Source organism: Aspergillus eucalypticola, assembly GCF_003184535.1.
Source record: "Aspergillus eucalypticola CBS 122712 chromosome Unknown BO83scaffold_17, whole genome shotgun sequence".
Lineage (NCBI taxonomy): Eukaryota > Fungi > Ascomycota > Eurotiomycetes > Eurotiales > Aspergillaceae > Aspergillus > Aspergillus eucalypticola.
The window spans coordinates 104,955-233,588 of NW_020290291.1; the positions used below are offsets into that span (position 1 = coordinate 104,955).

The window sequence follows — 128,634 nt, forward strand, 5'->3', positions numbered from 1 at the left end:
TCCGAGCTTATTGCCCTAGACTTAGATGAATTGGTCCGACATGTTGTAGATCGTGCCAAGATATGTTTCAGTACCTTTGAAAAACGTCTTCTTCGCAGACACTGCGTCCGAACGATACTTAAAAGCCAAGTATCGGCTGCTCCGTTAGACATGTCTAGGAGCTAGCGGGATAAAGCAGAGGAAGATGACGCGCAGAGCTTCTTCTGATGAATGATACTGCGCTCAGCAACGCTCTGCCTAGATCTCAGTGCATTGTCAGTATGAGAATGGTAGTGAGAGTCAGGTGTACGCTGGAACGTAGGGACTGACTTACCTATCAGTGACAGTACTCCGGTTTTGGAGCTGAAGCTCAAATCATAAACAGAGTAAGCTAGCGGTCTTGATGCGATGGCGAGACCCGGTCCGAACGACCATCTATGCTAGTGTTGCTGCTACCTAGTGGCGATATAATGAAGGTCGTGTCCAAAATCGTTCGGTAAAGATGTATAGAAGGTAGAGTAAGGAGAGATGCATAATCGATACCATCCTGACACTTGCGAACGGTTGCGACCGCTTGAAGCTTGCAGGGCCGATCCACGGAAGCCTGAGCCTTCATTATCTTCAGAAATGCTATCACCGCAAATGAATTCGCGGTTGGGAAGCTTTTGCATCTTCCAGGGATATAATGCACAGCGAGTAGTGCTTATCAACATACTCCACGGAATGATGTGTGGATGATGCTGCAAACACCAGCGCTGTAGGGATGAATATAGACCATCCACAGTGTAGCCCTTATAGGATATAGGGAATCAGCTGGCACTATCATCCAGAGCACGAAGATAAGAGTATAACGTGCTCCTCTTGAGGTGAAAGCTTGACAGGTTCTTATTGACGGGGTATAGAAGGCGAATTAAGAAAGATAAGAGATGAGAATATGCTAAGCCATGGGCGTGAGTCGCATTGAGCAAGCCACAGACCCAGTAAAAGAAATAAAGAAAGTAGTAGCTTTGCTTAGAAAGGTGTATATAGATCAGACGATAGTATAGTATGGCTCATGAGATGAGAGCCATGTTAGGGTAGTCATAGTCGAGATACCCTTTGTCTATACAATCTCTTTCCTGTGTGATGAGAAGGATAAGAAAGAAAAGAAAAACTCAGAAGATGAGAGAAGAGTCAGGACCCGTATTTATAGCTGCTCATCCCAGGAAGAGATGGAATACAATCGCCGCGGTGATGGTCGTTTACAGTGACGGGGATACGTAGTGACGGGGATACGTAGTGACGGGGACATCCAGTGACGGGGACATCCAGTAACGGCGTGAACGGGATGTAGTGATTTGGAATATGGGGTGGCGTTTTACGTTAATAGACAGGATGAAGGGATGGACAACCATAAGAATCTAGTGGGCTTTTGATCGTGAAATATGATAATCGTGAATTCGCACCTTCACGATATCTAGGAAGGTAATATGCCTACAGTGACGCTTATATCAGACGAATGATTACATTCATTGTCAATAGCGTAACAGGCAGTATTTGTGTGCAAGTCCGAGATTGGAAGACTTTTATTCCATGTGAATGGCTAAACTCCTTAAAACATTGCTGCCAATACTATATACAGTACAAAAAGGTGATACACAGATGACAAACGAATAATAGTTCTTTCAAAAGAGTGGACGGGACAAGCCCAAGATCATCTGTGTCATGCCACATGCACATGCACGGGCATTTGTCAAGTATCTGACAAAAGAAAGTAAACGAGTGGTAGGTTGCAGAGCCATCCAGTATGGCTTCTCAGCAGACCCAGATCGAATCATCATCGCAACATAGACATTAACAGGCATCCCACATCCCAAATCATAAACATGTCAGTCATATCATAACAATCATAGCAAATGCCACTGCAGCCCAACCTATTCCCCACGCGATGCACGCAAAACCAAGACAAAATCAAAAACCACAACAGTTCAAAAGCAGTAAAACAGAAACCCGAATCCAAGTCATATGCAAAATGTAAGCAAGCGCTCGATATGTTCCGTCCCGTTGTTCCGTTGGACTGCCTGCGACGCGCAGGCAATGTCCCATGGTGAAAATCAAAAGATGCCATCCGTGAAAGAAAGTTATAAAAATCGACGAGAAGGTGTGGAGGTAGATGTAAACGACTGCAACATATTTCAGATGCTCGAGAAATCCACACTCAACTCGGAGAATGAGAAAACGCTGGTACGCCGATAAAGCCGAAGGAGTGCGAAACGTAGAACAACATCGCTAAATTGTCAGACGAGGCCATCATGAAGCTAGTCCGTAAGATATATCCAGTCGAAGTGAATGGTAAGCTGTCTATGTATGTATATGGCTAAATCTGGCTAAAAACTGGCCAACAGTCGTATGTCGTTAAAGCATGTAGAGAGAAGGTGTACGCCTGTCTAACTGTAGACGACGTAAAAGAGGCGGAGGTGGAAGCACAGAACTCGACCAGTTTGCTTGTTTGGATGCAGAAGAAACGCAGGCAATGTAACTTTGTCTGGGCACGGTGGAGATAGAGGGAGAGAGAGGAGAGAGCTGAGATGGGCGATGTACGGTCGGCGTGACCCAACCATCGCGGGGCTAAACTACTGGCTGAAGCCGGAGTCTTCCTCCTTTACGGGGGCGACACCATATTCCTGAACCATGCGTCTGAAGTCTCGGATAACCTTTTCAGGAACCCGGTCCCACATGAGGGAACGAGAGTAGACTTCAGAGGTAGCCTTGTTCGGAAGCTTGTGGGCAACGTTACCACGCATCGCAGCGAGCGCCTGCTGCAGATTAGAAGGCTGCTGCTGCTGCTGCTTGTAGTCGACACCCGCATCATCAAAAGTCGTCAAGGAGTTGTACTGGTCCGCGTTGAGAGCGAAAACCTGCTCCTGTTCCTGCTGTTTGGAGGGCATGGCCAGGGTGTTGTGGAGTTCATCTAGGTTCGACGGTGCCGCTGTGCCGGTCATCTGAGCCATCTCGGCTCCAGTGATGGTGGTAGGCATGGGCATGGCCGACGAGGAAGCCACAGCGCCTTGGCCCTGAGCAAGCTCGGGCGGAGAGGAAGACAGAACAGCCCGGAGGACATTCGCGGACTCAGCGCGATACTCCTCCGAGAGCTGAGGCATGGAGCGAGCCGACAGCGTAGAGCTGTTGGAGGCAATGAATGCTCCGAAGAGAAGGCACATGTAAAAGGCGTTCCAGCTGAAGGGGTAGTCACTGGTCGCAGACTTTTCCTTATCGTTCGTGGAGACCACCAACGAGGAAGAGTGTGCCGTCGAGGTGGGAACAGACTCTGCGTCAAGAGAGAGGCTGTTCACCATAGTAAAGTCTTCCCAAGGACTGCTGTCCATGGTCAAGTTCTCAAAGTCCGAGAACTCGGTGGTCATCGCAGGAGCGGCGGTTCGTGCGTGTCTCTCAAGCTTCTCCACAGTCTCCTTGAGGATGTTGTTCTTCTTTCGAAGTTCAGCAGTCTCCAAGGTGTGCACCCGGATCAGTTCATCCTTCTCCATGTGCATGGTGTTGATGTACTGGGTGATTTCCTGCTGGGCGGCCATCCATTCGCTCTTCTCGCGAAGGAGTTCGGCCTCCCGTAGGCGCATGTTCTGCAGTTCCTCCTCGAGGTCGCTAATGACCTGGGTGAACTGCTTCTTCTCCTCTTCCAATTTCTCGGTGTGGAGCTTCTTGCGCTGACGGGAATCCAAACTAGAGGACAAGATTAGATATGGGCTGATGTCATCATGTAAGGGGGGGAGGGGGCAGTGGGTACTTACGCAGCTTGACGGTTCCTCAGCAGCCGCTTCTGTTGTTTCAGTTCTTTGATCTCCTCCTCATTGGTCGACTGGCTGATCAGCTGGTCGATATTGCTCAACGTCCGTTCTGCAGGAATCTCAAAGCGAGCGTTCTTCTTCCGGATCCCATCCCGGCGCACACTCAAGGGGGAACTGTTGCGGTAGGTCGGGCTCTTGGTTGGCCGCGACATGGCATCAGGCAGATCCGTTGCAGCGGGCATCCAGCCCTGACTGGACTGCGGCGACATAGCCACAGTGGCAGGGTGGGCGAAGGCCATGCCGGGACGGTAGGACATAGAGGGGATGTTGATGGTGCTGACAGGACCGACGGCACCGCCAGCAAAGGGGGCTGACGAAGCGTGATCCAACTCGGAGGGAAAGTGATCGTACATGGCGGTAGGAGTGCAGGAGCCCGATTCCTTTGCAAGCTGCCAGGAAGCCTGGTGGCCGTATGGAGCGGATGGATGAGCGCCGTCTACCCGCATGAAAGGATTGGGGGCGGTTTCAAAGAAAGCGTGGCCGACCTGGGAGTTGTGACGGGACTGTGTGCTAGAGACGGATTGGGAGAAATCGGACCAGACGGAATCTCGATGCGCAAATGCATCGGGTGCATGGTCATATGAGGTTCTCCGGTGGTCGGCAACAGTGGAAGGAAGTTCGGGGGAAGTAGAGTCGAGGATCTTATCATCAAGTACACTCATATCGTCTTCTTCTGAATATGACGGTTTGGCATCCAATGTAGAGGGGGATTGTTGGTAGAAGTCAAAGGATTGTTGAGAATACCTTGCCATAACTGTGAATGTGTATATGACGAGGATAAAGATGAAAAAAGGTGGCTTTGATCAAGGAAAAAAGCCCGTGGTTGCTTGTAGAGCAGTCAAGAGGCGGTGTGTAAAATAAAGGTTCGGGAAAAAAACAGGTCAAGAGGTGCGGGGTTTTAGGGTGGTTGGTGAAAGTATCTAGAAAGTCTCAAACTTGTGAAGACTGGGAGGAATGAAGAGATAACCCGTGAGAAGGAAGACGAGAGAGTATAATCTCGAAAGAGTCTCAAGGGAGGAGGATTGGGGGAATGAAAGAAGGATAAGATGGGAAGAGAAGTAGATCGATCGGGTGGTGGTCAAGGTGTAGAGTAGTAGAGAACTAGCGAAGTGGAGGCAGAAGAGGAGCAGGGGAGGAAAGAAGCGGAATAAGTATAATATGAAGGAGGAGGGGAGGAAAGGTAAAATCGAGGTCTCTTGTGATCAGACAGAAACCTCTCGCGAAGAGAGTTTGAAGTTCAGTATATTGATTGATTGTGATGGAGGACAAGAGCAAGTGACAAGCGGGAGGGGGAGTCCATATATCCTTCGGGGCTAATCAGGAAACATGCGATGAGGGAGTCCTTGACCAAGTTCAGAATAGTAAGACTGCTTTTCGACCCAGCACGAAAATCTTAGGATGAGTGAATATTTTTTTTTTCATTTTTCTTCCCAGAAATTAAAAATAAAAATAAAGAAAAATAATATTCAGATTAAAATTCCAAGAAATAAAAATGCGAATAAAAATAAAGACACTAACTATAATCATAACCATACTTTCTCTCTGGGACCTGACCCATAACCTACAGACGGACCAACAGCGGCAATCATGGGGGGAACCAGAAAAATAGGCACTAGAAAAAAATTATGGGAGAGAGAAAAAATAATAAAAATAAAATAAAAAAACAAAATAAGGAAAAATCAGGAAGAGAAGCAGAGTGAGTGAGCCCAAGAGAAAACACCCCAATAAAAAACCAAGACCAAAAAATCCCACCTAATTCCCGTGCCCATGATTTTCCCACGGCCTTCTTTCTTCCCTTCTCCATCGGCCCTAAACAAAGTAGTAGGTAGAACCACAGACCACAGACCCATCGCTCGCACTTCCTCGCTCACTAATCGGCCGCACACCCCAAAACCACCCAACGAGCATCCGGCGGTCAGCGGAAAAGTCAAAAGACGAGGCGACATTTCTGACTGCTCCCGAGATTAACGAGGAGCGATCATTGGATGCTTCGTTGGGCAGACGTGCAGCTGGCAGGGGAACCTTTGGGACGAGAAGGGTGGATGAATAATCATCGTTCCTGGCTGGTTACTCGCCGAGTGCTTTTGACTAGAGACGAATCATGATCGTGACGCTTCTCGTGTAGTACCCATGCTGATTGATCTTATCCCCTGGGTTGGTAAAGGTTGAGGTTATTCACATCATCAAATGTAGGTACTTACTAGCGGACTAAGGAGGCTAACTAGCGAGAATATTGCTGCCCTGGAAGAATCCCGATGATCGCCTTGCCGGTAGTCTACTATCTACTGTAGTACTTTATTGTAGGCCTAACCTTCTTCATTCTATTTCCCAATGATATCAAAGAAAGCACTACCATTATCCATGGGGATTTGTCACTTCCTACCTAAAACATCTAGCAATAATAGTAGAAACTAGAAAGTAGGAGATACTTGTCGACGTTAGTAAGTGAGTATGCTTTTCACCAGATGCGACTCATACATAGTGCAGGATGTGATAGATGATAGGCCGAAGGAATTCGGTGGGATCTTCCCCCCAACTGTCGCATAATTAGAATAGAATAATAATCAATCCTAACCGCCAAATTTAACCAACAATATCGACAAAGAGCCCTCGCCCGTCAATAACGGCGGCTATATGCCGTTGCCTGTCTCAACTAACCTTAACTTTTGACTTTTGGAATACCAACATCAGTCAATCATCCGGACCGATGGATAGCCGCTCGGGATGAGTTCTCAACTGGGACTCTACTTTTTTCGTAGATACTACCCTTCCCAGTGAGTGCCGGTCTCCGGATAGAGAATGGGTTAGAGACCGGAGTCGTACTAATTAAGTCCGTAGTAGGAGGAGTAGGGACCATAAGTTTCCATGCTAGTATAGTTAGTTAGTTAGATGTCTGTAAGTAGTGTAGTGGGTGCAGAGAGTGGTCGGTATCAGAACCATGGTTAGTATTACGGGTGGGGCCACAAATCGGATATCGAGAGCCTATCGATTCGATCATTCCTGACAGTACGACCCCTCTATCCGATACAGTCGAAACTTCCGTCAATCCATGTGCCTGTCCTTCTCTCTCTGTGTGTCTGTCTGTCTCTCTCTGCCAGTCGCTTATCCCGTAGCAGCCCGAACTCAGGCATGCGATTCCCTTCTCTATCCCTCCCGACAGTAATCGATTGAATTACATCCGGGAACGCAAAACGATTGATTGGTACCTGGGGTCCAGCACACTGGGTCCATGGTTTCAAGCACACACCACACCACAACACATCCCCTCCCTCCCTATTCATCCTCAGGTTCGATGATGATCCTATAATGTACGTACATATGTAGGTGGGTAGGTACCTGAACAACAGGCCCGTTCATCCTACCAGGACCTGAGGAGGAGGGGGGCTCTCTTGGCTCCTCGGTGTTTTGGATTTGGGATAGATGATGCCCAAAAGAGGAGATTGTCTGTGCGCTCAGTCAGTGTGCATCCATCCCATGATCGACCCCTGGGATACGGCGAGTCGTGAGTTACAGGACGATACCAAGAATACCAGACGATGAGGCCATACCCCCCTCCCTCCCCCTCATACTTTTTTTCTTCCGGTGGGAGGAAGAGAGTGCAGGCGGGCTTGGGATCAGATGGACGGACTCGATGTCATACAATACATACGGAACACCACCACCCATCCCACACCCCCGGGCATGAAGCGTATCGCCCTCCAGCCTTCAGTTGCGGGCATGACCAATCATTCGCGCGCGCGACAGTGCGACATCCCTCACTGACTGAGAGGAAACTATTTCCATTGTGATCATCAGCATTGCACGCCAGAGCGCTGGGAACCAAGAAGCTCCTGAGGCTGGATCAGGCTGTTGATGCTGATGAAGAAGTACGGAGTGTTTCTTGCTAAGACCGGCTTAGAGGAGAGAATGATCCGATGGGCTAGCATCGCGTCCTTCATTGAAGCCTCGTTCTTATCGTAATTCTTATTGTTGGTGTGATATGCCCGTGACAGCAGCCTCACCCAAGCCTAGATGTTTGCTTTCACTTGCTACCATTATCATCCCCCACCACAATGCTATACACATGCTTCTATTTTGCTTTTTCCTCTCCATAGCACCTCGATAGAGAACCTAGGAAACCACCACGAATTCATCTCTGGTACCGTTAGGGCCGGCCCGTGGAAGGGAGATCCATCCAACCCATCCAAAGAAGTTGATCCACAACCAATAACCACAAAGTAAACCAAACCCGGCCAGTCATTCCACGGGTGGACGACAAAACAAAAACCAAAGCAAAACAAAAGGGCCCTTTTGCCATTTCGGTTAGACTGGGTCATTGCCTGCCCGCGCGGCCCCTTCAATCGGCGCGCGCGCGCATCGCATGCACACCCGTTCTGTTGCGACACACACACTCACTCACACACACCCGTGCCCGCCCGTGCTTTTCGAACCAATTCCATGACAGATTACCTGGAATGCACGTACCGCACGGAAGCTGCAACTCAGATGCAGAAACAAAAAGGCACGGACACACACACACTCTCTCTTTGGATTTCATCTTGGACTGGACGTCCTCCAGTCAGATACAGATCTTAATCAGGTTTACGGTTTGATTGATTTAATTATATTTCTTTTTGGGGATGATTTGCCGAGCGGGTGTTTTTCTTTGCTTTTTTGGTTTCCCGATTCTGGCGTTGATGCCAGGCTCTTAGTAGTTTAGTTTAGTTTACTGTAAGTAAGCAAGTCACTGGCTTTACCTACCTACCTACCTCTGTGCTTCACTAGTCAGGCAGGTAGGTAGTAGTCAAGTTAAATTACCTCTTTTGGTATAAGCACCACCATCAAGTTATGGAGCTTAATCCACTTTTGACGGTTCACCTGCATTTTTTCTTTCTCTTCGTGTGGCGGTTGATACTAGTATCTACTGTTAGGCTAGCCATATCCACTCACCCTGTTTGTTTCGTCCTTAGGTAACCATCTTACCTAAACAACCTCCAACGGCGGAGTCACGAGATAGAAGTCATTCATTCATCCAGTCTATCGACCGAAAAAAAAAAAAAAAAAATTAATGTTTGGTAATTTCCCAATTAGGAAGGACACACGGAGTAAATTATCATCAATCGCATCCTCCATCCCGTCCCTCCCTCCTTCCACCTGTGACCATCAACAGTTAAACAGAATTCGTCATCCTTCTACTAAGTACCTACTCCGTACTTTACCTCAGTTTACTTCTTCCCTATTACTCAACCAACTAAATACCAGAATCACAAAATTGATAATTACCAGTAATTAACCCCAGGTAAGGCATCACTGCTTCTTCCCCCTTTTCTTGCACTTTCCTGCGGGGAAAACCAATCCAATCCAATCGATGTCATCGCATCTCGCTCGGATCCTTGGCCGTGCGCACCGCACGATCTGGGTTCTCATGCAGAGAGACAGGGCGAGTTTGGGTTGAAGCATATGGCCATGGCCAAGGCAAGAAACGGTTTGCGCCTATCTTTGCTTGGCTTGGCAGGAAGCAGAAGCAGAAGCTAGAGCTGGAGCTGGAGCTCGAGCTCGAGCTAGAGTTTCGAGCTTGGAGGTAATGTGATGTGAGGCTGTAGTTGGTTGTAGAATTGTGAATTTCTTCTGCTTCTGCAGATAAGGGGTGAGGTAGATGTGGTATGTGCCTTAACTAGACATGTTGCGTTGCCTTGGTTTGCCTTGTCTGGGTGTTGCCATATGGCTTGTGGTGTTTCAAAATATGTAGGTAGGTTACTGGTTAGTCCTGGAAATGACTGAGTGAGTGAGTAGTATGTAGCAAGCATCGCTTTTCCATCCTCCATGATTGGCTTAACGCAGTGATGCTACAATACATATCCTCAGACACTATAGCATCACAACTACTCACCTACCATAGTAAGATCACTACTCTCATACTACTTACCAGCTGAAGAAACGAATGACGTCCGAAAAACCTTCGCCTTCAATTCGGCCGATAGCATGATATCACAGCATCACCTTACCCCTCCTCCTCCTCCTCCTCCCCTAACCAACGTGTCCTAGTCCCCATGATTCGAGGCATCAATATCCCGAAAATCCTCAATATGTCAATCAAATCTCAAGCAGCTAAGCATAGTACATAGTTACACAAAAATGCCTGCGCCGATCCACATCCACCGCCCCAAAGCAACAACATAACATAACATAACATAGTAGTCTAGTTAGTCCCCGAAATCCTACAGTATGCACAAGGACCGAAGTAGCAACTGGAAAGTCCACTTGCTTACCGCCAACTATCTACTATCGATAAGATGAAACAGACCAGAAGAATCCAAGACCCACTCACTCACTGCACTATACTACTTATTTACTAGAATAGTATGTTAGTAGTTAGTCGAGTCGGCAAGCAAAAGCAAGCAAAGCAAGCTTGGACGTTGTCACCGACCACTTACTGTGTATGTACGCGGAGGTTTGTTGGTATGTGCGCTGCGTAGTATCAGTGCAACAGAAAGTAGAAGAGAGGTAGGTATGAGTCACACTGTCTACGGCCCCCCCTCCTCTTCCGCTTTGTTTTCTCGAAGCTTTACCGGTCTAGATGATTTCCTAATTGGGATGGAAATCCATCATCCCCTTGATGACTTGGTGTTTCAGGTTGTTGTTGATGATGAGCTAGGATGGAGCTGTTATTGGGGTTTGTATGTGTGTTGATGTCATGAGTTGGTTCTGTTGCTTACTCTGTAGGATTAGCCTTACTGGTCTGTGTTTATGTTTTATGTCATTGGTATACTGTGTAAAGATAAATGAGCTATTGTATGGAGTAAGATTGGATGCCACGTTTCACAGGGAGATAGGCAATTTTACCTTGTGGTACGTATAATCAAGGACAAGAGCGGGATGGGTTGAGAAGGAATTGAGAATGTATCGATCATCTCATCGACGCAGCGACTACTACCGATGTGCATTGGTATCGGGTACGCATGGAAATCCCAAAAGTAAAGAGTCAGTCGTAAGCATGTCATACTTATCCAGGGCCGGCAAAGCAGCGGTGCCCGCTATTCGCGACAATCGCGTGGAACGTGAAATGCAAAAGAAGACAGAGAATACAAAAAAGCAATTAGCTTGCCCTACATATGCCTGCTGCTGCTGCTACTGCTGATGCAATGCATGAACTTTGCCGGTGTTCAGATCATCTCATGCACCAAGTGAAGAGGGGACGAAGGAACAGATTGCATCCGATATCGAGTCAGAAGCAAATCAGCAGTGAACAACAAAGACAATGGAAGCAAACCCAATCGGATACGAGCCAAAAAGACAACTTGAAACATTACCCTAGAAGCAGTAGAATTCTTTCTTGGTGTTCTTTTTTTTTTTCTCTATTTCTCATTGGGTTAAGGCGAATCCTCATGGTGATTTGGAATTGCAGCAAAGGAGGCGAACATGTACGGTGTGCAGGAGTGGGTTGGGAAGGGAAAGAGTTGGGTGTGGGTATGGAACCTGACCGTTATTCAACCCGGGGTCCTGGATAGGATCAGGCCGGGGGAAAGGGGGTGGTGGGTGGTAAGCGGCAGACACGTGAATGCAGTCGACAAGTCTAAATCTGATTTCTCATTTCGAAATTTGCCATCAGAACAAGGAGAAGGAGCATCTCGGGCCTGCCGTGACTGGCGACCTGTCCCCATTCCGGGTAATCGCTCGTCTTGCGATGACGATGCCGAGTGGCCATTCTGGCGGTGTACACCAGCCCCGGGTCCAATTGAAAGAGGCGAGAGAAGCGACCGGTGGAGTGGTGCTGATTGAACGGAAATTAAGACTTCGCCTCTTGAAGAATCAGCGCATGCGGGCTGCTATCTAGGGAATTGGCCGTCAGCAATGGGTTGAGGTGATTCTTTTGGCTCTTACAAGGGATCGGATTGGACGTGCTGGTGGCTCTACCACAATCATAACCACACTGCTCAGAAGCCAATGGCTTACGGACGATCGACGACGATAGGCTTATTCAGAGAGAATGCATAATTTGTGAGAGCATTGTCATACTCGAATTGAATGAATTAAGGAAGCTCCCGGGTCAGTGGGCCGGTCAGTCTCGTTCTCGAAGATTGGCTTTCTCGGACTCGGTTGCATGATACCATTGTTGCCCAACGAGGCTGCTGATCGTATAAATTTAGTAGTGTGCGTTACGAAGCAGGAAGCAGAGGGCGATGAAATGAGGTAATTTCTGGGACTGATTGACTTGCAGTTGAGGACTGAGGTAGGATAGGATAGTAAGAATAGCATCTACTCTTTAGAATTGGAATTAGTTCATTGCTAGGCACCAGAGTTGTAGTCAGTTAGTACCTAGACATAGAACAAGCAACTTCCAGCAGCAACACCGCCCTAAGTCACGTTTCCCGGCCTGATCTACGGCTTTCCGCCAATCAGCGGTATGCTGGGCAGTCAAAGGAACAAAAGAGCCCTGGTTGACTACTCATAACTACTAGTAGTATATCAAACTGCGGTATCATCTCCAGTTCGGTCCTCGACTGCAGTGAACAAAAGAAATTAACATAGTGGAACCCCGTCGACCATTCTCGAAGACTTCTGCCTATCGGATCCCACTTGTATCTTCCCCAGAAAGCTAAACGAGGGGCACCTCATCGGGTAGATACCAAAGTAGCTATCTGAACCAAACTAAAGATGCAAAATATCGGTGTTGAAGGAATGTCGGTCATTGGGCCATTCCCCTCGTAACTGGTCCATCCGGGCCAATTGGCGGTGATGCTTGTCATCAGGCACAGACTGACTGACTGCACCGGTCCGTGATCTGATCGCCCTTTTTTTTTTTCTTTTCTCTTGCCTTGTACCTTCATCCTGGTCATCTATCTAGTACCTAGTTGGTTAGTTAGTGAGTAGGCAGTATGGATATTCCCCATGCATACATACAGACTACGGCTTGTGGCATGTGGCAGTAGGTCGCTAAGGCCCCCTCCTCCCCTCCTCAATCCCCGGAACAAACATCGTGCCACTGAGACCCCCCCAAGGAGCTTTTATTAATTATCGCCTAAGCAAGGTCCCCCTGCCGGTAGTAGTCGGACGGAGCAAAGATTGTGCGTACAGATATGTACATGTATGTACTCTGTACGTGAGTAGGAGGATTGATGATAGGTGCCAGGACATCCGGTCCCCGGGCCAGGACAGTAATAGCAAGCCACGAGGCAATGGGAAAGTCGGGACTAACAAACATGAAACAAGACCCTAGGACAGGTGTTTCAACTCGACTTGCTTAGACTCGACTACTAAACAGCCTGGCTGGCAGCTTCTCGTTGGTGTCCGCAATCCGCATCCGCATCAGCACGGTTCAAGGCATGGCATGGCATGGCATGGAATGGCGGGTGTCGCGTCTCATCGTCGTCCTTCCGGCCGGCCCTGATCGCTCCAACCGGCACAAAGAACGCCCGTGCCATCCCGGAACACGCGGTAAGTAAAAGTTGGGTTAGGTAGAAAGAAAAAGAGGGACTCGGAAAGGGAACAAAAAAGCAGCGTGGCTCGCCTTGGTCCATGCGAACCATATGGGTAAAGCAGCCATTGACATGGCTAGGATTTTGCAGTGCACCAGCCAGAGACCAGGTACCTCCCCTTAGCTGGTTATCTTCACCGTTAGTCGCTACACTAAAGAGCTAGCTTGCATTGCATTGCATCGGACGCGGATCCACGCTGTGGGGGTCGTCGGCTTTGATTGTCTTCGACCTGACTTCCTGTCAAGTTGGGGGAGTATGACTCACACACGTCGGTCTGCCTCTGTCTCCCTCTCTCTGGGGTCGCCATGTGAGGACACAGGGGGGATGGGTACTGCCTGACGCCCCGGACTCACCCTGGGCAGCACGTGTGGCTAGTCTGAAGCAATGTCTGCAGCAGGGAAGTAAGTGAGATGTCGCATACAATAATCAGAAACTGAAACAGAAAATTGATATTCATCTTCATTGGTAAGCTACCTATGGCTTCACATCTCAACACACAACGTCATCATGTAGAACTACATTTCCAACTGTCATCCCTTACCAACCCTTAGGACTTATCCAAGATCGTCAAACGGACTCGTATACACACCGTCTGCAAGTAAACAACATGCTGAACGCATAGGGGTATCTTCATCTGCGACTGGAACACGACATTCCGTAAGGTATCAAAATTTCAAGGCAGGCATTAATTGGCCACTATGTAATGAATTATTTCCCTCTTATTCTCTGTTTCTTTCTTTCTGCTTTATTTGCTTTTCTTTCCTCTTGCCATTGCCCGTTTCTTGTTCTTTTTGGGGTATCCGTAAAATCCAAGCCAACTTCAATTACAGACTGTAGTAAGGTTAGTGGGTATGAATGTTTAGAGACGGATGTAGTCCTGTTGTTGCGACACCTCGCCAGTATCTGACTCGGGCGCGATGAGTTGGGGCTCATCCTCATCGAGATCATCCGAATCGACGTCATCCGTGTCAATCTCATCGTACTCTTCTTCCTCGCTGGATGCGTCAGACTCTTCCGCAAGGCCCGTAGCATCTGTCTTAGAAGCGGCATTTTTCCTGATCTGTCCTGCCCGATCAACATGGGGGAGGCGGCAGCGCTTCTTGTTGCAAACGCCCTCATTCGCATAGTCTGGGCATTCGTGAACGTGTCGTTGGTCGCATTCGGCACCTTTTTCGCAATATCCTAAAACCGCAAAGTCCCGGCACACAGGAGCGCCCGGGGTCACACGAACATGGGCATAGCGACATTCGGGGTTGGAGCAGCGCCCTCGCAGGAAATGCACGCAGGCAGGGGATCTGTGGGGCGAGGGCTCATGAGAGAGATCACAACTTATACCTGCATTGCATTGACCAGTCTGGAGGAAGTCCTTGCACATTGCAACCTTGTTCGGGTCGTGAATATAGGGACATGTTGGTCCTTTGTAACAGCTGCCTAAACGTTTGGAGATCCTGATCAGCGTGATCCCGCAAAAGATGAAACAATAATGAGATGGGGGCAAGGGCCACTCAGGGCCTCGTGTAGGGAAAGCATTGGTACCCGTCGTAGTGAATCGCTGGCAAAGTGCGTTCTTCTTCTTGACCGTCATTGGTTTTCTATATTTGAAGTAAGCTTCCAAACTCGCCACATGGACAACACAACCGCCACCTTTTTGATGTAACAGCACCCAAGCGGTGGAGATTTCCGTTCTTGCTCCGGACAAAAGCGACGCCTGCCACTGTCACTCGTTTTGGCGTAGCGTTGGCAGTATTCGGATTATCTATGACCGGTAAGCTAGTTCGCTTGACCAGAGCATCTACAGCGCACGCACCAGACACTCGGATCAGCTTGCCACCACCGCGCGACACCCGAAACGGTATGTCGTTGACGTAAACCTGATACTCCGCTGACGGTTCTGCAGTAGTTGACACCTGAGGAGCCGCGAAGCCCGTAGGATGGACTCTGCCAACGCCCTGTGCGTAATTCATAACTCTCGCCTGCTCGACCTGTGCTCTCTTTTGCGCCTTGGCCTGGCGACTCTCCTCCATCGCCTTCGTCCTCGCTTGTGTCTCTTTGTCGTATATCGAAGTGTTGATGAGCTGCATATGACGATCGCGTTTCACAACCCACTCATTTGGTGTTGCAGATCGCGCCTCACCGTCTGTATCAGTCCCCGTGCCAGCTGGAGTAGCCGATCCAGGTGTACCTGATGTTGCGTTGTTGAGGATGAGGGTACGGTGGCGATGGGGAGCTACATGACGGCCTCGTGAGTAGTGTCGTCCACGATAAGGCGCCCACCCGCGACCTCGGTAAGGAACATGTCGCGAAACGTGTTGGCCTGGAGCTATTTCACTACTGTAGGGAGACTCAGGCTGAGACTGTTGAGTTTTGTGCCTATTAATCTGGCCTGGTGGAGGTTAGAGGCCGGCACGGTTATGGATAGCTAGAATGCGCTTACCAGCAAGCTGGCTGATTTTGGCCATCAGATCCTGATCTTCTGTCATTTTAACCTGAGTAGGCGGCCAAAGCCACGTTAGCAAGTCACTCAAAGTAGAATCTTTCGTCTATACTGGGTAGCTGAATGACAGACGCCGCTGAGTTGTAAGAGATGAGCTTGTGTTGATGATGCGGATGATGAAATGACGGAACGCGGTGTGTGGCGGCCGATGGTCACGTGTTCCTGCGCTTTGTACGGATGCCATTGCTGTCTATAGTCTGACAATGACTACGGAGTAACGGAGTATGTTATGAGATTTTCTACTTCGAACAAACAAAGAAATTTTCCTTGACTTGAGCGATTCAGCTCGATGATATTGTTCTGTAAAAATGTGTGTTAGATGTTGGGCCTGTCATCTAGGCGCTCATAATATACTATCTAAACAGCCTGTATTAAATCACCCAAACCCCAAAGTAACGCCATGGCCCTTATGCTACATAGGATCCTCCGTATCCTTAGACAACGTTCTCGAACTGTCCTTCGTCATTATCTGTCATCATGCCAGAAGGAGTGGCCTCCTCTTCAGAGCCATCCTCGAAGTTGTAGTCTCCCGGTGCGAGTTCATCCTTAGCATCGTTGTACATCGCATTGGCGTAGTTGCTTTCCCTCGCTTCGGGCTTCAGCTCCCAGGTCATAGCAAAGTCACCGGCTTTGACCAAATGCGCAACCATTTCCAAAGTTTGTTTGAGGTAAGCCTCGGGCTGTCGCAGTCTCGCCTTGAGGTTCTTAAATGGCCAGTACTTGTATTCCCTGAAGCACTGGTAGATAAGATCCAACAGTTCGTTCTGAGGCATACGCGTGGTTTTGTTTTCCTGGGCCTTGGGCTTGGCTGGCCTCGTTGCTTGCTGGAATGGAAAGTATTTTGTAAGTCAAGTAGAACTAATAAGCACGGCAAAGGAAAGCTTACCACAAAAGCACCCTTCTCTCCAGGCAATGCATTTCGCGGCTGGAGCATCTTGCCCGGAATCTTATCGATAAATACAGTCTCACGCTTCGGTTTGAGTGCCTCCAGAGCCTTCTTCTCCGATAGCCGCCGGAATTCCTCGTTCTCAACCGGAAGGCAGTTGAACTCTTCACTCACGCTCCCGACCAAAGCCGTTTGTTCTGCAACAATGTCAGCAAGACCACCTTTGTCGCAGTAACAGGGTACATACTCGGTACAGTTTTTCTGACGTAGGGCTCCCATTTCTTCTTGCGCTCCTTCTTCTTCATTTCTCGCTTCATCGACTCATAGAGCGCCGAACGCGCCTCGCCAAAAACCACCATTCGATTCTCATGACCTGGGAGGTCCCTCTCCGTGAAAAGGTACGTATTTTGCGTCAAGTGCGAAACGTTCTCTGAAGTTATCGTTTGCCGTTGCAGTAGGTAGTCTTTAGGAATATCGCGATTGTCTTCTCGTGCGTTTATGCGCAAACTGACCTACAAAGATCACAAAAGTCAGTCCGTGTAACACAAAAACACAAACCGAGGTCCCTCGACAAAGTTCTTCGCCGATGGAGACATACCCGTTTGAGATCATTCTGTGTACCCTCGATCCTCATTGTCCCGATCTGAATTTCCTCGTCGTCATCGCCGGCGCTGTTTGACAGATGCGCCCAATGTTCCCATAGTGACCGGGGCAGCCGTGAAAGCCAGACGCTTTGGTTTGCAGCCGAGAAGTCTAGATCGCCCGCATCCTCATACAAGTCTTCATCGTCGATATCAGCGAGCACTGTATCCTTGCTGTCGGGATCCTGTTTGATGTATGGGTCGGGTTTGATGTATGGTGTCTGGGAATCAGGCTCCTGTTTGACTTGGGGGACCATGGCGCCACACAGCCTAATACTGGAGCGGAAAACAAGAAAGTGTTGACTAATAGCCCAACTTTCCGAAGATAGTGAAGCGATCGTAACCGAGGCGTAAGAGAGCGACAAATCAAGGGATTAGATGAGTCCAAAAGAAAGCGTCAGTGACGTACGCGATGTTGAAGCTTCGAATGGGGAAGATGCGTCGCCGCAAGCAAGAAACCCGCCGCCCGAGCGGGTCGTCAAAGGCGGTGGGCAACTTGCACTTTAAATAGGAAAACATTAATACAATTCCATTCATACTTCTGCCTCGGCGTCCTAGCTTTCAACTTTAACATTAACCTAAAGATTCTTTTGGATAATTTGCTTTTGCTCAAACTACTAGACACGGCTGTTCCAATTCAGCCCACACAATATTTGGAAAATCCGTATCCTGAGGCGGTAACCCCCGTCACTAGGAATGTATTTCTTGGGGAGGTACAGGACGGAGTCTTAGTATACCATGAAGTGTCAGAGTACTCAAGCATTAGACAGGAATAACCCATTGTATCATTTTGCCCAAGGTCAGTAGTCAAAGAACGTTGCAAATCTCTAAATTAGATGTGCTGCATTGAGTGCTGTGCTTGTAGTCCCTTATCGATAAGCTCCCCAGCTTCACTTCTCCTCCATCGGCATCCACGCCATATTCCTGACGTACACCACCTCATCAACCCCTCTGCCCATCAAGGGAACACCACTTCCACCCGCAATTACCCGCCTACTCGAATACCATATTCCACATCAACCTCACAATCACATACCAGTCTCATAACTACACCCATGGCCTCCCAAAAAATCACCTCCGCCCTCGCGGAGATCGAATCCTCCGCGAACCCCCAAAACAAGCTGCAGCTCTACAACAACCTCTTCAGCGACATCGTAGCAACATCCACAGAACCCCAGATCTCCAGAGACCTAATCTACTTCCTGGACTCCGTCCTCAGCGAAGACATCAGCATCGTCGCCGCCCGCCCCATCCTCGACTCCTTCATCGCCGTCCTCCGCAAACTCACCCAAGAAACCCAAATCAGCGTCGGTCAACACGCCATCACCCTCCTCCAATCCCGCTCTACCTCCGTCGAAGAACAAGATGCACAGATCCGCGAGCTCCTCGCAGACGCCTACGAAGCCGAAGGCCAGTACACCGACGCTGCGAAAGCCCTGCAGGGCATCCACATCGACAGTTCGCAGCGGCTAGTCTCCGACGCCGCCAAGGTGCGACTATGGATTCGGATCGTGAGATACTACCTCGAGGAGGATGATACCACCAGTGCGGAAGCGTTCTTGAACCGCATAAAGAACCTGCCGAGTAAGATTGAGGATCACGAGTTGAAGCTGCATTTTAAGCTATCCCAGGCTCGTATCTTGGATGCTCGTCGGCGCTTCCTCGATGCTAGTCAGGAATACTTTAATGTTAGTCTTGCGGCGGGAGTGGATGAACAGGATCGGTTGCAGGCTTTGGCGGCTGCTATTCGGTGCGCCGTGCTCGCTCCGGCTGGACCGCAGCGGTCTCGGATCCTGGCTACGCTGTATAAGGATGATCGGTCGACGTCGGTGGATGAGTTTGCTATTCTGGAGAAAATGTTCCTGGATCGGTTGCTGAATCCGGAGGAGGTGGCTGCGTTTGCGCAGCGGTTGGCGCCGCATCAGTTGGCTGTGACGGCAGATGGGTCTACCGTGCTGGATAAGGCTGTTGTTGAACACAATTTGGTTGCGGCTAGCAAGCTCTACGAAAATATTACGACTGATGCGTTGGGTGCGATCCTGGGGCTCCAGGGGAGTGGGGACTTCACGGCGGGGGAGAAGGCGGAGGATTATGCGGCGAGGATGGTCGAGCAGGGTCGTTTGAAGGGGAGTATTGATCAGATTGATGGAATAATATACTTTGACGGAGGGAATGCCACTACAGGACAGCATATCCGGCAGTGGGATGCTGGGGTGCAGGGTTTGGCTGAAGATGTGGAGAGAGTGGCTACGAGCATCACCAATGCGTTTCCGGTGAGTCCTATTGTTTGAGTGCTATTGCGGACTAAAGTGAGCTAACATAAAAGTAGGATTTTGCAGCTGGACAGCCGACAGTGCATTGAGGGTATGAAATGATACACCATGAATCAGAAATTAGCTAGCGACATGTTTGTTCCACAGGCGTAATGATAATAAAATGCGCAGAATACATAGTACATGATACATGTGGGTGATGGTCGTTAGAAGCGTATGTTATATCGTGCGTTGCATGTAGGTGAAGATCAGGAGCTGTGACCTGTGTCGGAAGCGATGTATCGAGATGCCCGAATGATAATCAAGGCTGGCCATATCTCAAGCCAAAGGGGCATCCAAGTCTGTGTATCCATGGAGTTCCGAGTTGCCTCTTTATGTATGCAAAGAGACAATTCTCATCTGCTGTGGCAGGTAGTAGCATATGCACGCGCAGGGACACAGGGACGTGCCATATAGCTGTGCGCGACACCGCTATGCGTATGGGTCTGTACCATTTCAGGCACGATGCATAAAATCGAAGCTCAGGGGGACGTCAAACACCCCGACACGATCGCTCATAACGGCTCTGCTCGCCACAAGAGCGTCAAGCTCGACTGGCATACAAGCCGAGGCGAAAGAAGGTCTGTAGAACCAAGTCTGACAGTCCATCGACCTCATCTCAAATACCGCGGCAGATCATCTTGCCTAACATCAATTTCCGTGCGAACAGTAATATCCAGCCAGCTAGTATCATTACTCTTAACACTCGAGGGCAGACCGCCCTCACTCGAATTCGACCTTCTCGGGACACCATTCTCCAACTTAATAGACTCCGCAGTGGAAGTCTTGCGACCCGTAGCCACAAAGTTCGAGGTACTGACATCGGTATTCCCATAATAGGGGACCTCATTCCGGTACCTGTAGTTATTGCTCGAGAGCTTTCCTCTCGGAAACAGGCCTCGGATGGTGGGCAAACAAGAGCAAATAAGCCCAATAGAGGGCTCAATATGCGTCCATAGCGTAGCTTGATAGACGGTATAGGTCATATCCGACTCATTGATCCAGAAGAGGACGACAACACGGAAGATACTCGCGAAGCAAACGAAGCCACCGAGGGCGAAGACGCCGTTGATGGCGAGTTTGTCTTGCCAGGAGCGGTGGAGACCCCAGATTAAGGGGATGGGGAGGGCTAGGAGGACGAAGTCCATGACCACGTTGAAGATTTGGTTGACAACGATTAGGGTGTAGCCGTCTAGGCATTGGCCGTCGACGCTTTGGTCCCAGTAGGCTTTTAGGGGGCGGCATTGGAGAGCGCAGGCTAGGAAGACGCCTAGACCCCAGAGACTTATGAGGACGTTGATGCTGAAGGAGGTCCATTGGAAGGTGCGGGTGGTGAAGATGCGGCGGTAGAAGCAGACGATTGAGACTTTGATGAGGGGACAGAGGGAGAAGTAGGTGAATTGGTTGGCGAGGAAGATCTGAGGTGGGTTAGTTGGTGAAGGCAGGATGTGAATATGGTAGGAGCGGTTAGTACCTTGTAGAAGTTCATCATTGTTTCGTTGCTCAGTTTGCTTTGGTGGGAGCCATTGCCGCCGATGGTGACCCCTTTGGTTTTTTATTAGCAAGGTTAATATACTATGTATTGGTGAATATTCGTTAGGATAACTCACAAAGTGACAGTTCAATGAGCATGCCAATTAACAGGAGCATGCATGCGAAGCAAAGGTAGTCGTCCACCCCGAAATGTACTTTGCGTTTGAATCGGGCGACTATGCGTAAGATGACTGCTAATAATGCGAGACTAACAAGCACCGTAACAATGCTTATCATTTCCACTCCTCTCGATGTAGGAGCCATGTTGAACAGGGTGTTTCTGGGAACAATGGCTTTAGGATATGAAGAATGGGCATGAACGAGTGTTTGATTGAGCGAGGGTAAGCAATATGATGCCTGCGAACACTAGGCTTCGTAGTCCATTTGGGCGGTATATATGGAAATGAGTGTTGATAATGAATGTTCAAGTAAAATGAGGAAGGTTCTGATATAACGAAGGCAACCCGAGTATATACCAAAGTATGGACTACTTTGTGGACCGGGAAAAAAGGGACAGAGCTACAAAATAAGGTGGAAGCCTATTGAGTATGTATGGAGTGGACCAAGGGCATCATGCCTCGAACGCTTGATCGCAGGAAAAAGTGGTAGATCTAGATATGGGCCCTCTTTCCGTATGAGGATACTCACCGCGCCCATAGAACAGGGGGCCGAAGGACCCTCATTTTGCGAGCTTAAAAGCAAGCCTCTCATTTGCGGGTGCCTCTTTTCCCACACAATCCACAAACTGGAATTTTTGGTTCTTTGAAACGCACCCGAAAAACCATTCACCAGTGCACGCTGATAGCCTCCATGGTGTGCTAAGCAAGTGGAGCCGGTCGTATGACTTGAGTCGGGGCGGTCCCAATGTGTGTCCACTCTGATGTTGACAGACAGACCACCCTCGTGGCAAGTAACAAGCCATCATTGGATTTGTAGACAGTAATACTGGTAGGCCGGATAGTATAGGTAATTCATTTGGCGACATATTCACCACGATTCCCGACTTGAGCTTCAATCCCACTTCATCAGGGTTATGCGAAGTAATTTCCAGCGTAATATCAGTTAATATAGATGCAATTTACCTTCAGCTAGTCTATTTCGCACTTGGCTCCAATGTATCGGGAACTCGGGATCCACGGCCTAGGAACCCTGGCTCCAAGTGTATTAATTGTGGCGAGCGTACGCAATGGGCGGTGATAGCGCCAGAGTGTTTCACTCTCCATCAAGTTGATAGTAGATCAGTGAAGATCCCCCCAGGCTTGGGGTAATTCGGAAGTTTAATTTCTGCTGTTGAATTGATTGATCTGCAATATCTTCTTCATCCCATAATCTGCAGTATCAAACAAGTTACTCAGAGCGATCGCGAATTCAATTGCACTCACTGTTGAGTGCGCATTCCGTGTTTCCGCGCAAGCGGATCAGGCGATGGCTGACGAAGGGTGAGGTGGGTATAGAAGAGCCTATCGGGAACCCTAAGGAACTCAGATGGGTATGTTCAGCCCCGTGCTCCTTGAAACTGGAGAACTGTGGTTTCAGCTCCTCCAATCATAATCGACTCTGCCTATTTGCAGTCATTCAGAAATTTTCACTCATCGCAGTAGTAATCGGCCAGACTGTCCCAGCTACTCCACTGCCCTGGATGAGGTGGTAATAATGACTCGCGATGAGGCATGTAGCACACACACTGGTCTTCGTCCAAAAAGGCTATTATAGTCCAGTCATCCAGGTATCGTTGAAGTTTCCTCTCTTCCAGCTTTCTTCCCGCTTCTCTTTCCGTTCCATGTCTGTTTGATCCAAATGCTTTTACTAGCCGAACCGCGGGTGGCTTTTTTTGATCGACAGCCGCCGGTTCCCAAAAGGGCCGAGCGTTACCTAAAGTCAACGATCAACCTCGGCGCTTCCGAGGAAAGGTACGTGGAAGGCAACAAGCAGTCTTGGATTTCCTCACGTCAGCGAGCACATGGCTTGCAATGCATAAAGTTGCGGCTATTGGAATAGTTTCCTCAATGGTCTCTTAAAAGTGGATTGGAGGGCCACCTTAACTGGCCCGGTATCAACAAGGTTCCATCCCTGTTCGTGTGCAGCACGCATGCATAACATTGATCGACTATATATGTAGTGAGATGAGTCTTAGCATTCTTAGCTGTCTAGTATTCATCACATCGGGGGTTTGGAGTAGGGAGTAATAGTAATGGTAGATAGTGACAAGTCGTAACTTGGATCTGCCGTGGCATGAAACCCGAGAGTACTCCGTAGAACCCCTATCTGAGAATTGGTCTCTTTCCGAGTTTATGCCCTTCACCCTCGCTGGAAAAGGTGGCACTCTCAACGTAGCGAGTTTCATATGTGTATAGGATAGTGATTTTAACTTTAGGGAGAATACATTGATCCTGGGAACAATCCTGAGGCAGTTGTCACACGTGGCTAGAGTGAGGGCTTCCCCCCCGCCGAGCTGGAAAGGTGGGGTCGTGTTTGTAGAATTGGCTTTGTTTGTGTAATCAATTGACTCCTCGGCTGACTCTCCCACCAAATGCAGGGTCTTCGATTGTGCTTCAGTCCTTCGAACGACATCTTACCTATTAATTCCGATTATTAACCCCCTGGCGGGATACCCCTATTGCTTGAATGTTTCGTTCGTGAACACATACTATCGTTTGTTTCTAGAAACCCGCGCCCATACATTGACAGAACCTACAATGGCTGTACCTCCCCGCCCCCCGGTGATCCCCTTGATCATCAACGGTCAAGAGGAATGCACGGGCTCTACCTTCGACGTCATTAGCCCCTATACCAACCAGACCTGCTGGACAACTGCATCAGCCTCGGCTCAAGATGCCATCCGCGCAGTTGAGGCCGCAGAGGCCGCTTTTCCTTCTTGGTCGCAAACAAAACCCACAGTTCGGCGTGATCTCCTGCTGAAGGCAGCCGACATTTTGGAGAGCCGCCTCGAGCAGAATGCCGAATATATGCGAACTGAGATGGGCGCAGATGTGGGTGCGTCACAACATTTTATCGTTCCACTCGGGATCCGCATGTTGAGGGATATCGCGGGGCGCATCACTTCCATTTGTGGTAGCGTCCCCGTTGTCGAAGAGGAGGGCCAAAGTGCCATGATCTACAAGGAGCCCATGGGGGTGATCCTCGGGATCGTGCCCTGGTATGTCCGCCACCATTCTTACATGTGAATTGTCTACTGACCTAGCAGGAATGCTCCATATGTGTTTGGAGTCCGTTCTGCAGCCTGTGCACTTGCGGCGGGCAACACGACTATCTTGAAATCCTCTGAGCTCTCTCCTTGCTCGTACTGGGCACTTGCGCGCGCTTTCCATGATGCAGGCCTACCTGCTGGTTGTCTGAATTTGGTATCATGCCGACCTCAGGATGCCCCCGAAGTAGTAAACGCTATGATCGAGCACCCGGCCGTGCGCAAGATCAATTTCACCGGCAGCACGGCCGTAGGCAGAAAGATTGCGGGCGCTTGTGGTCAGAATCTCAAGCCATGCTTGATGGAGTTGGGAGGCAAGAACAGCGCCATCGTCTGTGCAGATGCTGATATCAAGACTGCTGTAAAGGGAGTCCTTGCGGGCGCTTATCTGAACGTATGTAGCTCGCCCTTACACCATATGCTACCTTATTCTCACTTCCGATGACTGATTTTGCATAGTCTGGCCAAATCTGCATGGCAACTGATCGCATTCTTGTTCACTCCTCCATTGCACCCGTCTTCATCGAGGCGCTGAAGGAGGCACTCACATCCAGCGTAGACCCTGCGTCTCAGCCTCCGACTTTGGTGAACATGGCTTCGAAAGCACGAGTTAGCAATCTCGTCAAGGATGCCTTGGCAGGTGGAGCCCACTTGATCCACGGATCTGTAGACCAGGAATCAGCTCAATCAGGCAATGGCGTTCGGATGGCGCCTGTGCTCCTGGGTGGTGTCAATGAAAAGATGGCCGCTTGGCAAGAAGAGGCCTTTGCCTCCTTGGCAGCATGCATGATCGTTGAGAGCGATGAAGAGGCAATCAAGATCGCCAATGGTAGTGGCTATGGTTTGTCCGCGGCCGTCTTCACCGAAGATCTACGCAAGGGCCTGGCCATGGCCCGCAAGATCCAGTCAGGGTAAGCCATTATTCCTCTATCCGTCTGTGCTTTTAGAGAGATGCGAAAGTAGCTGATGTTCTGCAGTGCTGTCCATATCAACAGTATGACCATCCATGACGAAGCTGTCTTGCCGCACGGTGGAGTCAAGAACAGTGGATGGGGCCGGTTCAATGCATCCCAGGGCCTGGAGGAATTCCTGGTTACGAAGAGTGTAACGTGGATGGATTAATTGGAATTGCGGAACATTCCTCTACATACATACCAGCGTCAATTTAGCATAAAAAAACTCTGACTGCCTCGAGGGCATTATATGCAGAATGAAAGGCCTGAGGGTTCTCTAATATTCTCACCCGCATTCATAGATTCTCGAATAATTTTGCAATAATTATATTCTACTATAATAGCCTTTCGCCATTCTGACATGGGTTTCGATGGCCGTTGTAGAACTATTTGTGCCTACTTGCTCTCATCCATGTTTCAGTACTCCGATAGATGCAAGCCTGTCTTTTGACAGGTGATTAGGTTCTCTGGTTACTCACATACGAGGCGACCGACAAGTCTCACAAGTACTACCTGAGTGGCTTTTGATCATGTGCCACACGGCCAAAAGGTTGCTTTGTGAACCTCAAGCTCACCTTGTCTCCTTAAGTCAACCTTCAGCAGCCAAATACTGGCGAATACAGCACCAAACAGATATTAGAATAGCTTGAGGGATGCTGGCCCTCTTACCTTATGTTTTTGCTGACCTTACAGATTCACGTTCAGCTTATCCATAAATACTTCGCAGTCTTTTGTGATGTGCGTTCGGAAACCATCCCCTCCCGTTGATCGGGATTATAAAGTGAGTACTCTCTTTGATCATGTCACATACGTTTACTAAAGCCAGTTCCAATCACCTTCGTTGAGTAACTACAAGGCTGACATCCAGAGCAATCCCAGTCCAATCGAAAATATCACACGTCAGTCGCTAGTGTGACGCCTATGAAAAGCTCACTGTCAAAAAAGCATATCCGTTACCTATCACACCCTCGTGGGATGTCCCGCTGTGCTGGAAAATGCCACGAAAAAGTCCACGTACCATCACCTGGGCGAAGAAAAGCCACCAGATCGATTAATAAGTCTTTCGACAGCTTCATTTGCCAATTTCGGATTTGGACACTTGCCGGCAGCGAATACAACCTTATTGCGGCAGCTACAAAGCGTTTGGTGACATCAGGAACGTTCTATTCAGGTCCCTTTCGAACAGTTGGTGATAAGCCATGTAGCATATCACATCGTGAAAGAGCCGCGCAAAAGCTGCATTATCGTGCTACGTATACGAGTTACACAACTGGCCTGGAGTTCCATCCGACCCGGTATGTTACCTTGAGAACTGCATCTGTGTCGTCTCGCCCTGAAAGCACAGTGAGTGAGTAATCAGCCTGCAATCTCTGGATGCGAGACAGACAAGTAATCTTTTATTCATAGCTTCTCAAACTCATGGTGCTAACGTCATATCGCCTAGGGTACTTCCCTAGAAATATAACCACATGCACACTGCATGCTAGGTTGCGACAATTTCTACTCATATGCTGTGTGTAGTGACAAAGCTCGACGCCCAACCATAATCCCATTTACCCCCTGAGAATTCAATAAGGTCACACAATTAGTAGTACAAGTTCTTGATTGCTGAATATGGTGGCTGACGTTAATGGTATATTTCTCTGAAGCAAATTTAGCCAGAAAGACAGAGAGGTTTTCTCTAAATTGTCACATCATCGACTCCACTCAATGACGAAGAATATGCAAGCATCACATACAATCAGTGGAGACGATGAGAGAAATTATTTCACGTCGGGAAAGGAGATACCCCCGTCAACATTATCCGGCCTTAATGGAGATGACCCGGTTGCTCCCTGTGGGGAACGCACAACGAATGTGGACTTGCCAGACGTCTCGCGTCTTAAACCATCGGAGAGTGAACTATCAGGCTTATATACTCCAATTGCGGTAGTAGGTATGGCAATGAGGCTCCCTGGAGGCGTTCGCACAGGCGATTAGTTTTGGGATTGTTTGATGAAAGAAGACGGCCTCTGTGAGGTGCCGAAGAGCAGATATAACGTCGATTCATTTTATCATCCGACAAGAGAGCGCTCCACTCAAACAAAGTATGGTTATTTCCTGCAAGAAGACCCGGCCTATTTCGACGCCCAATTATTCTCCGTGCGAAACCATGAATCAACCCGAATGGATCCGCAACAGCGGCTCCTCCTGGAGCTGGTTTGGGAATGCCTCGAGAGCGCGGGAGAAACAGACTGGGAAGGTAAAGATATCGGCTGCTTTGTTGGTGTTTTTGGAGAAGAGACTGGTTAGGTCTTGCTCATAGAGATCCACAGACTGTCGACAGATATCATGCTCTGGGCACAGGCGATTATGTCTTGGCAAATTGTGTTCCTACAGATACGACTTCCGGGGTCCCAGGTACGTGATCAATCCAGAGCGAAGCTATTCGGCAATCACGAGTAACCTCTGGCTTTGTATTCAGCATGGCCATCAAAGCTGCTTGTTCATCCTCCCTGACTGCACTTCATGAAGCATAATGCCATTCCCTCTTCCATTGAGCACTTGCTTGTCAGGAGCGTTGGCGAATACATGGACGTTAATGTGGAAGTCAAACAGGAAACTGGTAACTTCCTAGCTGGGAATGCAACTGCCATGTTTGAAGACAATGTAGTACTTTCTATGAGGCGTGGGATGCACTTCTCACATGGCAGTGAGGGAAATACAAGTCCCATCCCACTTGTGGTTCAGGTTCAATGGAGGCCTAACATTGATTTTCAGCCGCCTCAGGTGTTGCTCCCACACTTTGAGATGTCCAAATCCCTAGTGGATATCCTACACAAAACGAACGGAATTGCAGGGATGTACATCTTACAGACAGTCGAGAAGATCAAGCATATTCAGCCACAAGCCTCGCATTTATCCAAGTGGAAAGATTGGCTTTTGACGAAAGAAGCTAATATATACAACGATGCTCAGATATTAGGTTCCTATCGTGACAGGTGGGCTCCAATGTCGACCGTGGGAGGCCATCATTGAAGATCTACGCTCGGAACTGGTACATGAAGAGGACCCCATGATCCTGGTTATCTGCATGGAACAGATTTATACAAACTGCGAAGACATTATGGCTAATAAAGTCACTGCGCTGGACCTACTCAACAACAACAATCTGATGGGGCAATGCTACGCTTGGGGTCAGAAGTATGTTGACTGGAGTCATTTCTTGACCCTACTCTGCCATTCAAAACCAGGGTTACGTATCTTAGAGATCGGTTGGGGGCACTGGAGCGGCCACCGCAGCCGCATTGCGTACATTATACAACTTGGGAGTGCCCATGTACTCCAATTACATGCTCACTGATATAGCGCCCAACTCCCTTGAGGAAGCTCGTAGCAGATTTGAATCTTACAAAAACATGCAACATGTGACTTTGGACATAAGACGTGATCCTCTGGAACAAGGCTTCGCAGAATCCGCATTCGATCTCATTATCGCATCCAATGTGAGACTTCTTTGTGGGAAAGAGCACGGGGTCACTAGCATACTATGCAGGTCCTCTGTACAACTCCAAGCTTGACACGTTCGTTGGAACATAATAGGAAGCTGCTTTCTCCAAATTGGTACTTTCTTCTTCATGAGCTGCACTCAGGTAGAGGCCTCTTGAAGAATTTCTGGTTATCAGTTCTGTGCTAAACGTCTGGAGTAGAAGCACTGTATACCGATTATATTATGGTAAGCGTTCACATGACGTACTATGCTTGGATTGATCTCTCCGCCTGCTGTTCAGATGAACGAGACATATCGTTTTGGTCCTCTGGTTAGCGCGGTGACAGGTTATTATATCCATATGTACATCTTCTGACTCATCTTGATAGGGAGCGTTACCTTCGTGGTGGATAAGTGAGGACAGACGACGCGATGGGCATTACATGATCCTAGAGGGACGGAATCAAGAGCTACATGATGCTGGCTTCACTGGGACTGACATCATACGAGACGACTTTGATGCGCCTTACCGATCTTCAGCAACCATAATAACGAGGCTTATAGCCGGCTCAACAATCAAACCATCTATTTCGTTGCTAATTACCGACCGACAGTCCCCAGGTAACTGGGCGAATACTGTTCATTCTAGGCTCACAGACCTAGGGTATATGGTGGAATGGACTACCTTGGCTGATCCACCAACTAATAAGAAGTGCATTACAGTCTTGCTTGACCAGGAGGTCCCGTTTCTTTTCGAATTGACAGATAGTGATTTCCATGCTCTAAGGGATTATTCAGCACAGATCAATCAGTGTGTCACACTATGGGTTACGAAGAGCACGCAAGTCACTAGTGAAGACCCGAACTTCGGTCTTGGGCAAGGCTTTGTGCGATCTGTGAGACAAGAGCTGATGATTGGTATATACATGCTTGAGGTTGAGTCATTTGAGCAAAATGCTGCAAGTGCACTAGGGAAGATTGTCCAAAAAAGTCTTACAGTTCAAGGATGTGGCAGGTAACTATCTGAATTACGTATCTGCCTTCCATGAGAATACCATATACACTAGTCGATGTTATTGGCCACCCGGGGATCAGAAAGCATTCCAAAGTCGAAGGAAGATATCCCCAAGAAGATACACGTCGGTAAGGCTGGCCTCCTTGACAGTCTGAAGTGGTTAGAATATCGCGAAGAGAACTTGGGTGAACTTGGGTGATGATGAGATTGAGGTTTACCGACAGTATGTTGGTTTGAATTACAGATTTTGTGCTCCTCAGCGCGTATACCGCTGGCTTATAGCTAACAGCTCCTACGATATCCTGGCCGCTTTGGGCTACGTTGGGAGCACAAGTGAGCTGGGCCTAGAGGGAAGTGGAACCGTTCGGCGAGCTGGCAAGCATGTCACCGACCTTGTGGCTGGTGATGAAGTGTCAGTGGTGAGTCCTGGAATCCTTCGCACACATTCTGTCATCAATAAGAAACACTGTAGAAAGCTGCTCAGCGGGCTGTCGATGAAATATGCAGCAGGCATGGCGCTGGCATACTTAACAGCAATTTACTCGCTGGACTACGTGGGACAGGTTCAGAAGGATCAGGTATGCCCTGTTTTGATCTTGCATGATATGACTGCTTGATAATAGTACATAGACTGTTCGCATTCACTCTGCATGTGGGGGTGTCCGTCTAGCCGCTATTCAAATATGCAAGATACGTGGTGCCAAAGTATCTAAGGCGAGAAGCATTACTCCCCGTCTTTCCTAACGAATGAGAACAATCTATGCAACTGTTGGAACTCAACTGGAAAGGGAACTATCTCGTGCATAATTTGGGCATCCACTCTTCCCATGTATTTGCTTCCAGGAGCACAAGCTTTCTTCACTCCGTATTGGAAGCAACAGGTGGACGCGGCGTGAATATTGTTCAGAATTCGCTCGCTGGACCCTTGCTGCATGCCTCGTGGGCGTGCGTTGCCCCATTTGGAAGGATGGTTGAAAGTAGGGAAGCGGGACTTTCTCCTAAACGGCATGCTCACTCTGAAGCCATTTATCCGAAACCGTGCCTTTCTTGGTGTCGACCTGCTCCAGATAATCTTGAGAATGGGGTGATATATGGCAAGTCAGTATTCCGAGCATCAGACCGTCATTGATTTGCAGGCTAGTACCTCAGACAGCGTAATTTATAAATTCACGGCATTATATACCCAGGGCGATATCCCTCCCATTTACCCGGTCACAGTGTTTGAAGCCAGCGACATAGTAGAAGCCTTCCGGTATATGCAGCAAGGCAACCATATGGAAAAAAATAGTAGTAAGAATGCCTGACAATTCTAACCAGCTGTCCAGCTCGATAATAGAAAGGTCGGTGTCATTTCACCCGAATGCATCCTACCTTCTGGTTGGTGGGCTGGGAGGATTGGGACGAGCAGTGTCCGTATGGATGGTAGAGAGAGAGGGGCACGTCACCTAGTGTTTCTTTCTCGAAACGCAGGATTTGCTGAGGACGATAAGGAGTTTATATGCGAGCTCGAGGCTGCAGGGTGCCATGTGCAATGTGTCAGGGGTAGTGTGGCAAGCCTTGCGGACCTTCAAAACGCCGTTACGATATGCAAATCGCCCTTTGAAGGGAGTCCTGCAAATGTCACTGTGCTTGAAAGTGAGTTCTGGCCATCAAGGTGATAATGGAAAGCGCACTGATTACTCTATGTATAGGATGGCGTCCTTGCCGGAATGAGCTATGAGGATTGCCAGGCATCAATGGCCCCCAAGGTCCAGGGTACATGGAACTTGCACGAGGCGGTCGCAAGGGAAGATTTGGACTTCTTCGTTCTATTTAGCTCTGTAGTTGGACGTTGTGGCAATGCCGGGCAGACCAACTACGCAGCTGCAAACACGTTCCTTGAAGGGTTTCTCACGATACCGTCGCCAGCTTGGTCTGCCATCCTCAGTCTTGGTGCTAGGAGCCGTTGGCGAAGTCGGCCTGATCAGCCGACAGCCAAAACTCCTACAGTCAATGTTGGCACGTGGCTTTTGGATGAGGATGAGGTCTGAGGGGCTTGGAGATATGTATCATGCGATCCCATGATCCGATCGCCACTGATCCCGGAACTCAGACATCATCGTCCGTCATAATTGGACTTGGATATACCAGACCACTTTCCGACACGTCGGTCGTCTTTTATGGCATGGTCAGGACGCTCGATTTGCGCCTTACGCAAATATCGATTTTTCTTCCTCTGAGCAGCGACCCGGTGAATCCAGTAGCAACATTCTCAGAGTTTTGGCCCTCCGAGCAGACCAAATATCATGCTCACAGAAGAATCTCGCAGCCTTATTATACAGGAAACCGTTCGCTTGATTTCCTCGTCACTCATCGGATCGCAGGATCTCGACGAAGGACAGAAATGGGGGATGCCAATTGATTCCCTTGCTTCACTCGAAATCAAGAGCTGGGTGCGGCGGAATATGAATATCGATGTTAGTGTGGCTGAGTTTGCTGAATCGCAAACGGTTGGAGGGCTGGAGCTCATGACTGCAGATCGCATGGTAGCGCATTACAAGGCTTGAGAATCCGAGTAGTAGTGTGCTTGATGAAGGGACAGCAGAGATGTCTAGCGAGGTAGTGGACTAGTAGAGGTGAGTTATGGAACAAATTAGTTTGTCTAGATTGTTATAGTCTAAATGGCTACTACTACGCCATCATACTCTTAGCTCAACGATGTTATATTAATAGGAATATTCGAGTATAAATGGTGCATATATTCCTCTGTGCAAAAAGCAAACCCGAAAATACAACTACTTTTCGGTGTATCTAATTGCCAATAATAACCCCGAGAGTATCTTCATGCTCAGAAGCTAACTGAATCTCTCGGAGTATCTATTCCCGAACCTTCACACACACTCTCTTTTTCTCTCGCCCGTCCGTCCGTCAAACCCGTACTGACCAGTTACATACATACATAAACACATACATAACAATACGACACTAATAGAACAAACCTCAGATTTAAAATGTATTAAGCAGTAGTAGTGAAACTTAGCCTAGTAGACAGCTAAACAAGATGCATGCAGAATGCCACTTCCTAACATAAAATAAAAGAAAGAAGGGAGTGACGGCAATCGAACCTTCCCAAAAAGGCAAGTTCAATAAACGACGGGATCTACGTCATTACGTAGTTTGAGTCGTCGGAATTTCAATCACGGGATGCTGATTGGTGGGAATGCGAGGTGGTGGTCAATTGCCGGGGTGTCAGGTGACGGGTGAGAGGATCGGTTGTTGGTTATGTGGGGGAAGTACTCTGTATGTTTGTATTATGTATGTATGTGTTGTTGTGCTGAGGCTTGTTTATAGTAGACTTATGTAGCATTATGTTCTTCAGGGGCTATACTGAGTAAGTGAGTAAATGGTGTAGTGAGTTGGAGTTTATGGGCTGATCTGAGATCATGGTCGGGGGTGTGGTGTGACGATGAATGGTAGATGGGGTTCTGGGTCTCGGTCCGAGGTAAGTACTCGAGGCAGGCTGGCACCTGGGGTAACATTGCATTCTTCAGGGTGTCTAGTACCCTGTCTTTGTTTGTATGGGTGTATGTTATGTATGGGGGTATTTTTGATACTTAGTAAATAGGGTGTATTAATAGTTAGTAGGTAGATAGATAGATAGTATGGAACTCATTGATGGTAGGTATATTTATTCCTGTCGTGAATATATATATACATATATGTATTGTGAGACCAAGACAATAATATCTTTCAAGGGAGGAGCTACATTCAATTCACTACATAGATACTAATTCGATCATGGATAGTTTGACCTATCCTCTCAAAATTGAGACGAAATCTGAATCCGGGGTGAGAGTTTTTAATCCAAGAGCATGACGTGCCGCGCTGACTTAAGCCTACGATTTCATTTGTTGAGAGGTTAACTTCTGGATTTCCAGGCATGTGAAAGTCAGGGAGAGAGTAAAGTTCCATCTTTTCTTTTTGCCATCAAAGTAGTAAGTAATAGTATGTCATGGGAAGACACCGCAGGGGTCAGCTCGCAGCTCCTGGTGACGGACACTTCTGCATGTGATGGTCCCTGGAAAACTCACTAGTATTTTCTCAAAGACAGGGGAGGAGATCAAATGTCTACTGTCTACTTATTATTCTTTATAAACTAGTTATAGAACCCGTCATTCAGTCAATCATAAAGCACAGGCCAGACAGACAGACAGACAGACAAGAGAAAGGACCCATCGAATCCACTTTAGAATATTTTGAGGGAATCTCAAAAAGTAGAAGGAACATTACCGGACCGGAAATGGGAGAGAAGATAGAAAATAAGAGGAAGGGGGGTCATAGAACGGTAATCGTACGGTACATACCAAGTTGGAATTGAATGGGGGAAGATGAGCCTCGGCCGAGTGAGCAACTCTCTTCTCCCCCGTCGGCTTCTGAATGCCTGGCTCTCTCTTTCTTCCCCCGGATCTCCTGCTGCTTAAAGATCTACTTGCTCCTACCTGCTCTTTGACCCTTTAAACTCCTCTTCTCTCATCTCTTTTCCCCCCATATTTATCTTCTGTTTTCTCTTTCCTCATCTCTTTTTTTCTTCCTCCCCCTCTCCTCCTACATCTTCCTTTCACAACGATGGCAACCGCCCCTAGAGTAATTGTTGTCGGCGGTGGACGTGAGTTGATCTTCACCGCCAGGAAATAGCTTTCCCCGCATTGCTGACCATTGCCTCGTCTCTCAGTGTCCGGGCTTAGTGCCGCCCACACCGTCTACCTTAACGGTGGAAATGTTCTCGTTCTAGACAAGCAGGGTATGTTTACAACCCCCCAAGATTCCTGCGATAATTGCAGTCGCATTATTCTTGTTTTTATTAAGGACCTGGGATCTGACCCAAACAGCCTTCTTTGGTGGCAACTCCACCAAGGCCACTTCCGGCATCAACGGCGCCTTGACGCGCACCCAGGTCGACTTGGGCATCGCCGACAGCGTCAAGCAATTCTACGATGATACACTTAAGTCCGCCAGAGATAAGGCTCGTCCCGAGCTGATCAAGGTCCTCACATACAAGTCCGCGGCTGCCGTCGAGTGGTTGCAGGATGTCTTCAACCTCGATCTCACCCTTGTTTCTCGGCTAGGGTAAGTATTGCGCTTTCCTTGTTCATCTAAACTTTTGGTCGCGCAAACCCATGCTGATTATTGCAGCGGTCACTCCCAGCCCCGTACGCATCGTGGCCACGATGCCAAGTTCCCCGGAATGGCCATCACATACGCCCTCATGCAGCGGTTAGAAGAGCTCACCGAGGCTGAGCCCGACCGTGTGCAGATCCTCAAGAAGGCCCGTGTGACCTCCATCAACAAGTCCGGAAACAATGTCACGGGTGTTACCTACGAGTACGATGGCGAGACGCATACTGCTGAGGGTGTGGTCGTTCTGGCCACTGGTGGTTACGCCGCTGACTTTGGCGATGGCTCGCTCCTGAAGCAGCACCGCCCCGACACCTTCGGTCTGTCCAGCACCAACGGCACTCACGCCACTGGTGATGGTCAGAAGATGCTGATGGAGATCGGCGCCAACGGCATTGACATGGATAAGGTTCAGGTGCACCCCACGGGTCTTGTCGACCCCAAGGACCCCACCGCCAAGTTCAAGTTCCTGGCTGCTGAAGCCCTGCGTGGTGAGGGTGGTCTCCTCCTCAACTCGGACGGCCAGCGGTTCTCCGATGAACTGGGTCACCGGGACTACGTCTCGGGACAGATGTGGAAGGAGAAGGAGAAGGGCAAGTGGCCCATCCGCCTCATCCTCAACAGCAAGGCATCCAATGTCCTGGACTTCCACACCCGCCACTACTCCGGCCGTGGTTTGATGAAGAAGATGACCGGCAAGGAGCTTGCCAAGGAGATCGGTTGCGGCGAGGCTGCCCTCAAGAAGACCTTCGACGACTACAACCTGATCGCCGAGGGCAAGAAGAAGGACCCTTGGAACAAGCGTTTCTTCCACAACCTGCCCTTCAGCATCGATGACGACTTCCACGTGGCTCTGATGGAGCCTGTCCTGCACTTCACCATGGGTGGTATTGAGATCAACGAGCACGCCCAGGTTCTCAACTCCGAGAAGGAAGCCTTCGATGGCCTCTACGCCTGCGGTGAGCTGGCTGGTGGTGTCCACGGTGCCAACCGTCTGGGTGGTTCTTCCCTGCTGGGCTGTGTCGTGTACGGTCGCGTTGCAGGTGACAGCGCTAGCCAATACCTCTTCCAGAAGCTGCTTTCCGGCGGTGCCTCCACGGCCGCCCAGCGTCTGGGCCAGATCTCCCTGCACATCGACCCATCCACCCCTGGAAAGATCTCCGTCGAATGGGGCGGCTCCGGTGCCGCTGGCGGCCAGGTCGCTGCCGGGGCTGGAACCCCCGCTGCCGCGGCCCAGGGCGCCAAGTCGGCTGCCACCCCTGCCGGTGCCGCTGAGACAGCCAAGCCCAAGGAGCCCGCCAAGTTCAGCATTCCCGAGAAGGAATACTCGATGGAGGAGATCGCCAAGCACAACAAGAAGGACGACCTGTGGATTGTCGTCAAGGGTGTCGTGCTGGACGTGACCAACTGGCTCGACGAGCACCCCGGTGGAGCTAACGCTCTCTTCAACTTCATGGGCCGCGATGCCACAGAAGGTATGTCTTCCATAACTTTATCCCATCCCGTCACCAATTTATATATACTAAATTCACCCCCTCTATTACAGAGTTCGCCATGCTCCACGATGACGAGGTCATTCCCAAGTACGCCGGTCACATTGTGATCGGCCGTGTCAAGGGCCAGACCCCTAGCCTTGAGCTGTAAAACATTTCCATGAAAAATTAGAATCGGAGATATACACGTTGGAGAAAGAGGAAGTAACCTGGAAGAGATCACATACCCATTTTTGTCTTTTATTTATTTGTCGAGCATGTTCATGTCTACACGTCCCTTGGTGATGATGAATAGTTTTTTTCCAGGAGTCACTCTGTCTAGTCACTCTGTCTTTAGTATGTAAGATACAATCTTAGTCAATTGTTCTTAGACATAACTAGCCACTAGCCACTAGTTAGTAGATATTGTAAGTCATTAGTAATGATAGTAGCACATAAACTACTTAGTTAATAGTAGCTGTAATGATACCAGTACTAGTATATCATGATCAGTGAAGATCGAATAGAACATGTGTGTATATGTATATATATCCTAGCGGCAGGGATCATTTATCCAATCCGATCATTATAATACAATATATCAATCAACATATGAATAAGCCGGGAGTCGTCCTCGGCAAATCCGGGTCATTGCTGCATGTGCCTCAAGATCATCTTCAGACGTCGCACGGCAGGCCCCTCCTCCGTGCTTCCGGACTCCCTATTGGATTCCAGTTCCTTGGCCGCAGCCTCTAGCGTAGGGCGCAGGTAGCCCCAGACTTCGTCGTGGTATCGGTCCTCGACAGTCAGCCAGTCCGCTGCGCCGGGGAGACCCGTCAGCACGGTGTCTCGCAGAGTGGCTACGTCGGAATGACTTTCTGGTGGGAGGGTGTCTAGAAAGTCGCCAATGTCTGGGACTAGACTGCGGGATGTCAATGTATTATTGCCGGACGATGTCGGGGGTGTAAGACGACGGAACGACTCGATCATTTCTTTGTCTTCAGCCGTGAGTTGCATTGGTAGCAGCTCTGTTTCGACTATCTCGGTGGGCTCGTCGGCTGTGGGAGGGAATTCGGGATCGAAGGTCTGGTCTGAGAGGAGGGATACGACTGCGTCGCCGTCGGATGGGAGGAGAGAGGGTCGGTCGGGTAGGAATCTTTGTTCGAGTGTGATTGGATTAGTTGAATCGCTGGAGAGCAGGTCCGTTGATGTATTAACTCTTGCTTTTCCTTTTCCTTTCCCCTTGGTAGTGGTTTCGCCCGCGCTTAGACCTGCAATAAAGCTGTCATTGTTTCCAACAAGGGATTCCGCGCCGTAAGTACGCTGAAATTCATCTTCCGAGAGTGGAGGAAGCTGGAACCCTCCCTGTTGCGTAGTAGAAGATGAGCGAAATGTTTCCGCAGGGGTTGGTATTGAAGAATGCCCAGTCGAGGAAGAGGCAGAAGTACCAGTAGAAGTATCTGTGTACTGCTGGGCTGCGGCTAGCGCCGAGTGCGACGATGAGTGCCCGGCCTTACCGCTGCCCGCCAGCAGTTGAGCGGAATCTGCGGACGAGCCAGGGGCAGAAAAAACATTCTTTGCGAGCCCAGAAGCTGAGTTTTGGATTCGAGTAGTTAGAGAAGGACTTTCCGGGCGTTCATTGCTACCTTGGGAGGAACTGGTCTCGTTGCGGTGAGTGTTTGCGACCTTGTCGTCACTGCCCCGCTTCTTCTGGTCGGACATGGCGGGCGGGGAGAGTCAGTGCTACTTGCCAGTGAGGTACAGGACCAGGTCGCCAAAACAACATTAAGACAAGTACAAACAATTCAAAAAAGAAGTTCCAGATTGAGTAGAAAAAGAAAAGATAAGAGAGGCTAGTTAATTTTTTACTGTCGATATTCCGGACGAGAATGATTAGTTGTTCGGCCCAAGGGAGTCGGGATCCGTAGGAAGGCGTGCATGTGAAGAGCCTCAGGCCAGAAAGGTGCGGGAGTCCTGAGATTCCAGGCAACGCGGCAGGAACCATCGAAGCTGCTGCAACGGTTTTAAGTATGAAGAATGAGTGGTAGAGACTGGGTTGAGGAGGGTTAATTCTTCAATATGAAGATATTTCTCGCATTTCTGGCTCCTGTGTATATATGATCCGACCGAGATCCACCTACTACCAACTTACCAGTGAACCCCTCAATCCTTTGTTGGCCTCAATAGTGGTCAGTAGTATATCTTGTTAGGCGAGCTTCATGCTGGATCAACAAAAAGGCAACCGCCAGGACAATCTTGTTCCCTGAAGATGAGGGAGACCAGGTCAATTATGGATTGAATTTTCGACTGCCCTTTCTTCAACCCAGAAGAAGGTCCTTCATGGAGGAGTATGGCATGCATAATACAATGGATGCAGATAAGAAGAAGCAGAAGAACAACCACAATGGGTTGCAATGGAGGGGACAGTGGTTGATGTCAGCGCCCGGCACAGTTAGGTTAGGTTAACTAGTACGGAGGAGTTAACTAAGGTTGGGTTGAATGCTGCGTGTGGGTTTACGGGCAGCCACTTTGCTCCCCACCACCGATTGAACGGGTCTTGCCAAACCACCGCCTCACCTCAACCACCACCACATCAGTTCTCTCTCTCTCTCTCTCTCTTTCCCTCTCCTCCACCACTTCTCCTCCATCTCGCTCCATCATCGTCATCCTCTTCTCCCTCCCACTTTACCCGCCCTCAACTACTCTTCCCCTCCACCCCCTCTCTCTCCCCCCTCCTTCTTTCTACCCTTTCAAACCGACCGTCGTCTTTTAATACGGCTGGTCTGTGCTTGTCTTTGGGTTTTCCATTATTATTAGACACTAACACAAACACAACCCACTTATTCAAATCCTCAAGAAGAGAAGGGTGTCTCTTCCCGACTCCAAAGTCACAAACCAAAAAGACCAAAAACAAAATTCCTCTCTCCCCACCCCCACCATTTAACCATACTCTCCTCCTCCTCTTCTTCTTATCCTGATCAGCTCCTGGCTGTCAATCATTCGTCTTCTCCAGTCTGCAAGTGACTCAGCCCGGTTCTCCGCCTCTCACGTTGCTGTCGGACGTTGCGGCCTTGCTTCCTTCCTCCCCCATCTCCGCCTCTGCCATTCCCTAGTCGGATATTCCAGACCTTCCTTGTTTCCACTTGGGGCTCACTCCGATCTCGATTCCTCGCCGCCTGTCCGTCATTCCCACCGCTACCCCTCTTCTTCTCGCTTCGATCGAAATTAGACAGTCGTGTGGAAAAAAAAAAGTTCTCTTCAGCTCGAATCTTTCGCAGCACGAAATCGCTATCTGCAGACCCCGCCTTAGCCGTCGCAAAAGAGATCCTCAATTTGCGGCCCCCTAGACCCTTCCTTTCTTGGTCGCTGATAGACAACCCCGACAAAGGGTAATTGCAAAAGAAAATGGTAGACCGGGAACCAGGTACCCCTACCTGGAAGTTCACCCAGTGAGTAGAATCCCTTGCATGTCTGTGCTGCAGTGGTGCTAGTTGTTTCCGGCGGATGCGCCGACTCTCGATCTTTGTTGTGTTTTCTTCTACATTCGGGTGAGGATCGAGTGGGTGTCGGGATATTGTGGGGGAACTGCGATGTCCGCCCGTTCTCGAGGAAATGACTTGCCCGCAGTATCCGATTCGTGCTAATTATTATCTAGATGTTTTGGTGACAAGGGAGACGTGGAAGATATTACGGAAGGTATGTCTAAACACCTCATATTGCTGAATATCGAGCTCCCGCTCTACAACCCCGCACCATATCCCTTCAGAGCCGGCTAACATAGCTCGCTCGCTCGCTCGCCAGCGGATATCATCTCAACCGTCGAGTTTGACCACACCGGAAACTACCTAGCTACGGGTGACAAGGGAGGACGAGTGGTGTTATTCGAGAGAAACGAAACGGTAGCAATGCCCTCGCCTTCTCTATGTCCTCAGGACAGACGTTTCTAACAGTCTGTCAGAAAAAAACCTGCGAATATAAATTTCACACCGAATTTCAATCGCACGAGCCGGAGTTTGACTACCTGAAATCTTTGGAGATCGAAGAGAAGATCAACAAAATCAAGTGGTGCAGACGGCAAAATGCCTCCCACTTCCTCCTCTCGACCAACGATAAGACAATAAAGCTTTGGAAAGTCTTTGACAAGTCATTGAAGGTTGTCGCAGAGAACAACCTCTCGAGTGAACTGACTCCTGCGGGTGTCGGTGGTGGAGGGGCTCCCCGTGCGCCCCGTGTATCGTTCAAGGATCCCTCGATGCTGAAGCTGCCCCGCATGACACACCATGACACGGTTGTAGCGGCTGTACCTCGGCGGACGTACGCTAACGCACACGCATACCACATTAACAGCATCTCCGTCAACAGTGATGGCGAGACGTTTATCAGCAGCGACGATCTTCGGATCAACCTCTGGAACCTTAATATTCAGGATCAGAGCTTTAACATTGTGGACATTAAACCTGCGAACATGGAGGAGCTCACGGAAGTTATCACGGCTGCAGAGTTCCACCCGCAAAGTTGCAACTGGTTCATGTATGCCAGTTCCAAGGGCACAATCAAGCTTGCCGACATGCGGCAGCGAGCATTGTGCGATGAACATTCCAAGCGTACGTGGTTTTTTTTTTTTTTTTTACTTTGGCAAGACACCCTCCTCTGACATGGCTTCCTTCGTATAGTCTTCGAGCAAGAAGAGGATGCCTCCTCCCGTTCCTTCTTTTCAGAGATCATATCATCCATTTCCGACGTCCGGTTTTCACATGACGGTCGCTACATTGTGTCCAGGGATTACTTGACCGTCAAGATCTGGGATGTCAACATGGAAAAGCAACCCGTCAAGACGATCCCCATCCACGAGCACTTGCGACCGCGGTTGTGTGACACATACGAGAATGACAGCATTTTCGACAAGTTCGAGGTTGTTTTCTCGGGCGATGCGGAGAACGTGATGACTGGAAGTTACAACAACAACTTCATGATCTACCCCACCGACCCTAGCAAGGAGACGGAGATCGTACTGCAGGCGGATAAGTCTGCTTTTAAGGCGAAGAAGGTTGGCGTCCCCACGCCGATGAACAAGGGTGCAAATGGAAAGAAGAATGGGTCCAGAGCAGGCAGCCCTGTTGGCGTCGGCGGGCGCATGAAGAAGGAGACCGATGCGGATCAAATCGACTTTAACAAGAAGATCCTGCACATGAGCTGGCATCCTTATGAGGATAGTATTGCCATTGCTGCTACAAATAACGTACGTTTGCCCCGCCTTCCGATAAGATGCGGACATCTACTGACTCTAATGCGTGTACAGCTGTTTGTCTTCTCTGCGTTGTAAGTATGTGACAAAGTGGCCATATATTTTTAATGGACAAACATGTCATTATGTGATTCAAAGATAAGACAGGTATAAGACAATTAAGGTTCCCTAGCAGCAGCAGTCGCAAATCCAAAATTAAGTTGCCAGTTCCGGTTAAGCAATCCATTTCTTGTGCTGATTCCTGTTGGAGTTGATTGTGAAGTGCTTCGTCGTTCCCCTGTTCCTCTTTTAGCCCATTTTACTTCTTCTCTCCATCCTTGGACGAGGTGTCCGTTCTATCCTGTCTGTTTCGAGGAATATTGTGATGTTCTGTGGTCTTTTGGGGAGGCGTTTAGTGGGAACTTGATATAGAGAAAGACAACGTGGAGCCTGCAGAGGATATTCTAGTCCATTTGGCTGCCCGACGCCTGTCGAACTAATATGCTGTTGTGACGAGGCCATGGTCTCTGTTACCTATTGGGGAGGCGTCGGGGCGATTTGAGTGCTTATGGCGTGATGAATCCACATCCGGTGTCACTGGAGCAAGACTCCAAATGGCCCGGACTCGATGGTGATATTACTACATTAGTGCCCCTGAGTAGATACTGAATCTATAGGAAGTTTGAGAGTTCGTTACTTAGCAGCAGCAGCAGCAGCAGCAGCAGTATTTCTTTATTTAATATTGATAGTATATCTAGTATAGTGGGTGAGTGATGCGAAGTACTGTGTAGGCGAAAATCTGGAGACAACCCCAAAAATCAAAATTTTCCACACAACTTGTTACACAGACAAAGTCTTGCATAAATATTATGCTTTATATCGGACCTATTTGCAGTCGAACATACCTGATGCGGAGTAAAACCCTACAGCTCACTGCCACACAGCAGTTACTAAGGTTCAACTCGGACCGTCTCCAATTTTGTGTTACCCAGAGTTTAGACAGGCAGACCGTCAGTCAATGACGTCGGGGCCACATCCACGGGGATGCATCACTGTCGGGCCAATCAGCTTGCAGTGACTGTCGCGACCGGAAAATCATGGACCCGAGGGGCGGCACTATTGACTGGAAAGGGGTTAGTGCCATCAAAGGCCTCTCCGCCTTCTGTCGGGAGACCATCCGTGATCGGTTGCGCGCAAACCATCATCACCTACTGGATCTGCTGCTTGCTGGCTCTTCACCTCTTTTTTTTTCGCTTTCTTATTCTTCCCTCTATCCCGGATCCTACTTATCGCTCCTGCTGATCGTCTTTTCGTGGCTTCCTGCGTCTTCTTGCCCGTCTGCTATTGGCAGAATCTCTAGCACAGTGATGTCGCTGTGAAATCCAGCTCGAGGAAGAGATACCCCAAGCCGTGTGTAGAGGAACCACCGTGCGAGACCCTCATCCGCAGGCTCACTACCTTCTTTCACCTTTGCCCTGCAGTTGCCTAGTGCTCTGAGCAGGTATCAGTACTGTCAACATTCTATTCATGTGCCACTGACCATGAACTCTTCTGGCAATGATAACTGGCACCCCGGTGGCCCGCCAGCGCACCCGGGGATGGATCAGATGAACCAAGGACCTCGTCCTCTGGGCTCCTTCAGGTATGTCACTACTGTCTCTAGCCACTTTTGCGTCTTTGTCAACAGCGATGACTGACTGGTGTCTCTTTCGCGATCTAGCCAAAACCCACCGCCTCAGCAAGGCCCGTCTTCGCAGCCCACGGGACCGGTTCTCCCCCCTCCAGCTGGTTAGGATTTTCACCTCCCTCCTGATTTGTCTCGCGATATGGCTTACAGAGCGTTTTCGGACGTTTGGCTGACCCCTGCGCTGCTGTTAGGTCCTTACCACCCTGCGAATCAACCTGGCGGACACTCTCTTCCCGGCCTGGCGGAGCTGAGCCAGGGCCATGCTGGTCCGCATCAGCCTCCCGCTTACGGCCAACACCCTGCGGCTCCTGGTCATAATGCTGGTCACTCGCTCCCGGGTATCGGACAAGCTATGCAACATCCCTCGCCCCAGTCCATCAACCGGGAACGCGAGCGAGACTCTAGAGAACGCGAGCTGATTGAGAGACAGCGCCAGGAGGAGATGGCCCACCACAGAGAGCGCGAGCAGCGCGAACGCGAACAGATTGAGAGACAGCAGCTGGAGCGACAACGTGAACAGCAGCACCACCCGGTCCAGAGCCACACAGGGTCTATCCCTATCCATCAGCCGGTGGCCTCGAAAGTGCCAAACTCCATTCACGGCCCCAATGGTCTGCTGTCAAATCTTGGGTCTAACCCGTCAAATGGCCCGCAAGGTTCGATGCCTACGCCGGGAGGGCCTGGTGGCATCTACGGCCCACAGATGCAGCATGGTGAGGGTACACCCAGGTCATACATGCAACATCCAGGTGGACCGCCCGGCCAACCCATGATGGGATTCAATGGCTCTGGCCCTCAGATTCCAAACAATGTGGCGGCACTTGCCCAGGGCCAGCAGCCAATCCTGAACGTGAGTTACAGCACGCCGCGTGGATCAGTGCTCCACATCACGAAGCCGTGGCTTACGATTCCGTCACAGGATGCACTTAGTTATCTAGATCAGGTGAAGGTTCGCTTTGTCGACCAACCTGATGTGTACAACCGATTCTTAGATATCATGAAAGACTTCAAGAGCCAAGCGTGAGCGTTATACCGCCGCGGGAATCGTGCCTGACTAACTTGACAGCAGGATCGATACACCCGGAGTCATCCAGCGCGTTTCTACTCTTTTCAATGGACACCCCGCTCTCATCCAAGGGTTCAACACGTTCTTGCCTCCTGGATATCGGATCGAGTGTGGCACAGAGGACAACCCAGACGCGATTCGAGTGACCACGCCCTCGGGGACCAATACCTTGAGTATGCCCCGTGCTAGACACTCTCTGGATTCTTCTGGCGAGCTTGGTCCATCTGGTGGCATGGGCCCTCACGGACGCGCTGAATACTATGACCAGTCTCGACCTGGGTGGCAACAGCCCCAGCCTCAGCAGCAGCAGCAGCAGCAGCAGCAGGGCAATCTTCCAGGATCATACTCTCCTGGGTCCCGCATGATGGGTCCTGGCATGTTTGGACAGCAAGGTGGTCAGGGTCAAGCTCAAGAGCATCACTTTGAATACCCTACCCAGCAAGAGCAACAAGCAGCAGCTGGAGCTGCCGCTATGGCTCATCAGCAGGATCAGCGAGGAGTTTCCCAGCTTCAAGGTGCTGCCTCTGCTGCTTCTGCGGGTCTCACGCGTCCATCTTTGTTGCAGGTGTCAGCAGCGTCTCAACAGGGTCCTAGTCTGACCCAGCCTATGAACAATTTGGCGGGCGTCGGCACCGGCATGCTGCAAGGCTCACAGGATTTGACCAAGCGTGGACCGGTGGAGTTCAACCATGCCATTAGTTATGTCAACAAGATAAAGGTGAGTACTAAACAAGCTATCCGTTATCTAGTTGCTAAGTCAGCTGACATTAAACTTCTTGATAGAACCGCTTTGCAAGTGCCCCTGAGATCTACAAGCAGTTCCTTGAAATACTACAGACCTATCAGCGTGAATCCAAGCCAATCGGGGATGTGTATGCCCAAGTTACCCAGCTCTTCAACACGGCCCCCGATTTGTTGGAAGACTTCAAGCAATTTCTTCCTGAATCTGCAGCCCATGCAAAGCAGCAGGCTGCAGCTCGTCAGGCCGAGGAAGCAGCTCCCATGAGCAATGTTCGCGGCGAGCCGAGCTATCCCAACGCCAATGCTCTTCCTTCTCAGACTCCGAACCGCGACGTCAAGATGCCCCCATTGGGCCAGTTCAATGTCAAGGACTCTGCGAAGGATGGCAAGAAACGTCGGAATGGGCCAGGCGCCCCATCTTCCATGGGTTCTTCAATGTCTGGTCCTTCGGCTGCGGATGCGGCACGCATGGGAGATATGCAGGCTAGGAACCCAGCTCTCCAAGCTGGTAATGCCAATAAGAGGGCTAAAGTTCATCATACGAAGCCTTCCCAGGCAGAAGTTCCTGCTGTTTCTCCCACCCTCGTACCTGCTTTGCCAGAACCGATTCAGCCGACTTTCTCCCTGACCCCTACTCAGGAAGAATTTGCTTTCTTTGACCGTGTCAAGAAGTACATCGGCAACAAGCAGACATTCAGCGAGTTCCTGAAGCTTTGCAATCTGTACTCCACCGACCTCATCGATCGGCATGTGCTTGTGAAAAGGGCGGCTAGTTACATTGGCTCCAACCCGGAGCTGATGGCTTGGTTCAAGCGCTTCATGCATGTCGACGAGCCAGAAGACAAGATCATTGATGTCAAAGCGAAACAAGACTCTGGACTTGTTAATTTGTCTCATTGCCGATCCCTCGGGCCCAGCTATCGTCTGTTGCCGAAGCGTGAGCGCCAGAAGCCTTGCAGTGGCCGTGATCAGCTGTGCTACAGTGTGCTTAATGATGAATGGGCTTCTCACCCCACGTGGGCGTCGGAAGATTCTGGATTCGTTGCCCACCGTAAGAACCAGTTTGAAGACGCCCTGCATCGCATTGAAGAGGACAGGCATGACTATGACCACCATATTGAGGCGTGCACGCGGACGATTCAGCTTATCGAGCCGATTGTGCAGCAATTCCTCGTTATGTCGGAAGCCGAGTGCGCCGCGTTCAAGCTTCCGCCTGGCCTTGGCGGACAGAGCGAGGCCATCTACCAGCGGGTGATCAAAAAGATCTACGACAGACAACGCGGGGAGAAGATCATCAAGGAGATGTTCGAGCGACCAACCCATGTTCTGCCCATCGTTCTTTTCCGTCTTAAGCAGAAGTGTGAGGAGTGGAAAGCGAGTCAGGTAAGACATAAGGCAAATTATTTGTTAATCTTGTGGATACTGACCTTGGCAATAGCGTGAATGGGATAAAATATGGCGCGAGCAGATGCAGAAGGCATACTGGCGTAGTTTGGATCACCAGGCGATTGCCAGCAAACAAGTTGACAAGAAGCTGTTCGTGGCGAAGCATATCCATACTGAAATCCAGAACAAGTTTGAGGAGAGCCGGAATTTGCGCAAGAGTGGGTATCAGACCGTCAAGCATCAGTTCGAGTTCACCTTTGATGATCCGGCTGTCATCATTGATGCCACGCATCTGCTACTTACTTTCATCGACCGTAACTCTGCTGGGTTTGGCGCCGACCCACAGAAGGTGATGACCTTCATCAAGGACTTTGTTCCCGTGTTCTTTGGCATGGACCGTGACACTTTTCACGTGTACATGAATGAACTCTCGAATGGCGCATCCCCGATAGATGAAGGTGACGATGAGAGTCTGGCCGCCGAGGAGTCTTCAACGCCGCGCAGTCGGAAGGGCATCAATGGCAAGAAGATCGACCTTCTCCGCGATGTTCTTGAGCGTCGTAGCGAGAAGGTACGCCGTGGTGACAAGGAAGGCAGTACGCCAGCCAGCCGCGATGGCACGCCAGATGCTGTTCTGGTCCCGTCGACTCCGATTCCCGATCCGACAGAGCCATTTGATGTGGCCGAGCTGAAGTGGATGGAGCACCCCGGGCAGGGTAACTTCAACCAACAGCGGGAGTACAACCTGAACGAGACGTATGAGAAGAAGGCCCACCACTTGTACGCCAACCTCAATATCTACTGCTTCTTCCGCACATTCGAGGTCCTGTACTCGCGGCTGCTGCGCATCAAGCTGCATGAAAAGGATGCTCATGATGATGTCCGTCGGGCGCTAGTGAGCAAACCGGCGCAGGAGCTCAACCTTATTGACAAGTACCCTACGGAGTTCTTCTACGACTGTGACCCCAAGGCGAACCTGTACCAGCAGATCGTGCGCATGTGCGAAGAGGTCATCAAAGGGGATATGGAGCCTTCTCACCTGGAAGAGACGCTTCGTCGCTATTACCTGCGGAGCGGATATCAATTGTACAACCTGGAGAAGATGTTTGCAGGGATATCCAAGTTTGCCGGGGCGATCTTCAACGGGGATTCGAAAGACCGCAGCTCGGATATTATGAACCTCTTCTTTAAGGAGCGGGACAAGGAGGAGACCACGCACAACCAGGAGATTCAGTACCGCAAGCAAGTGGAACGGTTGGTCAAGGACGGTGACATTTATCGCATTACTTACGTAAGTGTTTCTATCTTGGAGCTATTTCTAAACTGCTATCTAACACGAGTTGCCTTAGAACCCTACCACCAAGAAGACGACGCTGCAGCTGTTGACACCCGAGGATGCGACGTTGGAGAATGAGGAGCTGAGCCAAGAGGCGCGCTGGTCCTACTACGTCTCTGCGTACACGATGCGGGATCCGACCGAGGGTGTGCCGTTCTCCCAGATGCGCATGCCTTTCCTGAAGCGCAACCTGCCGGCCAAGCTGGAGCAGGAGGAGGAGTACAACCGCTACTACCGCCCGCTGGTGCACCAGGACGGATTGATTATCCGCATCTGTGCCAACAGCTATCACATTCTGTACGAGCCTGGCAGCTACGACTGGTGGTGGCGGCCGACGGCGCCGGCGGAGGAAGCGGCCGAGGAGGTAGCCAAGGAGGAGGCGGCAGTGAAGGAGCGACGCCGGGACCGGTTTACGGAGAAGTTTGTCAATAACCCGCACTGGGCGCATGGTCTCAGCAAGGATCAAGTGGACGAGTCGAACCAACGATTCCGGTCCTGGATCAAGGGCTCTGACGGAGAGGCAGCAGCAGCTGCTGCTGCTCCGGCGGAAGGCACCGAAACCGAGTCGAAGAACGACAAGGAAGATACGGAGATGGCTGATGTGGAGCAGTCTGCGGTGGAGTCGAAAGAGCATTGAACAGTGATTTCGCATAGAACAGCGCATGTCTGCAGCGTGCGGCCAAGTCAGCTTCTGCGGGGGATAGCTTGGGCCGGCGCGCCTCCACACTGCACCATGTGTATGACGAATACAGGGGACCTCCTCTCTACATAAACGGTACATAGTGTCTCTACGGTTGCACTAATTGGGAAATTTCTGCTTGTTGGAAAATCGAATCCGCCTGGTGGGATAGCGAGGAGATGCGACCGGTCTGGGGGTGGATTGGAGCGCACCTTGCGACCGGCAGGGGGAAAATTGTCTGGCGTGGGGGTCGGAAGGATTGTGATTCTGGGACGGGGTCAACTTTGGGATGTTTTCTTTTTTTTCTCTTATTCCTCCTATTTTTTTTTTTTTTTTTTTTTTTTCTTTTTTTGCTGCGATTTCAAATTCTTCTTCACTGTGTATGTGTAATTAGGACTATGGGAGTTGTTGATCAACCGATATTGAATGAATCGATTTGGATTGAAGTGGAGTGGACTGAGTCTAGACTAGTAGAGTATTGATATGAGGAGGGAGTTAGTAATGGGCGGAAGCTTGCTGGACACAGACGAGCAGAGAGACAGCAGCAACAGAGTAGCACCGATCAGATCAGCTTAGCTTCCGTGTGGCCGAACAGCAGATAACCGATACGGGCCGAGACTAGTCCGTCGGCACTTTCCTGGACGAAGCTCGGTGCTGTCTGCTTTTTCTTCAAGTGAAGCAGCACATTCCATCGCATTGGAATTGAGAGAGAGAGAGAGGAGTATATAATCGATATTGAATCATTCGCCCATGTCAATAGAATCATGATTTCCCCAGGGAGAACAAGACACGGTTGAGTTCAAGGTGACGTGGGAGAGGCAACGCTGGAAGAGGCAGAACTATGTTTGGCCGAGAGTTTGCCGGCGTGACGTCAGCATGAATGGAAAGGAAACCCTTGAAGATGCAGACCCCAAGAAGAAGAAATCAGTAGAAACCCACCTTCCACTGAGACAAGACACTGTCAGACCCATTCATCGCACTGTAGAAGAGGTTGCGACTCAGTTCCAGCACCATTGACCCTCCCTGCCCCAGAGGGACGTGGTCCAGCAGCTGGCAAGACCTTAAATACATCCAGCTGGATGCAGGCTGTCTAGACTACTCCGACCTTTCAGCATCGGAGTAATATACACCCTCCTGCATGCCCTTCCTGCAGCACTGGTCGATCGACAGCCACTCAGCATCCGGCTATCCCCCAGCAATCCCCCATAGTCCATGCGGGATCCATATAGTAGTCGCTCCTTATCCCCGAAGACGCGCTGCTCCTCGCATTCCGTCTAGACCGGGGTAGTGGAACGTGGCGGGGGTTCCGTACCGTATTTCTACCTCACCGTCACCCTCGTCTGCTTTCGTCTTGCTTTCTTTCCCCAGTTCTTTTTTCTCTCTCTCTCTCTTAATCTTCCTTTCATCCCCCTTTCTCTTCTCTCCACTCCTCATCTCTTCACCTCTCCCTCTCCCTCTCTATCTCTCTCCGGGACAAACTAGTCCTTCCCTCCTCATCTCCCTTCCTCCCCTCACAATGTCTGCTTCTGCCCTCTTAAGAAGCCGTGTTCGCCGGCCTTCCTATCTCAACCGGTTGGCCAAGGCTGAAGATCTCATCGACCTCTTCCCCAATGGATCGTATATCGGCTGGTCCGGATTCACGGGAGTTGGTTATCCCAAGTAGGTTGCTTCCCAATGTCCCCGCGTGGCAGCCACAGAGGCTAATCCAGATTGTTCCCGGTTCACAGGAAAGTTCCCACGGCGCTGGCCGACCACGTTGAGAAGAACAAGTTGGAGGGAAAACTAAAGTACACCCTGTTCGTCGGCGCCTCTTCCGGCGCGGAAACAGAAAACCGCTGGGCTAAATTGAACATGATCGACCGTCGGAGCCCTCACCAGGTCGGCAAGGAGATTGCCAAGGGTATCAACAATGGTCAGATCAACTTCTTCGACAAGCATCTGAGCATGTTTCCGTCGGATTTGGTTTATGTAAGTTTTCATCGGATGCTTCTTTCTGGGATGCTTTTAGTGGATAGCGACTAAATGGTGTTGGTAGGGTTGGTACACAATGAACAAGCCCAAGAACCGCTTGGATGTCGCGGTTATTGAGGCATCCGCTATCACGGAGGACGGTGGCATCATCCCCGGTGCTTCCGTCGGTGCTTCTCCGGAGCTGATCCAGATGGCCGATAAGATTATCATTGAAGTCAACACGGCTAGCCCGTCGTTTGAGGGTCTGCATGATATTGTCATGTCGGACAAGCCGCCCATGCGCAAGCCCTACCTGATCATGCAGCCTGAGGACCGTATCGGTACTCCTCACATCCCGGTCGACCCGGAGAAGGTCGTGGCCATTGTGGAGTCTGACTACCCCGATCAGACTCAGCCTAACGCCCCCGAGGATGAGGGCTCCCAGGCCATTGCCACCAACCTGATTGAGTTCCTGAAGCACGAGGTCAAGCACGGCCGTCTGCCTGAGAACCTGCTGCCCATCCAGTCCGGCATTGGAAACATTGCCAACGCGGTCATTGGCGGTCTGAGCAAGGGTGGTGCCGACTTCACCAACCTCAAGGTGTGGACGGAGGTGCTCCAGGATTCGTTCCTGGACCTGTTTGACAGTGGCAACCTAGACTTTGCCACGGCCACCTCCATCCGCTTCTCCCCTGAGGGCTTCAAGCGCTTCTACGACAACTGGGAGCGCTACGCCGGTAAGCTGCTCCTGCGCCCGCAGCAGGTGTCCAACTCGCCCGAAATTATCCGTCGCTTGGGCTGTATTGGTATGAACACTCCGGTGGAGGTTGATATCTATGCCCACGCCAACAGCACCTGTGTCATGGGCTCTCGCATGCTTAACGGACTGGGTGGATCGGCCGACTTCCTGCGCAGCTCCAAGTACAGTATCATGCACACTCCTAGTACCCGGCCCAGCAAGGTCGACCCCACCGGTGTCAGCTGCATTGTTCCCATGTGTACCCACGTTGACCAGACCGAGCACGATCTAGACGTGGTTGTGACTGAGCAGGTAGGATGATGATCTCCCCAGCTGCTTGTAATTCTTTTGCTAACAAACATAGGGTCTGGCCGACGTGCGTGGTCTTGCTCCTCGTGAGCGTGCCCGGGTGATCATCGACAAGTGCTCTCACCCCGACTACAAGCCTATCCTGCAGGACTACATGGACCGGGCTGAGTTTGAGTGTCTGAAGAAGGGTATGGGCCATGAGCCTCACCTGCTGTTCCAGGCGTTCAAGATGCACCAGAACTTGCAGGAGAAGGGCACGATGAAGATTGACAGCTGGGAGTAGACCAGGAGAGTAGAGATATATGAGTTATGTACAGAGGCGTGTTTGTCATAAGGTATCTATTTCTGCTGGCTTGGAGTAGAGTGTACAGTTTTCAAAATATTTATTTACAGGTATTCGATAGCTGAATAAGCTGAATAATAAGTGAGACTTCAAAGCAAGTGGCCCGTATGTTTAATACCGATGTCCCATTTACCTGCAAAATGGGTACATTTGAATACTGTCGACATCACTGAGAGCATAGCCAGTCATATACTACATTTTAGATAGCCAACGCCCTATATATATCATGTTATTCCTGAAACACAGTATTTTCTTTAATAACGTTAACCAGATATGTCTTGACTGCAGAGCAAAAAGTACTATCAAGACTACTAGTAGTGTTAAACCCTCACTGACTTTATTATCATCATAGATATTTCAAGGCAGCGTCGACATATATCACCATCGATATAATCCCACTCAAGGCTATAAGTATGCTTGTCAAACACTACCTGCTCCAAATGACTATCGACTGTTCAGGAAGAGATATTACAACCATATATACGGCCATCATATCAGCCACTAAATTTACAACTGTACGCATCAAATATACAGACTACTTCTATACTCCACTCCAACTCCCTTCCTCGTACTGAGGGGATGCTGCCTGAACAACTTGACATTGTCCAGATGTCCGATGTGACTCAAAGGCTGTTACTGGTATAGAGTAGTTGAGTCCTCTACACTGCACTAGTTATTATGTAGTAGCTGTCTTCGAACACAGAACTATATTTCGATAGTATTCTTCACCCCTAAATAACTACTAGCACACCATCGCACCAGCATACCCATGTAGCATACCACGTGGACTTCCAGACCATACACTACACAAGCCCAGCTGAATAGCACACCATCATACACATTAATAATGCAGCAATAATCTCCGACAGTTCTTATCTCCGCCCGAACCCAACCTTAACCCCATATCGGACTTAGCGGACATAACCAGAACCATGAGATGGTTCTATATACTACTCTTTCCAGTGCCCATACTATATAACAGTATCCATACTATATAACCAGAGCATACCCCTGCTATCCTACCTAATCCCCATCATCTACTATCCTAAAGTACCGAGTCCCAAACCAAACGAACCCCCCTCACAACCACAATATACATCTGCACACAATGTCCACCCCAAATCCAACCACAATGAACTTCATCTCCATCAACAAACTCACCAACACCCGTGTCCTCCTCATCGGGGGCACCTCCGGCATCGGCTTCGCCGTTGCCCGCGCCGCCCTCGAACACGGCGCCAGCATCATCCTGTCCAGTTCCAAGGCAGAAAAAGTTCAGTCGGCTATATCCCGTCTCCAACAACTCTACCCGGACCCATCCTTCACCTCCCGCATTACCGGGAAGGCATATGATCTGAGTGATCAATCTACCCTAGAAACAACTATCATCTCACTGCTTGACTACGCTACATCGCCTTCCATATTCCCCAATAATACCAATATCAATACCAATACCAATACCAATACAACCAGTACCACCGAAGGTGATGACAAGAAAAAAATCCTGCTCAACCACATCATCTACACCTCCGGCACGCGCCCCTCCCGCATCCCCATCTCCCCTACCACCACAACCCTCACACCACAATTCTACACGCAAAGCCAAACGCTCCGCGTCCTGGCACCCCTCATGCTCGGCAAATATGCAAAGTCCTACATGGTGGATGAACATACCTCGTCGATGACATTTACCTCTGGGGTATTGGCGTCGAAGCCCGTACCGGGGACGACATTGGGTGCGATGGCGGGGAGTGCCCTGGGCGGGTTGGTGAGGGGGTTGGCGGTGGAGTTGGCGCCGATAAGGGCGAATGTGGTGGCGCCGGGGGCGGTAGAGACGGAGATTTTTGATGAGTTGGGGGTGGAGGAGAGGAAGGCAGTTAAGGAGATGTTCAGAAAGGGGACGGTGTTGGGGAGGGTTGCGGAGCCGGGGGATGTGGCGGAGGCGTATGTTTGGTGTATGAAGGATGGGTTTGTGAGTGGGCAGTGGGTGGGGAGTGATGGGGGGCTTTGCTTAAGTCTGCGATGTAGATCTAGTACTAGATGTAGTAGTATACTACTCAGTTATGATGGGTTCTTGGGGGAGAGGTAGGGCTGGCTGTTGTGGTGCTTTTTGATATGTAGGGGTGGGATGTTACGGTGGTAGTTAATTGATATGCGCTGCTTTTTGACCTTGTCTTACGTTTTATAGTACTGTTTATATAGGCAGTATTAGTATGTATCTGGTCTACTGTAAGAGTTAGTTGAAATATTTCATCATACATGTTAGTAGTGCACATGCATAGTATATACCAAGTATATCATAACACAACTTCAATTCAGAGAAATAGTATAATCAATCTAACGCTAACAAACCCAAACACCAAACACAAACACAAACGAATCCATCATAACCATAACCCATTTTCATACCCCCCCCCCAATCATATCCATCAATACCATTTACTCAGTAGGAGGCTTATAAGACCCCCCAAGAAACCTACCTCACCGTCAGTCATTTATTAATAACCATCACAACCATCCCATAACAACCACACAATGAAATCATAGATAGTAAGTAGGGGATGGATGGATGGAACATACCGACTCAACAAACCCCCCAAAAACCCCTGACTTTCCGTATTACTTCTCTTCGCCCAGCCTGATTCCACATTATAGTTCTTGGTATCTTGGAGGCCGGCGAAGAGGCCGCGGCCTGCTGTGGGGTGCTGTATTGTTATTATTGTTTATTAGTATATGTGTGTGTGTGCAAGCAAAAGGAAGATAAGGATGTATGAAGAAGGGGGTGGGGATAGTATACGCACATGCTTAGGACGATTCTTCACCCATAGATCAGCTCCGAAGTCGTTTTGGAGGCGGGCAGATGATGTAGTAGTTGTTTGTTTCATTTTTTTCGAGTAGTTATTTATATGCTTGGTTGATCTTGAAGATGTGTAGTGATTCTCCTGGGTCCTTTGTAGACTTTATCAAAGTAGTGTGTGTGTGTGTGTGTGTATTTGTTTGTAATCCATTTGAAATAATCTCATCTGGTTGCATCTACTATATATACTTTACACACATCACCACATCCCCAAGCCCTACAGCAGTGGCAGCAATAGTATACGGCATCAATCGGAACCCAAACTACCGTCTACCATCCCAAACAAAGAAACAACATCGCACCATACTCCCCCTACAATAAAGTCAGGCATCTCTCCATCCGAATCACCTTACCCTCTATCAACTCCCCCTCGGGGTTGGTCGTATCCGGGGTAGAAGGCATCACGTGTGCAGTGCATGGGACTCGGATGATCCGAGCGATGGTATACCAGAGATATGGGTGACCAATTAGATATGCTCACTTTGTAAAATTCTTTCCTCGAAGGATGCAAATGTGGTTGTTGGTTGGGGTGGGTGGCATGATCCCGGTGTATACTAGTAACATGATCTGATGTGTTCCGACGTGTGGTGAGATGTGGCGCAGCAGTGCAGTGTAGTGGGTGGTACGATGTGGTTGATTTAGTGGACCACCTCAGTAAGTGAGTTGAGTACTGAGGTATTAGAATTGGTTGTTGAGGGGCAAGTAAGGTATTAAGGATTATTAAGGATTTAGGGATATATATAAAGGCCTGGGTTCCTTTTTTTTCTAAAGGGATTGTGTTGGTTGGATTTTATTCTGGGGGATGGTGATGGGTGATGGCATGGGGACTGTGTACCTTGCGACCGGTCGGTCGGCTTCAGCCATGTGGTTTCTCAACCATGAGTTGAGGTACAGGGTACGGAGGAGACTCATGTAGGGAATACCATTGACATTATTGCTGAGGAACTATAATTGTCCTGTCAGGCGTGTCAAATTTATACTTTGTAAGTCCTATAACAAGAATGTGAGGTTAGTTATGTGTGGGTGTCAAAACTGACACATTCCTCGGATCGGTCAGCCCAACTCAACACCCACTCACTACACCTCCATCCTCTACTTAGAGTATCTCGTAGCTACACAACCACTCACCCAATACTCTACTCATAAGCGAGCATCGGCAATATCCGAATCTTCCAGAACCCGTCAGTCAGCACTACAATAACACGAGTCATCGCCCCAGCTATATACCCTCGTCGTAATAGTATCAGGGTCCTCACCCCCAAATTCAGGGGTCAACAGCTACACCATCATGTCTCACACTCCAACGCGACTATTGAAAATTAGCCCAAATTCATCCAAGACAACACACACTCTCTAAAATTCAGCTCAGCCTTCCGAAATCAGCGCGCTCAACGACTTCGCTTTCTCTCTCTCTCTCTCTCAGATAGGCTCAAGCCAAGCCTGGTCAGGGGCAAATCGGTCCGCAGTGGAGGAGACTCTGCACTGACCGGTCGAGACCGGGCGGACGATGATCAATTTCTATTTTGTAGGGTTAATGGGTATTTATGAGCAGTTCGGTGTGTGTGTGTTTTTTTTAATGATATTATTTTTTTTTTTCCATGAGTTGTTTTAATAGTCAACAGTTTGGGTGTTCGTATCGTACTTATGTAGTACTTATGTAGTCGAGGGATCCTGAATCTGATCTGATCTGATCTGGGGTAAGTCGAAGTGATGGACAAGAGTGGTCAGGGGTCTGAGGCGTGAGCACGAGGGGTTGAGTGACTTTGGCCGCCACTGACAGACCCTGACTCGTGTGGAAGAGGGAATTTTTCATGACGGTTACTGTGTGTCGACTGTCGAGGTGAAGCCAAGAAGGCCAGGCCTCGTTTCGGTTCTCGGCATTGCTGGAGTGCCAGTGAGAGAGACATCTCCACAGAGAAAACACTTACTAGGAACACTCGAATGAAAATGAATTGATCTGATCGGCGTGGGTTGCTAGGACGGTGAGAGTGAAAGTCAAGTAACTCCAGATGGATCAGCGAATAAAAGATAGATAGTTAGCTTAAGTGAATCCATGGATTTATTGACAATTATTGACTAGGAGATGATGCGGAGGGAGTGAACCTTGCGCCGGGTGATAAAACTCAGTACAGTAATGTTGGATATTCTGATCATATTATTACTATGGATAGATCTCAGTAAGCCGACAGTAATTTCCAGGGGCAATGGCAATGGCAATGGCAATGGAATGGTAACCGGATAGGAGCCGAACGGTGGCTGTCAGACTCCAAAGTTACCCGGGGCTGTTTCTATTCTTATGAACTCGCCTCTTTCTGCTTCAGCCTTCTGACTGCTGCTTTTGCCTCTCTGCGTATCTGCATTGTTTCATCCAGCCTTTCAGACCCCGTACCTGAAATAACACTCTCCTATTAACCGTGCAGAGGCTGAACCCAACCATGGGTCGGTCTCTGGGCCATCCATTATTGCGCCCGACTTCTGCTCATTTCTGGCTCTGTTGCCCTTTGGTCGCTATTCCAGGTTGCGGTGGGTCCCCGGAAATTAAGGTGTTTGCTCTCATCCAATGATATACCGCAAAGTCAGACAGTGGAGGCAGCCACTGTACCCGATCGGGCAAAGCCACAACACCTCCTGCAGGCGGGGTGGATCCCTGACTTTCCCAGTGTTCCTTGCAGCTGCACAAAGCAGCCTCTGTTGCTGAATCTCATTTCACTTGTATGTTGTATTGTGTGGTTGTTACTCTGCTAGATGGTTGTGATTGCTTTGAATATTGTTGTACACTAATTAAATTTCTTATGCTATACATACAGGAATACGGAAGAACTACACGTCTCAACGATGGATTGTTCCCTGTCATCAGGAGACAGATGTGGTAAGAGGGGTGCCTACGTAGGAGTCCCCCGTATGGCAATAGAGTTTTCCTTCCACCATCGGAAAATCTTAATCCAAATCATATATGTCCGGGGTCAGTTTCTGTGTCGAGCAGGTCAGTAATGAGTTAAGTAGACATGTCGTTTGGCTCCTCTTCCACTCATCGACCCCAAAAAAAAATAGTAGCCAGACCCTGAATGTCAGGATTGCAGCTAACGGTCACCGTCACCGCATTGAGGGAATAGAACAAAAGATATTCTGAAACCCCCAAGAAGGGAATGGACGACGTGCAAACTAATCGACTCCACCAGGCTATCCGAGCCGTGCGGGCATCCAGTCCAATAGCGGCCAGTGGGTGCCTGGCATCCATCCATCCACCATCCATCCACTCCCGCCCCCTTTTGTTTGCTTGGGGGCTTTTCCCCTGCTGGGCCAGACTTGCCTCTTTTCCTTTTCCTTCTTCTTCTTCTTTTTCTCTCTCTCCCTCCCTCTTTTTTTTTGTTTTCCCTCTCGGGTTTGTTTTGCAGATCGTTTGTCTTTTTCTCCCTCACAGAGAAAGATATCAAAAAGAGGCCGGCGTGCCCTTTTCTCCCTCCCTTCCTCCCTCCCTCTCCCGCGTTCTCTTCTCACTCTGCAAACTTGACCACCGCTTCACTCTTTTAGCGGGCATTCATTGCGATTGAATTTGTTCCCGAACCCCTCTCCATTGATTTCACCCTTACCGTCAAGATGAAGGGTGCTTTCCTTGCCACTGCGGCTGCCCTCGCCGGTACCGCTCTGGCTGATGGCGGCGCTCACATGCGTCGTCACGGTCACGACTCTTTCCACCAGCGTCGTGCCGTTCAGGCTGAGCCCGAGGAGACTTGCGGCTGCACCACCGAGGTCATCACCGTCTGGGGAACCCCTACCCGTGAGTCAATCCTTATCCCCCGCATTCCAACATTCCAGTTGATGCGACTTGCGATGTGGACAATACACTGACCATCACAGTCGTGCCCGCTGCTGTCCCTACCACTGTGACTTCCGACGTCGTCACCACCCTCCACTCCACCAGCTACACCACCGTCACCGTTGTCGCTACCCCCAGCGAGTCGACTGCCCCTGCTGAGGCTGCTACCACTGCCGAGGGTGCTGGTGCTATTGGCGGTGCTGCTGGCACCGCTTCTCCCAGCGAGTCTACCCCTGCTGCTGGTGGTGCCACCGGTGCTGCTGCCGGTGCTGCTTCTGGCACTTCCTCCACCCCCGAGGGTGTCGCTGCCACCGGTGCTGCTGGCGGCAATGTCGGCCAGGTCTCTTCCTCCACCCCTGTCGCTGCTGCTACCACCTCCAGCCAGGCTGTCCCCACCCCGGAGACCACCACCTTCTCCTCGACTGGTGTCTACACTATCCCCGCGGCTACTGTGACCGTCTCCGACACCACTTCCGTCATTGCCGATACCACCACCTCCCTGGCTAGCGGTACCCAGACCTACGGTGGTGTCACCACTATCGTCGAGACCTCGACCACCGTCACCTGCCCCTATGCCACCGTCTCCCCCTCTGGCTCCACCGTTACCAGCATCATCCAGACCACCACCTACGTCTGCCCCGAGGCCGGTACCTACACCATTGCTCCCACCACCACCTACGTTCCCTCTAACACCGTTATGACCTACCCCACCGTCTCCACGGTCACCCCCGGCACCTACACCCACAGCGCTATCACTGTGACCGCCACCGTTACTGACTACACCTACACTTGTCCCTTCGCCAACGCCAACGAGCCCACTAGCACCCCTGCTGCCGCGACCACTAGCGCTGTTGTAGTGACCACCCCTGCTGCCGCTACCACTAGCGCTGTTGTGGTGACCACCTCGGCTCCTGCCACCACCACCACCGCTGCCGCTGTCACTTCCTCCGTTCAGTCTAGCACTGTGGCCAGCTCCAGCGCCGCCGCCAGCTCTGGCGTCAGCGCCAGCGGCAACAGCATGGGAATGACCTACACTCCCTACACCAACTCGGGTGGTTGCAAGTCCAAGGCCACCGTCGAGTCGGACATTGAGACCATTGCCAACAAGGGCTTCACCCACATCCGTCTCTACTCCACCGACTGCAGCACCCTCGAATACGTTGGAACCGCTGCCAGCAAGTACAGCCTCAAGCTGATCCTCGGTGTCTACATCTCCAGCACCGGCACCTCGGGTGCTCAGGACCAGGTCACTGCCATCACCGAGTGGGGTGAGTGGTCTATGGTTTCCCTCATCGTTGTCGGTAATGAGGCCATCTCCGACGGTTACACCACCGCCAGCGAGCTCGCCACCTTCATCACCTCCTGCAAGTCCAGCTTCGAGGCTGCCGGCTACACTGGCGAGATCACCACCACTGAGCCTGTCGACATCTGGCAGGAGTACGGCAGCAGCAACCTGTGCTCTGTCGTTGACGTCCTCGGTGCCAACATCCACCCCTTCTTCAACTCCGAGACCACCGCCGCCGAGGCCGGTACCTTCGCCGCCGAGGAGGTCGCCCTCCTGAAGAAGATCTGTACCGACATGGATGTCATCAACCTTGAGACTGGCTGGCCGAGCAAGGGTAACGCCAACGGTGCTGCCGTCCCCGGTACCACCGAGCAGGCCACCGCCATCAAGGGCATCCGCGAGTCCGTTGGAGAGCTGTCCGTCTTCTTCTCCTACGCCAACGACCTGTGGAAGGACCCCGGCGAGTTCGACGTTGAGCAGTACTGGGGTTGCATTGACCAGTTCTAAGCGAGTCCCGCTTGATTTGTCTATAGTTTCCTGAACAATTTTTTTTTCTTTTGCTTCCGATTTGCTTGGAGTTGTTTATAATCCTGTATCTGTCGTCCCGGGTACATTCATCACGACAGGACTTGGCTTATCTTTCCCTTCTCCGTACAGTTGAAACTTTCATATAGTAGATATATAAGCTTTGGTGTCTGTTTCATTTCTTCATATACTCTTATCTATGTGTCTAGTGACCGGGTTTGCGTCTCTGCTTTTCTTTGTTGTATAGGCTAATTCTAACGGCTTACGATGATACCTATGTAATTTGTAGACAGTATATTCATGGGACGCAACAGACTAATATTGACCAGGTCTTGAGTATAATCCAATCCTTAAATCAGCCAATTTCAATACCCCATAATTCGAAACCTACTCCGTCGTACATAAAGTAGGCCAAAATCCCACGAACTTAACAGACCGGAGCAGCACCAGAATTGGATCGTGACAGTCCTCTACCGATGAACCGAGGTGTGTATATACTATTAATCTGATATCTTTGGTATAATATCTTTCATAGTTGTCTCCCACAATATCATCATCCTCTCCTTCTTCTTTCTTACTATGATCCTTCACGGGTATAGGTTATCGCACAATTATGACACTCCTTGATGGTTTCATACCATACTCACAAGCTACCTACCCACTTACCTCCTCCTAAATATCCCCAATACAATCCTGAACAGCATACATACTATATAACAAGAGAGTATAGATATTCCCGAACCTCATAGTAGACTATGGGCCATCAGACCCGATGGGGCATAGAGGAAAATTGAAATGAAACGCATGACAGATCATGGTTATATAAAGAGTGTGGAAGAAAAATAGAACACAACGGCCCCTTGTTTGGAACTACGCCCCGACGGATATCTGTTCATACAAAAGGAGAAAAAAAAAAAAAAAAAAAAAAGAGATTCACAAGTTCCCATATGACAAGGCTTTGGACAAGAGAAGCTAGTGCATGTTATGAAGTCATACTTGTCAATCGAACTATATGTCCCGTCGATACGACACTACGGTTTACTGTTGTTCGAAGATATACCAGGGTCATGACCCCCCACCTCCAATCCGGGTGAGGACAGTCTTCAACCCTACCTCTTGCACCTCTACCAAGTCTCGAACAATTTTTATCTGCTTTTACTGAACAATGAAATCATCACTTTCCCATAGAGGACATAAGAACCTGACTGATGTTCTTTCTGTGTGTGTGTGTGTGTGTGTGTGTGTGTGTGTGTGTGTGTGTGTTAACGAATCCGGTCCATCAGGGATGCATAACAACCCGAAACAATCCCCTACGACGCACAGTTGGACTAGCCGTAACGTTTCTCATGGGGAGGGTATAGATATCAATTAGTTACGAGAGATGAATTGCTCAGCTATACACCGATCCTCAAACCATTCTCTACATTGGTCCTATGGACATCAGATACATTCTCATCATCATAGCCGCCGCTAAAGCTGGTCACACAGTAAGTGCACGACAGACCCCCACCCATGTTACGGCTCACGGCTCATTCCCAACTCCTAGGCATTCTTCAGCTCTCACCGTAATAGTCTGGATGCCCATCTGTCTCTGGTAGAACGCAGTGGCTGCTCGGTTGCTCTGCGGCCAAAGTAGGCGCCGGCCGTCCTCGATCAAATCCTGAAGGCTCGATCCATGAAGGAGGTGGATATGCCTGAGCTGGATTTCTGGTTCTCAGAGCCAGGTCAATCCTCTTCCCTTTACCCTAACTTGGGAAGAGGCTCGCTACAAAACCTTCTGCATCCGACACACCTCCGGCTCGACCGGTACTCACCCAAGCCCGTCTTCGTTCCCTATGGTAGCCTGGCCAGCAATGACGCCCATCAGCTCATTCCCTCTCTCGGAGGGAAGCCCACCCTGATGAACTACTTGAAAGGAAAATGGTGTCTTCCTGGCCCTTCGAGTGCTCCATGCGGCTTGCTTAACATTCGTTCTAGCATTCAACATATTCTCCGGCGTGACTGTTGTCCTCCCGCCCCTTGGACCACTTACCTCCGACGTTGCCAATGAAATCCTCACTTCCGCCAATCTTGACGGTACGCTACTGGCACCATCACTGATCGTGGACCTATACAACAACCCCATCCATCGCCAAAACATCATCAAGCACCTCAACCTCCTCTCCTATGTCGCCGGCTCCCTCCCCAAAAGCCGTCGGAGACGCCCTCTCAACCCAAGTCAAATGCATGTCCATCATGGGCACATGCGAGACCCTACTCTTCCCACTCGAGATGAACGACGACCCAGCAGACAGACTGGGAATACGTGACCGTGAGCCCCTTCTTTGGGCACGAATTCCAATCCAACCGTGACGGTCTATCGGAGCTAGTCCTCGGCCGCCAACCCAACCACGTGCTCTTTCAGGGTGCTTTCTACACCTTCCCAGACAAGCAAGAGTACCGCTTCGGAGACCTTTTCGCGCAACACCCACTTCGCCCGGAGTCCTGGGTATTCCGGGCGCGGACAGACAATATCATCGCTTTCACCACTGCCGAACAGCTGAATCCCATCACAATGGAGAGCGTGATTGTAGCGAGCCCCAAGGTGAAATCCGCCGTTATCGGCGGTCAAGGCCAATTCCAGGCCTCCGTGTTCATTGAGCCATATGACTATCCAGCCTCACCCTCGGAAGAGGAACAATACTTCCAAGAGTTATGGCCGTATATCACCAATGCGAATCGCGGATGTCCCGCTCACGGCCGCATCATGAAAGGCTTCGTCATGCTCACTTCCCCGGATAAGCCGCTTCCGCGCGCCGGTAAGGATTTCGTTCAGCGTCATGCGGTTTTCAAGCTCTACGCTGCGGAATGGCAGGCTCTGTATGATAGGATGCGTCCTCATGTCGCTGCCCCTGTCCCTACTTCTTCTTCTTCTTCTACTTCGTCATCTCCCTCGCTCTCACCCTCTACCCCTCCTCTCCGTCCCGAGTCCCCCACCACCACAAATAAATCGGCATCAGCCCTAACCACCGAAATCGAAGAAGTCCTCCACCAACTCCTCCCTTAAAGCCGTCGAGACAGCCGTCGGAAAAGCCATGCAGGGGGTTCTCACTCGTCTTCTGACAGGTCTCACTACTGGTTCTGCTACTATTGCGCCTGCGCCTGCTCTATCCCCTCCTACATCCCCCTCCTCCTCCGCCTCCTCTCCTAACACAAACTCCAATATCCATATCCCCAAACCCGACCTAAAAACCTTCATCCACGCCCACCTCACAGAAACATTAGATCAGCAGCAAGCCTGGACCGACGACTCGGATCTATTCCAGTTTGGTCTCGATTCGCTCAAGGTCATCGAGCTGATTGCGGAGGTGAATAGGTTTCGGAAACAGTGGGATCCGAATGCTGCCCCGGTGGATCAGAAGCTTGTTTATGCGAATCCGTCGGTGAATCAGATGGTTGGGGTTATGAGTGGGTAGATCTTTTTTTTTTCCGTCCTTACTTCGTTGATGTCTGCGTCACGGTCATGTTGGTTTTGTACATTGTTATGTATATCTCTGTTGGAATCTATCAAGTACATATGTTGTAAACTGGGTTTGAGAGTTTTTGCTGCTTTGGCTGTGAGATGAATCAACATCCCACGAGCCGCTCTCGAAGCCAATCGGATCCTGCCTTAGCTACACCGTTTGCGGCTGCAGTCCTCGTGTAGAAGGATTTTCCATAGTTGCACAGTGATTGGTTGGTCATTACCAGTAAAGTACTGTCGAAACTTGTAAAGACGGTGATCCGGAAAGAGTTAATATCTTTCGGGATGGGATTATTTCTGGGGATCAAGTCGCAAGATTATGAAAATATATATATATAGCTAATAATGAATAACTAAACCCCTAGAGATCAGTGAGTAGTAGATAAACATCAGCTTCACAAGATAAAAGTAGGGTATCTGGGGGGGTGACTTATTGGCGTTCAGGTGAGGGAGGATGATGCACCGTTAGGCATTGTTCGAAAGCGTAAGATGCTCAATCTAGTAAGATAAAAGGGATCAAACGTGTGTCTGTATTCTCTAGGTAGAAGAAGAAGAAGATGATGATGATGTCGAGCTAAATACATGCAATCATCAGCAAAGGATGTAGTGTAGTCTGCTTCTTCATCGCCGAAGGGGGAAGGTGCCCCGTTGCAGATAAACAATCGCCATAGGTGAACGAACAGGATGAAGAGAAAGCAGCACGGCCACTAAATCTGATAACTCACAGAGGAAAAAAAAAATAAAAATAAAAATAAAGAACAAAAACATACAACAGAAGGGATTCGCTGGTGGTCACCCACCCAACTACTAACCTCCCGGCGTGTGGCTTAAGTACGGCTGAGCGGACGGGAAGCCCTGTTTTCCACACCCTGTGGTCGTATGTACTTATCCTGTAGTTGGGAGGGATTACATGGTTGCTAGTGGTAATTATTGAGCACAGAAGAGACGAGAGTTGCGTGGTGTATATTCATGATATGCAGGGCTGCACTGCAGTTATAGGTTTGGATCGGAATGTGGTGTTGAAGCTAGTATGGCATGAATAGGTGTGCTTTCCTTCAAAGCTGCTCTAGGATGGTGTCAGTCTGCTTATTAATTAACATTATTTATGAAGGATGAAGTAAGAATCTACTACTTCTTCTACAGTGTGTGCTATGCTTTGAATTCAAAGTGTATAGCCAATGGTTTTTATATTATAAATGCACGACTGTGTGACGGCAGAATGAAAGAAGATTAGCAATTATCTGAAGTGTACAGAGCGCACCACAGCTCTTCAAACTTTCTTTCCGGTTAAGAGAAAGGAAGGCAAGCCCTTTACTGACTGCAGGAAGCGCCAGAGGGAACGTTCTCGCAATCGCTGCTAGTCTCACCGCCGGTGATGTCAATGCCGGACATGGTCCAGTCAGTGCAGCTGCCGTCACCGCAAAGGATGTAGATCTCAACAGCGTCGGAGTCAACCGAGCCAGTGATGTCCTCGAGGGTAACATCGGAGATAGTAACACCGTTGGAGGGAGTGCCGGTCGGGTCACCGTTCTCGTAGTCCTGCTCGATGACGATACCGTAGTCGGAGATGCCGGAGAGCTGGATGTTGGAGTAGGTGATGTCCTCGACGGTACCGGTAGCGTCGTAGACAGTCTTGATGCGAACACCGTTCTCGGAGTCAGAGACAGTCGAGTCAATGAAGGTGACGTTCTTGACGGTGTTGTCGTCACGGCCACCAACGGAGCCGATGGACAGACCGTGACCGCCGGAGCAGGTACCGCCGGAGAAGTAGATGTTCTCGCCGGAGTTGATGGCGACACAGTCGTCCTGGTTCTTGACAGTGGCGCCGGTGATGGTAATGTAGGTACTCTCGCTGATGTCGAAACCGTCGGTGTTGTGACCGCCCTCGGAGTCACCGTCGCTGTTGTCGATGGTGACGTCCTCGATCACGAGGTTGTCCGACTCAACGGAGATGGCCTGGACAGGGGTGTTCTTGATGTAGAGACCGGAGATCTTGGAGTCATCAAGGTCGTGGGCGTAGAAGAACTTGGGCTTGGTCTTGCCGCCGTTGGTTCCCTCACCGTCCCACCACTTAGCACCGTTGCCGTCGAGGACGGCGTCGGAGGACTGGGTAACGGTGATGTCCTTACCGGAGATACGGAGGAGGGGTCCGTCCCACTCCTCGTACTCCCAGGTGGTGGTTCCCTCAAAGGTGACCTGGAGTCGCTGTTAGAACGGGGTTGACGCTAGGGCCGGGAGAGGCTTACGGTGGTGCCATCGTTGAGGTCCTTCAGGTTAAGGGTCTCACCGGCAGGGACGGTGATGTCCTTGAGGACGATGTCGGAGCAAGAGGTCTTACTCTCGGAGGCGGTGGCCGCATCAGTGAAGGTGCAGGTGGACCGCTTGTTGAAGTCGGTGGCGCGAGAAGGCGCAGGAGCAGCCAGAGCGGCACCGGCCAGGGTCGCGAGGCAGAACAAAGGCTTGGCAGAAGGCATGATTGCGAGTTGGATGGTTATCTGATCAACAGAGTAAATGAAAGACTGGGCAGTTCTGATCTACAGAACAGAGACGAGTGAAAACGAGAGAAGGAATGAATGATTGGCTTGCGCTGAGGAACAAAGGAACCTGCAAATCCGGCGATGACCTGGGTCTTAATATACCCTGGAAGCAAGCCTCCTTCATTGCGACTTATCCAATATCGATGCATGCATTAGACCTAGCTGGGTCAGGCAAAACTTCGGTAACACGCCGTGAGAGAAGCTCTCATAACGCGAAGGATTGGTCTAATGCTGCCTGCATGGGTTGTGAATGGGTGGCACCCGGGAGCCATCAATCTCTAACGACCCATCAAGGCTAGAAGGGCACTAAATGAATGGGTTGACGCGGCATTTCTTAATCGAACTTGGCTTTAAACGTGGGCCCGAGCCTATCGCGGAGCGTCCCGATAAACATCGCACACAGCAAATCTGATTATGCTTCAGCCACCCGTCTCAACGACATCAAGCCCCTTTTCGGCAGTTGATGTTCTTACAGTTGCTGATCTTCGAATTTTCTCGCGGGAGATTTTCATCTCCTTCCCTTGCATGACAGGAACACATGGCTTAACCTCTGATCAACTCTGTTGCACGTACGAACCAGGGGCCCATGGTCCGCGATCCGATTGTGCCGTTGAGATGAGGTCCACTCCACCCAAAGGAGTCAACGAGGCCGAGTCACACCGTTCGGGATCTTCGCACCATAGGGAGCGCACACGGAGGATTGAAACACCACCAATCCCAGTGCCCCTTTCTGGCGTAACGAATACGGGAGAACGGGGGAGACTAGTCCCTGAATCCTTCAAATTTTCCAGATGGAGTTCATATTAGCAGCGTGCATAGCGATGTTAAAATGCTGATCAATTCCCATTACGTTAATATGGGGCATGCCATTCCCCACCCGCCGTCGCCAGTCGGCATCATCAGGGGGTTTGGGCAATTAAGTCAAGCTCATCTCGGCAAATCCAGAGGCAGGAGGAATGCAGGTGTCCAGGTTGCAGGGTCCGGCGTTACAGACCCAACCGGGGAGTGCATTAGCGCCCACATTGAGAGCGACATGACGAAGGCAATGGCCATACAACTGAGGAACGGAGAAACGGAGCGCAAGCTTTCCCTTTCTTCTAGAGATGCCTGAAAGCTTGGGTCTATATTTAGTTAGTAGTCTCAGCTAAGCCCACATCAAAGAATAGGCTTGGTCCATAGGCTCCTTTCAGGTCTGGACTAAGCCTAGACCTTGGCCGAAGCAATATTGGCATGCCATTCGTATGTACGGCCTCGTAACGAGCACTGCTTTCAAGCAAGGCATGCAGGTCCTATAGTGCTTCAGGATTATAGCAGGTACCACTATTAATCTGCATCAGAAATGGATTCGTTTGGTAAATCGCAAGTATTCCAGATTGGCCGGTTGTAATAGCCTCCAATTAGAAAGCAGCTTGCACTAATTGCTCAAACGGCATCCCGAGTCATTGAAATATTTGCTATCGTCTGATCGCCCCAACGCTGTAGGGCTTTCGGCATCCGCGTAGAATTCGGAACCCTTCAGCAGGAAAGGGCCCTTTCTGCCCCGTAGGATGGATTGGCGCAATCCGGCACAACGCATATCCATCGTCCTGCATGGTGGGTTCGGGATAGAGGCCAGTCCCTTTGCGAAGTGGATCAGAGAGGAGTCGAAGTGAAGTAGCGGAGCCAGGATGTTGTTGACACCCCCTGATAAGATCCGCAGGGCTCCTATAGGCTCCTGGGACGAGCTATATAGTACTTTTTTGTATGCACGCTTGTCGCAAATATGAGGGGCATAGCAGCTGCCCCTTTGCGTTCAGTGGGTCTTAGGGAGGCATTCAAGGGACATCACAAAGTTACCTTCTTTCAGGCTCAATTGTGGTACAGATGGATTTGAACTTGGGTTTCTGCGTAATGTTTTTGTCAGTCGTCTTTCGGTCGTCTGTGATGTCAGAACATAAGAAATGGCAGTAGTTCATCTGCTGCTGCAGTGGTCATGTGACGGACAGAGATCATCGTGCTCTTGGTCTCTTTTGCATACATCCTTCTACCTTGTCCTATCTCTCTCTCTTCCTCTGTTATCTTTCTCCACTTCGGCAGGTGAAGATCAAGGTTTTGCGCTACTGATGTGAGCCGAAATTTCCTAACACCTGTTGAGACTCTCGAAAACCGCTTCAATCTGAGACAATGCGGTAATCCCAATGCCACATCGTTAGGTTACAGAGATACTGTCTCTATGTGCAGAGTGAACTGGCCAGCTCAGCGGCTGCAACAACCCTCATAGCTGTCAACAGCAGACAACCTGATGTCCAAGCCGCCATATCTCTTGAAGAACCCATAAAATAATGTCTTTCTGACTCAACGGTTCTCTCTTTATAGCTCCTCATACCCTCTGCCACGATGGGTATACAACCTAGTGCACAGTGTCTGTAATGGCAGTTCCTTACTCCTCAAGCAATCAAAGGCAGTCAACTAAAGTAGCCCTTTCTATGCATAGAAGAACCAACCACCACCGCCCCAGCATCCACCCACCCAACCAACACATTGCATCACAACCTAATCCTTCCCAACCTTCTCCTCAATATCCCCCTTCAGCCCTTCCTCAAGCTTCACCTCCTTCTGCAGTATCGCCGCATCAGCATCCTGTGCCCCCGCAACAGCCGTCTCAAAGCGACGGCCACGCTTCTCGGGTCCAAACGCAGTGGTAACGGCAATGCCCGTCGCAATTATAGCCGTAGCGACGCCCATGACGGGTCCGTACGCCGGAGCAGGCTTCCCCGATGAAGAAGTCACGAAGGTCTTTTCAGCAATTGCGTTGACGATCTGTGCGGAGGGAGAGGAAACCATGTTTCCGACTTGGTAAGTTATTCCTATAACGGTTCAAAATGTGTTAGCATCTCCAATTAGGATAGTGGAATAAGCCTGCCGCTATTGATAGGAAAGTGATGGAGACAGCGAAACAAACCAGGAAATGAAGACCGGAAAGCAGGAGGCGACAGCTCGTTGAGATGGATCGGGATCACGCCCCATGCGCCCTGAATGAAGAATTGGATGAAGAAGCCCGTCACGCTGAGGGCGCGCTCGCCTTCAGGTAGGATCCAGGCCGGGATCAAAATGCCGGATATGATGGCAGAGACGATAATCGCGCGACGGCGACCGAAGAACTGTGAGAGATAGCCGATGATGGTGCCACCGACGCAGGCGCCGGTTTTCATGAGGATAGAGGCACGGGACGCGGCGGCATTGTTCAGGTCTTTTTGTGTGAGCATAAAGGTTGTGTAGGAGTCTTGGGAGGTGTGTGAGTAGTAGTTGAACTGTTAGGAGAATGGAGGGGTGAGGTGTTAGCTTTGTTGGTTTAGGCATTGGGGCGTAGGGACATACCCAGGTCATGAGGATGACGCAGTAGACACACATCTTCCATTCTTGGGAAAGCATTTGTTTGGTTTCGCGCCAGAAGGCCCCAGGGTCGGAGGAAACTCTGCCTGCTTTCTTGGCTTCGATGAATTGCTTCGATTCGGGGAAAAAGATGCGGATGACGCCGACGCCGAGGGAAATGCCGGCTGGGATGTGGTTAGAGTCTCTCATGAAGTTAGGTTTTATCAATATCTAACTAACCTGCAATCCAGAAGACCGTCTTCCAGCTATCTGTCGCGCCGCCCACGCCGAGATTGGCACATGCTGCTAGGACGTATCCGAGGGAGTATCCTTGCTGTAGAATGCCGGACATGAGACCGCGAGCGCTGACGCTAGAGGTTGTCAGTGAGGTGAGTAGGATATGCACTCAATGTATCACACTTACGGACAATGTTCCAAAGCCATGGCAATCGCGTTACCATACACACCTCCCATGAACAAGCCGAAGAGGCTGCGTACTGCCAGGAATTGCTGGAAAGTGTGGCTGTAGATAGTGGCGATCTGAAGCACACCGAGGACAATCATATTGAGGACCATTGGCCACTTGCGTCCAAACTTATCACCGGCAAGGCCAAAGAACGCAGCTCCTACGCTTCTCAAAAGCAAAGTGAGGGTAATGGCTGTGGTCACATCTGTCTTGGAGCGGCCATAGTACTTGGAGAGCTTCACAGTCTGGATTGACAAAGCATGAAAGTCAAAGGCATCCGCAGTCCATGCAATGAGACCAACGATGAAAAACAGCCAATCCCGGGCACTCAGCTGTAGCATCATACTGATGGGATTCTGAAGACGATCCGGGGCTTGCCATTCTGTGTGAGTCTCACCATACTCGTTGGTTACCACAACTCGCTGCTTCCATTTGTATAGATCCCCCCACGCCTGTTTGGCAGTAGCCAGGATACCATCGGCAGGAGGTTCTGCTGGTTCATTTGCAGTGCTCATCGTTGCTCGCTTGAGGCTTTACTGCTTTAGATTGTTGTGAGGAAGAGGGAAGATGCATACGTTGATGCATGCGCTCTTCAATGCATCTACCCCCCCTCTCTTTATAACTCTGCTACATTCACTGTAACCGTGTCAAGTGAATTCCCACCCAGCACCCCACATCATGCGGTGGGATCAACCTCCGCATATCCCCCAGATTTTCATCCGTTCTTCCCCGCGAGCCATCTTGGGATTGGGCGGGCCAAGGTTGCGCCAAGCAGTTGGGCGGCATGCTCTCGTCCATGCGCCAGCAAATGTGCCAGCCACGCGACATGGGGTCCGCTCAACATCACTAGTAGTTCCGACCCTATTGTGAGATGTTGGGAGTGAAGGAAAAGGTTTATGCCAAGGCCAAGAGAGAGGGGTTTTGTCCAACTGCCATTAACAGTGGCGGGGATGGCGGTCCTGTGGCACGAGTGCAGGCAAGGGTCTGCTCGGTGAACAGGCGATTGTTTAGAGCTGTTCCTCTATCTGAGCAGACATGACTACTGGAAGTATTGGAAATGTTTTTCGCCTTTCGTGAGGATACTAGATGAGGCAGCTTCAATGGCTAGAGCAGACGCGTTGCTGGCCGGATATCTAATGCGGACCTGTGTCACAGTGAGTCAATTTCAGTCTTTTGCCACGAAAATACTACAGCACCAATCTCGAGTAATTTAACCTATCGGCAACAGCGACACCCTTGGCAAACCTTCAAGCGCAAGAGCAGGGAGGCGCGAATCATGCGCTGTGGGGTTTATATGCTGGGACATATATCCCTCCGTCCGCTATCCAGACAGACACAATATATCGTTTTCTTTTGGTCCGCCTGTTAGCGCTTTGACATGGTACAACCCAAATATCCGTTTTGGCGAATCATTTGCGCATGAAGGTTGCGAAAGGAGGGAGAAGCTAGAAGGCGTCCCGGACAACTCGGGAGGGCAGAACAAAGAAAGAGAGAAGATCACCTTTTCTTCGCAAGTAAAACTTGATTGATACCATCATTCTTGCTCTTGATATGATTCTACCTTGCTATCTTCAGAAAGAGACAGATTATGTGTCCGGGCACAACGCCAGCATGAATGATGTTACTTCCTCCCATACGCAGCTCCGTTATAGATTGACTTTTGGCTGTTAACTTCTCACAGTTCATAAAGGTCATTCATTTTCTGTCCTATTCTTTGACTTAGCATCAATATTGTCCTCAATTTACACTTCTTATGGTCGATGCCCATGAAGAAGTTAGCACCCAATTTTTTACCGAAAGACGGTATCGATTGCCGTAGTAGCAATGGATCTAGCAGTCCTCGTCTCACTCTACTCCACGGTGATGAATGGAAAGCGATCTGATGGCCAGCCTGGTTCTGGGACCGGTGAGAGAGCCTATAAACGGCCCCTAGAGGCCCTCTCGACGGAAATTCTCCTTTGAAGAGAGAACCTCTTCGAGCAGAGATTAGCCTCACCTTCCTGCGCAGGCTGATCTGGGGTTCTCCTCTCGCCGGGGCCCTCCCAGCGATGGCGACCATGTCGCTTTTGGTGTTGCATGAACAGCAGATAAGCCCCGGCTGCACTGGCAATTGTCTGCCAACAACATACTCAGTTCTCTATGCCCTAGGCTGCTGGCGGTGACTGCCAAGGTCAGGAAGGGCCCAGCTGTTATGCTCTCCCACCAACTTATCCTGAGTGTCGTTTAATTAACTGCGTGCGTCTTCATCTGAAATGCCCATGCTGCACATCACTGGATTGTGTAGAGTTTTGGGCCCGAAACTCACGGTCGGGAACTTCTCTTGAGAAGTTGTAAGTCAATTGATGATGAACGTCCCAGGTACGGTCTAGGACACTTTATCGAACACATATGATGAAGCCGACTATTTGTCAAGCTGATGCCGGCAAAACGGTCAGAATCCTGTTCCTGAGTCCTGCAAGGGTTGAACCCAGCCCTAGTAGTAATAACTGCGTTAGAGTTGATCAAACTATGGACCGTGCGTCAGTGGCTGGAGGGGAAGAGAGTGTCAAGTTGAGCAAATCAAGGAGCTCAGTATGAGCGATTATTGTCGTCCACAACTTGGGTCTTTGCCATCTGCAGTGCAACTCCTCTTGCTGTCTCGGAAATGGGCACTGCCCCAACCAAACATGTTTCTTCCCGATTAATTGGCAATAAATGGTGGGTCATCAACCCGTATATATCTTTTTTGTGTTCCCAGTGACCGATACTGACACATTCACCGGTTGATTGATCAGTCAAGCCAGCCCAACTCACTCTTGTGATGCAGCTCATTGAGGCATTTGTCGGCTTCCAATAGCCACTCTCCTTTCAACACGCAAGGAGCCGATCTCGGACTATTTATTTCAATCAACAATCGAGACTCTGCCGACCAGACCATTTGTGAATTCTTCTTCTCAGCCGTTTTACCTCAAGAGTTACCCCGACCGACTGAGGCATCTCACGCATGCCCCCACGCGAGTCCGTGGTCGACAATCCCAAGTCACCCCTACGCCGCTGTCACCACTACATCTACATCATCTCCTGGGCTCTATTATCGTCGCTTATTCTTTACTGCGCCGGAGGTATATCTTACGTCGATGCCTTGCTTCTCGCCTCCGGCGCAGCAACACAGACCGGCCTCAACACGGTAGATCTCAATCGCCTTCATGTGGTTCAACAGGTCACCCTGTTGGTGGTGTCAATGGTCACCAATGTCATCTTTGTCCACTCGCTTCTCGTGGTGATCCGTCTGTATTGGTTCCGGAAACGTTTCAAGAGAGCCATCAATGAGGCAAAGATGATGTGCCGCGCACAGCGGAATACCCTGAACCAAAGACTTGCCGACGTGGAGAATGGGCCTTCTCGATCATTCTCGCGCGAAAGGCCATCGGAGGACACGCCGCTACTTTCAACAGTCACCGAGGAGAGCTTGACTGCCTCGCCGAGCGAGTCGCCAGGGGGCAGGAAGTATGGCGCAACCAGCTCCATGAGCCCGCACATCACCTTTTGTGAGACGGACGCCGAGCACGAGGTAAAGCAACGCCGACGCACATACTCTGGTACCTGGTCGCGTCGCTCCTTTCCTGAGATCGATAGTCCACAGCGGCGGCGATCGTTCTCCGAGATCCAGAATGACATGCCGCCGCTGCCATCGTTGATGTGGCAGTCGTCGATTGCCAGTTACTCCGATTGGAATGAAGCGCAAAAAGAGGAGCTTGGAGGTATCGAGTATCGAGCCTTGAAGACGTTGTTTGTCATCCTTGTTTGCTATTATGTGATCATTCACCTGCTGGGAGCTTTGCTCTTCCTGGTATGGATCCTACCTAATAAGCACTATGGTCAGATCCTTGCAGACAATGGCCTCAGCCGGCCTTGGTGGGCTATTTTCACCGCTGGCTCAGCCTTCAATGACCTGGGATTCACGCTGACCCCAAACTCAATGGGGTCGTTCAATACTGCAGTGTTCCCGCTACTGGTGATGACCTTTCTCATTGTGCTGGGGAATACCGGGTTCCCATGCATGCTCCGCTTCATCATATGGACACTATCGCAGTTCACTACGTATGGCAGTCCCCTCGACGATGAGCTCCAATTTCTTCTGGATCATCCGCGACGATGCTTCACATTGCTCTTTCCTAGCACCGAGACCTGGCGACTAGCCGCAGTCCTCCTGCTCATCAATGCTATAGACTTGATCATTTTCTACACCCTCCAAGAGGTGAGTTGACCCCCGAAGAACAAACCCTCACCTGAACCAGTTTACTCATGACCTCATCAGTTCCCTCATCCCAGCCCCATATCAGCCGGCCTCCGCCTCGTGAACGGGCTATTCCAAATCGCCTCTACCCGTACCGCCGGCTTCACCATCGCCTCATTAGGTACTCTCCACCCCGCCGTGCAAGTTTCCTTCGTAGGGATGATGTACATCTCCGCATTCCCCATCGCGATCGCCATGCGCAAAACCAACGTCTATGAAGAACGCAGCCTCGGCATCTACAACGAAGAGTACGACGAACATGACAAGCCGCACCAATCCGACTCCCTAGGCGCTCATATCCAACGTCAACTGGGATTCGATTTGTGGTTTGTCATGCTAGGATTCTTTTTCGTTGCCGTCGCCGAGGGGAAACGTCTGCAGGAAAATCGAACGGACATTGCCTTCTCGCTCTTCCCGATTCTGTTTGAGATTGTGTCTGCATACGGTACTGTGGGATTATCCATGGGATACCCTGGTACGGAGACGAGTCTGTGTCGGGAATTCAATGGTGTGTCCAAAGTGATTGTCATTGCGATGCAGGTGCGTGGCCGCCATCGTGGTCTACCACATGCGCTCGATCATGCGATACTTCTGCCATGTGATTTGGTGGAGCCCGACGAGCAGGGACGGAGGCCAGAGTGGTGGTGGAAACGGTGGATCAGGAAGAAGAGCTCCGACCTGGGGAACTTGTTTACGCATGATTGATGTCAATCAAGGTATTCAGCATGTATGAGCATAACTGCCTTGCCTGGCATATATCCACTTCCATTGTAGTTCAAGTAATGAACTGCAGGAATGCATTGCATGTCATAACACAAGCTTTTCCCTGCATAATTGTTATCGATCGGACTGAACAATATCTCCACAGTATGAAACTAACAGTCTACTAACACTACTAATATTGCTATGTTCCTCGGCAGCACCGGGGATCTATTCCCCAACCCCGCAGGTGGCAATTCAAGAATCACTGTTAAAGCCATTAAACATAACATGTGAGGCATTAAATGTGCTGTGCATTAGTTACCACTGCTTATTCAAGCATGATACATTGAAATATTCACAGTTTATTATGCATGCATACATCCAAGTAATCACTTCTTATGTAACTTTTAAGACCCTTAATCACATCACCACCTACCCACCCACCTACCTACCCACTCCGATCTGACTGTCACGCGCAAAGTAAGTTCCTTGAAACACCACCAACAACATCAAATGAGATGCCATAGGGTGTGTACTACTATCGACGATAATCGCACATTATTCCCCCCCTATCTACGGAGTAGGTATCTAGCCCACCACGCGAAAAACCGGAACCCAAAGGATATAGAAAGGATATAGAAAGGATATAGAAAGGAAGAGAGGAAGAGAGAAAGAAAGCCCAGTGACTCATCCAGTATCAAAAGCCTCAATCATCAACTCATCACGAGATAGCTAATCACTCAATCAGCAAAGTAAAATCCATACCAAAGTCCAAGCCCACCCTCGGCCCGAGAGATCAACTCCGTTAAAAAAGTCATCTCTACTAATCAAAAATTCCCGGATCCCGGGATATAAAACCCAAAGTGAAAAATAAAACCGGCAGAAAAAAAAAAGAGGAAAGAATTAGGTAAAAAATCCCGACCCGACTACAAGGCTGAAGGCTGAAAGGGAAAAAAAATTTTTTGTTTTTATTTTAATTCCGTGTATCCGAGTGATTCATTCTTCACATGGGGTTTTCTCATTTCTGATTGATTAGTGAGATATTTGGGGTGGTTTTGAACCATGGGTCAGATCACGGGGTTGGTGGTTTTGGTTTGCCGGTTCCGGCATATCCTTTGCTGTTGCTGCGTGTCGGTCGGAGGTTGGGAGTGCGAATCGCCGATATCCCGTTCTTCTGACACCCCTTCGGGTAAGTGGGTTGGTTGTGCTGGGGAGATAGGGATTAGGAATTACGGGATGGAGTTGGGTTATGTCCGATATACTTCAGTTACTAGAATTCCAGTTATGGGGGGTAGGTAGGTGAGTAGGTTTGCAGTGGTGTGTATTACCATGGGAGTAGAGAAGTTGGTGAGTGATTATTAATTCTTCTGACAGTTTTGACAGAAGTTAAGGTTGTGGTTAATATAGTTTCAAATCAAGATAGTGTTTCGAAAATGGGAACCCCGTAGGGATACGAGGACCACTGCTACTGCTGCTGTTGTTTGGGGATGATTAGGCGATGGATGATAAATCTGGGGGAGAATTAGGTGAAGTGGTCGGGATATGAGGTCAACACTTTCTGCTTCGTAATGTTTGTTGGGATTTGCAGGGATCTGGTGTCGTGACGTCAATCAGAATCAATCCAGACCTGGCTCTCTCTAATCTATTGTGTGTTGATCATCATCGGGAGATAGTATCTGAGCGTGAATAGGAAAATGATATGAACAGTCGTGGCGGATCAGACCGTCTGTATTATCATGATGATGGTGGTGGTGATGATGATGATGATGATGATGATGATGATGATGATGATGATGATGATGATGATAGAGATGTCAGTGTGGCCAATATGAATTTCAAGATCATTGTTTGCAAGGCCAGGTTGATACGAGCGAGTCAAGCAATGATGTGGACCCCTGTCATTGGACTCCCCGTCTGCACAGTCCTTTGCTGGAGCGAGGGTGTGGCAGTAAACAAAGTTCCGGTGTTGCTATACAGGTAGGGACCAAGTATGGGCGCTGGCAGCCTGAAGCCATGACAGCGGTAGCGCCCTCCCGGTCGCCCCGAGGCAGTGGTTGCGGGTATGAAGAAAACGAGTCCAGAGAGGTGGTTGATGTGGTTAACATTCATTGTCATTCCCTAGGTTGAGTAAGCTTGACTGATTAACCTTCACGAGCAAGCCCCGAGCAGTTAATTAGTTCAACTGCAGACAGGCTGAATCAGGCACTTGGTAGGAGATCTCCGTCAGGTCCCATCCCTCGTATTTCTGTTTTGGGGGAGAGCTGGATGCCATGTCAGATTCTCTCTTTCTCTCTCCTCCCTTTTTTGCCCCACCGGCTGGATCCAGACATGGTTTGAGGGAACACAGCGACATTCCTTGACACGCTGGGCGTTTTCGTGGACTGGTTGCTGAAACTGGATGGATCCAGACATTCATTCTGTACGAGGGAATTGCGATCGCCTCTTCTAAACATGTTCATTACTCTTGTTTGGTTATTGTTCTCAGCTGTGTTCTCTTTAAGGAAACAGACTAGCAGACTAGATCATCAACTGATAGTATCACATGACCCACTAGCCACGATAGTTGCTGACTAGTCTGCTGCTCCCCACAAAGTCCCCATCGAGGCTGTGTAGATACTAGTAGATAGATGTAAGGTTTCAGATAGACGACAGATTAACTGATAGCAAACCAAAACAAGCACGTTGATTATCTTCATGATAATCCAGCCCCCTCAACACGATTACGTACAATTTCCGCCCCCATACTTTCCCAACTAGCTGGACAACTTCGCGGAACTCAGCCATCTCTAATACGTACTCAGCCAGCCAGGGGGTGATCATCAAGTACTGCGGAGGCAGAGGCAGGGCAGGCAAGCAGGGCGTCGCCAAGAGCAGGACACGTTTGTCGCTAGCGGTCAACCCTCACAGATGGAATCAACACAAATAGCCCAACTCGGTAAGTTAGCTACCCAAGTTTTGCGGTGGTGCCCTTGATCCTCCCTACGCGATCAGGGATACTTGCCAAGCCTGGCTTGGACGTGCGGCTCTCCGCACAGGCAGACAAAGCGCACACGCCTATCATATTGTGATGGGCAGGCAGACTTCCCCGGACACTACTCGTCGGCTTAGCAGGCAGATACAAAGTGATTACTTGTACCTTGTAGGCACTGCTCAATTAGAGGCGTGAAATGTGGCAGCCTGTGGGAACTTCATCGCCGAGTCCTGGCTGGCTTACGTGGGCTTTGCAAAGGCTGCCAGACAGAAAGGAAGCGAGATTATGCACGCGTACTCCATACAGTACGCGATATCCAATCCATTTCAGCGAATTCGGAAGTATCAAGGGAGTGAGCAAAAGCAGGCAAATGTAAGTAGGTAAGATAGGAAAGGAAGGAAGTAGGCATAACTCCGTGCCCGTCGTCGTATTCGCTTGGCTAGTTAAACCTCCCAAGGTACACGCGCCTCGGCCCTCGCGAATTATTGACCACCGCCCGGGATTACTGCTTCCGTGCACAGGTCAATCAATCCCTTTCCCCAGTGTACGTACGTATTAGCATTAGCTAGTGCAGTGCACGCACTTGGGTCAATGCTCTTTTCTGCCAAACGAATACGCTCGACGCCGTAAACTTTCTTGTTATCCCTCGGGTCACAATCAGAGTGCATGGTGCTTGCTGATTATTATTCTGCGCGACCGGAATACGCGTCTACTTCCACGGTTAGTCACTTAGTATACATCTCGCTCAGGAACGTCATTGTCCCCGAGGGTGGGGATGTGACTGGTATTGTCGACTAGACCTATTGCAGTAGTGAGGCTGGCCAAGTTAGGGGACTCCTGGTTCTGCACCGCGAGCTTATGAATCGGGGATGCTGATTTCAAAGCGGACAGAAGTGTCATTACTACAGACTACATAGTGAGTAGGTATGACGAGCTGGCGCATTGACCCTAGGAGGCTCATTCAGAACCAGCTGGCCCCTTTGGTCCCGTGGAAATAGCAACCTTCACGGATGATGGGAGAAAGGGAGCAAGCACAGTGAGTAATCGGGGAGTCTGGCATGAGACGGAGCGATGACTGGGCATCTGCTGGAATTTTCTAGGCTTAGAAGCTCCCGTCAGCCGGAAATAACGGCGCGGAAAGATTGGTCATCCGACGCCCCGTCCAGGGTTTTTTTATTTTTTTCATCCCAAATAATTCTATTTTTCTTTGCTGGGCTGGGCTGAGCGGTGATCGTCCACACGGAGTTAGCGGGCGGAGCCTGGCCGTGACTCATTTTTAGGAGTGATGATTGGGTCTAGCGAGGGGCGGTGAACTAACAGTTGCCTTTTCGAGCGAGGGAAATCGGCCCTGGTGGATCCGGCACCCTCCTTCCGATCCACGGATGGGCATCGATGGTTTCTGCCTCCGAAGGTCCGATTCCATATCCCTTCTAAACCCCGGTGCGTGAGAAAAAAAAAGGTAAAATAAATAAGCTAAGGTTAATAATGGAGATAGGATTAGAAAAACGGAGAAAACACTGAGTAAAGAAAAAAGAAATCAGCAGGAAAAAATTATCAGCCTAGAAAGTGGATATATCATATTAAATTGGTCCCTGTCTCCCGGTTGATCACTTTTTTCTTTCCCTACACAGGGTTTACTCAAGTACATACACTGTACCTATTTCCTTCCTCCACATACATACTACATACACACCCATCACTTTAGGGTGACCACCTCAGACCGACTCTAGTACTGCTGTGCACCATCCTACATACGCACACAGGACATTTTACTCAAACCACATACCTCCAACACATCCGCTTTCCCCGCCACTACTGCTGCCTCATCCTGCCTGTTGTTGAACAGACAACCAGTGGAGACGACTGAAGGAGCCAGGAACGGACGACGCATCGCTGGTCTGGTCGCGCCCATCCATTTTTTGCGCCGACATAGTGCAGAGAAACTATCTATTTTCCCATTTCCCATTTTTGACGCCGGAAACGAAAAAAAGCGGATCAAAGCGTAGTCGCGCCCCAAGATAAGGCGTCGTGATTTATTGATCCGCCTGCAGTCAACCTTGACTCACCGCCCCGCGATCTCTCCACCCGCTGATTGGCCCCCAGCCTGAGCGGCCGCCGGAAAAGGGAAGGCTGCCTGAGTCACCGCGCAGAGCGAACGAGTCACCTTTTGGCATTGAGCTCATAAGCACATCAACACGGTCCTCCCGGACTTTTTGGCACCATGGCCTCTCGCTCTTCTTCTACTTCTACTTCTACTTCTTCTACCTCTCCCTCCCCCCTTTCGACCTCCGCTTCCACCATCACTCCCAGTTCCTACTTCGCCTCTCTCGTGCGGAGACGCCAACAAAAGAAAATGAGTATCACTCAAACATACTACCTCGCCCACACCGCCCGCAAGAAGCTCACCCGGGAAGCTTCGCGGGCAGACCATGACCTCCGCCTCCTCGTTGGCCATGCCAACCTTCTGGATTCCCTCATGCTGGAATTGGCCGATGCCGAAAGAGAACAAGAACGTTGGTTCAACCAAACCGTCAGCGGAGTGACCAAGACCTCTTCACAAGGTTCAGAATCCCGACACATCCAATGGGCAGAAACCGTGGTCGAAGACCCCGAGGAAGACTGGGATCCCGAAGACCTTTCCGACGCCGACTCCGATGTCAGCGACTCCGACTCTGACTATGATGAAGACGAATATGAAGATGAATCTCACATCTATACCCCCGTGCGTCGGCGGGCCCCGTCACCTGTCGCCATCATCACGGAAAAGGAAGTGGAGGAGGATTACGATTCCGACTCGGACTCGGACTTTGAATACGATGACGCGGAAGATTTGGAGGAATTGACCTTGACCCGCTCACCCTCCCGACAAACCCCTCCCGACTTGCTGTCGGACTCGGATGGGGAATCAGAAGACGACACCATGCCACCGTCGCCTCCCCAACCGACGCTTGAAACATTCAACGAGAAGGAACCTCAAACCACAGAGATCCCCCTCTCTCCTACGGATCTCGACAATGGGTATTACGTCCCTGGCCAGGCACGCAGCACGATTATCGAGGCGTACTGATTGTGCCCTGCCAATTGACGACCACGTCAATGTACCATACGTGATACCCCCCAATTATTGATGAATTGTTCTGGAAAGGTTGATTTTGTTTCGGGCGAGTCGCCACTATCATAGCGGGTCCGGCGTTTTATTCTGCGACAAGATAAAAGGAATTCTTTGGTTGGGCATTCTGTTTTGGAGACTACTGTTTTGCATTGTTCGAGATCGCATCCATCTACTTTTTTTTGCATGCCCGAGCGCTTGGGCAGTGATTCTCTACTCTTTGATTTTTCCTTTCTTGGATCGATATGATCCCCACAGTTAGGCCGCTGGGATAGACGGTCGAGAACATTAGGTTCTTGCTTGTCCTCTTCGGAGGCAAATATTAGATGAAACCCCATGATGAATGAATATCAAATTACAAGAAAGACCAACCAACCCCCCGTAATACTCCATAATAATACCAATAGATAAAGTAGATAGAGAGATATGCTCATCATCAACAACACCTTCCCGATGAGATTTGATCTTCACCGTAGATTAAAGACCAGCCCACATGGCCGCCAATAGCCGATAGATAGATGGTTGTTTAGTCCGTACCTGGTCTCCACTTTCTTGGAACCGGCGACTAGTCAGTCAAGGTTAGGCCTCTCGCCTCAAATGAAGAAGACATTGGGCGACGACTGTGATTGTGCAAGTCCGACACATCGCCGTCTCAACTCCGCTGGGCCAGAACCGGGATGGCAGTGCCGATCGCCCGTCCATCCAATCCACTCCTCAGCTACCCTTTTTTTTTCTCCCTCTGCTATGTATCTCCATCCAGACCCCGACTTGTCAACTAGTCATTGAGCACACCGCCCCGTGATGTATCACATGGGCGATCGATCCCGCCCGGCGGATCATCACTGCCGATCCTGACCTTCACAACTTTCATTTACTTTACTTGCTTGCTTGGTGAGGGAAGGTTTCCGTCGTGTTCCTTAGAAAAAAAGTCTACTTTGTACCCTTATCCCGTCCGTCCCTTGCCCGGAAGTTTCGGGTGACGGATGTCCATGGATAGTAGATACTTATTCACATCACAATGGATTTGTCTGGGGCTTCTCCGATCATGTGAACTTTCTGGTAGACTCTTTGCCGTTCTCTCCGAAGAAAAGTTTTTTTTTCTTCACTCATAGTTAAACTAGACTAGACCCTGAAGGAAAAGAAGAAAAAAGAAAAAGAAGAATAAAGTCGCCGTGAATGTGGGTCAGTCAGAATCAGACTATTTATTCATATTTTACTCTAGATAGGAGAATATATTTCCCTCATGATGGGGCAAATGGTTAGTTTAATTCGCGTTGCGAGGGGAGATACAGTGTTAGTTGGGCAGATATTTGTTTGGTAATGTTAGTTAGATTTTTCTCCGTGATAGTAAGTTCCTTGGTGTCGCGATATTTAATTGACCATTCAGGAGGGTTGTGTATAGAACGTTTTGCCGGAGGGAGAGGGGAGTAAAAAGAGAGGGGTAGTTTAGTAGCTGGTGGTGTTGTCTGATAGCAAATACATGCTTGTCCTCTTGTGTACCAATGACTCTGTCCCGTGGATGCATTAGTCAAACCAGCATACTGTCATACTGCCATACTGCCATACTGTCCAAGTAACAAACTAACTACTAACTAGTCAGTAGTTATAACATCATTGAGTAAACCCCCCTCTCACCGCCCTGCCCCGCTTGGAGGATCTCCTCTCCTTTCCGGCTTTTGTGCTGCTTCTCATTCCTCTTCCGGCTTCCGCTCCGAGTGACCATCCCACTTCTCCATCCTGCTTGCTTCCATCCATCCTCTCACTGACTGAGCTATCATCTATCCATCTATCCTTCTACCTGCAACCACTCGAGCTTCCCTAGCCAGTCCTCCCGTTCGAGCTCACCATCCAAGCATATTCTGCCCGGGGAGCTCTCATCCTGATAAGCCCCGATACTCTGTACCGCCAAACCATGGTCTGCGTTTTGCGCATCGTACCACTGGCAGAACGTCTGGAGCTTCACGGTGGCTGAGCAACTCTTAACTTTAAACTTTGTTATTCTCCGCTTGTCAGCCTGTATTCTTTGCAACCAGGCTACATCATCATACAACATAATCTCCGATAAGAAGTACCACCACCACCACAACCCCTCTTCCACCCCCTCACTCCCAAACCCAGCCGGGCGCATTTCCTTCGTCATGTCATTTCCTTCACTGGACGGCAATGAGCCACTCCCTGGCCGTCCCAGAACCGCTTCTACCACGCGAGCTTCACGTGGAGACTCTAGGAGGAAATCCATTTCATTCAATATCGGCGGTTCCGAATCGCTGCCTCCCAGTCGCTCGGCAAGTGTCTCGGATCGCAGGCGTTCGCCTTCACAGGTGCCTACAGAGAGGGAGGCTAGACCTGCTACTGCTGCTGTTAGCCGCGGTCCATCCCCTCCTCCGCCCAAGTAAGTGCTGATACGTACTGGTCCTGGTTGATATTATCGCTAATACGGTGGCTGCTAAGGACCTACGAACGGGGCGTCTCCTTCGATACCTTTGATAATCCCGACGCGGCAGATTTCTCCTTGACACTGAACTACAAACACAAAGGGTACCAGAGCACGCGGCGCAGTCGGACATTTCTTTGCGGTACAGATCAGAACGATTATTCTGATTTTGCGCTCGAGTGGCTCATCGATGAGCTGGTGGATGATGGCGACGAGATCGTCTGTCTCCGTGCGGTGGAAAAGGACTCTAGTATCGCGAGTGATGCCGCAGTCGAGGCGGGAAAATACCGGAAGGAAGCGGAGAAGTTGTTCGAACAAGTGATCCAGAAGAACACCCAGAATGAGAAAGCGATCAGCTTGGTTCTGGAGTTGGCTGTCGGCAAGGTCCAGGACATTATTCAGCGCATGATCAGGATCTACGAACCCGCTATCCTCATCGTGGGCACGAGGGGCCGTAATCTGGGCGGCATGCAAGGATTGCTGCCAGGATCCGTCTCGAAGTACTGCTTACAGCAATCGCCGATTCCTGTTATTGTGGTGCGACCTACCACCAAGAGGGAGAAGAAAAAGAAGAAGCGTCTCGCAGACCCCTCCCGGCGCAACTACAATAATATACTGGAAATGAGTGAGCGACGAGGAAGTCACATATTCGATAGAAGCTCCAGCAGAGATAGCAGTGTGTCAAAGCTGCCTGACGAGGAGGCTGCCGTGGCTGCCGCGCTTGGTTTACCTTCGACGTACACTCACTCGCGGAGCTCGCTCTCCACATCGGAGCGAAGCAGCGTCAGTCATGACGAGTCTCCCTCGCCCCTGGGCTCACCTGATGCTGCTTCCCGAAGCCCTCTTGGTGGGAGCGTGGAGAACTCCGAGATCGACACCGGGTCAGATGATGAGCCTACCGTATCGCACGCGGAGAAACACAGCGACGGGACTTTGTCGCCAAAACAGACGTCTGAGACGCAAGAGGTCCCTGGATTGTCTGAGGTCGATGCAGGCGCATTCACGTCCAGCATGAATGTCCCACTTATCGTAACCGAAGACTCTCCTCCAGGCGGCACAGAAAAGCAAAACGAGTGAGCGAGAAGAGCCATATCGAACACCAACCTGGTAACATTTATTTTGGGTCGTTGCGCCCACCAACACACACTCAGAGATCACATGTCTGAAAGATAATAGGCAATTGAGCCCTTCCTTGCACGTGAGACTGTCCGACAGCTTCTACCTGAGAATACTTCTGGGTTCTATCACAGCATGATGGGCCGATGCTCACTTAACAAAGGGCATATCCAAGAAAGCAACCTGCTTCGAGCAGTGTGGATGCTGCTAGGGGCGACACTATGATGGACCCCGAATGATCTTTCATTTCACATACCTATTCCATTTTCTTGTTCACTTAGCGGGTTGTCGAGTCAATAGAGCGCAAGCACGCCAGTGCACACACACATACATAACCTACATATACACACATAGATCAAAACTACCTGATCACAATCATCAATATGAGCTACCTATATGAGCTACGTCCATGCATACATCGTTCCACTTTTTAGAAAAGAGCTTCAACTATCAATATATGTGGTTCATTCCTACTACAAAAAACAACACTAGTATCTCACTCAACCATAACCCTTCCTTCCCTATCTCCATCTCCTCTTCAAACCAAATCAAAATCAAACTAAGCATATCAACTAAGAAATTAGATTACCACTCACTCACTCGTAGTCCTTTACCTCGAAGACAGACACACACACGCACACGCACGCACGCACGCATTCAGTTCTAAGAACAATATCACGATCGATCAGGTCTAGAGACATACATCGTTATGTTTACTATAAGAGTGGGGAACAAGTACAAGATACTAACTACACATTCCTCTCTCTCTCCTCCTTCGTGGTTATTGATGTGAATCTACCTACAATGACAGGTGAAGTGAAGGAATGTAGAGGTTTGGTGATGGATGGGAATGAGAGTAAAATTGGGCAGTAGCCCAATATTAGATAGTAGGCCATCGAGCGATGAATACTAATGACAAAAACCACTACAAACTACTTCTCTCATCCAAGTTATCAAAGCAAGATGTTATTATATTAAAACAATGAAGAGGGGGAAGGGTGGGGAGGGCTTAAGTATGCCGATGATCCGGATGTCGACAGGAAAATAAGGTGAGTTGGGAAGGATATTGAGAGGAAGAATGGAATGGAATGGAATAGGGACCAAGAAGAATGGAAGAATAATTGAAGAATAAAAATAATAAGAAACTTTTCTAACGAGATTTTGTCTAAGAAAGTAGAAAGTAGAAAGAAAAGGAAGAAGCAACTGCAGGGACACTGCAAGCTATCGCCAGCAACACACCGAAACCCAGTGTAGATGCATCAAATGCAGAAGTGAAAGAAAGAAAGAGGCAAAAAAAAAAAAAACAACGTGACTACTAAAACTTGTCTCTCGCATGACATAAGTGAAAACGTCGTGGCTAGCCTGCAAGTCCCGCCCCGGTGGTCGACGCTGGTTCTCTGCTTCTTTTTAATCGAGAAACTGCAGCGTCGTTTCGGAGAGGAGAAACCGTCAAAGCTCTCCGGGTATTGAAAATGCAAGGAAAAAGAAAGCAAGAAAAAGGACACATAGAGCAATACATGATTTGATAGCAATAATAGAAAAAGAGGATGGTCAAAAGCAAGGGCATAGCAAAGGTCACCATGGACACTCCTGCGAACCAAACCTATCTCGCTAGATTCAAGAAACCCCCACCTCCGTTATGGGTCGTAGCAACAGAATTGTACAAGAGAATGTCGGAAGTCCCCTCTATTTCCACGGGAATAATATGAGCGACCGATCTTTTTGGTTTTCGCCGAAATCATGGACGAGAAGATTAGGGAGGAATGTTCATTTCAAATCACATGACGGACATGGTCGTGACTAGGTGTCAAAAAAGAAGTGAGGAATTTTCCAGAAGAACGGAATCATTTTTCATTATCATTGCGACAGAATCTATGAGGCCTCCTCACCGTCCTTGGACGGGGTCTTGGAAGGCCGGCGCTCGACCGCGGGTTGCGACTTGGTCAGCAGAGGGGAGGTAGGGTTTGAGGGAGGGGAAGTGGCCATGTTGTCACGGTCTTCCAAGCTTGCCAAAGCACTAGAAAGATATTAGCATCATCTCATAGGATAATAATATCTGGGCTGACGAACCTGAAGGCATTGATCGAGGAGGCGGCCTCCTTGTCTTCCTTCTTGCCGGTAGGAGTGCCAGTGCGGCTGCTAGCAGCGCTGTCATCACTGCCACGAACCAAGTTGCCACCAGGGCCCAGATTCTTCCGTCCGCTGTTGCTGCGGGAGCCCAGCATGCTGGAGGGGCCGAAAGACATCGGCTGGTTGGTTTGACGAGAGGTGCGAAGGCGGCGGAGATCGTCACTGCCGACCTTGCTAGACGCGAAGTCCTGCGGGGGAGCCTGGTTACCATATCCGCTGTAACTGCGGGCATCGCCACGACCCAAGCCGGGGCGGCTACCACGGTTGGCCTGTTGGCGAAGACGCTCCATCTCGGCTTCCTGTTGGGCACGAGCAGCCTGGTAAAATAGTCAGTAAAGGTACAGCCAACACATATGCTTGATCAGATACGTACCTCTTCACGGATCTGTTGGATGGTCTTGGGACCCTTGTCAGCATCCTTGGACTGCCAGCGAGCAGAACGCAGATCCACGATATCCTAATGCGAGTGTCAGCAGATGTCGCAAACCAGTATGTCAGCGGTAACGGGGATCTTACCATCAACATGAAGCGCAGACGGCTGGGCAGGCCAGGAGTCTGGATCATCAGACCGATCCGGTGGAAGTAGGCGTTCATGAAGGCGTGGCCCTTCTCTGAGGCATCGAGACTGGCACCAATGGTGCGCAGTAGACTGGTCAAACTCTCAACCTCGGCCTCGTCGGGCATACCTTCGTAGTCGACAAGCTTCTTCACACACTCGTGCATGATACGCTCCGTCAACATGCCCAACTTGTACAGCTCACCAATGAACTTGACGAGACCCAGACCACGACGCTTGGCGGCGGCAGCCTTGTAGTATTCATCGGACATCATGGCGGCCTCCTCGGTCTCACCCTCCGGCTTAGGGGGCAGGTTGACCTTCCAACCACGCTCGAACTCCTCCTGACAACGGTTGAGGAGGTACTTGCGGAACAAGCTACCACCAGCGACAACGTTGCCATTCTTGTCATGGATGTTCTCATCCTTAATTTCAGCACTCATACTCTCAAGCATGCGCTTACAGAACTTGGCATAGATAGAAGCCCAGTGAGCCTCGTCGGTAGCCTTCTCGAATGTAAGCTGAATGACCTGGCGCAGAGTACGTCCATCGGTCTCGTCCTTGGACTGAGAGACGATTTCCAGGAGCTGGCCGGAAATACGGTCGAAGTTCTCGGGAGTCATCTTGTTCAGAGCAGCCTTGACCTTGCGCTGCACCATATCCGGAGGCATGTAAGCGGCGCCGGCAGGAGTAGGCCCGGCGGCAGCAGCAGCAGCAGGGGCTTGGCCAATACTGCGAGGCTTCCAACCAGTAGAAGACACCTGCAGAGCCTTGACTTCCATTCCAGCAGTAAGGGGCATGGACTTGGCCATTTCCTCCTCCTTCTTGGCGTTCTGCTTATCACGCTTGCTGCCAGTCCGCGTACCGGAGCGGTTGCTGGAGCCAACACGAGGAGACGAGGGCATACCGGGGTGCATGGCGCTCGCAGAGTTGGTGCGGCTGAGACCAGGAGCACCAATGCCGAGACCGGGACGTCCGAAGTTGCCGAAGGGGTTGCCCATGGAAGAAGTGCGGGCGGCGTTCGACATCGCGAAGCGCTCGGCAGAAGTGGTACCAGGAGGCAAGTTGGAGCGGCTGGGGGCCTGGCCGAAGTTGCCCATCTGGAAGGGGGCGGCACCAGGGCGCGAAGAATTGCGGCCTCCCATCATGGGCGTCCGAGCGGATTGAGGGCGAGAGGAATCACTATCGCCGACGGTTTCACGCACGCGCGCATCCCAGTCAATGGAAGGCTTCTCCTTGAAGACACTCTGGAACTGCAGCAAGAACTCCTTGTTGTAGTGGAACTTGCGGTCGGCAGGGGCACTTGCGTTCAGCGCGGGGTTCGGGGAAGCGATAGACTCAGGGTAAGTAATCTTGCTGAGATCATCGACAAACCGAGCAGAGTGCAGAGCCTTCATGGCTGCACTGGGCTGAGGAGGCTCAACGGCCTTGGTGGTCTCCAGCTTAAGGGCAGCCGGCTTCTCGCGCTTGTTGGCACTGGCAGGCTTCGCGGGAGGTCCCATGGACATGTCAGAAGCGGGAGTAGCAGCACCGCTGTCTCCAGGAGTGCTGGCCTCGGTGGCGGGGAAACCACCCTTCTTGAGAGAAGCAAAGAGATCCTTGTCCTTGGACTCCTCTTCACGCTTCTTAGCACGAGCCTCTTCCAGGGCCTCGGCTTCACGCTCAGCGTTCTTCATGTTGGCCTCGTAAGCCTCGAGCTCCTCCTTCTCCTTGCGCTCCTTCTCTTCCTTCTCAGCCTTCTTCTTGGCGTAGTAGGCCTCCTCAGCAGCACGCTCCTTAGCCTCGATCTCGGCCATCTCGCGTTCGATGGCATCGTAGTCGATATCGTCATCGTCAGCAGGGGCGGGGGCAGGGGCGGGCTTGGAAGGCTCCTCAGCCTTGGTCTCGGCGGGCTTGTCCTTCAAGCTCAGGTCCTCAAGACCCTTGCGAGCCGCTTCTTCATCCGCAGCCTTCTTCTGTGCAGCTTCCTCCTCTTCCTTCTTCTTTTGAGCCGCATCCTCTTCGGCCTTCTTGCGCGCGGCCTCTTCCTCTTCCTCCTTCTTCTTCTGGGCCGCTTCTTCTTCCGCCTTGCGACGCTCAGCCTCCTCCTTCTCGATTCTGTCCTGCTCGATCTTCTGGTGCACCGCGTCTCTCAGCTCCTTCTTCTTTTCCTCATCCGTCTTAGTGGACTTGGAATCGGTGCGAATGTGGTCGGCACTGCTGCCGGTACGCGGGGGAGGAGTCGAGGTCGGGGTGGCAATCTTGACAGGCGAAGGAGTGACACGGGCAGGAGAGGCCGGGGCCTTCTCGAAGGTCTTCACGGCGCCACTGCCAGGATCCTTGATGACAACGGCATTCTTCTTGGCCGTGGGGATGACGAAAGAGGACTTTTGAGGGGCGGGGCTGTTGGAGGAACGGCTGGCATTGTGGGCATGAGCGGGGCCAGGAGCGCCAGCCGGGGGCTGACCTTGACCCAAGCTCGAGCCGGGCCGATCGTTCGAATGAGACGGGCTACGAGACAGAGCTGTGGCCTGTGCGGCGGGCTGCACCGGGTACTGGTTCTGCATGTACGGGGCCTGAGGGTTGTAAGGAATGCCCGGGCGAGGCTGCGGCGACGGGGGCATGTATGGCACACCGCTCATGTTGTAACCAGGGTAGAAGCCGTAGTTCGGGTCGAAGGTGGGATATCCCTGCTTTGATTTCATCATGGTTAGATAGCGTTCAAAATGGCCACTTTCTGGCGCCAGATTCGGAGGCAAAGTTATGTGGGGGCTATGGGTAGCAGAAGAACGTGGGGGGACCGGGGCACGGGATGTTCCTTTCTTGCGGTTCAGGGCGCCACCACGGCGTGCAGGCTTTTGCAAGGGATGGGGTCTCACAGGTTGAGGGGGCATGGGTTGGCCATAGTAGGGCTGAGGCGCCATCTGGGGATGGGCCATCGGGACCTGGTTCATCTGAGGAGTGGCCGGGTGCGCATTGGCCAGCGCGGGACTGCGACTCGCCTGGTGAGGAGAGTTGGGGAAGGGCATCGGGCGCGGCTGGTTAGGGAACTGAGGGGCCATGTTGGGACCACCACGGGGTTGATTGGGGGTCGAACGGAAGCTGGCGTTAGGCGAGTAGGGGATCTGTCCCTGGTAGCTCGACTGCGAGAATCCACGTCCACGACCGCCCTGGTGGTGGTATCCGCCGCGACCGCCGGGACCGCCGCCCATGTGGTTGCTCATGTCGCTGTGGGTCGACTGGGAGGATTCGCGACGCAGATGGGTCGACTGAGCGCCAGGACCAAGGGGTGCCTGAGGAGCCGGGCGCATCTGTTGCTAGCGCATAATTGTTAGTCATAGCATTTCACAGGGTAGGTATGCAGTCGGAATGCCAAGCAAAAGAGATGTGATCCGCAAGATTTGCCCCATTCCTAGCTAGGGAATTCCACCCGATCTGATCTTCTTTTCTTTCACTCGAACAAAAAAATTTGTTTTCTTCGATGTGGGAAAGATGGTGTAAACCAAAAGGGAGATAAATGGGCTCGTAGAAAGGATAGACAAGAAGATCGCCACTTACGTTGTCACCAGAGTCACCGAAGCTGCCAAAGTTCGGGACGTTGCCCTGAGACTGATACGACGACGGCGGTGGCCGGCCACCGCTCGAGGCGGGCTGCGGGATGGGAGAAGGCGAAGTCTGGGGAGAAGTCACGCGAGGGTTCATGGGCGGAGTAACACCGAGACCGGACTGAGGCTGGTTAGCTAGGACAGCGGGATTGCCCATGTTGGGAGATGACTGCTGGTTGGCGGCGAAGCCAAACTGCAGACTGTTCGGACGACCGGTTTGGCCACCGTTGGGGATGTATCCCGAGGTGCCAGCGGAAGTGATAGTCACGGATGGCTTTCTAGTGTGGTCGCCCTGGGAGGCCGGGGCCGGGGCGCCATTGACGATGGTGACGCCGGGGGTTTGGGATTGCTGCATGGGTTTGCCGCTCACAGGAGATGCTGTAGTCGACTTCCCATGTTGCGACTGGCCGCCCACGGTGACGGGAGCGGCGGTCGAGTCCGTCGCGGACTTCTTGGTGGCGTTGGCGTAGGAACGAGGAGCCGTCGTCGAGGTAGACGAGGGCGTAGGAACCGGCGCCTGAGGCGAAGATTTCCCACCCACTGAAGGAGAGGAAGTGTGTGCGGAGGAGGCGGCCTGAGTCGAGGTGCTCTGTCCTTGAGGTTGAAGGCCTGACTTGGGAGGGATCGAGCTCATTAGACAGGTGATACGCGAAGAAGGTTCAAGCGCTGATAGTTGAGTTTAAGATGGGAGGAGAGGGTGTAAGAGAGGACGGAAAGGCTGTTTTTGACAAGAAGACGATTGCGTTAGAAAGGCGTGAGGCTTTTCGGAGGGGGGTAGGAGCAAGGGTGATGTCAAAGGGTGTGTGTTACCGCAGTCAAGAGGAACACGCTCTAGAACCGCACATCCAAAGATTCCCACACGAAACGGGAAAGGAATCGAAGAGGGGGGAGATTGGGTCGTCTGCGGAAAGACGAACGAGATGGGGAGGTGAGGGGGGAAGGAAGAAGTGAAGACCACAGAACAAGAAAGATATCACGTCGTGGTCAACGACGATGGGTCTGGGGAAAGAAAAAGAGGAAAAAGGGAGAAGAGGGAAATAAAAGAGGGGGGAGGAAAAAAGGCGAGAAGTTTGGAGGGAAAAGATTTCGGTTCCCTATTTTTTCCTTTTGGTGTTTGGCCGGTAAAAGTTGGTGGTGGTGGTGGTGGCTTTTTTTCTTTATTTTTTTTTTCTTCTCTGGTGGTGCTTTTCTTTCCCTTCTCACACTTTTTTTTTTTTTAATTACCGTTCGGGTTTAGGCGTAAGGACACCCGCCAGAACCACACCAAACGGGTTGTAAGTGACTACTCGGAACAACCCACACACAACAACACACAGCAAAAAGAGTAGGTGTGGGCTAGAACCACGTCAATAACTTCCCAGCTTTTTTAGACCCTAGTAAGAAGGAAAGGAATGTGCGTCTAAAAGAAAAGATGAATCACCCCATTGTGATTTGAGTCAGACTTAGTGACTGCGCCATATGATTGATTGTCATTTTTGGCCTACACAATACACCAGAGGTACATCTTGACGCGGAATCTCCGCTCCATCGGGTCAAGGCGGCGACGGCCACCGGAGCCAAGGATGTCACTAGGCCAAGAGTGGTATCATTGGGGGGAAATAACCAACCCTCTTTCATTGACATTACTGACTAACGGACTAGTAGTAGTACTGCGTAGTTAACTAGTCTAGTAAGTAAATGACCAGATCTTGTCGCTCAGGCTCGCACTGGCGCTTCCTGGTTCTACCTTTGGGACTGGCAACCCACAGAGTAAGTAACATTGTCCGTGGCGAGTCGCTGTCCTAAGCGCTTATATTACCCAGTAAAATCATATGTCGAATGAGAAATGATGTGTTAGAACGGGATATGCATCGCAGATTCTTTCTCTTCTGCCTAGTATCTACCTTCAATGCTCATCATCATAGTAGTAGTAGTAGTAGTAGTAGTAGTAGTAGTAGTAGTAGTAGTGAATGGTTTAGCCAAAGCAATGACGCTGGATGCTATCATTTTGACACCTTAGGCATCAACTAGGTTTTAGCGTTTGCCACACAAAGCAAGCAGCTTACTTTCCAATACCGTATGATACGGTCATGGGAATCAATTCGGCAGCACACCACACCTTAACTTACTGCTGCTTGATTGCTTGTGTTACTTGCACAACTTCTTCAGCTGATGGGCGGGAGTTGCAGCATATTATCCCATCTTACAATTTCCTAAAAAGAATATGGCTTAGACAAATTTCCTTACAAAAGATCAAGCATAAAAGGGAAGAAACATGAACTGAAGAACTGAATAATAAAAATAGAAGACGGAAGGGGTATATATCACAAAACCGATCTTCCCTTCACAACGCCCGAGCACCCAACCATGCACCCCCGATCGCCCGGTCAACAAACCAAAACCACGTTAAGCCCGATTTCCCAGCATTCCAAGCAGATACCGACATGCATCCAGCCTACCACACACCGGCGAAAACCCATCCATCCATCCCTATCGATAACTAAACTACTAAGCAAGAACAGACAGGCAGACACAGACCAGATAGACACCGCAGGTTTATTAATAGAAAGTAATCTTTATTTTATTTTATTTTTTTTTTACCCATTAATACTTCGTTGGGGATTTGTGCGATCTCGCCTCATCCCGGCTATGCAGAAGAGTAAGGCCGTGTTGTTGTTTTTTTTTTTCCCTTGCCAATTCCTCACATGCCTGGCTGACTGACATCGGCCAGCCGGCCAACAATACTAGTACTAGTCAACTAAGTACTAGTAGTCCAGTACCTATTCCATCTTCCCTGCCTTGATTGGGCCGACGCTAATGACTGCCAGCATGTACTTAAACGAAGAGTAACTAGACAAGACAAACTGCCTTGGTTATGGATACCGGTGAATCGAAATAAACATCCAGCCATCTCTTTGGAAATTATTGCCCCCCAGATCATCATATTCACCGTGATTTCATTCTTCCTTTCCTTCTTTTCCCTCTTGTTGTTCACCTTTCCCATTACACCCCTCCTTCCACACCATATAACCCCCAGCTGACATTATCACCCCCCGTACAGTGTTCAACACCGGAGCCGCCGCATACCCATTCATCGCCGCGCTTTGCAAACACGCCCGGACACTTCGTGCGACAGGATTTCCCAGATAGGATTGGCTCCATGCTGCCAACGACCCTATAAGCAATGTATCAAGTGATCGGGGTCAGTAAAGTGGGTTAAAGTAAGTAGTACCGTAACTCCGCACACAGAATTGAGTAGAGCAACCATCCACAAACACCCAACATGAGTACAACCCCCCAAGCAGTGAATAGTAAGTAGTAAAGCAGCAAACTTGTAGGAATATTACCCCCGAAGTTGCTATGGTGCAATCAGTTGCATTGTAGACATACCTGCCCACGGCCCCAACCGACCATATCCCACTAGGTTGAGCAATCCTCCTGGGTAGACAACACCCACGATGCTAAAGATTGTCTGGTAGGGATGTTTCACAACATAGTCTTTTGTAGCATTCCCCGCTCGGGCGATTTGCGGCTTCGCAGCATCCACGTAGGAACCGGTCCGGTTGGCGAGTTGAGTCAGATTCAGATTTAGATCCAAGTTCGTCAAATTCAGACCCGTAAGATTCAGACTTGATGTATCGGGGACGAGATGTCCTGCTACTTGTTGGAGACGTTGGATGGTTGTCTGTGTGGTGTTGAATACAGACCCCAGCCCCATGAAGTTGCCTGTCATTGCTGCGGAGGTGAGCGCTAAGAGATGGACGAGGGTGAATAGGAAGGTGGTAAGTTGCATGTTCAAGTGTGATGGCGCTGCATTCCACGGTGGTGGTGCTTGCGGGGATCGTTGGTGGTTTTTCCTAAAGCCTTGAGGGAGGGGTAGATAAGAGTTGTTATTAATGGCCAGCTGCGACGCAAGGCTGTCGGTATCTACGTGGTGGTGTTGGTTCGGTTGGGCATTTCTGTACAGTGACAAGGGGCTCGTGCAGAGAGGCTGCGGCAAGGCGCATTTACTTCGCATACGTCGCTGCCACTCACGTAGCGCTGCTACTTCTGTTTCAGCTGAATTGCGGCTGCTTTCGCTTGAAAAGACATCCTGCCCTATCAATCTTGCTTTTTCATTGAGAAAGAGTGCTAGTCTCATGCAAGAGAGCTGTCTGCTTGGTCTAGATATTCAGTGAGCCCGACTTCTCGCGCCCTCGTTCCCATGGTCTACACCCGAGGATCCAGCTTGCTCCCCACCTGCAAACCAACCAGAGGCCCAGTTGCCGCTGCTTGTGCGGCCATGCGCATCGGACGAGCGTTCCTGAGTATCCTCATGCTCCACATGAGTAAAAGAGTTCTCGCTGCGGTTCTTTCGCAGCGGTGCACCACCGTACGCCAGGTCATCCACCTCTGCGCCTGCACTGTGCAGGTCGCGCTCCTCCTTGGCCAGAGCGCTACGCAGTACTTCCAACATGTCTCTTTGGCTCGAGATATACTTGGCCTTATCCGCACGGGACATGGACGCGACCTCCCGTGGCAGTAGTGTTCCACTGGCAGACAGCTCCTCCCCGCGTGCTTCAGCACTCTTGCCAGATGCAACTGAAGCGACCGCAGAGCCGATTGCAGAGAGCCAGTCGTTGCCTGTAGCTGGGGCAGTGCCTCCAGCGGCAGTTGGAATATTGAACCGGGACAAGAGCGACTGCGCATAGGCAGCCGGGCCAGTCGGGGGCGGAGGAGATGCGGGACGTTGGGCCGGCAAGCCCAGAATATTTTCCCGAACGTAGTCTAGAGCTTGGTAGAAATACTGAAGTCCTAGAGCCTTGGCACGCTCATGGCTGCGGCCAATGAATTCCTCGATTTCACGCTCATGGTGCTCTAGGAAGGGGTCGACATATTCCTGATACAAACTCCGAGCTCCCTGCGTTTGGGGGAGAACAAGATAGGAGAAGAAAAAGAGTCGGAACCAGCTATAGAACGGGAACCTGCAACAACCTGTCAGCAGACAACTTAAGCATGCCCTGATATTGGCTCGTGGCCGTACCATCCCAGAATGAAGATCGTCCATGACTCCGCCATCAGCACGGCCGACAGAACGACCCAATACATGAGCCATGGTGCCAGCTGGGAAGGGTCGCCAGTCCGGAGGGCTTTGTAGGAAGCAAATATAGGAAGCAGGATCGTGATGATTGAGCTAAATGCATAATCTTATTAGCATATGCATAGCGTCTGAGAAAGTGCAGAGAACAACTCATAGGGCCGGGGTGTCCAGGGTCGACCGGCATCGCCGGGACTCGATGACGAAAGATAGCAGGTGGTACTCACGACAGAAGGTCCGCAATGATACCGAACATGATGGGCGATTGTAAACAGTTCGATCCGTTTGCTGAACTAAGTTACTTTGGAGAGAAGGGTGCTAGGAGGGGGAAAAGAAGAATTTATCGGTAAGCTGAGCTGCTGCTGGATTGCGGGGCAGAAGCTTCACGCGACCAACGGACCGACACAAAGGAGAGCGGCCAGCCGCAAGAAGAGTCTAATACTTGAAGAAACTTAGCGGATTGGCCTGCAGGTTCCAGGAGGGAGGATAAGGTGGTAGTAGAGAAGGAATGGAAGTAAAATTCGGGGAGAGAAAAGGCCCAAGACGGAGCGTGGCTGCCTTGAGAAACTGGGGCCAAGCCACGATGATCCATCGAGCCCTACAGTGGTACCTACCGCATTAGGCAAGTATCGGTGCGGATGCCTTAACTCAGCCGCGTGGCTCAGGCGATCGAGCTCTCTTCTTTGGGACTAGTTCCATCCTAAGGGCAGCCTGCCCGCCTTGCCGTTTCGGGAAATACCGCGGTCTTGACGTCATGAACATCATTATCAGTTACTGATTTGAAGCAGAATGAATGGGTACTACATAATATGGTACAGTTCTGTCCAGCATTATATTATTTATGAAAAGTGACTTGAGTGAATAAGACATCTTCAAGGCAAAATCAGCTCCTTCAGGTGTTGTCTTTCAGATGGAGAGTACTCGTACTAATACCAGTGCTAATATATATATGCTGCTACCATGCATTGAATGTGATGATGCCGTTGTTCCGCTACAACATATACGATGAGGGTAGTAGTGCTTTGGAACTGAAGAGCAAAACCATCATGACAAGCCCCAATGAAGAACTCACCCGATTACCCATCTACTAAAAGCCTTTTTTACAGCATTGAATGATAGTACATTGCCATCCTTCACTGCCAGAGCGGAGGGCTCTCCCTTAGCATCACAAAGGCGGTGGGGCTGAACTGCCGGTCATGTTGTCGGATGACCTCAGTGCCCAACAGTCGCCTTGTTTTCTGGACTCGTCAGAACAACCTCGCCCTACGCTTTGGAGCCAATTTTGCTCATCGAACTCAGACCCTGCTACTAGTTGTCATTGGAATCAGACAATCTCACCGAAACCTGTGATTGTATATCAATAGTACTCGCCGCCTGATCCTGCTCGCCTGTCGCACGAGACTATCCTTCCCCTCATATAGGTGGCGGCAGCTCACTTGCCTGACGCGGAGCTCAAGAATACCCCTACTACACCAATACCCCCTTCCTACCTGCATCCTCTGTTCCCTAGGAACGTCGCAATGTGTATCGCGCTATTATCCACCGCACATCCTTCCTATCCCTTGATCATCATCAACAACAGGGATGTACGCGACAATGATTCAAACCACATGCTCGGATCCGTCCAAAACTAACGGCGTCTAGGAATACATACGTCGACCGACATCTCCCGCTGACTGGTGGCCTTCACCAGAGTCCAATGTCTTAGGTGGCCGTGATCTAGCACGAGAGCCACATGGGACATGGATGGGGGTGACTAGAGAAGGCAAAGTGGCAGTATTGACCAACTACCGCGAAAATACATCAGAACAAGCCATTGGGGCGAAGAGCCGGGGAGCCATTGTATGTAGCTGGCTTGGTGCGCCTTCTGACGAGAAGCGGTCAACCCGGGAATATGTGCAGGATATGGTTGCGAGTCCCACCGCCAGGAATGTCGGTGGATTTAGCCTGCTCTGTGGATACATCAATGAGCCCCTGGCAATCGTCTCCAATCGCTCATCCACCATGGATCAAATTGCATGGGTCGCCACGAAATCGGGCCAGACGTTGGGCCTCAGTAATACAGTCTTCGAGGATCGCACATGGCCTAAGATCCTTGACGGCGAAAGACTAATGAATGAAGCCATTGCTACGCACGTGCAGGCTGGGGAGGACGAAGATGCTCTTATTACCCGATTCCTTGATATGCTGAGCACCAATACCCTCCCGAAGCTCTCAGAAGATGCGACTGCGGAGGACTACCTTCCGTATTTTCGGAAGAGCATCTTTATTCCTGTCCTGGGTGCTCACGAGAAACCCCCCAAGCCGGCAGGCACAGTAACTCCTGTGTGTGCTGATAGCACGCATGCGAATGGTGCTGCAGGCGGGGGGCACCATGCAATGGATCTGTCATTCCTGCATGGGCCTTATGGAACTCAACAACAAACGGTAGTCCTGGTAAGTGACGATGGACGTGTGCGGTATTTTGAACGCACACTATATGACAACGACGCAAACATGATCCCCATCGGCCAGGGTGATCGATCATTCGAATTTCAGGTCGGTCAACACAGCAACGAAGCCGACAGAATCTCATGAGTCGCCGATTGTCTGTCCTGGGGTGCTCCGAACAGTATCCATAGCAATTTAATTCTCCGCTCACGGCCATCCAATCGGCCTCGGTGATTGTGGCTATGTAAATATTTATAACGGCGTGCAATATAAAAAAGTCCTAAAATAGTAAACCAAGGTCAATAGCTCCGGGAAAGTCGATGTGATATGGAGTGAATTAATAGTAAGCCTCCTAGAAGCCAGTAGAAGCCGGCTATTGCCACAATCAATACTTAGCCGGCCGAAAGTGACATGCCATGTTTGCTTCTAGAGTTATTCCAGGTGGAACTAACATCGAGGAATCCTGAAGTCCTGGCGGATTAGGAGGCAATTCATATTAATGGCTCAAGGGGATTATTGTACTATTGATTTTTTTTTTTTTTTTCGGCCTGCCTCGGGGTTGATTTTAGCACGTGTTTCTCGGGAGTCGCTGTCACCTCCGTGTCCTGAACAATCTCTCCCGCTCACTCCCCTAGCAATAATGCCCTCACTAATGCCCCCAAATTGCAAGACTCTGCATCCTCCACAGCAGGCAGATGGTGTCTCGTTGGGAGAAAGCGTGAGATGTCAATAGGTCGACGCAGGACGGCATGATTTCCACCGACGGTCCCAGTGGGTCTCCCAAATCCTTGTCTCACCGTTGGATACAGGCGGGTCGGCCAGAAATTACCACTGAAGAAACCAGCCTGGACAGGAGGGCACAAAAGTGATCAATCAATCTGCAAGCCGATATGAATGCTAATAGACTAACGGTCTTCTTTGTCTTCGGGCCTATTGACCAGTTCCGTGCTCCCACCGGCCCGGAAGAAATTTAATTAACCGTGGAATCACTCCACCAACGAACAGGAAGCTTAGGCTGCTAACTCGTTTCATCTTAATCAGATCTCCTGCGCAATGCCATGGTCTGGCCCCACGCCTTCCAGGCAATTTTCGCCCGGAGAAATGAAGGATGACTGACACGGGGCCAGTGCATCCCCTCCGATATGGTCGCAACAATGCGGGCATGGCTGTTTCCATTAGGTGGCTAAGCCTTGAGGTGTAACAACGGTCTACGCGCTCTCTCCACCACCACCCCAGCGTTCTACAAAGGAGTTCGGGGATATGCCGTGGTGACTACCGACTCTCGAGCATATTGCTTGAAAAACACATTTTTTCAGCAGCTGAAAAGCTGCTTTCGTGGTTCTTTTTTCCTGTTTTCCGCCCGTGGCGTATCCAGATATTAAGGGTCGCTCAGGGACCGGCGCTAGCCCAGCGCCGGCCCAGTGCCCTTATTTCGGAGGAGTCGGGCGAGATGTTCTCGACTTCAGGGAGTCCACCCTAGTGGATGGATCCCCTGGCGGGCCACAAGGTAACTGTCTCAGAGAAAGCACCTAAGGCGGTTGCTGAGATTAAGCTGTGGGACCAGAGAAATGATAGGGAATTATGGGATGGTTGCTTTGGCCTGAGTGATCGATTATAAGTATGGGGAGTCCGAACCGTTCGTTCGTTCTACTTAGCACATCACAATCAAGACTGGCTCTTGACATTCATTATTTGTCTTCTATCTTGTGTTTTCACTCCTTCTTTCTTACCTTTAGTCATTCATTCCTTTGATCGACCAGTTCGACGTACATTCTTTTCAAAATGAGAATCAGCAACTTGATCGTTGCGGCCTCTGCCGCCACCATGGTGTCCGCTCTCCCCAGCCGCCAGATGAAGAAGCGTGACTCTGGCTTCAAGTGTATGTGATGTTTGTCTGAAGTTCGATGCCCTATTCTAATTGATGTAGGGGTTGGTACTAGCGAATCCGGCGCTGAATTCGGCTCCGCCCTCCCCGGTACCCTGGGAACCGACTACACCTGGCCCGAGACTTCCAAGATCCAGGTCCTGAGAAACAAGGGCATGAACATCTTCCGTATCCCCTTCCTCATGGAGCGTTTGACCCCCGATGGCTTGACCGGCTCTTTCGCTTCGACCTACCTCTCTGACCTGAAGTCGGTATGTTGTCGCTCATGCCCTTGATATCATTGTCGTTATAACACTGACCGGTTACACAGACCGTCGAATTCGTTACCAACAGCGGTGCCTACGCTGTCCTTGACCCCCACAACTACGGACGTTTGTTAGTAGATACAGTTTGCTGAGGATGAATGGCATATGATGGCTAACAACTTGCAGTGATGGAAGCATCATCGAGTCCACCTCCAACTTCAAGACCTGGTGGAAGAACGTCGCTACCGAATTCGCCGACAACGACAAGGTCATCTTCGATACCAGTGAGTAGACCTTCTATACCGGTTATACGAAGAGGTATCTAATAAACATAGACAACGAGTACCATGATATGGAGCAATCCCTGGTTCTGGACCTTAACCAGGCTGCTATCAACGGTATCCGTGCCGCTGGTGCCACCACTCAGTACATCTTCGTCGAGGGTAACGCCTACACCGGTGCCTGGGACTGGACTACCTACAACGACGACCTGTCTGGCCTGACCGACAGTGAGGACAAGATCATCTACGAGATGCACCAGTACCTTGACTCCGACAGCTCCGGTACTTCGGAGACCTGTGTCAGCTCCACGATCGGCAAGGAGCGCCTCGAGAAGGCTACCGAGTGGCTGAAGACCAACAACAAGCAGGGTATCATCGGTGAATTCGCTGGTGGTGTCAACTCCGTGTGTGAGGAGGCTGTCGAGGGCATGCTCGCGTACATGTCCGAGAACTCCGACGTCTGGGTTGGTGCTTCCTGGTGGTCTGCCGGTCCCTGGTGGGGAACCTACATGTACTCTCTGGAGCCCACCGATGGCGCCGCCTACTCCACCTACCTGCCCATCCTCGAGAAGTACTTCCCCAGCGGTGATGCTTCCTCCTCCAGCTCTGCCTCTGCCTCCGTTGCCGCTGCTACCTCCGCTGTTTCCACCACCACCACTGCTGCTTTTGAGCAGACCACCACCCCCGCCATCGAGGTTGAGATTGCCTCTTCCTCTTCTTCCTCTTCGGCCGTCGCCGCCAGCCAGACTACCCTCAGCAAGGTCAAGTCCAAGTCCAAGTCCCCTTGCAAGCTGTCCAGCGCCACCTCCAGCGCCGTCTCTGGCGCTGCCGCTGTCACCACTCCTGCCGCCGCTGCTACCACCCCTGTTGTCGTTGCCACCACCCCTGCCGCCGCTCCTACTTCTTCCGGCGTCGCTTTCGTCACCACTTCCGTTTACGTTCCCACCACCACTGCCGCTGCCCCCAGCCAGGTTAGCTCCAGCGCTGCTGCTAGCAGCAGCGGTGTCGTCGGTGTCAGCGACCCTCAGGGTCCCGCGGCCACCAACTCTGCTGGTGAAGTGAACGAGTACTACCAGTGCGGTGGTATCAACTGGACCGGCCCTACTGTCTGTGCCAGCCCCTACACCTGCAAGGTTCAGAACGACTACTACTACCAGTGCGTTGCTGAGTAAATGCACTCCGTCCGGACGGATATCTATCCGGAAGGGAGAATGGGAAGAGGATAGAGAGAGAGAGGTGATATAGAGGGTCCAGGATGAAGTTGCTCACGTTCTTGTATATAACTTTGTAAACACTATAAATCAAAAGCGACCCGAGGTCCCGTCTACTTTCATAACACATGTCCCGTTACAACTCCATTATGACTAACACCTATAATAAGGATTACTATGGTCTTGTTGCAAGAATGCGTAAGCACTATTACTTTGAATAGAATAGTCCGTTACAGACCACTCAGCCCGCCCGGGAGAGAGAGAGAGAGAGAGAGAGAGAGAGAGAGAGAGCGGGGGCCGTTGAAACACCGACCGAAGCTGAAACGCAAGATCCACCGCCAGACCCACACCCTCAACGGCGGCAGTTCCGGCACATTGTGTGGCCCATCGTTCGTTCATGACAGGACTGGGATAGTTGTGATACGCAAGAAGTAGGAGTATGTTTCAAGAAAGATTTTTAAATTCAAGTGTAATCTGAGGGAGGCTAGGAGGTTTAGAAACAATATCCTGGCTGATAATGGCGTTGGCTGGGCCTGTGAACGGATGGTTAAGTATTTAGGGTAGTTTGTTTACCCGAAAGGGCGGGGAGGGACTCAGTCATTACTGTTTGTGATAGAAGGTACGGTGATATTTGTAGTCGTCTAGGTAGTGGCATGAGCTTATTATGGTAGTAATCATTTACCTATTCGCTGACGAGGGAGACGTCCTCACTGGGTTGTGAAAGCTGGAGTAAGTCGTCTTTTAGTATCGATGTCACCTGACCCGGGGGGATACGGGATACTGTTTGTTCCTTCCCGTACTTTTTCCCTTACTACTTCCGACTATTACCTGGGAGCGTTTATGCTGCCTTTGCTAACGCTATGCTAGTACTATCTGTGATCAGCATGGTTGAGATGATCGCAGCTGCCTATGGAGCCAATGAAGCTCTCTCGTTGGGCACAATTACCGAGCCGTCCGTCCAGCTAAGATGGCAAAGCCTGCTGTTCGCAAAATACCTCCCAAATAGCCACTACCGACAGAGGAAGTTAGCCTTGGGGACAGTGCATTTTCGTTGTGGCACCACCATGGCCTGCATCTTTCGGAGCAGGATGCTTTTTACAGCAGGCGGTAGTACTGTAGAGAGTTTGTCCACCCAAGCGAGCACCAAAATGGCTCGCTGTTCATTGGATAAACGAAATATCCTGCTTGCAGTGTTGGGGAAGAAGTGGAGGTGCTGGAAAGGGATTTTCCACCTCACCCCGCATCTCCGCAATGTCCTGCACTTCTTCAAGCCCCTCAAGGGTCTTTAATTGGCGGGTCAAAACTCCCCGCACCACTTGTTATGTCGCTTGCAGTATGACTTCTCGGGATTGAATCACTCGATATCACTCTGAGGAACATGTACTCGCGCTGACGAATCCTTGCAGGGTGGCAGAGCAACTCAGTTGTGAGTAAGTGGTCGCGAAATAATAGTGATAGACCTGCTGCGCACGTCTATCACCCTAAAGACGGCTCGCTTGGGCTTGTCATCGACAGTACCCTGACGATCATGGTGATTGACACCTCGGAGATATCGCAAGAAGTGCATAGAAGATGCTTTCTCTGCATGGCGCCACATCGTGGAGGGGCCTATGAATGCCGATAGCCTGAGCTATCCTACCATCCATCACGAGCTAGCTAGTCTATAACCGAGCGTCGCTAGCCATTGCAAAACGCGTTCCGGTACAGCTATGAAGACTGTTGGTGGCTGCGAGGTGGGGCCACCTCGGAATATTTGGTCAGTAAGTATAAAGCCGAGTTCCTTTCTCCCTGTGAGGAGAGAGAGTAAGTGTACTGCTCCTCAACGGATCTATTGTTGTCGCTTTTGCATGTACGTCCAATATGATCCTGTCCTGTCCCTCCAGCCTTACTACCCTTGCTGGGTTGGCATTGCTTGCTCAACATGCTTCTGCCTCTCAATTACCTCTTCCCATCTTGAAAGACTTCGATGATACTGGCGTCCTTGGTGGGCTCTACCGACCCAACACTACGAGCCCACGCTCGCGCATCGGTATCTATATCATGCATGCGGAGCAAGACTACACCTCCTTTGTCGGCTGCACAGAGCTTCAGGAGCGTGGGTTTACAGTGTTTTGCGCCAACAACGAAGCCAGCAAATCCGGTTATATGTCAGACATAAACTTTGAGGACATGATGCTCCAGGCTAACACGGGCTTGGCCTGGTTGCGCAACCAGACTGATATCGACAAGGTGGTTATTCTCGGCCACAGCGGTGGCGGTGCAATGATGGCCCAATATCAGAACGTTGCAGAGAATGGCGTGTCCGCGTGCAATGGCCCAGAGAAGATCTATCCTTGTTCCAATGCTCTGGTTGGCCTGGAGCCTGCTGACGGGCTAATGCTGCTGGATGCTAACTATGGCATCTCCACCATGGGCCTGCTGAGTCTGAACCCGGCTATCGAAGATGAAATGAAGGCCTCCAAACTCAACCAGTCTCTCAACATCTATAACGCTGATAACGGGTTCAGCAATGGCACTCAATCAAACTTCACTTCAGAGTTCAAAAAGAGGTTTACGAAGGGGATTGTGACTCGCAACAACCGTGTTCTGGAACATGCACAGAACCGTCTCAAGGAAATTGAGAAGGGCAACGGCATGTTTGGTGATGACGAGCCCCTCACCATCCCTGCGGCTCTTTACCTTGCTACCAACAACCTCTATATTTCTCAAGATGTTCGAACTCTGCATCACACTACCTATCCTTGGACTTTGCTTGAAAAGAACGGTACGACCGAGCAGATCATTCAATCGGTGCGTGTCCCCTCCGGCTGGGTCGATATCTCCAACTCCTGGGAACAGGCTGCTCTGAAGACCACCGTCCGGCGGTACCTCTCCACCCTGGCCATCCGAGCCAACGAGAACTTCGACATCTTGGCAGATAACTTCGAGGGCATAGAGTATAATTCCACCCAGATGGCACCTGCGGCATCGATCAATGGCATCAGCGTCCCGCTCTTGACCGTGGGAATGACCGGACACTACGAGTACTTGAACGCTGAAAAGATCCACCTCAATGCAGTCAAGAGTAACGATACCTCAATCGCATTTGTTCAAGGCGCTCAGCATGGCATTTACCCTTGCACCGAGTGTGAGTCGTACCCCGGAGAATTTGGAGACACCGTCAAAACATGCTTCAATTATGTTGCGGGTTGGCTGTCCGAGCAGGGTCGCTTCCTGTGAGCCTTTCACATTTTGCAGGACAAACTATAGCCTACATACCCGCAAATCCGTCTGTAGATACCTAACTTTACTATGCTCCGGCTTGTGTGTACGGTTTAACGAGTTTCGATGACGGTGATGTGTCCATGTCAATACCAGGAAAGGACTCCCTTCTCGTACGATGCATGCTCCTATAGATAAGAACACACAACGGCAGTCACAAGATGTAGTTTCTGACGTATATTATTTCTTTTCAGGGAGATTTCCATGCCTCTCAGAATCAAGTAATCAAATTTGCTCGAAGCTCTTGGTGGGAGACTTAACTATAGGCTGACTCAGCAGTGTCAGCTGTCGGATCTTCGGACGTTCGCGAACAGCCGCTTCCCCGAGGTAACCTTTGGCGTCGCATCAACACTCCGACCCATAGGCTGATAATCGAGTCGCTTCCTAGGCTTTTATCTGCTATAATTCATCTCTGGGAGACAGTCGGGCATTAAAACAATCGAAGTCCGACCCCCTTGCAGCGTGCAGAAGGCAAGCGTAAGCATGGAATCCGCACGTCGCTACAACGTTGAACGGTCCTGCCTGCGCTGCCACCAACGCAAGGTCCGCTGCGATAAGAGCTCTCCATGTGGGGCTTGTATACGAGCAAATGTGCTCTGTCAATACCCGGGCCCCAATCGCGTCAAGCGTCGGCCTCCAAAAGTACACAATTCTGATGTCATCGCCCGACTGGAATCACTTGAGCGCTCCATCGCGGCTCTAGCTGGCAACCGATCGCTGCCTCACCTTCAGCACGAAGTGACAGACGGACGGGCCGTTTCTGCACCAGGTGCGGGGTCCCCCTCTAGCAAAGAACTGTCCGCGACAGGCACAACTGCGGCGACGGAGCCATCGCATGACGGCCTTCTAGTTGAGGACGGCCGGTATATCAATGAACAACTCTTGTCCCGAGTCTTGGAAGATGAGAAAGAGCTTCAGTCTGCCATTGGGACGCCGAAGAGCGATACCAGCAGCTCCAGACGACCACTCACGCTCAGAGCGGAAGGTCTCCTTGTCAGTCGCTCTGTGGAGGAAGGACATCTCTATGCACTGCACCCGTGTCAGTGGCAATCGACACAGCTCTGGCAAACCTTTCTGAATCGCATCGACCCGATAATCAAGATACTTCACGTTCCGTCGACTCAGCCACGGGTATTCGCAGCCATTAACCAGCCGGCGGCCGCTCCTGCTGATCTCCATGCTTTGCTTTTTGCCATCTTCTTTGCGGCCACAACAAGTGTGCTTGCCGAGGACCCAGCACATGAACAGAGGCAATCTGAAGTCAAGCGATACCAGCAAGGGCTGGAACTTGCTCTCTATCAGTCGAATTTTCTGGATGCTCCCACCCTAACATCACTGCAGGCGATGAGTATTTACCAGGTAAGAATTAGATGGCTAGTGTTTCTATGTGCGATGTAGCTCATGACACGGTATGCTTAGATGTGCCTGCGCTATTACAATAGCGGACGATCTGGATGGACGATGCGAGGGTTGGTCATCCGGGCAGCACAATCCATTGGCCTTCATCGTGACGGGAGACACTTCAAGCTGACTCCGCTGGAATGTGAGCTGCGCCGCCGACTCTGGTGGCACATTTGCACAGCAGATAGTCGTGCGGTTGAGGATCATGGAGTTGGTGTCAATAGCAGCGAGGACCTCTGCGACACCGCATTTCCTGCAAATATCGATGATCAGGACCTTTCTGCTACGGCGACGGTGCCGCCGGATTCCAAGGACTGCTGGACAGAGATGACAGCATCCCTGATCACAACAATAGTGAACGAAAAGCGCCTGGAATTGCATCGCACACTGACAACTAAAGTCACTGGAAAGGATCCCGCTGAGATAGTGCGGGAAGCAAAAGAGTACGTATACAATACCTATTCAAAACACGGCGATCCCAATATTCCGATCCAGCGACACGGCATGCTGTTGGGGGAGGTTCTAGTGCTCAAAATGGAAATGTACGTGAACCAGAAAGCTCTCCAGACAAATAGCACCTCAATACCGGTCGCCGAGCGCCGTGAATTGCAGACCAAAACTCTGGATATCTCCTGCCAAGCCCTCGAACGCACCAATGCAATATTTACGGACGCGCTTCTCCGCGGATATCGCTGGCTCTCTTCTACATTCATGCCTTACTTTCTCCTCACGTACATATTGTGGCACCTTTGTGTGTATCCACTGGGGGTGCACGTCGAACGCGCATGGCGAGCAGTCAATTTGGTCTTTGACCTCACCGAGAAGGACCCGTTGTGGCCCAATCCGGGGCCAAAGTGGGCAATAATTACTCGCTTGCGTGACAAGGCGTTGTATATTCGACAGATGCAGGTGGCTGTGGAGCAGGCCGCAGGCTCGGTCGATGAGACCCAACCGACAGGTATCAGCCAAGTGGAGGCGCCAATGGTAGAGTCGTTCTTCGACTTTGTTAATTGGGATACTGGCGTTCTTGGATTCCCGGACTGGACTGGCTTAATGCAGAGTGTCGACATAACGGGCTTCGAGCATTTGATGGATACTCAGATCTGACTTCGTGCTTGGCAAGGCCGAACCAGCCAAGAGAACTTACACATTACTTATAATACAGAAGAAAGCAAACACATGAGCAGAGAATATCAGAACATTGCCAAGAGTGAAACACTCAGAACTTCGCCTTGAGCACCAAGCCTGTTTGACGAATACGGGTCATCAAGACACACACGGTTCCTGCCAACAAAAAGATGCCCGAATAGATTTTCATGCCCGTGTACGACCCATTATCGCGCTGCAGAATCGCGCCTGCGATAGGGTTGGTCGTCAAGGCGCCAATCGACGCAAACAGGAAGAGCACGCCAGTCCAGTAACCCATCTCCCGGAGCGGAGCAATCTTTGCCACCAGGGCAGCGGACAAAGAGAAATACGCGCCAGAAGTGACACCAAAGAGGACCGCGAAGACGATGTTTCCGGGATTATTAGTCGCAGGGATCCAGAGCGCGAGGACCAAGATGCCCGTCAGTGAACATACCACGACAAAGATGTTGTATGGCCCGACTTTATCGGAGAATGCACCAGCCCCCATTCGACCGAAGAGGCTACAACTCATTAGCAACTTTATCATCTTCAGAGCATAGTAGACCACTCACCTTCCAGCATTCAGGATCGGAACTAGATATTGCGCCAAATTCGTACTCATCCCATCCGCAATAGCCGACGTCTCCATGTAGTTGATAGGAATAAAAACGCCGAAAGTCAACAGGACAAACCCGGAAACAAGAAACAACATCTTAACCTCCTTATATGGCCGCATAAAGGCATCCTTATCCATCTGCTGTTTCATTGGCGGGATCCTCGACCTCACAGTAAGACAAGTGACGACAAGCAACCCTAGAATCAGAAACGCAGCGATGCGCATCGCCCACCCGAAGCCGACACGAGTGATGAGCCGATCCACCATGATAGGGAAGATCACACCTCCGGCACTTGACCCGGAAGCGATGATTCCATACGCCGCGCCGCGTTTCTTGTTAAACCAGCTGGGAATGGAGCTCATGGATGGCTGGAAAATAGCACACAGTCCCATAGCACTACAGACACCCTGAGAAAGCAAGACCTGGTAATATTCCGTAGAGATGGATGTCATCATGAGGCCAAAGACATGGAGAAAGGAGCCTGCGATGATGACCACGCGAGCGCCGAGTCTATCGCTCAGAGTGCCGACAATGGGGCCCTATAGAGTGTCAGATCATTCTCAGATGTTCATAAAAGAGAGAAGAAACAAACCATGAAAAACATGAAAAACACCTCCAACGAAGGAATCCACGCGATCGTACTCGTCGAGTACTCGTTGAGCAGCGTCGTCTCATAATAAGTCTGGAATGTTCCAATACCTGCAACTTATTAGCATGTACGTAGCAACAAGCAATATTATTCTCTCTTTTCTTGCAAGATAAACCAACATAAGAATAGACAAAGGGAATAAACATACTATTAATCCACCCAAAAGTACAAAAATACGCGCACCACGCCCCCAACACCACCGACCACGCCGCAAATCCCCCATCAGGCGGGGGATCAGCCGTTCCCCACGGCGATTGCGCTGGAGGTTGAATTGGCGCTTGCTTTTCTGTGTCGTGTGCTAAATCTGATTCTTGTAGGGTATTTTGAGAATTTTGATCCTCCTTATCCAGCATGTCTGCATTATTTGCTTGGGTGTTGAGAGGTGCTTCATGGAATGGAGCCATCGTGTCTAGATGTCCTTCCGCTTGGCCGGTTTCACCGCTGATGAGAGGAATAATTCAGATAGAAATGAGTGTCGAAAAAAAAGAAAGTAACACGTCTTTACAAAATATCATTAATGTCAGAAATAATCCTATCTTAAGTAGTATACACAATAAATAGGGCTACGCTGAGCTGACTGACGTTCCGCGCGGCTCGGACGTTCACGAACGACCGTCTCCGCGGGCTTTATCGGTCTCGCGCTCGGAGGGGAGGATCGGATCCGATGATTAGGGGGTGATATGTCTTTCTACCTTTCTTCTTGGGAGTGAGATTGGTTGGGTGTGTGCAATGAGACGAAGGTACTATCTGTATAGAGTATGTTGTTTGTCGATCACTGGGAAATAAGCTGATTTGGGTGGAAGGTTTGTGTTGGTGTGGGTGGGGGCGGAGAGTACAAAGAGGGTGTGGGAAGTGCTCTGTAGTAGGTATAGGACTGGGATGTTGAATACTTCACATGCGTGGGCTAGAGAGCTCTCCCTCGTCATCGGTGCTAGTGCAGGCACTGGAAATCGACTGGTTGTTTTTGGAGCCATTCGCTGATGGTGCTTGGTGTCGGGCTTGTTGGTTTTGTCGGTCCTATCGGTCTTGATGTCAGCCATGGAGCCAGCATCGTGGAGCCAGTTCGTTGCCGACCCGTCTAGTGCAAAAGGGTTTATTCGAGACCCAAGTGTTTTAGAGGCGAGAGAGCCTTATCAACTGAAGAAGGTTCAGTAGATGGAAGAAGCGATGTCGGAGAATTATCGGCGACAATGATATGCTTTCGGGAGAATATTCCGCAATGTGACATGTGCATGCATCAGAGGCCATGTTGGAAGGTTAATCTAATCTAATCAATTTGTTCAAGATCGCTGGGTTCGTCTTCTTGTGTCCTGGAAATGTTGTCTCTTGGGCGTTATGTCCATCTCACAAGAATACTATTTGCTTAGTCTGCGATACTTTTGTTCTACTTGAGTCACGTATCTCAGGCTTAAGGTAGGGAGCGGAAAGTGTTTGTGATCAGGATTATGGGGGGTCCGCATTGGCCGCCAGATTACTTATAAGCGTTTTTGGATGAATAAGATTATTATTGTGAGGGCCTGAGCTTTCGTAGGCGCGGGATTCTATCAATGATTTCGTTGCTTCCCCGTTTGCTTTGCTGTCCACTAGTAGAAAATGATATGGGCCGAAGTGTAGGGCTAAAGGAGCCTTGGGCAAAGAAAAAAAAGAGGAAAAAAAGGAAACCCAACATGTGCTTAAAGCTGCGGTGGATGTGCGGCGCCTGCGACATAGGAGGAACTACCACCAGTGCTGATTATAGTCATCCAAGCCCTGTTCAAGCGGTCAGTCGATGTTTCCTTACAATTTGGCCCTTTCTTCAGACAATTCCTTCAAGCGAGCCTCTGAAGGTCCATTTACAGCAGAATAGCCACTTAACCCTGCTGCATCAGCAGGCTATTCGTAGCCATCCTCGACTTAATCTCCGGTTGCTACAAGCGAGACCTCAAAAGAAATCAAGAGCCTTGCTGCGGCATAATGGCCATTATTTTTCGCCAGCCTCACGGCTTCATCAAAAAAGAACCGATGCTCACCCACAATGAGTGCTCCTCGATCAAGCAGCAGGTGCAACACATCAATACGACCGTGTTCGGCAGCGCCCATTAAAGCCGTGCGCCCATCTTCCACTGCAGGTTTTGCATTGACATCCGCGCCGAGGTCAAGCAGTCTCTGAGCAATGCCGATGAATCCACGTATGGCCGCAATCTGTAAAGCGGTCGCACCATTTTCCTCAGCACCGGGACCATTAACATCTGCTCCGTGATGCAGGAGAAGATTGAATATCTCCATGTTTGCATTCTCAACAGCGAGCTGTAACGGTGTACGTCTGCGGGGACCGTCTCCCAAGTAATTGACGTCGGCTCCTTTCATCAGCATCTCCCGAACGATCCACACCAGTTGTGATTCGACGGCAGCTTGAAGAGGATTGAACCTACAACACTTTGAATTCAGCCACATATCGTAACTTAGATCAAAGTCGAGTTGCATCAACTCAGCCAGCCGGTCATGTTCGTTCGATAGTATTGTCCTTATCAAAGCACGAGACACAAGCTTTGGCTCCCACGGTATCCCAGCCGCGGCTGCCCACTCAAGAAGGAATGTGAAATGAGAGCTTTCGGCGATCCAACCAACCTCCACTTCAAGTACTGATTTTACATCATCCTCCCACTGTTGACTCCAACTATTAAGCCTCGATCCAATTAATAGTGGCCGAGGTGCTCCTGTAAAGTCCACGTTTGCCTCTCGAAGTAACTCTAACGCGGCCATTGAAGGTTCCCTTAACGCAGCTGCCACTGCTGTTGGGGCCCTCCCCGAAAAGCTTCTTAGTAGAAGTGGTAAAAGTCCACTATGCCTCTGTATCGCATATGTGAGAGCATAGTCTGTCACCGAAACACCATGCTTCAGAAGAGCCAGTATAAGTCTCATGTTATTTGTTTTGGTGGCCGCCTCTAGAGGGGTTATCGGATCTGAGGTGGAAAAGGGATCCCGGGCGTCGTGCTCTTTATGGGCGTCGTTCTTGAGTAAAAAGTGTGCTAAGTCCTCATGTCCCGCTGATATAGCAGCTGCAAGAATCTGATGGCCGGACGAACAGAGCACGCCTGCTAAGACTCCTCCCTCTTCCATTAGGATGGCAGTCTGCAAATTCCCAATTTTCTTCATCTTAACTCCAACGTATCTAGCACCGGCATTTATCAGCTTGTCGATCACCGCATCATTTCCAACTTCGAGAGCGGCAGCAAGAACGCTACCTGGAGCCGCTTCGAAGCGATCATTCAATCGTGCGTTGGAGTTGATCAAAAGCTCAACGATGAGCATGTTATCTTTCTGGATTGCAGTCATGAGAGCTGATGGCAACTTTTGCGCATCACATGGCTCTCTGTCAACCTTGGCCCCATGCGTGATCAACATCTGGCAAAGACTAAGATTGCTCTTCCGAGCGGCATGCTCGAGTAAAGTAATCTCCCCCTCATCAGCAGCTCTGACGTCAGCTCCTGACTCTAGTAAAATTTGAGCTATATCGGTTTCGCCGGTCATGGCTGCTAGAGTCAGTGGATACATATAGAGCGGCGAGGAAACTCTGTTTGCGCCAACAGTAGAGTAAGTCAAAAGTCGGACAATATCAACACTCCTCTCAATGACTGCAAGGCCTAGCAAGCAGATATCCCCCCCTTCATGTCTATTTCTGTACGGTTGCGCAACAAATCCATTCAGCTTTGCACCTCTGTCAAGGAAATATTCAACAATCCACTCATTTTCCAACTCCACCGCTGGAACAACGAGATCTGGATCATTGCGTCCAGCTGCAAGATGCTCCTCAAGGTGTATGTCGATTATCTCCTTGACCAGATCAAATTTCTGCAAATAAGAGTAACAGATTTTCATCGCTTCACGGGCACACTCTCGTGTCACTTTTGCACCTTGCAGGAATAGTGCCCGAGCAACCGCCAAATTTGCGCCTGAAATGGCAAAATACAGAGCAGTTTTATCGACCTCATTCGCAAAGCCATGTTCAATGTCAGCACCGTACTTGATCAGAAGATTGGTAAGGCGAATATTTCCCTCCAGAGCTGCAAATTGCAAAGGAGTCAAGAAGCAGATGTCCTCTTCTGATACTGCCTCAATCAACCCATCCGGATTCATGCCAGACCGGAGCATATTCTCAACAATATCCAAGTCACCTATCCAGAGTGCACTTTCAAACACTTTTTCTGCGATAGATTCGGCGGTGGGCTCATGGGTTGATAGCAAAATCCTGAGACGATCCGGATCACCCCAGCCACTATCTTTGAGCAATCTCAAGATCAATCTGGAATCACGTTCCTTTTGTTCGTCATAGGACCCATCTTCATCTGGGGACATTAAGTTATTTGAAATGAGGTATAACACGACACTCAAATGATCTCTAAGTCCTGATTTCAAGGTACTCAGATCTGTTGATAATCCATCAAGTTGCCCTTGCTCCGTTTCTGGCATGAGGATACTCAGAGCTGCTGATGTACGTGACCCACTGTAGATGTTCTCGAGATGCTCGGGCTTATTCCAGGGTACAATTGAGCTCAGGCGTTGCATCAGCTCAAAATTGGCACTTTTGGTGATGTTGCCTGAGCGCGACGAGTCCACGAAGAGAGAGGAGGAGGGCAAAGAAGGTGCTGGAAAGATATTGTATTAACATTCAGGCTCGTGTGAGTGTGTGTGTGTGTGTGTGAAGAGAACCTCACCTTGCTCTGTTGGGGGATCAAGGAAGCTCATGAACCGCAGCCAGGGCAAAGAGCTGCTCCAAGAGAGGCACATGCCCGTCGTTTGCGGAGTTGTTACCAGATAACCTTCGGGGGTCTTTGGAGAAGGTGCTAGATATTGGTCAATTCCATGCTCAGATGAGATCAGATATTTAACTTACCATATTGCGATATGGTTGACACGAAGCCCTTTCCGTATTTTGCCTTGGCGATCTTCTTCGGATGGAGCTGAATTCCGTCTATAAAGACCTCACTCTCCTTTCCGTTTCGCTTCCGTTTGGCCACTCGTTTCAGGATCCATTCGTCGTTTCTGGACTCGGAGTGCTTTTTAAACCCCCATTTATTGAGTTGTCTAGTGTATGCTGCCTTGCTGATCTCCAGTCAGCTGCGATGCTATAAAGCATAGTGAACTGTGCTTGCCTTTTCTTCCACGAGTGCTGAATTTCCATATAACTCATCACGTCTTCCAGCTTTTGGTTCTCGTGGATATATAGTTGTTCGATCTCGCTCTTGTATATGTCCCATTTCTGGTTGGCCATGTTTATTGACACATTTACCCAGGTTGAGGGGAGGTTGATGATTAGGTCCCGCGGGGGCATGCAGGCTTTAAGAGCCAAAGTCGAAGGTCCCAAACTTTGCTTTTTCACAGCTTCTCAGCCTTGTCGTGCGTCAGGCAACCTCATATCTAACCAACGCACAGGGCATGCCCGCAGGTGTGGCGCAGGAGCGTAGAAGATCTCATTGGCTGGTTCAAGGGTTCTCATTCATCTTGTGAGAGCTCTCATTGGCTGCTTCCGAAATTCTCACTCATGCTCTTCGATAGGTCTTATTGGCCGGTTTCGAAGTTCTCAATCATATCTTTCGACAGGGGTCTAATAAGTCTCATTGGTTGCTTCCGAAGTCCTCATCCATCAAACTGTAGCCTTAATTGGTTCGGTTCCCCAGTTCTCATAGAGACTAACGCCGGAGCCCTGGAGATCAGCAGCAACACGTACTCGGTACCTTAGTTCGTCGCACATTCTGGAGGCAGTTAGATGGCCTGGAACTATGTACACGCCAGCGAGTAAGGAAAAAATACAGTGAACGATATGATTGAACACATCACCGCACTTTTATGGAGTCTTCAATTGATGTGCTGATTAGTCCATTCCCAAATGTTCACTTTGATCGGAATTTTAAGCCCCCTGACCTTCTAGACACATCAAACCCATCAGTGCGCAGACAACTTTTGGGCTCACCATTTTCGAAAACATATAATAAAATCTCACCTCCCAAGCCATGTATACATCTGGTCGAAAGACACACACCGTTCCAATTCCTGACTCTTTTCTGGATTGCTCTTCCCCCTATCACTTTGAAACTTTCTTGTTTCCGTAGTAGCTCTTTCACCATGCCGTGGTCCACGACCAACACTATACGAGACAATTATTACGCCTATTACCACGAGCACCAACCCGTTATCCTACTTGAGGGCCGGCAACAGCCAGTCCTCAACATATTGTCGAATCTTCATAGGGACCAGAATGGAGTTGTACTACCCGAATCCATGTCAGCACAGCTGATGTATAACTGTGTTGCACCCCCCTATCGTACAGCAAATGTCGGGGAAAACACCATCTTGGATGTCCCTTCTCCGGCAGCGGGTGCCTATGGCCTACCGACTGGCAGGCAGTACTACACCTCAACTGCTGGTATCAGCTACATGCCAAACAACACGGCAACTGCTCTTTGGCACACTGTCCAATCCTCTCCGCTGCCCCCGTCTACCCAGCTACATAGACAACCAATCCACTGGCACAAGATAGGCGATTTTGATTCTCATCGCCCAGCCATTAGGGATCGAAGTCAGGCTCCTGTTCGAATCACCAATGAACATGCCAGAAGGCACCAGCAGTATGTCTCTTTTAAGTCTCAGGAGTCTCTTGTGAAAGCAACTGCTATAAATGACTATTCTGCTTACATATTCTCTCTATAGATGGCAGGAGAACCTCACAGACGATTTTATACGATACCGAAACGATGCTGTTTATCATACTGGCTTGGCCCAGGCAGGATATTTGCCGAATAGGGGTCTCGAAAACATTCATTTCTCCCCTGGTCCTCCCCGCGTTATCCCAGACTTCGATATGATGTCGACCCCGGGAACCCAGTTAGAATCGCGTATGACCGAAGCGCGGCAATATCCAGCTCATGGAGATTTAGATCAATTTGAGCTCGGCAATGAAGCTGCTACGTTAGGCAGTTTGTCACCTCCGCGTCCCACCTCACGGAGTGACTTTGAAATTGCTATCATCTGTGCCCTGACAGTTGAGCAAGACGCAGTTCATGCCCTCTTTGACCGTGACTGGGATGATCACGGTCCCGCATATGGCAAACACCCCTGTGACCCGAACGCATATTCATGCGGTGCAATTGGTCGGCACAACGTCGTGCTCGTGCATATGCCGGGTATGGGAAAAGCAAGCGCCGCGGCAGTTGCCGCGCACTGCCGAGTGAGCTTCCCAGACCTGAAACTGGCCCTTGTAGTAGGCGTCTGCGGGGCTCTTCCATTCACGTATACTGATCAGGAGACTATACTGGGCGATGTGATCATCGGTGATGGCATCATCCAGTACGACTTTGGGAGACAGTACCCAGACCAGTTTGTCCGCAGGAACACCCTTCTCGACTCGCTTGGCAGACCTAGTCCTGAGATACGTGCACACCTGGCCAAATTGAAAAGTCGCCGCGGTCTTGCGTCTCTTCATCATGCTATGGGTACCCATCTTCGCTTTCTTCAAAGTCACCCTCAGTTCAATCGATACTACCACTATCCGGGCGCTGAACAGGACGTGTTATATAAACCGGAGTCCAACATTGTTGTCTCGCGTCGGCGACTGGAACAACCCAGTCCCAAGCCTCATGTCCACTTTGGTGCCATTGCATCTGGCGATACACAAATGAGAAGTGGCATGCGCCGCGACTCTATCGCAACAAAGGAGGGGATTATTGCCTTTGAGATGGAGGGTGTAGGTATCTCCGATAACATACCGCATGTGATTATCAAGGGCGTGAGCGACTATGCAGATTCGCACAGGACTAAGGCTTGGCAACCCTATGCTGCCGGCACTGCCGCTGCTTGTATGAAAGCCTTTTTACAAAGTTGGATTCCAACTGGGAGGTTGCGCTAACAAGACAAATTAAGCGAAGGAGGAAGGAAATTGATGTATCTTATCTCATTAGCTCTGTTAAAATTAATATCATCTGAGTTGGTGTATTGGGCATCATGTATCATGGAGGTTTATAATAAAGGCTTGATTTACACTCAAGTTCCACGAGGTCCTCTCCTTAAATTGGGCTTATTGAGCACCACTACCAGCAGATCTCTTGATTACGGGGTCGAGCATTCGGAGAGGTCGCTCTACTCAATACGTGATGGTCATTGATAAGTACTAGTTTTGTTTCTGACAGCCTACTTTACGCATATAGGCCACACGCCAGTAGGTTATAGTTGGATGGGTGATCACTAGTTAATCCCCGTCTACACTAATAGATTTGTCTCTTTCTGCATTGTTTTCTTTAGGGATAGGCGCTCGTACCTTCAACCCCATCTATTCCCCTACGCCCGCTTCCCCTTCCCCTCTGCCTCGGAATAAAGTGTGTTTTTCAGTCTGGGAGATGACGCTTCCTTATATCTTTCGGAAGAGAGGATAAGAGAAGACTCCATCACGGTGCTGGCGGAAGTCACTGGTTCCAGTTGCCCAGGAACAGGTCGTACAGGGTATTATGGACAGCCAAAGAGCAACGGAATACTGGTTATGGAAGGCTAAACTCGTTGGTGATCCCGTTTGTGAAAATGTTGCGCGAAGAGAAGAAGAAGCGGACGGCGCCATACCGCGATATAGATCGCATGGAAGACATCAGACGGCAGTCGATGAACATGAAAGCCGCAAGCGGCGGGTCCAAATACAGTGACGGAGCCCAAGCTGTTTGACTCAGTGATACTAATAGGTCAGAAAGATGTTACTTCCAGTACATACGACCACAGGGTGTGGAAAATAGGGCTTCCCGTCCGCTCAGCCGTACTCAAGCCACACGCCGGGAGGTTAGTAGTTGGGTGGGTGACCACCAGCGAATCCCTTCTGTTGTATGTATTTTTGCTTTCTAACTTTTATTGTCATGGTCTGTTTTCATTCATTGTCATGTTCTTTATTTTATTGTACTTTGATGCTTGGTAGCGTAAATTAAAACCAGTGTCATTGATGCGTATCTTCCCAATGTAGTAGTTGGGGGTCTGACTTGAATAAGAGTCCTGCATAATAAGCACTAAGCCTACGTTCAATGATAGCCAAATAGTACCTGAAAGTCTGTCAAAAAAATTCGATTCGTTATCAGACTGTACTCCACTGAAACTTCTAGAATCATATCACTAGTTGTTGAGGATGGTGATGAAAGAGACAGAAGCCCAAACTCTCATGAAGACCAAAACATCCACAAAGCATGGCTTTGTAATAACAATACAGATAACCCAAATGAGTGTTAAAGGTCTGATATATCTCCTGATCGTATCGCCGCTGGCCGTAGTATATTAATATGTATAATCGATGAGCCTTACTCTGGTAGCTCCCATAGCAGGCCACTTACTATCTATTGGCGTATAGGAGAATCACAAATGATTGTTATCATTAATATCTGGATAGCCAGCTGTGGTTGATTGGATGATCGCTGATGAGGCTGGAATTGGGGCGGTGTGTGAAAGTAGCCTAGTGCTTGAAGCCTTGTCAACCAAGTAGTCAAAATCGGTGTTACGTCTTTAAGGGGGATACGAGTGGTTGTGATCTCGGACAAATTATTTGGTCAGTTGCCGATTCGCAAATCGCAGCACTCAACCGTGTTTGTTGTATCAATTCATTTGTTCAGAGTTCAAGAGGGACGGCATTTCGTATTAAAATGTTGTTGTAATGAAAGTACATTACGTGTATGTGATGAGTAAATTATGGAAGTAATTAATAAGAGGAACAGAGAAAATAGAGAAAAATTACAAAAAGAAGAAAAATAGGTGCAGTAGATGAGACAGAGCATGTCGGGGAAACAAGGGAAACAAGGGTAATATGGGGCAATATGGGGCAATATGAGAAATATGAGAAATATGAGAAACATGAGAAACATGAGAAACATGAGAAATATGAGAAATATGAGAAATATGAGAAATATGGGGCAATATGAGAAATATGAGAAATATGAGAAATATGAGAAATATGAGAAATATGAGAAATATGGGGCAATATGAGAAATATGAGAAATATGAGAAATATGGGGCAATATGAGAAATATGAGAAATATGAGAAATATGAGAAATATGAGAAATATGAGAAATATGAGAAATATGAGAAATATGAGAAATATGAGAAATATGAGAAATATGAGAAATATGAGAAATATGAGAAATATGAGAAATATGAGAAATATGAGAAATATGAGAAATATGAGAAATATGAGAAATATGAGAAATATGAGAAATATGAGAAATATGAGAAATATGAGAAATATGAGAAATATGAGAAATATGAGAAATATGAGAAATATGAGAAATATGAGAAATATGAGTAATATGAGTAATATGAGTAATATGAGTAATTTGGGCCAATTTGGGCCAATTTGGGCCAATATGGGCCAATATGGGCCAATATGGGCCAATATGGGGTAATAGGGAGCAATAGGAGGTGATATGGGGTAATAGGGGGCAATAGAGGGCAATATAGGGGGAAAAATTATGTCACATGATTCCTATGCACCTTCCTATTCTGCATAATTTTACCACACGTATAGTATAGCTAGCATCTACTAACAGTAGAGGACCTCTTCCGTTCTTCTTATAACCAATCATTCATAATAAAGGAATATTACATGTAGAACACTGCCGCCAAATAGGCGTACGTAATAAAGTAAGAGGGAATATTCAAGGTTCATTTACACTTTAAACCCGTAAAATGAGTGAAATAGCAAGAGCAACAACGGAGGTCAATGGTAGAAGTGAGTAAATTACACATGCCTCCGAGTAGAGCTGTAAGCACTGCATGAACGAGTTCAAGACAGGCCTAAACCTCTATTTAGTTATCGTGATGAGCAAGTGCTCTATATATACTAGTATCAATTAGTAAAAGATCAATGGTCAACGATAGTAATGTTTCCAGTCTAATTTTCAGCTTATCATGATGTATTACATAGGATAAACCATGTCCCACTGACCGCCTACAACTATCCTTTTTACTCGCTAGCCCTATCTTTGATATCTTGAGATTTATCACCAAAAACAAAAATACTAATATACATTTGCGCTGTTGATTTTGAGTGGCGTTTTTCTGAAAGTATACAACAACTCGCTAACCAAGGCGTATTCATACATCGCTTCAACACATATCAGTCTGGCCAAAATATCGACAAACACAGAAGCCCCATTGAGACCAGTCCAGATAGTGGCGGCCCCGATAACATATCATGGGCGTGGGTGCAGAACTAAGACACTGGGGCATCACTATGAAGTTTGCCTACATTGTATCGGTCGGGCTCACTCACTCATGTATATCTACTCTCGAACATCCTCATCCATGATATCAGGATATTCAACCCGATGAGGTCCTTGCATCATGTCAACCCCCAGTGGCTTAAAAGTTGGGAAGGAATACCTACCTCTGTGAATTCGATAAAGAACACCAATCCGTGGTTGAATTCTTCTCATCGGATCGGCGAAGATGATAATAGTCAAGAACATGGTCGTAAAGTTGCCAGGTTCTTCACTTGATCGCACAGACCGGTTTGGCGAGGTGTGTACGGAGAACGTGAGAGAAACACGAAATGCGAGGAAACTCATCATGGGACGATGAATGATCTTGATGATGGAAGGGAGCAGTCATTGATGGACATTGGCCCATTATATAACTTTCGCATAGGTCATGAGGTGTAGAATTCTAGCCCGATGGAAAGAGTCATGGCCCCGGAATACAGCTAAGTCTCCCCATTATGCGCAACCCGAATCCGATATCTGGTCTAGAGGGCTTGATAGGCATGCGCAGACGGTGGGTTGGAGGTGGGCAATCTCCACAACCCTACAGCTCACGCATTTCTTTTTCTTACATGATACATATGGTACATGTCGGGATGACACACTTAGCGCCCGTGCGTGTGTCTCGCACCAGAACTGATGATCTCTGAGGACAAGCTAGCTCAGGCACAGTACCGCCAGACCGAACACTGGGCTCAGTTGGCTTGGTCCCACCCTGCGCCGCCGGGATTGGCATGCGGATACCTCGCGGCTATGAGATTGATGACTTCTAGGAGGCACTAAAACCCTCTGCTAAATCTTTTAAACCTTAAAAGCTTTTATCAAAATGGAGGCGGGTCTTATTCCCTTTCCGCTAATGAGTTACTATCGCTCCGGTTTCCATTCTTCTATCTAGTGAAGGAGACAACTCCTGGTGTTACGTAGAACTCATATTCTACCTATATTAATTTCCCAAGATCGGAGAGCCTTGACGGTTATCTGTACTTGGGAAGGCCACTTCTAAAATGGCAATTCGATCTACATGAATGGCTCTGCCAATGGTCACTCTAAAAGTTTACGCGGCTTTTAGTCTATCGTAAGGCGTTTTCGCCACAACCCCCAGAACAAGAGATGCCGAATTGTCTTCGGCTGTTTCGCATCCAGGTCTGTGCAAAATGGTAGCAGGTACTGCGTATGTGGTTCTGGAAAGATATGGAGCTACGGTCCTGTTGGGACGTCGGGACGCTTCGGCACTACTCCGTATCTACCTATCACCGCAAGGCTGGCGGCTGGCAGAGTTTTCTAGGAGATGTCGCTATGGGAAACGCTCCGCCTCATTGATGAATAATGCTGGCCTGTGAGTCAGGGTCATGTAATATGTTCGTATTTTACATATTAGTACCGCCTCAAAACCAAAGATAGGAGACGATAGGCGTCATTGAATCATTCAGTCTGCCTACGCTAGTTACGTACAAATATCTTTGTGGCTGCTTTAGACATATGCATAACTAGAAAAAAGGAAATTTGATCAATGCCCTTGGAAAGTCATCTGCAGAATTCTCAATAAGGAAGTGAGTAGGGGAAACCAATTCCAGGTCTCTCGAGATAATCCTAGTACGGTGTTACTGCAGAGCGCATCAGGATGCGTGCGGCAAAACCCCGGATAGGCAATAAACTATGCAGACCCATTGTCCGTGTCTTTTTTTTTCCGACTATTATTATTATTAGTATTTGGGCAAGTAGTCAGTAGCCGATTAGTCTTTATTCAAAAGTGCTTTCGAAGCATTCTTTGTTTTTTTTTTCTTTTTTCTTTTTTCAATTCGTTAACGAAAAGAAGAACAAGAAGAAGTAAACAATGACATTATTGCGAATCTAAGAGAGAAAAATAGGAAAGTAAAGAAGTAGGGCATAAGTTCAAATCTATGCCTAGACAATGCTGAGCGACACCCGGAAGCAAAACAGCCTGCTATAACAACGAAAGTACGCATCTACGATCCTGGTCATGTTTTGATCTTGAGTACGAATGACTGCAGATCACTGGAGCACCAGAGGGAGTGTGTGGGAAAAGCTGGATCCGTCGGTGTACTGGGGTCGGATTTAGCTAGGACGGAATGGCCCGTCAATCAGCTGTGGCACGAGATTGTTCCTGAGCAATGCACGTTTCTTGAGTTAGCTTACCTTCAGCTTTGCCAAGAATGAAGATTCTGTCGGTCCGATAATTTCTTTTTAGGCAGATCAACGTGTCGGTTTATGTTCATTCAGGAATTGATCCTTGTAGGAAGTGCTACAGCCTCAAAACATCATTGCTCCTTCTGTGCCAACCAACAAAACCCCTGATTATGATTGGCCTGGGCCTTGCTTGCAGTAGTCGAAAGGTTAATTTATTGCGCGACCGAGTCGTCTGGCAACGGTACCGGAGGATTAACTGTTTCACCACACCCCTCTTCGCTTGTGCTGATCGACAGGTCGGTCGGAGAGGTTTGCTACTGTCCGGTTCCACAGGGCCTTGTTCCGCTCATCGGTAACCGTGGGTGCGATTAATAGCCAACGGGTCGGATCTAGTTCATGTCCGCCAGGGGGTGGGGATCGCATTCATTTACATCTATGTTATTGGATTTTGTACTCTTCTGAATGTTTGTCTACCTCAGGTGTAAACTGGATGCACCTCCTATCGGATGAGTCCTGCCATCGACGGATGGGTCCTGCCATCGAGGATTTTGAATCTACTCATCCGCCTTTCGTAGATGTCCCGTGATAGTGAATTGGAACTGTAGGTTACGTCATTGCTCATTTCTATCGACTCCTGTGCAATATTATCGATTCCTACTCAATCCTATCATTTCTGTCTAGGTCTTCTTAGATCCAATTGGATCCAATTTGAACTTTTCCTAGTCTACTTAAATTACTTCGGAAAGTCTTCTCTTACCCCCAGCCCCCCACCTAAGCAAATAACATTGGTAGATTGTTATTTCCTATTCGGGAGGATATCCAAGATTTGTGCTTGTGTCCTATTCGGGCGGATATCCAAGTTCTGGGCTGTGTATGCTTCCTATCTAGGAGGATATCCTGGATTTGTGCTCCTTCCTTCATTTAGCTAAAGTCCCACCCTATAAGCTTTTCGCTGGGATTCCTTTCAGAATTATCGCCCGATCCAGCCAACTAATCTTCATGTCCGTACTTTTTCCATCGCCTCTCCATTTCCTTTCTCCCCTTTGGTAGGACTTTCCGGACCGTCTACACCGCCTCCAGACCCTCCCTAAATCAGGCTCAATGATATTATTCTGTACATACTTTTCTACCATATACTACCTTTGACTATTCTAATTCTTGTTTAACCTATTTTTCCTCTCCATCCAAAACAAGTTTAGCTGATTGACGAAATAATCCCCACCCTCCAAAATAGTATCTAGTCATTCATGTTGTCGCCATTTCAAACCTAGCTTCTTCTAGTTAGCTTGCTAAATTTTCTTCTGGTCGTATGATAATGCATTTTCTCTACGTATCAATCGCCTTGAGCCTGTCTACATCTGCCTAGTGTGCCTGGGTTTGTCTGTTCGGGGGCAGACCGTAGACGCGACACCCGCGTGATCTGAGCCCCTCGGACTCGGCGTTAGGGCCGAGCGAGGGAGCGGAATCCTTGTATAGTGTACCTGGTAGCCTCAGAATTTTCACCGTAACCAACAATCCATTTTCTATTCTGCTCATGTAAACTGTGACATACAACCGAAAATTCTATTCTACAATTTCCACAGCCTAGACAGTCCGTCCACGCACGCCTCACCTCACCTCCCATACAACAAATCCCCCCGTTCTGCTATCGTCCTCTGGCACTTTGCCAAGATTGCAGCCTGACGGCTAACCTCCGCCAAACTGCCCACAACCTTCTGATTACCATCTACGAACCCATACAGCGCATAAGGAATGCCCACCTCCCGACAGAACTCCAGCACAAGCTTCTGCGTCCTCCGCAGATTATGTCTCGGGACACGGGGGAACAGATGATGAATCGCCTGGAACTGCAGCCCGCCGTGGATGAAATCCAACCACTCGGGACAATCGATGTCCATGGTTGTGCGGAGCATGCGCTGGGCGAAGGCTTCACTGGGCCCGAGGTCCATCGTTGACATGGCAAAATGGGAGAGGGTGAACTGCACGTGCAGTGGCATGGTGACCATGTGGCTTATCATGACGAAGAGGAATCGGTCCCAGGCTGTCGGGATGGAGCGGTATACGAGGCCGTAGCCGAACCAGAGCCAGAAGAGAAGGTTGCCGACGATTTCGAAGTGGCGGTGCCACCAGGCTGGGCCTTTACGGGGACCTTGGCCCTGGATTAGGAAGATCCAGGATTGGACGTAGAGGTTGAAGCGGCCGAACATGAGGACGGGGTAGTAGAGGTAGGCTTGGTAGGGGACGAGACGGCTGGCTGCTCTTGTGTAGGGCATGAGGCGCTCGTGGTAGCTGGAGAAGAGGTTTCCCAGGAAGCGGTGGTTGACGGCGAAGAAGGGGAGGTGTTGGTTGTCGGGGTCATGTTCGGGGGCGTTGGTTACGATGTGGTGGACGTTGTGGGTGCGTTTCCACCAGCCCAGGGAGAGGCCGCCGATGGGGGCAGCGATGATCATGCCGATGAGGCTGTCGATGGTGAAGTTGTGAGTGATGGCGATGTGGGCGGCGTCGTGGGCGGAGAAGACGAGTTGAGACCAGAAGAAGCCGAGGAAGATGGCGCTGGTGCAGTACCAGCCATAATGGAGGAAGAGGAGCATGGTGGTGAAGATTAGTGAGCAGCGTGCGAATTCTTTCGCGTAGGCCATGTAGTTGCAGTTGTAGAGGCCTTCAGCTTGAATCTGGTCATGGAGATGTTGGTACTTTTTGATGATGTCGCCTTGGGTCGCTTCGTCGAGGGATGGGTAGCGGGTTAGGGTGAGGCTGATTTCTTCCTTGGTTTGGCTGTCTAGGAAGGTCATTGCTTCTTTGGTGTTGAGCTCGGTCGCTGCTTGATGAATTGGACTGAGGCGGCCATCTCCATTGTCAGTTGGCTCATTGTGGCCCCTGACAGAAGGACTAGGAGTATTTTGCTTGGTGTCTGAAGGTGCCTTGTCGTCCAGATACGGTCTGAACTGTCCACCCTGGATGGGAGGCACAAAATTCCGCCATCGTCCCTCTACCCGGCCGATCTGGTACCGATCGGCCATTTTGATGGTCTCCTCTGAGTGGAATCTGCCCCACTAGTTAGTTTACACTCCTTTCCTACATCATTGATCGTGTGCATACACGGTAAATTCATCGGTGGCGTCCTTGCCGACGACATGTTGGATGGTTTTGTGACCCCCGGGATGGTATGGGATCCATGAATCGACACGTAGCACTTTCTGATTAACAATGACGATCGACTGTCCTGCAGCAATTAAGCCCTCGATTTCTCGGGACGAGAGAACCTGGTCTTTCCGGGGCAGTGCCATTTTGCTGGGTTCTGCGTGGAATGCAGTCTGTGCTACTGGTAAGCAGGGGTAACCCTCCCGGCGGTAGGCAGAAACCTCCCAACGGTAGGCAGCAACTCTGGCGATTGGGGGCAATAAGTAAACGGGTGGGTTTGTGGGACAGTGCGGCTCGGGATTCGGGAGGCAGAAGACGCGTGATGGAGTAGGATCCCGCAAGTGTCAGATTTTAGTCCCAGGGGGGTCAGACGATTGCCGCCTCTTCTAAAGGTGTTACTCGCATCTGATCTCTGATTTTAGGAGCTTTTCAGATGATCCTTCGTGCGCTGCTCTGTATTAAGTGGGATAAGATGGTTTAGCTTACCTGTAAATTTGCTGATCTTTAACTCAGTCAGGTACTTAGGGCCAATTCGCTATATCCGTTATGCCGGATTCTATTGCGCTATGACTGACTTTGACGCCGCAAGACATTATACAGGAGTCCATTACAAGATCTGTTGAGGCGTAGTCACGTGCCTGGCGCTCAGGCCGCCCACAAACGACCTCTTGCTTTGTTTTGCTAGAGCACCTAGATAGTTAGCTACTAATTCAACACACTCATTTGCTGCAATTCGCGTTCGTTCGCTTGCTTTTTTGTTGTTTCGTTGCTTTGCTAGTAATTTCGCGCCTCAACAAGATCTGATTGACACTTTGATGATTGAGTACCATTATTATACCGTCTATACTAGTCTTTCCGAGAGATATCCATTAGACTACTACAATGCCGTTGTTCCGCGTGTCGGATAAAACTTGTCTATGTTGATACTATGCTGAAGGCTGCTCATTATAAAAATTGTGACAGCCAGATAACTCTCTTCCCTAAGCCCCTAGTCACTTGATGGCTTCTAGACCGACCGGTTGGCCACCAACTTACACAAACAGCTCCATCTGTCAGATTTAGTGATAAAAAAAGCCGGTCCTCCAAAATGGGCTATATACAGAGTAATAGTATTCCTACAAGCAGCCCACATATCTACTGATCTCAGCGACATACCCACTGATCCTGACAAGATTGCCTTATTACCATTTTGGCAAGGATCGGCATTGACTATCTCGATGATCTTTCCAACAATGGCCAACTACAGCTGTTCACGATGTCACCATTCCCTTATCCCTTACTAACACGGAGCCCCTTTCTTCGGATGATTCTCAAGATAATTCTTTTGCCTACCTCATACCCATACTCTTGTTGAAGTCGATAGCTAGAGAAATTGATTAGGCTTGTGGTAACATCACCACCAACACACAGCAAGATCCGATGAAACAACGCGATGAGACCAACAAACTAAAAAAAATGAACGAAGATTTTCTAAAGTCTGTCTCTGACAGTCTCACTCGCCGAAGAAGCCACCACTTCACACTCAATCAAACTCTCCGACCACCCATTAACAGTCCATACATTAACAACGCGAAACCCCGCCTCGGTCAACAACTGCCGCCATTGTGATTGAGTCCGCTCTAAACTCGCAAAGACCGACATCATGTTAATGTCCTGCGATGTTGCCTGCCAGTGCGCACCCTGTTCAGGCATAACATAATCATTGATTAGGAGCCGACTGACTCGTGGGATCATGGCGGCTCTGAGGGGTTCGAGGATTTGATGGCAGTCTTTGTCCGGCCAATCGTGGAGGATGGAGTGGAGGAAATAGGCGCGAGCTCCTGGATATCCGCAGTCAGCCCCAGTCAGCTTCGGTCAGCCATACGAGTTGGCAGAACAGGGAAAGAAGCAAATAAAAGAAACAAGGATAAAGAGGTCAATAAGATACAATAAGCGAATGAAACAAGGTGGGACATACCCTTGATAGGCTGCTCGGTGAAAAAATCATGGCCCATGGGTTCGATAGATGGATGTAGATTGGTAGCCTCAGCCAGGACTGCAGGCTGATCTTGAAGAATCAATCTCCCGGGAAGGTTCGGCCACTTGGCGCGCAACTCGCTGAGGTCGTGGCCTCTTCCACCGCCCACGTCGACCAGAAACACGTCATGCTCACCTATCGGGGATGGAGACATGAGTTGATCCACCGGGTAGAAGCCTGGGTCCATCCAGCTGGCACGACCCTGGTGGTAGACTCCCATGAGAGTGTTGAATTGCGCGCTAATGACTGGGTTATGAGCGAGAAACTCAAAAAACGAGTCGGTCGTGCGAAGGACCATTTGAAGGGGACAGTGACGGCCGTCGGAGGGATTTTGGTAGCCAGTTTGGCGAAGAAACTCAGGTATACCATTGATCGAGGGGTACATGGAGCCCGCGCTATTTATATTAGTATGCAATAGTACAGTATCATGAAATTGGAGAGGACCAACGCTGCGAGGATAGAGTCAGAATATTTCCTGTGGGCGAGTGTGAAGGAAAACCCATTAGTAGTGTATTCGCCGCGTTTTGTTTCAACGACGGCGTGGATAGCCCCCAGATGCCTCATAATACGCCCTGTAGAAGAGTTACTCTTAATTAAACAAGAAGCTAGAAACTAAGTCCACTCACCCAGCAGGACAGGGTCCGCTCCGGTGGCACTGGCCAGTTCCGGGATCGACTTGGGCCGCTTGGTCTCAGCTAGCAGGCGAAATATGCCCAGGTCGATGGCAATATTAATGGCAGCCCATCCACTGGGCTACTAAGATAGTGAATAATTGTTTCTCTCCCCTCTATAATTCACGGATAGTACCTAGAAGAACTTACGT

At 49.9% G+C, this 128,634-nt stretch overlaps 39 protein-coding genes across 39 annotated transcripts in view; 24 read left to right on the forward strand and 15 right to left on the reverse strand.

Annotated features, from left to right (window-relative positions):
* Nucleotides 1-2,591: 2,591 nt before the first annotated feature.
* Nucleotides 2,592-4,573, reverse strand: BO83DRAFT_316107 (putative bZIP transcription factor; the record flags this gene model as incomplete). Its single annotated transcript, XM_025527647.1, has 2 exons — nucleotides 2,592-3,696; nucleotides 3,765-4,573. The coding sequence occupies 2 exons, from the start codon at nucleotides 4,571-4,573 to the stop codon at nucleotides 2,592-2,594; spliced, it is 1,914 nt and encodes a 637-aa protein (XP_025386605.1).
* Nucleotides 4,574-10,594: 6,021 nt separating this feature from the next.
* On the forward strand, nucleotides 10,595-11,559 carry BO83DRAFT_61094 (uncharacterized protein). Its single transcript, XM_025537477.1, has 2 exons — nucleotides 10,595-10,765; nucleotides 10,911-11,559. Exons 1-2 carry the CDS (start codon nucleotides 10,699-10,701, stop codon nucleotides 11,306-11,308), a joined length of 465 nt encoding a protein of 154 aa, XP_025386606.1. The 5' UTR covers nucleotides 10,595-10,698; the 3' UTR covers nucleotides 11,309-11,559.
* A 2,150-nt stretch (nucleotides 11,560-13,709) lies between these two features.
* BO83DRAFT_409193 (CCCH zinc finger protein) lies at nucleotides 13,710-15,860 on the reverse strand. Its single transcript, XM_025534116.1, has 3 exons — nucleotides 15,711-15,860; nucleotides 14,921-15,659; nucleotides 13,710-14,868 (listed from the first exon to the last, which is right to left on the reverse strand). Exons 1-3 carry the CDS (start codon nucleotides 15,754-15,756, stop codon nucleotides 14,136-14,138), a joined length of 1,518 nt encoding a protein of 505 aa, XP_025386607.1. The 5' UTR covers nucleotides 15,757-15,860; the 3' UTR covers nucleotides 13,710-14,135.
* Nucleotides 15,861-16,036: 176 nt separating this feature from the next.
* Nucleotides 16,037-17,756, reverse strand: BO83DRAFT_379562 (transcription factor IIF subunit TFG2). The gene is made up of 4 exons (XM_025531533.1): nucleotides 17,255-17,756; nucleotides 16,904-17,168; nucleotides 16,657-16,853; nucleotides 16,037-16,594 (listed from the first exon to the last, which is right to left on the reverse strand). Exons 1-4 carry the CDS (start codon nucleotides 17,552-17,554, stop codon nucleotides 16,205-16,207), a joined length of 1,152 nt encoding a protein of 383 aa, XP_025386608.1. The 5' UTR covers nucleotides 17,555-17,756; the 3' UTR covers nucleotides 16,037-16,204.
* A 484-nt stretch (nucleotides 17,757-18,240) lies between these two features.
* BO83DRAFT_379563 (COP9 signalosome subunit CsnD) lies at nucleotides 18,241-19,751 on the forward strand. Its single transcript, XM_025531534.1, has 2 exons — nucleotides 18,241-19,570; nucleotides 19,627-19,751. Exons 1-2 carry the CDS (start codon nucleotides 18,353-18,355, stop codon nucleotides 19,657-19,659), a joined length of 1,251 nt encoding a protein of 416 aa, XP_025386609.1. The 5' UTR covers nucleotides 18,241-18,352; the 3' UTR covers nucleotides 19,660-19,751.
* A 472-nt stretch (nucleotides 19,752-20,223) lies between these two features.
* Nucleotides 20,224-21,241, reverse strand: BO83DRAFT_315829 (uncharacterized protein; the record flags this gene model as incomplete). Its single annotated transcript, XM_025527642.1, has 3 exons — nucleotides 20,224-21,027; nucleotides 21,084-21,154; nucleotides 21,220-21,241. 3 exons carry the CDS (start codon nucleotides 21,239-21,241, stop codon nucleotides 20,224-20,226), a joined length of 897 nt encoding a protein of 298 aa, XP_025386610.1.
* Nucleotides 21,242-22,745: 1,504 nt separating this feature from the next.
* BO83DRAFT_379564 (uncharacterized protein) lies at nucleotides 22,746-23,317 on the forward strand. The gene has a single exon (XM_025531535.1). It carries the CDS (start codon nucleotides 22,940-22,942, stop codon nucleotides 23,138-23,140), a length of 201 nt encoding a protein of 66 aa, XP_025386611.1. The 5' UTR covers nucleotides 22,746-22,939; the 3' UTR covers nucleotides 23,141-23,317.
* A 362-nt stretch (nucleotides 23,318-23,679) lies between these two features.
* On the forward strand, nucleotides 23,680-25,575 carry BO83DRAFT_340583 (aldehyde dehydrogenase). The gene is made up of 4 exons (XM_025528588.1): nucleotides 23,680-24,299; nucleotides 24,348-24,741; nucleotides 24,807-25,258; nucleotides 25,325-25,575. Exons 1-4 carry the CDS (start codon nucleotides 23,839-23,841, stop codon nucleotides 25,467-25,469), a joined length of 1,452 nt encoding a protein of 483 aa, XP_025386612.1. The 5' UTR covers nucleotides 23,680-23,838; the 3' UTR covers nucleotides 25,470-25,575.
* A 1,435-nt stretch (nucleotides 25,576-27,010) lies between these two features.
* On the forward strand, nucleotides 27,011-30,528 carry BO83DRAFT_390036 (uncharacterized protein; the record flags this gene model as incomplete). The annotated part of the gene is made up of 10 exons (XM_025532838.1): nucleotides 27,011-27,232; nucleotides 27,281-27,542; nucleotides 27,606-27,700; nucleotides 27,815-28,281; nucleotides 28,420-28,483; nucleotides 28,549-28,785; nucleotides 29,159-29,784; nucleotides 30,029-30,203; nucleotides 30,261-30,362; nucleotides 30,415-30,528. The coding sequence occupies 10 exons, from the start codon at nucleotides 27,011-27,013 to the stop codon at nucleotides 30,526-30,528; spliced, it is 2,364 nt and encodes a 787-aa protein (XP_025386613.1).
* BO83DRAFT_61160 (uncharacterized protein) lies at nucleotides 30,372-31,056 on the forward strand. Its single transcript, XM_025537478.1, has one exon. The coding sequence runs from the start codon at nucleotides 30,545-30,547 to the stop codon at nucleotides 30,911-30,913; it is 369 nt and encodes a 122-aa protein (XP_025386614.1). The 5' UTR covers nucleotides 30,372-30,544; the 3' UTR covers nucleotides 30,914-31,056.
* Nucleotides 31,057-31,080: 24 nt separating this feature from the next.
* Nucleotides 31,081-32,330, forward strand: BO83DRAFT_399951 (KR-domain-containing protein; the record flags this gene model as incomplete). Its single annotated transcript, XM_025533367.1, has 7 exons — nucleotides 31,081-31,193; nucleotides 31,217-31,303; nucleotides 31,325-31,361; nucleotides 31,390-31,419; nucleotides 31,476-31,604; nucleotides 31,669-31,829; nucleotides 32,042-32,330. 7 exons carry the CDS (start codon nucleotides 31,081-31,083, stop codon nucleotides 32,328-32,330), a joined length of 846 nt encoding a protein of 281 aa, XP_025386615.1.
* A 2,029-nt stretch (nucleotides 32,331-34,359) lies between these two features.
* osm1 (putative fumarate reductase Osm1) lies at nucleotides 34,360-36,805 on the forward strand. The gene is made up of 5 exons (XM_025531536.1): nucleotides 34,360-34,429; nucleotides 34,496-34,564; nucleotides 34,653-34,890; nucleotides 34,957-36,413; nucleotides 36,485-36,805. The coding sequence occupies exons 1-5, from the start codon at nucleotides 34,390-34,392 to the stop codon at nucleotides 36,580-36,582; spliced, it is 1,902 nt and encodes a 633-aa protein (XP_025386616.1). The 5' UTR covers nucleotides 34,360-34,389; the 3' UTR covers nucleotides 36,583-36,805.
* A 27-nt stretch (nucleotides 36,806-36,832) lies between these two features.
* BO83DRAFT_61191 (uncharacterized protein) lies at nucleotides 36,833-38,430 on the reverse strand. Its single transcript, XM_025537479.1, has one exon. It carries the CDS (start codon nucleotides 38,130-38,132, stop codon nucleotides 37,059-37,061), a length of 1,074 nt encoding a protein of 357 aa, XP_025386617.1. The 5' UTR covers nucleotides 38,133-38,430; the 3' UTR covers nucleotides 36,833-37,058.
* A 1,799-nt stretch (nucleotides 38,431-40,229) lies between these two features.
* On the forward strand, nucleotides 40,230-41,838 carry BO83DRAFT_61547 (protein phosphatase 2A regulatory subunit CDC55). The gene is made up of 3 exons (XM_025537480.1): nucleotides 40,230-41,014; nucleotides 41,084-41,649; nucleotides 41,710-41,838. Exons 1-3 carry the CDS (start codon nucleotides 40,333-40,335, stop codon nucleotides 41,731-41,733), a joined length of 1,272 nt encoding a protein of 423 aa, XP_025386618.1. The 5' UTR covers nucleotides 40,230-40,332; the 3' UTR covers nucleotides 41,734-41,838.
* Nucleotides 41,839-42,868: 1,030 nt separating this feature from the next.
* BO83DRAFT_379571 (transcriptional regulator SIN3) lies at nucleotides 42,869-48,843 on the forward strand. Its single transcript, XM_025531537.1, has 8 exons — nucleotides 42,869-43,274; nucleotides 43,350-43,422; nucleotides 43,513-44,171; nucleotides 44,241-44,341; nucleotides 44,391-45,105; nucleotides 45,171-46,511; nucleotides 46,567-47,805; nucleotides 47,864-48,843. Exons 1-8 carry the CDS (start codon nucleotides 43,176-43,178, stop codon nucleotides 48,485-48,487), a joined length of 4,851 nt encoding a protein of 1,616 aa, XP_025386619.1. The 5' UTR covers nucleotides 42,869-43,175; the 3' UTR covers nucleotides 48,488-48,843.
* On the forward strand, nucleotides 48,602-49,151 carry BO83DRAFT_62078 (uncharacterized protein). The gene has a single exon (XM_025537482.1). It carries the CDS (start codon nucleotides 48,709-48,711, stop codon nucleotides 49,009-49,011), a length of 303 nt encoding a protein of 100 aa, XP_025386620.1. The 5' UTR covers nucleotides 48,602-48,708; the 3' UTR covers nucleotides 49,012-49,151.
* An 894-nt stretch (nucleotides 49,152-50,045) lies between these two features.
* Nucleotides 50,046-51,810, forward strand: coaT (acetyl-CoA hydrolase ACH1; the record flags this gene model as incomplete). Its single annotated transcript, XM_025527651.1, has 4 exons — nucleotides 50,046-50,188; nucleotides 50,257-50,497; nucleotides 50,565-51,530; nucleotides 51,583-51,810. 4 exons carry the CDS (start codon nucleotides 50,046-50,048, stop codon nucleotides 51,808-51,810), a joined length of 1,578 nt encoding a protein of 525 aa, XP_025386621.1.
* A 1,016-nt stretch (nucleotides 51,811-52,826) lies between these two features.
* BO83DRAFT_62105 (oxidoreductase, short chain dehydrogenase/reductase family) lies at nucleotides 52,827-53,999 on the forward strand. Its single transcript, XM_025537483.1, has one exon. It carries the CDS (start codon nucleotides 52,979-52,981, stop codon nucleotides 53,957-53,959), a length of 981 nt encoding a protein of 326 aa, XP_025386622.1. The 5' UTR covers nucleotides 52,827-52,978; the 3' UTR covers nucleotides 53,960-53,999.
* A 4,018-nt stretch (nucleotides 54,000-58,017) lies between these two features.
* btgE (putative cell wall glucanase (Scw11)) lies at nucleotides 58,018-60,626 on the forward strand. The gene is made up of 2 exons (XM_025528589.1): nucleotides 58,018-58,505; nucleotides 58,586-60,626. Exons 1-2 carry the CDS (start codon nucleotides 58,325-58,327, stop codon nucleotides 60,334-60,336), a joined length of 1,932 nt encoding a protein of 643 aa, XP_025386623.1. The 5' UTR covers nucleotides 58,018-58,324; the 3' UTR covers nucleotides 60,337-60,626.
* An 893-nt stretch (nucleotides 60,627-61,519) lies between these two features.
* On the forward strand, nucleotides 61,520-63,809 carry BO83DRAFT_399959 (uncharacterized protein; the record flags this gene model as incomplete). The annotated part of the gene is made up of 8 exons (XM_025533368.1): nucleotides 61,520-61,573; nucleotides 61,749-61,841; nucleotides 61,901-61,969; nucleotides 61,991-62,038; nucleotides 62,073-62,192; nucleotides 62,271-62,547; nucleotides 62,649-63,376; nucleotides 63,411-63,809. The coding sequence occupies 8 exons, from the start codon at nucleotides 61,520-61,522 to the stop codon at nucleotides 63,807-63,809; spliced, it is 1,788 nt and encodes a 595-aa protein (XP_025386624.1).
* A 1,239-nt stretch (nucleotides 63,810-65,048) lies between these two features.
* BO83DRAFT_340607 (glycoside hydrolase family 28 protein) lies at nucleotides 65,049-66,650 on the reverse strand. Its single transcript, XM_025528590.1, has 2 exons — nucleotides 66,103-66,650; nucleotides 65,049-66,052 (listed from the first exon to the last, which is right to left on the reverse strand). The coding sequence occupies exons 1-2, from the start codon at nucleotides 66,328-66,330 to the stop codon at nucleotides 65,168-65,170; spliced, it is 1,113 nt and encodes a 370-aa protein (XP_025386625.1). The 5' UTR covers nucleotides 66,331-66,650; the 3' UTR covers nucleotides 65,049-65,167.
* Nucleotides 66,651-68,925: 2,275 nt separating this feature from the next.
* BO83DRAFT_363552 (carboxylic acid transport protein) lies at nucleotides 68,926-70,762 on the reverse strand (the record flags this gene model as incomplete). Its single annotated transcript, XM_025529575.1, has 5 exons — nucleotides 70,169-70,762; nucleotides 69,985-70,115; nucleotides 69,751-69,929; nucleotides 69,335-69,683; nucleotides 68,926-69,239 (listed from the first exon to the last, which is right to left on the reverse strand). Exons 1-5 carry the CDS (start codon nucleotides 70,723-70,725, stop codon nucleotides 68,926-68,928), a joined length of 1,530 nt encoding a protein of 509 aa, XP_025386626.1. The 5' UTR covers nucleotides 70,726-70,762.
* Nucleotides 70,763-72,950: 2,188 nt separating this feature from the next.
* BO83DRAFT_379575 (potassium transporter) lies at nucleotides 72,951-75,542 on the forward strand. The gene is made up of 2 exons (XM_025531538.1): nucleotides 72,951-74,447; nucleotides 74,508-75,542. The coding sequence occupies exons 1-2, from the start codon at nucleotides 73,194-73,196 to the stop codon at nucleotides 75,189-75,191; spliced, it is 1,938 nt and encodes a 645-aa protein (XP_025386627.1). The 5' UTR covers nucleotides 72,951-73,193; the 3' UTR covers nucleotides 75,192-75,542.
* Nucleotides 75,543-76,687: 1,145 nt separating this feature from the next.
* BO83DRAFT_62250 (uncharacterized protein) lies at nucleotides 76,688-77,237 on the forward strand. Its single transcript, XM_025537484.1, has one exon. The coding sequence runs from the start codon at nucleotides 76,888-76,890 to the stop codon at nucleotides 77,167-77,169; it is 282 nt and encodes a 93-aa protein (XP_025386628.1). The 5' UTR covers nucleotides 76,688-76,887; the 3' UTR covers nucleotides 77,170-77,237.
* A 3,015-nt stretch (nucleotides 77,238-80,252) lies between these two features.
* BO83DRAFT_62464 (uncharacterized protein) lies at nucleotides 80,253-81,239 on the forward strand. Its single transcript, XM_025537486.1, has one exon. It carries the CDS (start codon nucleotides 80,381-80,383, stop codon nucleotides 81,224-81,226), a length of 846 nt encoding a protein of 281 aa, XP_025386629.1. The 5' UTR covers nucleotides 80,253-80,380; the 3' UTR covers nucleotides 81,227-81,239.
* Nucleotides 81,240-83,406: 2,167 nt separating this feature from the next.
* On the forward strand, nucleotides 83,407-84,779 carry BO83DRAFT_315809 (universal stress protein family domain protein; the record flags this gene model as incomplete). Its single annotated transcript, XM_025527641.1, has 2 exons — nucleotides 83,407-83,660; nucleotides 83,720-84,779. The coding sequence occupies 2 exons, from the start codon at nucleotides 83,407-83,409 to the stop codon at nucleotides 84,777-84,779; spliced, it is 1,314 nt and encodes a 437-aa protein (XP_025386630.1).
* Nucleotides 84,780-86,656: 1,877 nt separating this feature from the next.
* BO83DRAFT_62421 (putative eukaryotic translation initiation factor subunit eIF-4F) lies at nucleotides 86,657-92,015 on the reverse strand. The gene is made up of 6 exons (XM_025537485.1): nucleotides 91,042-92,015; nucleotides 90,363-90,794; nucleotides 87,465-90,176; nucleotides 87,322-87,405; nucleotides 86,889-87,265; nucleotides 86,657-86,835 (listed from the first exon to the last, which is right to left on the reverse strand). The coding sequence occupies exons 1-6, from the start codon at nucleotides 91,720-91,722 to the stop codon at nucleotides 86,691-86,693; spliced, it is 4,431 nt and encodes a 1,476-aa protein (XP_025386631.1). The 5' UTR covers nucleotides 91,723-92,015; the 3' UTR covers nucleotides 86,657-86,690.
* Nucleotides 92,016-93,849: 1,834 nt separating this feature from the next.
* BO83DRAFT_379580 (uncharacterized protein) lies at nucleotides 93,850-94,976 on the reverse strand. The gene is made up of 2 exons (XM_025531539.1): nucleotides 94,458-94,976; nucleotides 93,850-94,242 (listed from the first exon to the last, which is right to left on the reverse strand). Exons 1-2 carry the CDS (start codon nucleotides 94,858-94,860, stop codon nucleotides 94,025-94,027), a joined length of 621 nt encoding a protein of 206 aa, XP_025386632.1. The 5' UTR covers nucleotides 94,861-94,976; the 3' UTR covers nucleotides 93,850-94,024.
* A 186-nt stretch (nucleotides 94,977-95,162) lies between these two features.
* BO83DRAFT_363565 (HVA22/TB2/DP1 family protein) lies at nucleotides 95,163-96,682 on the reverse strand. Its single transcript, XM_025529576.1, has 3 exons — nucleotides 96,372-96,682; nucleotides 96,091-96,240; nucleotides 95,163-96,031 (listed from the first exon to the last, which is right to left on the reverse strand). Exons 1-3 carry the CDS (start codon nucleotides 96,398-96,400, stop codon nucleotides 95,239-95,241), a joined length of 972 nt encoding a protein of 323 aa, XP_025386633.1. The 5' UTR covers nucleotides 96,401-96,682; the 3' UTR covers nucleotides 95,163-95,238.
* A 982-nt stretch (nucleotides 96,683-97,664) lies between these two features.
* On the forward strand, nucleotides 97,665-98,721 carry BO83DRAFT_428354 (NRDE family protein; the record flags this gene model as incomplete). Its single annotated transcript, XM_025535400.1, has 2 exons — nucleotides 97,665-97,730; nucleotides 97,789-98,721. The coding sequence occupies 2 exons, from the start codon at nucleotides 97,665-97,667 to the stop codon at nucleotides 98,719-98,721; spliced, it is 999 nt and encodes a 332-aa protein (XP_025386634.1).
* Nucleotides 98,722-100,190: 1,469 nt separating this feature from the next.
* egl3 (putative extracellular endoglucanase/cellulase) lies at nucleotides 100,191-102,298 on the forward strand. Its single transcript, XM_025528591.1, has 5 exons — nucleotides 100,191-100,453; nucleotides 100,502-100,710; nucleotides 100,770-100,834; nucleotides 100,891-100,988; nucleotides 101,040-102,298. The coding sequence occupies exons 1-5, from the start codon at nucleotides 100,357-100,359 to the stop codon at nucleotides 102,155-102,157; spliced, it is 1,587 nt and encodes a 528-aa protein (XP_025386635.1). The 5' UTR covers nucleotides 100,191-100,356; the 3' UTR covers nucleotides 102,158-102,298.
* A 1,627-nt stretch (nucleotides 102,299-103,925) lies between these two features.
* BO83DRAFT_62539 (uncharacterized protein) lies at nucleotides 103,926-105,549 on the forward strand. Its single transcript, XM_025537487.1, has one exon. The coding sequence runs from the start codon at nucleotides 104,057-104,059 to the stop codon at nucleotides 105,413-105,415; it is 1,359 nt and encodes a 452-aa protein (XP_025386636.1). The 5' UTR covers nucleotides 103,926-104,056; the 3' UTR covers nucleotides 105,416-105,549.
* Nucleotides 105,550-105,735: 186 nt separating this feature from the next.
* BO83DRAFT_363577 (Zn(II)2Cys6 transcription factor) lies at nucleotides 105,736-107,965 on the forward strand (the record flags this gene model as incomplete). The annotated part of the gene is made up of 3 exons (XM_025529577.1): nucleotides 105,736-105,784; nucleotides 105,903-106,816; nucleotides 106,877-107,965. Exons 2-3 carry the CDS (start codon nucleotides 105,941-105,943, stop codon nucleotides 107,963-107,965), a joined length of 1,965 nt encoding a protein of 654 aa, XP_025386637.1. The 5' UTR covers nucleotides 105,736-105,784; nucleotides 105,903-105,940.
* BO83DRAFT_379585 (MCT family MFS transporter) lies at nucleotides 107,940-109,754 on the reverse strand. The gene is made up of 4 exons (XM_025531540.1): nucleotides 109,401-109,754; nucleotides 109,196-109,302; nucleotides 108,559-109,142; nucleotides 107,940-108,507 (listed from the first exon to the last, which is right to left on the reverse strand). Exons 1-4 carry the CDS (start codon nucleotides 109,654-109,656, stop codon nucleotides 108,078-108,080), a joined length of 1,377 nt encoding a protein of 458 aa, XP_025386638.1. The 5' UTR covers nucleotides 109,657-109,754; the 3' UTR covers nucleotides 107,940-108,077.
* A 1,012-nt stretch (nucleotides 109,755-110,766) lies between these two features.
* On the reverse strand, nucleotides 110,767-114,563 carry BO83DRAFT_340639 (ankyrin; the record flags this gene model as incomplete). The annotated part of the gene is made up of 4 exons (XM_025528592.1): nucleotides 110,767-113,877; nucleotides 113,947-114,075; nucleotides 114,126-114,334; nucleotides 114,385-114,563. The coding sequence occupies 4 exons, from the start codon at nucleotides 114,561-114,563 to the stop codon at nucleotides 111,146-111,148; spliced, it is 3,249 nt and encodes a 1,082-aa protein (XP_025386639.1). The 3' UTR covers nucleotides 110,767-111,145.
* A 791-nt stretch (nucleotides 114,564-115,354) lies between these two features.
* Nucleotides 115,355-117,134, forward strand: BO83DRAFT_316293 (5'-methylthioadenosine/S-adenosylhomocysteine nucleosidase family protein; the record flags this gene model as incomplete). The annotated part of the gene is made up of 2 exons (XM_025527653.1): nucleotides 115,355-115,857; nucleotides 115,940-117,134. 2 exons carry the CDS (start codon nucleotides 115,355-115,357, stop codon nucleotides 117,132-117,134), a joined length of 1,698 nt encoding a protein of 565 aa, XP_025386640.1.
* A 3,091-nt stretch (nucleotides 117,135-120,225) lies between these two features.
* Nucleotides 120,226-120,826, reverse strand: BO83DRAFT_379586 (uncharacterized protein). The gene is made up of 3 exons (XM_025531541.1): nucleotides 120,634-120,826; nucleotides 120,520-120,582; nucleotides 120,226-120,459 (listed from the first exon to the last, which is right to left on the reverse strand). The coding sequence occupies exons 1-2, from the start codon at nucleotides 120,815-120,817 to the stop codon at nucleotides 120,530-120,532; spliced, it is 237 nt and encodes a 78-aa protein (XP_025386641.1). The 5' UTR covers nucleotides 120,818-120,826; the 3' UTR covers nucleotides 120,226-120,459; nucleotides 120,520-120,529.
* Nucleotides 120,827-124,155: 3,329 nt separating this feature from the next.
* BO83DRAFT_379587 (fatty acid desaturase) lies at nucleotides 124,156-126,036 on the reverse strand. The gene is made up of 2 exons (XM_025531542.1): nucleotides 125,753-126,036; nucleotides 124,156-125,698 (listed from the first exon to the last, which is right to left on the reverse strand). Exons 1-2 carry the CDS (start codon nucleotides 125,938-125,940, stop codon nucleotides 124,267-124,269), a joined length of 1,620 nt encoding a protein of 539 aa, XP_025386642.1. The 5' UTR covers nucleotides 125,941-126,036; the 3' UTR covers nucleotides 124,156-124,266.
* Nucleotides 126,037-126,952: 916 nt separating this feature from the next.
* The window catches only part of BO83DRAFT_447800 (o-methyltransferase), a gene marked incomplete at its 5' end in the record, with an annotated part of 2,105 nt that continues 423 nt past the window's right edge, over nucleotides 126,953-128,634 (reverse strand). Inside the window, 5 exons of the mRNA XM_025536655.1 lie at nucleotides 126,953-127,614; nucleotides 127,752-128,206; nucleotides 128,260-128,383; nucleotides 128,438-128,564; nucleotides 128,633-128,634. The exon at nucleotides 128,633-128,634 is cut by the window's right edge and continues 227 nt beyond it. Of these exons, the coding sequence (XP_025386643.1) occupies nucleotides 127,265-127,614; nucleotides 127,752-128,206; nucleotides 128,260-128,383; nucleotides 128,438-128,564; nucleotides 128,633-128,634 (1,058 nt within the window). The 3' untranslated portion in view covers nucleotides 126,953-127,264. The remainder of the gene's footprint in view (nucleotides 127,615-127,751; nucleotides 128,207-128,259; nucleotides 128,384-128,437; nucleotides 128,565-128,632) is intronic.

Coding starts and splice junctions, on each gene's coding strand:
- BO83DRAFT_61094 (XM_025537477.1), top strand. CDS start 10,699: ATGTATCGATCATCTCATCGACGCAGCGACTACTACCGATGTGCATTG. Junction 10,766..10,910: donor GGTATCGGGTACGCATGGAA/ATCCCAAAAGTA, acceptor AGCTTGCCCTAC/ATATGCCTGCTGCTGCTGCT.
- BO83DRAFT_409193 (XM_025534116.1), bottom strand. CDS start 15,756: ATGACAGAAGATCAGGATCTGATGGCCAAAATCAGCCAGCTTGCTG. Junction 15,660..15,710: donor CAAAATCAGCCAGCTTGCTG/GTAAGCGCATTC, acceptor AACCTCCACCAG/GCCAGATTAATAGGCACAAA. Junction 14,869..14,920: donor GGTGCTGTTACATCAAAAAG/GTGGCGGTTGTG, acceptor CTTCAAATATAG/AAAACCAATGACGGTCAAGA.
- BO83DRAFT_379562 (XM_025531533.1), bottom strand. CDS start 17,554: ATGGTCCCCCAAGTCAAACAGGAGCCTGATTCCCAGACACCATACATC. Junction 17,169..17,254: donor CACAGAATGATCTCAAACGG/GTATGTCTCCAT, acceptor TGATCTTTGTAG/GTCAGTTTGCGCATAAACGC. Junction 16,854..16,903: donor CGTCAGAAAAACTGTACCGA/GTATGTACCCTG, acceptor ACATTGTTGCAG/AACAAACGGCTTTGGTCGGG.
- BO83DRAFT_379563 (XM_025531534.1), top strand. CDS start 18,353: ATGGCCTCCCAAAAAATCACCTCCGCCCTCGCGGAGATCGAATCCTCC. Junction 19,571..19,626: donor GCATCACCAATGCGTTTCCG/GTGAGTCCTATT, acceptor ACATAAAAGTAG/GATTTTGCAGCTGGACAGCC.
- BO83DRAFT_379564 (XM_025531535.1), top strand. CDS start 22,940: ATGCTTTTACTAGCCGAACCGCGGGTGGCTTTTTTTGATCGACAGCCG.
- BO83DRAFT_340583 (XM_025528588.1), top strand. CDS start 23,839: ATGGCTGTACCTCCCCGCCCCCCGGTGATCCCCTTGATCATCAACGGT. Junction 24,742..24,806: donor TTGCGGGCGCTTATCTGAAC/GTATGTAGCTCG, acceptor GATTTTGCATAG/TCTGGCCAAATCTGCATGGC. Junction 25,259..25,324: donor GCCCGCAAGATCCAGTCAGG/GTAAGCCATTAT, acceptor GATGTTCTGCAG/TGCTGTCCATATCAACAGTA.
- BO83DRAFT_61160 (XM_025537478.1), top strand. CDS start 30,545: ATGCAACTGTTGGAACTCAACTGGAAAGGGAACTATCTCGTGCATAAT.
- osm1 (XM_025531536.1), top strand. CDS start 34,390: ATGGCAACCGCCCCTAGAGTAATTGTTGTCGGCGGTGGAC. Junction 34,430..34,495: donor AATTGTTGTCGGCGGTGGAC/GTGAGTTGATCT, acceptor CTCGTCTCTCAG/TGTCCGGGCTTAGTGCCGCC. Junction 34,565..34,652: donor TCTCGTTCTAGACAAGCAGG/GTATGTTTACAA, acceptor TGACCCAAACAG/CCTTCTTTGGTGGCAACTCC.
- BO83DRAFT_61191 (XM_025537479.1), bottom strand. CDS start 38,132: ATGTCCGACCAGAAGAAGCGGGGCAGTGACGACAAGGTCGCAAACACT.
- BO83DRAFT_61547 (XM_025537480.1), top strand. CDS start 40,333: ATGTCCTCAGGACAGACGTTTCTAACAGTCTGTCAGAAAAAAACCTGC. Junction 41,015..41,083: donor GTGCGATGAACATTCCAAGC/GTACGTGGTTTT, acceptor TCCTTCGTATAG/TCTTCGAGCAAGAAGAGGAT. Junction 41,650..41,709: donor CCATTGCTGCTACAAATAAC/GTACGTTTGCCC, acceptor ATGCGTGTACAG/CTGTTTGTCTTCTCTGCGTT.
- BO83DRAFT_379571 (XM_025531537.1), top strand. CDS start 43,176: ATGAACTCTTCTGGCAATGATAACTGGCACCCCGGTGGCCCGCCAGCG. Junction 43,275..43,349: donor CTCGTCCTCTGGGCTCCTTC/AGGTATGTCACT, acceptor TCTCTTTCGCGA/TCTAGCCAAAACCCACCGCC. Junction 44,342..44,390: donor AAAGACTTCAAGAGCCAAGC/GTGAGCGTTATA, acceptor ACTTGACAGCAG/GATCGATACACCCGGAGTCA.
- BO83DRAFT_62078 (XM_025537482.1), top strand. CDS start 48,709: ATGCGACCGGTCTGGGGGTGGATTGGAGCGCACCTTGCGACCGGCAGG.
- BO83DRAFT_62105 (XM_025537483.1), top strand. CDS start 52,979: ATGTCCACCCCAAATCCAACCACAATGAACTTCATCTCCATCAACAAA.
- btgE (XM_025528589.1), top strand. CDS start 58,325: ATGAAGGGTGCTTTCCTTGCCACTGCGGCTGCCCTCGCCGGTACCGCT. Junction 58,506..58,585: donor CGTCTGGGGAACCCCTACCC/GTGAGTCAATCC, acceptor TGACCATCACAG/TCGTGCCCGCTGCTGTCCCT.
- BO83DRAFT_340607 (XM_025528590.1), bottom strand. CDS start 66,330: ATGCCTTCTGCCAAGCCTTTGTTCTGCCTCGCGACCCTGGCCGGTGCC. Junction 66,053..66,102: donor ACCTCAACGATGGCACCACC/GTAAGCCTCTCC, acceptor CAGCGACTCCAG/GTCACCTTTGAGGGAACCAC.
- BO83DRAFT_379575 (XM_025531538.1), top strand. CDS start 73,194: ATGCCCCCACGCGAGTCCGTGGTCGACAATCCCAAGTCACCCCTACGC. Junction 74,448..74,507: donor TTTTCTACACCCTCCAAGAG/GTGAGTTGACCC, acceptor TGACCTCATCAG/TTCCCTCATCCCAGCCCCAT.
- BO83DRAFT_62250 (XM_025537484.1), top strand. CDS start 76,888: ATGAACAGTCGTGGCGGATCAGACCGTCTGTATTATCATGATGATGGT.
- BO83DRAFT_62464 (XM_025537486.1), top strand. CDS start 80,381: ATGGCCTCTCGCTCTTCTTCTACTTCTACTTCTACTTCTTCTACCTCT.
- BO83DRAFT_62421 (XM_025537485.1), bottom strand. CDS start 91,722: ATGAGCTCGATCCCTCCCAAGTCAGGCCTTCAACCTCAAGGACAGAGC. Junction 87,266..87,321: donor TCCAACAGATCCGTGAAGAG/GTACGTATCTGA, acceptor CTATTTTACCAG/GCTGCTCGTGCCCAACAGGA. Junction 86,836..86,888: donor TCCTCGATCAATGCCTTCAG/GTTCGTCAGCCC, acceptor ATATCTTTCTAG/TGCTTTGGCAAGCTTGGAAG.
- BO83DRAFT_379580 (XM_025531539.1), bottom strand. CDS start 94,860: ATGCAACTTACCACCTTCCTATTCACCCTCGTCCATCTCTTAGCGCTC. Junction 94,243..94,457: donor TCGGTTGGGGCCGTGGGCAG/GTATGTCTACAA, acceptor CATTGCTTATAG/GGTCGTTGGCAGCATGGAGC.
- BO83DRAFT_363565 (XM_025529576.1), bottom strand. CDS start 96,400: ATGTTCGGTATCATTGCGGACCTTCTGTC. Junction 96,241..96,371: donor ATCATTGCGGACCTTCTGTC/GTGAGTACCACC, acceptor TTATGCATTTAG/CTCAATCATCACGATCCTGC. Junction 96,032..96,090: donor ACGATCTTCATTCTGGGATG/GTACGGCCACGA, acceptor AGGTTGTTGCAG/GTTCCCGTTCTATAGCTGGT.
- egl3 (XM_025528591.1), top strand. CDS start 100,357: ATGAGAATCAGCAACTTGATCGTTGCGGCCTCTGCCGCCACCATGGTG. Junction 100,711..100,769: donor ACCTCTCTGACCTGAAGTCG/GTATGTTGTCGC, acceptor CCGGTTACACAG/ACCGTCGAATTCGTTACCAA. Junction 100,989..101,039: donor CAAGGTCATCTTCGATACCA/GTGAGTAGACCT, acceptor TAATAAACATAG/ACAACGAGTACCATGATATG.
- BO83DRAFT_62539 (XM_025537487.1), top strand. CDS start 104,057: ATGATCCTGTCCTGTCCCTCCAGCCTTACTACCCTTGCTGGGTTGGCA.
- BO83DRAFT_379585 (XM_025531540.1), bottom strand. CDS start 109,656: ATGGCTCCATTCCATGAAGCACCTCTCAACACCCAAGCAAATAATGCA. Junction 109,303..109,400: donor TACTTTTGGGTGGATTAATA/GTATGTTTATTC, acceptor AATAAGTTGCAG/GTATTGGAACATTCCAGACT. Junction 108,508..108,558: donor CCGATCCTGAATGCTGGAAG/GTGAGTGGTCTA, acceptor AATGAGTTGTAG/CCTCTTCGGTCGAATGGGGG.
- BO83DRAFT_379586 (XM_025531541.1), bottom strand. CDS start 120,817: ATGATGAGTTTCCTCGCATTTCGTGTTTCTCTCACGTTCTCCGTACAC. Junction 120,583..120,633: donor TCTTTATCGAATTCACAGAG/GTAGGTATTCCT, acceptor ACATGATGCAAG/GACCTCATCGGGTTGAATAT.
- BO83DRAFT_379587 (XM_025531542.1), bottom strand. CDS start 125,940: ATGGCACTGCCCCGGAAAGACCAGGTTCTCTCGTCCCGAGAAATCGAG. Junction 125,699..125,752: donor GCCACCGATGAATTTACCGT/GTATGCACACGA, acceptor CTAGTGGGGCAG/ATTCCACTCAGAGGAGACCA.